Source organism: Pipra filicauda, unplaced genomic scaffold (genome assembly GCF_003945595.2).
Source record: "Pipra filicauda isolate LSUMZ 115617 unplaced genomic scaffold, ASM394559v2 scaffold136_size1984543_pilon, whole genome shotgun sequence".
In the NCBI taxonomy this organism is placed as follows: domain Eukaryota; kingdom Metazoa; phylum Chordata; class Aves; order Passeriformes; family Pipridae; genus Pipra; species Pipra filicauda.
In genome coordinates this window covers 313,950-458,128 of record NW_024103840.1, presented here as the reverse complement: position 1 = coordinate 458,128, position 144,179 = coordinate 313,950, and positions in this window count along the sequence as shown.

Sequence of the window (144,179 nt, the reverse complement as noted above, 5' to 3'; positions counted from 1 at the left end):
TCTACATCCTTCTCCCAGGAAACTAGCAACAGGACAAGAGGACATGGCTTCAAGCTGCACCAAGGGAGGTTTAGGTTGGACATCATGAAGAATTTCTTCGTGGAAAGGCTTGTCAAACACTGGAACAGGCTGCCCAGGGAGGCGGTGGATTCACCATCCCTGGAGGTGTTCAGGAAATGACTAGGCATGGCACATTAGTTGACAAGGTGGTGTTCAGTCAAAGGTTGGTCTAGATGACCTTGAAGGTATTTTCCAGCCTTGATGATTCTATGATTCTGTATAGATCACTGGGCTTCTCTAATCCCAGAATGCAAACCAGAATTTCCTGCACAAAATAGTCCACATTTTTGGACTACAAGCTCTTCTCTGCACTAGTTTATAAAAAAAAAATCATGTTTACTATGGGGACTAAAAACTAAAAACCTACAAAACAGAAGGGAATTTAAGTAATTTTCAGAGAGCTGGTGGTTTTTTTGCTTATTAAATGAAAGCTGCTAATTATTATTATTTGGTTATTCCTAAAAGCTAGGAAGTTCAGTTCTAAAAAATCTTCATCAAAAGAAGTGTTTCACTTGCAAAATCCAAACTTCAAAGCTTAAAAAAATCTCCTATTAACCTTTCAATGCATCCACTAGGGAAGATTTTGCAAAAATAAAATCTACCTCAGCAAATTTTAGATGATCAAAAAGTAGGCATAAAGTCATCTAAGCTTGTAACTTCGTTCAGGAGATAAAGATAATTAAGTACATAGGCAGTGGAGAAGAATTGCTCTCCAGTGGAGTATCTTTTTCTTACTGACTATCTTAGGCTGGCTATTCTTAGAGGTACAATGGATCCCACCAGACCTGTCACCAGGAAAACTAATTGAAAACATCAATCCAGATACACAGTACAACCCATCATGTATTTTACAAAATCTACTCAAGTTGCATTCAGACTATTCTAAACCTTTCTACCGCATTCAGGCACTTTGGAAAGAAGTCTGTAAAACACTGGGTAAATGGCAGACTGACAGATATGATCACCTATGTGCATCAATCAATCTGGTGACTGCATGTGCTGAGCTATTAGCCAAAACCTGCACCAGACCCTAGAGACAACTGCTTTAAAACATTATCACAAAGGACAAGGAAACATCAGCTCCATTGTTTTTAAGTAAAATCAGTCATTTGGGAATCTATAATGGAAAAAAATAGTCCCAGATGGTTTTGAAATGTCAACACATTGTTCAGTTTAAATATTATGAAGGGGATAATACCAGTCTGGTAATCCTTTCTGCCTACAAACAAATAACCTTCTTTTGAAACTACCTATGAGCTTTGCTTACACTGAAATGTTTAGAATGATTACAGAAAAATCTGTTGACCCATTCTCCATGTGCATGACCAACAGGGTGGGCTCCTCCAATAATATCATCAGTTTCCTCTCCAATTAATTCAGCTCCTTTAAAGACCAGATAATGAAGAGCATTCATTGCTCTTGTTTTACTGGAAAGGTTACTGGGATAAGACCTGGCTCTCAAAGTACCTTCTTGTTTCATAAAGAGGCCCTTCTCCTGTAGCTGGTTTCTCATCTTACTGATTACCTGCTACATGAGAAATTTCAGTCTGGCTTCAGGGCTGGACCCAGCCCCGAGGTTTCTGTCAACAGAGTTTGTTATAATTTATTTATTGTAATTCAGAATCCAACTAAACCAAGTCTCTATCTGGCTTCCAGCATTGGCAGCATTTGGTACTGTTGGTCAGTGAATGCTGGACCACCTTCAACACCTTATGAAACTTTCAGCTTGGAAATTAATATGAGGCAGGACACGCTTCTCAAAGATGTGAATATATGCTTAAGTCCTAATGTAATGAATGGGACTTAATACCTGCTAAAAGTTAAGCATGTGCTTATGTATTTTTATATATAGGGTAGAATTCCCCCACGCCTACAGAAATGGAAGTGCTCAAATGTTTTGGAGCCTTGAAGCTTTATTTCTGAAAGAAAAGAGGTCCTGTGACTTTTTCAAAAAAGTTTTTCACACCTTTTCTGAGAGAAAATATATTTTCATGAAAGAATTTTCACTGTGGTGTGTCAAGCTGAGGAGTCTGTCAAGGCTTCAGAATTTTTTTTTTTTAAATAGAACCGTAAAAAGTAGAAGTCAAACTGGATTTTTTTTTCTAGGCTTGCTTTCAGGGACTAAAACCACATTGCTTTTAAGCATTTCCTAAAGATCTTGTTCATCTCTGTTATACTGAAACAAGGTCACTAGGTTTATCCAGAATTCACTTGCATTTTCCACTAGTCCATAATTTGGGAGCCCAATCCCATAATTTGGGATTTATTCCATAATTTATCCTGATCAATGTAGTTCAAAGACGAGATCAGTGGAAGAATGATTCTGTTACTCCTCTGCTGCTTTTCCTGTCTCAATGCATATAGTTCAAATATGAACAATGAAAAATGCATCCAATCTTTTTTCAGGAAAGTAATGGTTGGAAATTATGAACAACAATTTGGGATATAAATGCTGGAAAGAAACTGGTAAAAACTAAAAGCTCATCTCATCATTGTTAGTTCTAGTGACAATATATATTGTTTCACATAACTTTCACATTCCTCCTATGAAATGGAAAATCAAGGGATGTAATTAATGCTATTTAAAACTTGTCTTCCAGATGTTGTCTCTTTCCATAGAAGAAAGAACCAACACATATCTTTTGCCAGTTCAGACTTCATCTATAGAACAAGAGAGCTGTCTTTCCTTTAGACAACATATACAACATATATCCCCAGAGCAGTGGGGAGAAACAAAACTGGAATATTACATTGCAGTAATAAAACCAGCTAAGAGATTAGAAGTAGAGCTTTATAAAATACAAGAGCCAAAAAACAGCTTCCTGAGTCTCCTAAAGGAAATATCAATACGTTGGCTAGTCTACTTTTCATTATCACTTCATGGTTTAGAAGTTGTTGTGTTCACCCCATGACCCTTCTCCATTCCCCTTTTATGTTAAGTCTTTGGGTCCAAAATCTGTTAATGCATTTATCATACGCTTTAGGGAGATATTTAAATAGCAACAACTTGTATGAGTGCTTTAAATTATCCTGACTAATGCAAGCACAATTTAAGATGCTTCTGGCCTAAACTATTAATGAGGTTACACACCATTAATGGTGGAATTTACCTGCACAATTTCCTCCAAAAAAGCATGGAATACACATAAAAATGGATGTGATGCAGTTTTGCTTTCCAGAGAAATGTCTGTAAGGCTGCAATAAGCTCACCACTTCTACAGCTTTAACAAAGAGAGCACACAGCTGAAAGAGAAACGGCAGCAGCCAACACCAAAGTGAGTGAATACACAACCTTTGCCACACGGCTTCTTTCAGGTACATAACTCAGGCATGCTTCTGATTAGACACACAGAGACAAAACTCAGTGACACTGCAGGAATTAAGCTGCATTCAAACATAACAATTTCTTTAGCTTTCTGATTCCCCTCCCGACTCCTTACACCTGGTGCTTGTTAACTTATGCATTATAAATTTCGCAATGTCACAGCTAGAAGATTTAACCCAAAAAACTTGTCAGTAATCATCTACCTCAACCACAGTAATATATCTGCAAAAACATTCACCATTTTCACAAAGACAACAAGCTCACATTAGAAGATAATACTGACAACCTGGACCTGTTGAGTGCACTGCCAGCACTTAATAAATAAATTAAACAATATGAATAAAGAATTAGTAGCATCAAATAAAGTACTACTTCTGCAACATATACTATTACATATACATACTATTACAGAAACCAAATATAGAATGGAAAGAACTGATTAAATGGTGTTTGCTGCATGTAAAATTATTCACATAAGGTAAAAAGTAATTTATTTTCAAATATACAGAAACAGTGCTGACATGGACAGTATCCTTTCAGACCACCTTGCACCCTGGATACGACTACGCTGCAGGAACCAGAATTTTCAGTGCTGCCATGCCAGAGTGATGGCTACAGACTGCAAGCACTAAAACATTTCAGGACAGGCAACAAACATCCTTCAAGTCCTTTAAAGACATTCCTCCCCATCTATCATGCACAGTGCTCTGGACTGTCAGCATATCATCTCCCATGTTGCAGCAAGAAGAGGAGCACAGAGTAGTTTTCACTTACTGTGATTTTCAGCTGTCATCCACAAAGAGCAGGTATGTGGTAAGACTTGGGCAAACTGCACACGCCAAGATTCTCAACTTCGAGGCTGTCTCCAGAATTATCACAAATGGAGGAGACAACAAGAGAATGTCTAGGAAAAGAATAAATAGTAGCAAAATTACACATCCAGATAGCATTACTTTGAAAGTTCTTCAGATACTTGCAATGTGAAATTGCTTAACTGTAGAATGCAACCTTAAATTGGTCTCATGAGTAAATTTCATAGCAAACGATCCATCTATAAACAAATAACAGAAGATTTGCTTGTAGACGGCCTGTCATCTGGCAGTTATAGATCACTCCTCCTATATTACCCTGTCCTTTCATTTGTATAACTGTCAAAAACTGGGAAACAACAATCATACAACTTCTAGATATTCACAGTAACTGAGAAAAGTTTTATTGTTTGTGGTTAAAATGCTCTTTGTAAAAACAAACACTGATTTACCTCTGGTAAAACTCAGCTATGCCATTCTTGATTGTACTTTTCATTAAGTAAATTGCCAATCAGTTCTTTGTTTTCCTTTTTCTGTTCCAGACCTTACTGAAGAACATTCCATTATTAAAGCTCTAAATAGATTTGCCTGTGTAAAGACTGAGGAGAGGTCTAGGGGATTTGGACTGTAACATGATAATGTTAGAAAGTTGTCAAGCTGTCAAAATGTAAAGTACTCCAAATACTGAAGCGTGAGGGTTTAGGTATTTGTTTCCACTGATATTAGAAAGAGTTACATGGCCTAATTTCTGTTACTTCCTCTCGTAAGTGCTCATCTTGCTGCTCACAGAAACTGGAGATGACTCAGGGAGAGATTTTGAACCCCCAGCTCAAACCAGCAATTTCACTGACTGCAACAAAAGCATTTGTGCATGAAAGTGCTCATTAGTGGGAACGTCTAGTTCAATGTGATCCTGAAAACACATTGGTCAGAGAAATACAAAAGCATTACTGTTCTCATTTTACAGTGCAAGAGAAGAGCAGAGAAGATGACTTTTCTCAAGACAAAAGGGACTATATAGCAAAAGTGCTATTGTATATTAACAGTTTTAGACTATCCTGTTCACCAATTCCTTTGGTGTATCTCACTTGCATGAACTAGAAAACAAACAAATGCAAATGAGAAAACAAACCAGAGCCCTTAGGCTAAATTTTCCAAATTTGACCCTAAGTGGGTTATTAACTTAGAAAAAATACAGAAGTGTGTGGAAAAATCTATTCTTGTGACAAAAATTTCTCAAGAATATAAATTGACAGAGCATTAAGACACTGGTGATATGACTGCAATAATGATGGAAACAATATGTGGAGAGACCATTGTCATACCAATGTGAGGAATGTAAGGAAGATTGGTATCTTGTGATCCTTTTGGATGCCATCACAGAGCTCAACACAACACAGATGCTTCAGTTGTTAAAACACTTAACATCTCATAATATACACAATGCCAAGGCGTATTTTACTGAAGGCAGGGAGAGTTTGTCACTTACTTCAGTAGAAAGTTTGGGCCCTAAGTGAAAGTGCAATTGAATTAAAGGATAGATGGGGCCTCGCCCTAAAGAAGTAAATGAAAGCAAGTTTTAATTATTTCAGTGGGACTTGGACCAAGACTTTCAATCACAGAACTGGGAGAATAGCCAGAAAACATCTACACAAACTGCAATTCATATATTATATTAACTGTATGCATTCTCCCTCATATCCACTGCTGCGAACACTCACACACACAAAGTACAAACGCTGTTCCAGGGACAATAAGTATATGATGCACATGGTCCCTGCACATTCAGCACAACTGCTTCTTCAGCAGCTGCACTCTGCTTTTATGTTTTCAAACACAATGACAAAGAATTTACACATATGCTCAGGCTACTCTTCATATACATATATGGCTTCTTGCCTTTCATCTGCTCTTACATTTTATGCTAATTGATGAACAGTCCAGAGGATCATAAATGGAAGTAACACTGTTTAAAACCAGTAAAAACACAAATAAAAGCTTGATAAAAAAGTATGGTTTTTCCTTAGTGTGTAACTCATATAGCAATAATAGGTTAACAACAATACTGAGAATTTCTTTCAATGTATGCAAAGTGATATCCAAAATGGCAACAAAAATTAATTTAATTTATTAAATTATTTATTAATTTACTAAAAATAAATCCCAGTATTTATTTTTGACTGGTCAGATCTTCAGCTGCTGCTAAGTGATTCGATTCAACAGCATTCTGCTATTGGAAGTCTGGTCCTAACTTCACAAAATTGCAGGAAGAAGTGTTAAAGACAAGCTTGGCTCTATCACAACGCTGCCATTAAACTACTTGTAAAAGGCTTTGGTAGCAAATACCAAGAACAAAATCTTTCCAGTTCCTGTCCAGCCCAGTGAAAAATAATTTTTTTTTCAATTAAATAAAATTAATGTGTGGCAGTCAAAGATCTTCAAATTCAATTCCAATAGAAACATCACTAAGTACTGTAATGTACATGTCTGCATCTTGGAAAAAGTGTAGTGGCTTTGAAAATATCTGGGCAGGCTAGACTCAATATGCAATCAAAACCCTATAGTTCTCATTGACAAAGTTCAGAACAGCAGTGAGTTCCACAGCCATTAGCTCCATTTAAATAGCACTATACTGAAAACCGCATGGTCTGTGATGTTCTATCCTATGTTTTCTGCAGTCCTGGGAGGAAAACTGTTTGTGAGCGAATTCTTTTTCCCTAGACAGCCTAAAATGATTGTTCCTTACGTGAGTGATTTAGCTGAAGATTTAATTTCTATCTGTGTTATTAGGACTCTGTAAGAGTCATTTGAAAGAAACAAATGTCATGGACTCATAGAATCACAGAATGGTCTGGGCTGGAAGGGGCCTTAAAGATCACTTAATTCCAACACTCTTGGCATGGGCAGGGACAGGACACCTTTCACTTAAATGGGCTCAGAGTTCCATCCAACATGGCCTTGAACACTTTCAGGGATGGGACATCCACAACGTCTCAGAGTAAGCTGTCCCAGTGCCTCACCACCCTCACAGGGAAGAATTTCTCCTTAATATCTAAACCACACAGATCGGTCTCATACTGTGTTATAGACTGAGTGTAGCATGGATAAGCATACACTGTAAATTGTTCCACAATGACTCATGTAATAAGCAGGGGCTGCTTGAAACAGAACATTCCTGGGGGGTAAAGTAAGGCCTTTAACTGAAGCTTACCTGGAAAAGAAAGAAAAAGGAGCATTTAGCTGCTTACCTGGCTTGCACTGGGGTATTTCTAAGCTCCTCTTCATCATCATGTAACACTGTATAATTATTTCAGCATAGTTCTGTATGTCAATTGAACAGAAAATTCGCCTACAATATGTCCTTCAGGAGTAGTGACTGATGATCAGTAAAACCTGAATAACAAGATCATCTCTCTTTGTCTTTTCAAGGCACTTGGAGAAGTTAAGTGTTTGTTAGACAGTCACAGGAGTAAAGGCAAGAAGCTTTTTATATGCTGACTCCTAAAGGTAATAAATAAGGAAAAATCTAAAGGAAAAGATACTTTAAATTTTATAAAAATTACAGGTACCACCTTGGATTTACAAGCAATATCTTCAATTTTCAATGTGAGGAGGATCAGACCTGCAGGAAAAAAGGACACAGAATTTCTTTTTCTTACACAATTCTCAGGTAGCATCCTTTGAAAACACACTTTTATGCAAGAAAAAATGTATTTTTCATCTCATTTTCCAAGATTCAATAGAATAAGGTAATAATTGAAATTGACTCTTCAAGGGAAAAAATATTAAGTAAAAAATCAGCAAACCATCATCTCGCTTTGCAGCTTTGCTAATTCCACATCCTCAATGCGTGGGTGAAGATCACAGGCTTGTGGCTACCTTTTTCTGTCACTGATATGAAAAAGCTTTAAAAATGCACAGTTCTGAAGTGGTTTGTAGAAAGCAAGAAAAAGAGGTATGAAAGGTTACAAACTTTTGGCTACTGCTGAAGACATTTTTATTGCCTTAACCAAGAAAGCAAATGGAACATCTCTGAATATTTCAGACCAGATAAATGGGGTTTTATTAGTATGATGCCCAACACTCGAAAAAGAAATCCAGCACAGGAAACTATCTCCTGGGTTAAATCCAGTTCCTCACCATACCAGCCACTACATCACATAACCCTTTCCAAGCTGCACTAATTCCTTTCAATAAACTGAAGCACAGATATTTTGTCATCAAAACATACTGTTTGAAAATACACTAACCTTTTTCCTTATTCATAGGAGTGTAATGTCTGAGCTTTTCAGTTGCAGCTCAGTAGACGCCTTGATGACAAATAAGAATCAAACAGTGTTTCATATACCAAACAGAGAGCTTTGCATTAATTTAGTTTCAAGGTGGCAAGGGAATGAATCATAATGATTAAGTCTGCATTAAAAAAAATGTTGAAAACTCTTAGCCAGATGGAAATGCTCAAGAGCAGTATTCTAAAAGAATAGCTGGGGACCAACTAGTATCAAAGAAAGAGATCTGTGGAAATCCATTCAGTGGCTTAGATGCACATTTTCAGCATATTTGTAGATGCTATCCAATACTTTGCTGAGATTAAGGTGCAAGTTCACCTTCTTTTTGACTTACCTGTAGGAATATCAATTACCTATTCTGCCTAGTTCAGGAAAAAAAAAACACAAAGAAGTGCAATGAAGCAGCAATACTGTGGAAGATTTCTTCAAGAAGGGGCTATACACAGTTCCAGTAAGAAGTGGGCCACACATATTTTCCAAAAACTTTTGGCACTGCAGTGGGATCCATTTCAGATTTCCAGCAGCAGTGTACTTCTTAAAAAACCTTTAATCATCTTCACTGCTGGCAAGACATCTGTTGGAAGCTTTGGAAAACTGAGAATGAAAAAGCTTATTACTCTACAGAAATCACTAATAGAAAGTGAGAAATAAAACCTGCATAGTGTTATTTGAAACTTCAAAATGCACTAATAATAAATGGAATCTGGCTAGAAACAGTTTGGGGCTGAAGTCCTGCAGTAAGCATCCCCAGATCGAGGTAAATCAGTTCTTACAAGAATTTAGGAATCTACCTATGCTTCAACCTCTCTCTGAAACGAAAAAAAAAAGGTCAAAAGTTACTTTTATTCATGTAGAGAACCTACTTCCCTTATCTCAAACATATTCCTATTTCTTCTCTCCTCTTGCCACAGTTCCTTATTCTACATCTTCTCCAGTTGTCATAGAACCTGTTGCTATGTCATCCTGGTGCAGTTCCTGTCAAATGAAGTTCAATGTTCCCAGAAAATGCTATTCAAGATGGTTAGTTTACAAAAGCAAAATCCCAAAATATGAGAATTTCAAGGTCAGCAATCAGAACATCACAGAAGTTCTTGTGCTCCTGCATCAGAAAATATGAGGCATGTATGGCCCCGGGAGATGAAGAAGTGCTGAGAGCATCTGAAAAGACAAAAATCAGACTGGGGCTTGCTGAGAAAAGACTGTCTCAGTTCTTGCACATTTGAGAAAACTGACATTAAAATTCAGGTTATAATCTTCCTCCAAATGGATCGTATTTAAAGACCTTTCTGAGCAATTCTACTCCATTGGGAGTTTTCACACTGTAAGACTATCTTCAATCCTCTCACCACCACTGGTCTTATGTTCTGTAACTATGAAAAACAACCAGTTTTGAAATTTTACCCAAGTTATGTTTGCAACTAACATCTTACATTATTAAACAATTGTGAGTTAAAGAGAACCATAATTCCTATTTTCTAATAAAAAAGAGCTTAAAATCCCTGTAGATGTTGACAAACTCCAATGCTACAGTTGAATCAAAGAACAAGCCTCTTGAGTTTTGGGAACTGAATCAAAATGAAAGCACTGTACCTCCTATGTGGATAGCTGTCAAAAGAAGCAGTGGTCATGTCTTACTCTGCTCAGAAAAATGAGAAACAGTGTCCCATCCCTCTGGCAACAATATGGATAGCATAAAGGAGAATATTCTTACAACTAAAGACAGAAAAGTCAAAGAGAAACCTGTTGTGTCCTTATATCATGTAAATCCAAAACTAAAAATGTAAATTTTTATTTTAACAAAACACAATGGGAAAAAAATGGGTGGATCAAAACTGCTTCCGATCAGATTTAAAAAGGAATTTAAAGATGTATATATTTATTTGCTTAAAAAGTACCAAAAAAGAAATTGAAACTGAAATAGAAACACAAATTTGTCTTTAGAATTTACATATTGTAAAATACCCATGGGTATTTATTATTAGATAAACACACATTCTACAGATATAGTAGACTGAAGTATTTTCCATGCAGATGATAACCAGACTTATCTTTATATGATGTGATTTATAGCAGAGGAGTAAGAGCAGCAAATCTGAAAACATTTAGTTATATGCACCAACATATGCAGAAACAGATACGTATCACTTGATTTGCAATGTGCACTCATCATTATGCCTGTGATGATTCAGAAATGAAAATGCAGGTTCAGCATTGTGACCTATCTAGATAAAGCTGGACAAGAAGTAATTTGCCTGCCCCATGAAGCTTTTAAACCTTTGAAGGAAGTTATATTGTACCAGGTTAAACACAAGACCCTCAACATAGCTACCAATAAATTAGCAGAAGGGTAATGGGAGCAGGAAACCTTTCCATTATTGCTCTGTTTCTCTGACCTTTGGACACTAACACTCTGCGGAGGCTGCAGAGTTAGCCTTTTCCAACCACAGGAATGATGTATATAACAGACTCAAATTGGAGCCTTTCTCCACTCCTTTTCACCTAGAATCATCTGCAAGTCCAAGTCCTTGGATGAGAGTCTACCAAGACCTAAGTCATTGATTCCTAAACTGAACTATGTTCAGAGCTCCAAGTGCCCGTTCCGATGGAAAGAGTCAGAGAGCATTTGGTCATCAGTAAACAACTGGTCATACTTTCCCCCTTTGAGAAATGTGAAACTAACAATTATAGCCTTCCTCATTTCTGCCCTGTAATGCCGCTCTGGATAACTCCTCCTAAGACAGTTCCTCACTGGTACCTACAGGTGGCATAGCAGAAGGAAAGAAAGGTAGCCATTTTGGTTTGACCCTTTTCACCTGTAGTGAAAATTAATCTCTTCAGATGTGAAAAAGATGGGCAATACAGTTATCACAAGTATGAACAGGCAAATAAATAACTAGGGCTTTACTCACTCTCCTTTGTGTGTGAAGCCAGTTATGAAAGATACAGGCTGTAGCCACTGACAGGTTTCCCCTGGGTCCAGGGGACCTGGTCTCCCCTGGGTCCAGAAAAGATGTCCTTGTTTCAACTGATGACTGATTAAAACACTGTGACCAAACACCTACTAGGATCTCACTGTAAGCAGAGTCTCCAAATTCACTCTTGCATGCCCTTCAACAGGTAAATCAACCTTCAGTCGCATAAGCCATGAAGCATCAGAGCAATGTGTGCAATTGCTATTAAAGAGCCCTTTACAATCTCAAAGGAGACATTGCCAATCCTCTGCTAAATTTCACAGGATAATTTAAAACATATGCAAATAGATGAAGGGCTCAAAAATTCCTTTGGATTCTATTATAAAGACAGCATGCCATCAATTGCAGTAACTGCTTTAACATGCAGAAAATGACAATAGATATGATCCCTGAAGTATAGCAGTGATTAATCATTTGTGGACGGGGGAAGTATTTTGTTGTTTAAACTTGCTTCCCTCCTTGAATTTTTACACCCTCAGCCACTAGTGTTACAAGTGGTGATCACAAAGGAAAGGCACATAGTAAGTTGATAGAAAATACTAAGAAAGGGAAGGGTTATCACGGTGTCTTGACTCCTAAGGCAAACCAATTATAAAACTGACTTTACCTATAAAGTCTAAGTCAGTTATGCTGAACATTTCTGAGATACTGAACTGCATCTACTATTCACTCATTTGATGCAGTAATCTCACATCAAAAAACATTTTATAAGAAGCAATATTCCAAGAGCTTGTTACTTTTATGAGTCTGAAGGGTAAATAAATAAAACTGACATATGTAAACCCCAAGTGTACAACTTTACATTACATATTCCTCATTTCTTAATTGAGACTCAATTTATGAACAAAAATTACAAATGTAAAAGGTGCTACTCAGAAATGGAGTAAAATAAAATTTCATCCACAACAGAGCTCCACAGGTGCTACCTGGGTAAAGCAGTAGTAGAGTGATTGGGTATTTGAAAATTGCATCATTCAACAAACACCTGCAATGTGTCTACACTTCAGCTTTATCCCTTCTACTATAACTAATGTAGCCATCTCAGAATGAAACAGCTTTACCATACTGACATTGTAAAGCAGGCTAAAATGTTGGCAAAAGAAAAAAAAAATCAAAATACAAAGTTAATGCATCATGTAATAAAGTATGTGACCCAAACACCAAAGCTTTTATGCATTCGTCTGAGAGCCATTGATCGAAAACAAACCCAGTTGGATAAAAACTGTTTGAGAGTATGAGTAAGGATTTCCCTCTACTATCTCTCTACATTAATGAGCACAATAATGCATCTTTGAAGGTAAAAACCCATTCCAAGCTCCAGGGGGACTATTAGTTAAAAAATAGGTCTCTCTTTCCATATTGCATAAAGAAAAGTAGTTTTTTACATCAACAAGTCTCTTAGTACATTGCATTAGATGAAACAAATGCACTCTTTTTCTACTCTGAAAACAACAGACAGAAATGTTCCTGCCGCCAGAGAAGAAACCAAGTACATGTTTTTTTTCTGAATCAAAGCAATGTCCTCTCAAGATCATGTCTTTAAGAATAGCAGTATCCCAGATTCAAGACAACCCTAACCTGAGCAGGTTCTTGTTGAACTAATATGACTCCTAAAGGCAACAGTTCACAAGGATTTGGGACAATACAGTGGCAGAGCAACCCCTATTTCAGCATTCAGGTCTCACAGGAAGACTTTTAAAAAAAAATAAAGACCCTGTGGGCAAATAATGTGAAAATAAATATCTTCATATTCAGTTTTATAGATGGAGATGGTGTCTTTGGTTTCATTGAGGCCAAGACATCAGAGTAAATAAGTATTGAATGCAATTATTTTAAAACAAACCTTGGGCTAGTACATCCAAAAGAAGAAGAATTTTCCTGTTGCAATTAAAAATATTAGAGGTCCATGGCTGGTGTTTCATAAGTAAATGTTATGTTCAACATGCGAACATTCATTTCAGTCCAATTTTCACAATGTTTTCACCAGCACTTCTAGCACAGGCATTTGTCTTGGTTTATTTTTATAAAGAATAAATGGAGGAAGAAATTACTGAAAGGCAGTCTCCCCAGTAGATAGGATTGATTTTATGAGTGTTTTTATACTGGTGGTTAAAAAAAGTTATTTTTGATTGCAGTAACTTAGCAAAAAGATTTGCCTTTTGTCTTGTGACAAGATGCTCAGTACACATACCTGGCTTTGTTTCTACACACACAAGATTGCAATATTCTCACACTCAGTACATATGCATTATCCTGATGTAGGTATGTGCTTGGCCAGAAACAGTAAAACAGTCAGTTTTGTGACTAGTTGGAATCAGGAAACACTTTTGAGGCTTGGCCGTACCTGCAAAAACAATTTTTTCAGACAAAGGGCTGCAATTAGAAAAGAGAGAGTCCGACGGGATTTCGAAAGAGCATTAATCTAGGTCAGCATTAATCCAGTCTCAAACGGGATTCAGCTTTTTTTCTGCGTCTTTCCAGTCAAATGCTCATTTTAACAGAGCTTTGAGAAACCCATAAGGTGGCATAAATAACCTTTCCAATTTACAGGATGAGATTTAGAAAGAGTTGCTGTCAATATGCTGCAATCCATGTTACCTTTCCTTTTTAATTCTGTACTTCACATAGACACATGGAAACACTGAAAGACACAGAAGAGGAGAATACAGTGCAAATCTCTGTGAGTAAAAAACAATATTGAAGCTTTTGTCAGAACACTTTTCTGAGTATGGAGTTCTGCTTTTCAAAGATAGCTGTAAAGTAAAACATATAAATATCAAAAATCAGCAAAAGGGGCAGTGACATTTTATGTACTTCCCCTGCTTACACCTGGAAGAGGTAACATGCCAGCATATCTACGCGCTTGATATCTAAGCCCATCTTGAAAGTACTCCCCAAAGCAATAACTTCCTGCTTTGCATATTTAGAAAAAGAAAGACAAAACACAGAGACTATTTTATGCAATTGATTTTTAGAAAGGACAAATCTAATCCAATTTATACTCTACTTACATTGCCCCTTATCTACAAGTAGGGCAATCAGGCTTTCTCAGTGGCTTGCAAAGAATTTCAATTCTTCTCATCCCCAAGAAGGCACACTGCATTTCCATATGGAAGAATTTAATTCTTCAGCACTATCAGATGCTTCAGGGGGTGTCAAAAGTATCTCTCACTAACAAAGTTGACTATTTTTCTTTTTCTAGAAAATCATCCTTTGTATGTTTTAAATATCTGCATATTAAGTGTTTTCATTGAGGCAGCTTTTAAGACATTAATTTAATTTCAGTATCTGTTATGACATGGATTTTTTTAAAGAATTAAGCAGAAATATCTTTGTCACGCTGTTTAGATTGTAAAAGTCTGTTCTCCTTGGAAGTATCAGTGCCAGTTAAATCTAGCCTTTGCTTTTGGCCCCCCAAAACTCTGATTTTGTTCGAGCAAATTTTAAAAGAAATTTCTAGAACAGGCTCACATGTTCTGGAAAGTTGCCCTATTCAAGCAGGAGCAGCTGAAAGGTCATGATGCTTAACATATAAGTGTAACCTAAAATCAAATTTGAAGGGATTTTGGAAAAAGAAATATAGAATGCAATTTATGAGGCTCGTCTCCACTCAAAACTGCTGTGATCCAGACCATGACAAGTTGCCAATTTGCCAGCATAAATAGAAAAATGGTTATGTTTCCCTGTGCTGCTGTTCTGGAAAGTCTTGACCATTGAGGATGTTCCAGAGCCAGTGGTTGTCCAAGAAGCACAAGACGAAGGCCACAGTGGGAAGGAATTGTGCATCACTAAGTTTGAGGGTTCCAATCCAAACGTGGAGTACCAGCAAATGCACCAAGATGTTTGTGAAGGTAAAAGGAATGGCTGAGAGGCCTTAAAAAGGCAGAATTTCCAGGGTTTCCATGAGAGCCACATCCAATGGCACAATGCAGAAATGTGACTCAACTACATGAGGCTTTCCAGAGATGGAGTCAGGATGATTATATTAGTGAACTGTCTCATACTTTTACCACAGAATGCACAGAAAAAGCTAGTAGGGTTTTGTTGTTGACTTCTGTAGATGATTACAGCATGAGCAAGATTCTTATGATTCTTTTTTCTTTTTGAGTAGGGGTATTAAAGCATCTTTTATGTAGATACGTATAAGGAAAAAAGAGAAAGTACAGACTCAAGCATCTAGCTTTCTGCATAGCACAGGTTTATTAAAAGAGGTGAGTTAGAGTGGAAATGTAATCTATTTCCTTAGAATTAAAGGATAATAATGTCTCTTTATGAGCCATACCACCTTCAAGTTTCACCCACATTAAACAAAAAAACAACAGAAAATAAAAGAAAGGCCTGATTATATGGTTTTCTCCTGAAATTTGTGCTGAAAAGTGTATTCATTTGATGAACACCATCTTTGTATTAGGTGGTAAATATAAAACAGACTTTATCCATTTACATATTTCTGGTTCATAAAATATTTAACTGAGACTGGATACAACAACCATGAATAACTGAGGCAAACCAAAACCATATCTGCACATTTAAAATCATAATTAAATACATTTCCATTGAAACTTACTTTGTTTTCTTACAGTGAGCAACTTTACAGGAAAAAGCCAAAAGTGTACCAGAGTGATTCATTTGATCATTTTTGCAGGAAAACTGCTCTGCTTAAGAAATATTAGAGACAAATTCTGTGGGTCATTTAGGGATCGAAGGAAATGGACAGAGAAGGCTAGCAACATTCATTTTGGTCTCAAATGAACAGCAATAGCAAAGAAATTGCCAAGGCTTCTTTCCTATGCCAGAAACACAAGCCAGATCCTATTCATGGAATAGGAAAAGTTAAGTCAGTGCAGCAAACCTGGCCAACTAGCTTACCTAGGGCAAAAGTGGTTTGGGCAGAAGTTCTAGACTGTAGTTTTAATTCATTTGTGTTGGTATAGAATACTTTACCTATCCCATGCACCTGTATGGAAAACCAGTTCTTCCTGAGGGTGTCATGGGCTCCAGATGTCATTTGACGTCATGGGCTCCAGATGATCGAGTGTGATGTCAAATATTTTGCAGCAAAAACTGGGTTTAGACAAGCAATTTATGCTCCACATCATCAAAACAGGTTGCTGCAAATAATAATAAAATCAAAATAGTAAATCGCCTATTGAAAATTCTATAGGTCGTACTCCATACATTTAGCATTATCCAGTGGAGGAAGGGACCAAAGAAGCCTCGGTCATCACCTACTGACATTTTTATTTAACTGAAAGGCAAAAAAATGAATGGTTTCAATGTTAGGAGCTTACATTAAAGGATTTAGGGATTTGCAGAAATGTAAAGAGCTGGGCCAAGAAAGAAGACAAAACAATCTGATCTGAGGCCTCAGGAGTTATCCTGAGGAGTTACTCCAAACTGAGACAGAACGGTTGCACTTGATGATCTTATATGTCTTTTCCAACCTAAATGATTCTATAATTCAGTACCTACAAAGGGGACAATATGACAATCTGGAGTTCAGTCCCAAAGCGTGTGTTGAAACTGCCATTTCATGTAACTGAGGAGCTGGCAGTACATTTCACATCTCTCAGAAGTGAGGCCGGCAGCAGTGTGAAAATTTTCCTCTGGCCCAGGAGTCCTCCGAGAGGGAAAACACAGAGCAGACTGAGACAGAGGCACACACAGATCATGCATCACCAGAAGGAACGAGTGTCCTGCTCCTGCCAATAGCCCTGCTAGCTGCCAACAGAGATCATAGGGAGACTGGGACTCAGTAGGAAACAGCTTAGAGATCACTGAGGCCACATTCAGAAATGGAGAGATCTCTCTTCTGTAGCACAAAGACAACTAGAAGCAGATACCAAACACAGCAGCTGCATGTGGAGCACCTTGCCCAGCTTGTCCCTGTCTCCTTGGCTGTGGGGAAATGCAGGCTGGCCGGCTTGAGGCTTCAGCAGCGTAAAGATCTGTGTGGACCAATCCAGCCAATAAGGACTCCAACCCCTACTGGATTTGGAGAGAGGAATAAGCAGTCATGGGAATCCACATAATCCTAAACACTATTGCTCACTGCCTATGTAACTGATGATGCAGGAGCATTGTCATTTCTCTCCATATGTGTGCTTCTGAAATCACACCCTCACTTGCATGTAGGTCAGCATAAAGGAAAAGGGTTAACACCAAGCTCCATTATTCTTAGGTTCTTCAGCAAGATACAAAACTAATCTTACCAGGTCCAGGGTTTGGGGGATACATTTTTCCTCTCTACAGTAATAGGTATTTTCCAGAAATGCACTTTAAGTTCTTTTTTTTTTGTTCTGCTTTTCTATAAATTGTTGTCTGATTTTTTTCTTCCCTAAATCACTGACTTCACTTATCTTTGGCATAAATATTTCTCTGAATCCATTTCAAGTAAAAATTATTTCAATTTACTGACCCATGAAAAAATCATTCCGTAATTCAATCAGGGATAATAATTGTTCTTGAAGCTGTTAAATGCCTCAACTGTAATTTTCCATGTAATGAACAATAAACTTTTATATTCAATAATAATTAAGTGTACATTCACTGCAGCATACATTTCTAACCACATAGTTTTGAGAGGAATGACATTTTTAAAAGCAGTTACACTCCACACTAATTAATTTTGAGAACATAAACACTATCCAAAGTTGCAAAATTAGGCAATTATACAATAATACATTATAATCATAACAGTTTTTCAGTTCTGAAGATTTTTTTTTTTTACTTATTTTCTCACCACTACTAGGCAGTTGGAGCATGTGGATGAATACTACAAAGCCAATCAGCAATACAAAATGTATGCTTTGCATTTTAGCTTAGACTTCTGGTGTTTGCAGAACAGTGTGTGTCTAACTGCTGTTCCCACAGCTGTAAAGCTTTAAGACCTAAGAACGCATTGAACCAGAGTCTGTCTTCACATAATTGGAGTGGCGCAAAGTTTTGTTTGGGGGTGTTCATTCAAAACACAAAGCTCCATCTGACAAACCCCAGGTTATTCCCCACATGATAGAAGTGTGGGATTATTCATTACCCTGTGACATATAATTAACATGATGATTGGCTCTATACACCTTATAAACAATGACCACTTTTCTTTTTTCCTTTTAAGTACACCATTTAAAATCACTAGGAGAGAAAAAAAAAAATACCACCACTGAGGGAATTTCCAAATTAAGAGGTCCTTGAGAGTCCAAAACAAACTCGAAAAACATAACAGACACTCTTCTCTTCATAAAACACTCACAATAGCAGAGGCCCAGCTTACAGCTTTTAACTGCTGCAGCACTCACACTTCAAGGCAGATGCTGAGGCCGCACAAAGGGATCCCACAGCTACTGCGCATCACAGACTAATGAATCTTTTCCCATGACAGGTACAGACCTCGGGACTGGGGTGGGAGCCAGATCGTCAGAGGAAAAGCTCAGTGAATCTGTAGTGGCAAAGGCTCAGCGTGCAAGATCCTGCAACAGTCTGGAAGCTTTACATTTATGCATCTATATTACACCAACCGTTTTGTAAATACCAGTGCATGCTTACCTGTCACCACGTTTCAGTCAAACCTGTGTGCTGCCAAAAGCTTACACAAACCAAGATGCTGTTCATCTTTAGGTCACTTCCTGAAGACAAATATACCTATTGGAGCTGAGCAAATTTTCCTTTTGTTTTATCAAAACCTTCCTTAGTCTCTTGGGTAGTTCAACCCCCTACAGGCATTTGAGGGGAATGTGGAAAAAAAACCTCTCTCCAACTCTTTTGATAGTTGCTGTTTATTAAGCCTAATGCAATAATTCTGGCCAATTTTTAGTAATTACCGAATAATTCCACTAATTCTATTTGAAATATGGCCTAGGACCCTGAATACTTTTTCCAGTTATGCACAATGTAGCTTTCACTCTTATTACTGAGAACCAGGTTGCAAAACTGGTTGCTGGAGTTAATGCAAGAGATGCAAGTCCACCAGAGCAGCTCATATTTTTTCAGTCTCCACTTACTCACAGAACACAGGGATTTCTCACATCCTTTCCACCAGACACCACCGGCTTTTCCCAGGGGTGGGGTCGATCTAAACTTCTACCTTTCCTTCAATGACTTTGCTTGTTTCTGAAACTGAGAAAGCCTCAAAAAGATTCAAAAGCAGGATTCTTCTCACCTCACATCAAAGGACACTGTATACATGTCTGTTATGATCCAGTCACCAGAACTGCCCTGTTAGCCAACAGAGGGAATAAACACTTCCAGATCACAGATCTGACCTATTTTAATTTAAGCAGAGACTAGGTGTATGCTAGATGCTCCTTTTTTTCTGTGTTCACCATGAAGACAATCTAAATGATAGATAAATCCCTCCATGGCTAATCTACAATTTAAAAGAATAGGATCTCTACAGACATCTTTTAAAGAGTTGCTGTGAGGGTCTCTCCATTAAGTTTTCCTTTCAGTCTCATTGAGAAGAAGAGATCAGAGTGAAACTTCTTTAGCCAAACTTGGCCTGAAGGAAATCACAGACTCTGGTTAAGAAATAAACAATCAATCACAAAACAATTACGGTTTCTCTTAATTCTTTTGGTCAGAAAAATAAAATCTTTTTCTGCTATTCTCCAAAGAGGACATTTCCATTTAGATGGTTTTCTAAATAAACCTTTTGTATTCAAAGCAACACTTTATTTTGAAATTTGTCTGCATTTTAATCACAAAACAAATGCTATTGGAGTGAGCCAACCAAAAAATCAACAGCTCTAGTCATGAGCTCATGTTCCACATTTAGGGTGTTGTCCTGCTGCAGAACAGAATCTCTTTTGGAACTGTACCCTGCTCTCTTTCAGCTTCTTACCTTGTTCTCAGGGTAGTAGTCCTTTCAAAGGTGGAAGTTTTTGGCATTGTAATTTACCTTCCCCTTCAGCTTTTGCCTCATCCCTGAGGTATATGTGATGGGCACTAATCCACCCTAATTAGCCCACTGGGAAAACAAGAGATAGCTAGCAAGACTTGAAAGGCTTGTTCAGGAAAGTCGACATCTCTGGCAAAGAGCTTAATGTGTCTGCAATCAAGACAAAAGGAGAGATTGGATCACCATAATGAACTCTAATTTTGTATTGCTCTAGAAGGATAAAATGAGGGTGAATTGAGGCTCTGCAATCTTTTAGCACAAGAGCAAATGAAAGCTTTAAATTATGCATTTTTTTTCTGTCAACTGAATAAGCACGACTTTATAAGCATGATTTAATCCAAAAAACAGATGCGCTCTTCCCTTAAGACAGAAATCTAAGCCAACTGGCTTGCATAAGCATTTTCTGTGCGTGATTATTGGACGTGGCAGGTTGAAAGAACCAAGAAGCAGGATTTTGAGCCATGGCAGGAGATGCAAAGAACAGAGGTCCAAATCTTCACAGGAAATAAAAGCAGGCAAGAGAGAGCGAATAGTGGGGGAAGACATTCAGCAGTGTTTAATCACAGAGTTCAGGAATCAGGCTATGAATGCAGTGATGACATGTCTAAGTGGCGGTCGGTCCTCTTTGTGCGGTTCTGCTGCACGAGCAGCATTGCAAATTGTCGTGCATCACCCATAGCCATGGTTACAATTTTTACCTAGTAATGATTCCATTGTAATTAATGGATGTTCCCACTGCATAAGGCAGAATACTGATGAGGAATGCAAAGGGTAGACAATAGTTTAACTATCTGTGATTAAAGTCTCACTTTACGTTTAACAAGCTGCATTCATCATGTTGCCCCTCTCTTAGTTTTCCATTCTTCCTGATTATCGATAAACTGAACTAACAGATTTCCACTCCAGTAGATTTTTCTTTATTCTGTTTTGTGCACTATCTCTCATGACTTTTCAAAGCAGACCACAGACAGAAGTAGGAGCCCATTACGCTTTGAGTTAACTTTGCTTTTGTATCAGAATGGATGTGATTTTGGGTGTTTTGCTCCAACCATGTCTCCAGCTTATTAACAACTAATTACAGAATTGAAAAACAATAAACTAGACTTAATGCTAACATACTGCTGTATGCAAAATTTAATTATGATTGAAGCTTTCAATCTGTAAATATCCTAAATATTTGCACTTGTGAAGGCACACAATTGATAGCATCATAAAGCACAGAGGACAAATTCTGGCCTACATTCCGCCTACACAACTTTCACTGATTCAGTGGAAAGAGCAACAGCTCTCCCTTCAGATTTCTATTAATTAGTGTCATTTTTCAGTTTTGGTATTTCCATGTCACTTAATTTTGTCCTAATGTTTCCAGCTGCTCTTGAGAACTTCATGAAGTTTATGATTTTGCTGCTTGGTTAAAAAACTAAACACATGTTGGTGCTTTTCCTCTACTTATTCCCATGTCCCTTGTTCCCAGTGGAAAGGGGAGAAGCCTGAGGAGCAACAGATGAAGCAGGACCACAAAAAATAGGAAAGTGAAAGCTGGCTGCTGCCAGCTCCCCACCAACACTCACTACATGAGAACTAGTGCCTGTAATCCCATAGACGTGCACATGCATATGGATGACTGCAGCGCCACTGATGAATAGAAATGTTTGTCTCGCTCATGTGAAAAGACATCAGCTGCTTTTGGCTTCAAAGTCAAGATGTCTGTTTTTAGCCTTTTTTCTGTCAGAGACACCTGATGGATCTGGACTGAATCCCACACTGATAGATCAATAGCATTTAGATAACTTTTCTGTATATTCTGTAGAGTTAAGAAAAATGTCTAAAGTCAGTATCAATGGTTTTAAAAGTTTTGTTAAAGTCTCTCTTATTCCTTTCCTTGGGAAGGTACCGATATGCTGAGAGCTTTTAAGAGGGAATGTAAAAGCTCAAGTCCAAGTTGTCAAACAGAGGAGATGTTGTGCACAGAATAAGGACACCTCTTTAATCCTCACTGAGTATTTACAGGCAATCAAATAAGAGACAGGTTAACATAAATATCAACAACTTTAAAAGGAAAATCATTAATTTGGTGGGGTTTTATTCATTCCAAAACAGAACTTTGAGTAATTGTCAGCTTTTGTTATCTCCAAAGAGCTTCCAGTTATGATGTGACAGTCAGTGATATCAAAGTGATAGACTACAATTTAGTCTTGTTTTCTGCTGTTTTCTTATTGTATGAGTCAAAAGCTGTAACAAGTGCTTTTAAAGGCAGATATTTGTTTTTCAGAACCAACTAAACAATGTTTTTCACTAGTGACAAGTCTAAAACCAGAAACTCTGTTGAACAGAATCAATTTTAGACCAATTTTATTTACCATTTTCTTCTTGTTCTTAAAGACTAAAAAAATCCTCTACAACCACAATCAACTCCTTGATTTGTTTTAAAATAAAGAATGTAAACGTTACCAAATCATTAACTTGGAACATGGTGAACAGAAAAGGAAAGTCTAATTTCATAATATTGCTTGTTAGTCTTAAGCAAGCCATTTCATACATTATTGAAGAGATCCAAAAGAAATTACAGGAACTTGACCATTTGAACTATTTAAGTAAAACATGAGAAATACACTATATGGAAAAAGTGTGCAGAGGTAATAGCAAAAGAACCAGATGTCTTTGTATGGTTTTTCAGTCTTTTAAGTTCAGCATCAGTATGATAAAGAGCAACATAAAAACCGGTTACTGCTACAGCCAAGGAAGCATACATACACACACCTTCAGCACAGCCAAGATATGACATTTTTAGGAACATGGAGTGCATCCATTTTGTTCTCGTGTTAGTACATTTCTGAAAGCATAGCCAGATTTTTGCAAGGCAGAACACGAAGAGAAAGACCAGGAGGTTGGATATGCTGAGAGTAGTCTAACAGGATATACTGGACTATTAGTTTCCCTCCAGATGCTTTTCAATGGAACCAGTGTTTCAATGGCCAAGTTTCACTAAGCTCCATGATGTCAAACATAAGGTTTCCTACTACATGACTAAAGAAATTAAGGATAAAAGCACTGACTTAAGTATGACTGTGAATCTGGACAAATTCCTAGCAATAAATTCTTGTTGTAGAATGCATATATTGACAAAAGACACACAGGAGATGCTTAATGAAGATAAGTGAAATATTAAAAAAGTAAAAATTCATGAATGTATATTTAAAAAAAAAAACTGTAACAAAAATTGAAAGTATCCACAGGCACTTAAAACTTCCACTTACATCAACGGATCAGTTTAGGTACACAGTTCTGGTGGAAAACCTTATTAATTACTTTCATGGACAAATTCAGGAGCTTATATTTTTACATTATTTTTTGATATTATGATCTATACGATTGTCCTGATGTGAGGACCAAAAACTACTGAAACATGTAAAAATCTTGCAACATTCTCCTTCCCTCTTTTAAATTGAAAAAAAGGGTTCTTACATTATCAGATTTCACCCAGAACTTGTCCTCAGAGAGAAACTAAAAGATTGGAAAGTTGAAAGACACACAGAATTTTCCTCTGCAGCACGCTGAAAGGCAGAGGATGGAAGGAAAGAAACAACTCCTGTCTTATTGCTGCTCTTATTACTATTTATGTATCACTTAGTGGAGAATTTGTCATACTTGACATAAGTTGTGACGGCATCAGGGATAGTAACTGAAATACCAGCTGTTGATTCATGAGTCAGCCATGTATTAATATCTATTGGTTACAGAGGAAGTATAAAAAAAAAATCACAAAATCCCACTAAGCAAAACAAACAGGTAGGGATTTTATGACAAATTAACTTCCCAGAACAAAATTGTAAAAATAGTTTCCATTAGCAAATCCCCCTCCTTGGATTCTCCACACCTCAAAAGATATTTATTAAAAAAAAAAAAAAAAAAAAAAAAAGGAATGACTGGTGTACCCATGAAAAAATTTGACTTTCCTCTCTGTGGTAGGTTCACCCTGCCTGGACACAAAGTGCCCTTCCAAGCCACTCGAACACTGCCCTCCTCAGCAGGACAGGGGAGAGAAAATGTAAGGAAAGGCTCATGGGTCGGGATAAAGGCAGAGAGAGATCACTCACCAGTTACTGTCACGGTGTAATCAGCCCATCACATGTTGTCTCTGCCACTCCTTGTTCCTCAGGGGAAGGACTCCTCACACTCTTCACCTGCTCCAGTGTGGTGGCCCTCCCATGGAAGAGAGTTCTCCATGAACTTCTGCGGTGTGAGTCCTTCCCACAGGGCGCAGTTCTTCCCAAACTGTTCCAGCGTGGGTCCCTCCGACAGGGTGCAGTCCTTCAGGAACAGGCTGCTCCAGCATGGGTCCCCCACAGAGTCACAAGTCCTGACAGCAAACCTGCTGTAACAAACTTTCTCCTCTCTCCATGGGGCCATAGGTGCTGTCAGGAGCCTGCTCCAGTGCAGGCTTCCCACAGGGTCACAGTCTCCCTCTAAGCATCCATCTGGCCTGGCATGGGGACCTCCATGGGCTGCAGGTGGATCTCTGCTCCCCCATGGACCCCCATGGGCTGCAGGGGCACAGCTGCCTCACCATGGTCTGCACCATGGGCTGCAGAGGAATCTCTGCTCTGGTGTCTGAAGCACCTCCTCCTCCTCCTTCTCCACTGACCTTGGTGTCTGCAGAGCTGTTCCACTCATGTATTCCCACTCCTCTCCCTGACTGAAGTTGCTGTTGCGCGGTTTATTCCCTCTTCTTAAATCTGTTATCCCAGAGGCACTACCACCATTGCTGATGGACTTAGCCTTGGCCAGCAGTGAGTCTGTCTTGGAGCGGACTGACATTGGCTCCATCAGACAGGGGGAAAGCCTCCAGTAGCTCCCACAGAAGCCACTCCATAATCTCGTACTACCAAAACCTTGCCCTGTAAGCCTAATACATTCTCCTGTTGAAAACAGACACATTCTCAAAGCCATTGTCAAGCCTGCCCGCGTCAAGGCTATCTGTTCCCTTCTATCACAGAACAGAGATAAACCGTAAGAATTGACAGAGTATACCTTTTTTTCCAAGAAATTTCTTATCAGTTTTACAAATGTAAAGATTCAAGAAAATAGCTTTGTATCAGTTCTCCAGAAAAAAAAAAGAATATTTCTGTAGAATTCCTCTTAAGCTCCCATCACTCTTGTATCACACTCAGGCAACCTCAGCTAAAGGCCTTGCCACTGCTCCATCTATAATTCTAAACCACAGTATTATATGATTTCACAACTGGCTCTCATTATCTTCTACCACATAAAATCCTTGGGATGAATGTGCCATACTTAGTTAATTCAGTATTTTTTTTCCAGTTATGGAGAAATAAAGAACAACTACATACCAGGTTAAGATTCCTTGGAATGTTTGAGAAGAAAGAGGATGCACGTCTATAAATCATTTGAAAATGGATGTGCACAGATGGTTTTAATTGACATAAGGACATGATTCATAACAGAATATAAGAAAAAATCTAGCAACTTTATTTTGGTCTACTGATTAACCCTCCTGCACAATCTCTGCATGCAACCAATGTTGGGACATAGAGTTTTAAGCACCCTGCTGACAAACTGTCCAGAATTCTAACTGACTGCCACCTTCATGTTATTAATATTTTCAAGGCAGACCTTACAAAAAAAAAAAAACAGTTTTTTTGAGAATTAGTTTAATAGAGCTCTATCTAATTTCAAAGCTACACTCAGAATTTTAGCAATGCTCTAGACAGTACATTGCGCTGGGTAATACGCTGCCACTGAGACTTGAAGCTCTAATGAATGTTAAAGAAACTCAGTACTTCCTACAACAGTGTTTCTCACATGACTGCCAAATGTGACTTTTAGGCTGATGATTCCTGAAGCAGAGGATCTGCTTCGAAAGACTTACTCTGGAAGTTTCAGCCAAAACATTTACCTGTTTCTATGGAACAGACAGGGGAAAACACAGGATTTTTGTTCCTACTAAAAAAAAAGAATGTAATAATAAGTTTCCTTAATAATTTGGTTGTGAAACAAAGCCTGGTATTAGGCAAGAAAGTTGTCTATGTCAAGGATAGTCTTTCAACTACACCTATAAAAATCTGCCTATACCTGGCCCACCCAGACTTCTATCAAGAAAAAAAAAAAATGACTGTTTAAGGAAGTCCAGCATGATCTGGAAGTTGGAATTGAACTGCTAATTTCCCTGAAGACTCCTCAGCTCACTGTAACATGCAGCTGAGCAAAACATTTCCCGCAATTAAAGAAAAGAACTTGTAATGATACTTTTTATCCTCCGTGACACTCTGGTTTAAATCTGAAGGAAGGAAGATGTGACTGGATGCAGAGACTAGAAGTGTGAGAACGAAGACCAGCTAAAGACTGAGAAGTGAAGACATTTTATAAGAGGAATCAGGAGTGCAACTGGGTCTGCTTATCCAAATACCAAGGATATAAACAGATATAGCAGTCATGAGAAATTGCCCAATGGAAATGTGGGAGCAGAGAAGGGAAGGCAACAAAATGTTGATATGTCCCTTCAGCAGCAACAAACAATATAAGCAGGTTGTCTAGGACCTTGCAGACGACAGGAATTAGGCATAGTAAATTAGAGCCTACTGGCAAAGTTGGGCTTAAGCTACTTGGATATTTTAAAATTCAGCAACAGAGGTAGCGAGAGAAGTAAATTTCTCTGGACAATGCATAAACTGGGAAAGACTAATATTCTCTTTGAACCCATGTAGCCATGAGCAGATATCTAGGGAAGCATGAAGCAATATTTCCCCCAATGCACTCTCACAATCTCCACTGAGATGGGAAACAGGATCTTCCTGACCAAAATCCAATCAGTGCAGAGTCTTTTTTTTGCTTCAATGAGTTTACTTGACTACTTTTCAAAGCCACACCAATTTTAAGCCTCCGCAGGGTCCCAGGCCAGAGTACTCCTTTATGTGAAGCTACTCCCTTTGGATGGTTTTGAGCCTGCTGCCGGCCAGTTGCATTTAAAGCCCTAGTTCTTATATCAGAAGAGACGACAAGCAATCTTTGCCTCTTTTTCTCCCTTCTCCATCACATTTATCTGCTTATAAACCTTTATCCTTTTTTTCCTCAATCATCTGCAAAGCTGTATACATCTTTCTTCATACAAGAAAATGACTCCTTATTGTTTTTCCTTCTTCCTCTTCCAGTCCTACATCCTCTTTAACAGACACAAGATCAGAAGATCCATCAGTACTAAAAACAAATTATATAAATGCAGATACAGTGCACAAATATGACATAAAGATTTGTACTTTTCTGAATAACTCAGTAAGTAACAAAAACTTGGCTGCTGGTGTCTATGTCCCATATTCAGTATTTTCATACAGGTATTAGAGATGAGCTTTCAAAAAAATATTTCTAAGGGAAGGGAAGGTAAGTATCCCTTTGGAGAGCTCTGGCAAGAGAAGATGCTGAATGCACAGCCCAGGTTTACATAGTGAGGGAACAAAGGAAGATGTTTGCTTTGAAAAAGAGAAACAAAAAAACAGAAGGTCTAAAGAGAGAATAAGAAATTTTAATTTGGTGCCAGAAAGCTCATTGAGAATATTAGTGAGGAGGGAAGGACAATTACTCAAAGATTAACAACTGTGTTTATTCTGAAGAGGTGAAAGGGAGTCAGGGATAGCAGAGGAGCTAACAGGAATAATAAATAAAGAGTGGATTGTACAAAAGCTTTGGTGTGTCTGAAGACACAAGAACTAATGTTAAAAAATAGAACATAAGGCTCCAAAACCTGAAAATATTTGTGTGTTTCCTTCTCTTTTTCCAAACATATTAACCTACAAAGAAGACATGGGGCAGAACACGTTGGGGGGAACTCGACAGTAGTAAACCATTCAGCAAACAGCAACAAAAAATAGGGGAGTTTTTGACATATTCAGAAAGAACCGTGAAGAAAGAGGGAGGTATTAGACATGTTGAATCAAAACCCACTCAAACTGTTCCGCATTCCCGAACATTAGCCCTCCCAGGCCTTGCAATCATGCAGGACCATCATCTTAACGAGCAAAATCTGGAAAGAGTAGTGCTGAAAGCATTTGAATGGGCTCTGGGGAGTCAGTATAGCAAATCTAAGAGAAAGCAGATCAAGCAAAACAACAAGATTATTACAGATTCCCCAAACAAAAATTAAATGCTAGCAGAATACCCCACAACCCTGAAAAAATAATGATCTCCAAAACAGGCAGTTTTTCACCAAAGGGTCAGTTTAGATCTTCATCTGTTTTCAAGAGAGTGAGTTACATTTTCCGTCACTGACAATGAGATGAGTCTTGGGTTCCAAGTGTAGGTCCAGAAGCCTTTACACCAAATGACAAAAGCTGTCACACAAAAATTACATTGGAATGCATGTCCTGAGGGCCAAATTTAACATCTTATCTGAGGGCCAAAGAATTCTGGAATATGTTTCCAAATTACCAGAAGAAAAATACATTTCTGAAAGGATAGAAAACGAACACTGAATGCATCTTTTCTGGTATAAATATTTGGGAAAAAAATCCAAAAGTTCATGAAGTTCAGTTTCAGGAAATTTCAGTACACTTAAGCTGCTGATCTAAAATTTAAAAAACAACTTATTTTAAATGTTTTAAAGAGGTTTAGAGAAAGTGGATGCAGCATTCCAGCTGATATTCTATTGCAAAGGCCAGTGTTTGGGGAATGATTTACAGAAGTGCAAAGCAGCACTCTGTTGCTGTTAGGGCTTCAGCACAAGTTAACTACCTAGTTCCATCATGTGCTTCTAAAAAGTTCCCCACAGAGCAGCTCAAAGGCTAGAGCACTTCAATGTAAGTGTTGTCAAGAGGGGAAATAACTGACTACTGCAGGGTAAACTGCTGTGCCAGTACCATCCTCTGCCAGAGGGAGCAGGGCATACAAGCCAAGGGCAGAGTTCTTCCTTCACAAAAGCAAGTCAAATATTAATATGGAGGAGAACTGTGGGAACACAGTGAAGAGAAAAATTAACAGTCCTTGGCACCTGACAGTAGCAATACAAACTCTATTAATACAGAAACATCAGGGTGTTACTTGCATTGCCACAAAATTTTAAAGTGCATAATGTCCCTTTAAATCAGACCATACAATTTTATATAAACCTCCGTGTAGAAATTAAATCTGCTACAGATCAAGTTACATAAACTGTGTGACAGATGCTTCATATTTATTTTTTTATTCTTGTTTAAGGTTTTATTCATTCTTAATCAAATGTTTATAAGACTGAAATTTGGGTTAACTTGAAATTATGTGTTTTATTTGAATTTTTGAAAGCATGCAATGCCCATAGTTGTCCTGGCAGTATTTAAAAAACTGAAGTCATTAAAATATTTTCCAGTCCAATAGGGAAGACAGTGAAGCTGAATGTGCCATATAGCAACATTTTTCTACTGGATATACTGTTGTATCTGGCAATCAAAATTCACCGGCTTTTCATGCCACATAGGAAAAAATATTGATTCTTCAAGTGGGATCATAAAATATAAATAAATATACGCCACTAACAATCATAAGAAAACAAAATCACCAAGACTATATCATGAAATATATCATGTATCTGTATTTCTTTTCTGCAAGAAAAGAAATTAAGTAGAATGAAATTAAATACATTTGATAGTTTTAAAAAATTAAAGCAAAGAAGTTTGCTAGCGTGAGGATTCTTAATCAGAATTTAAAGAAAATGTATTGAATGATTATGGCATAGATTGCAAAAAGGAACTTTTTCCTAAATCGCCCTGTCTTGAAGCTTTAGGGGTCAGTTTACTTTGATAAATTCAAAACTGCCAAAATAAGGTTTCCCAGAAGTTTTTAATGACCATTGGTACATGATCATGTAACATCAAGAAATTTTTCTGAGGTGTCAATTTTCACTTAGGAACTCGCCTAAAATGCTTATCAGTAAGTTAATCAAGCAAACAGTGGCTAAGTGTCACTTAAATGACAAGAGGACACCAAGGAAATAGAAGATATCATGTAGTTGTGACATTCTATCTCCTACCATGAGGTCTAAAGCTCATTGTGAGGCTCTGGCACCCACAGCAAAGGGGTCTACTGAGGAGATGTTATTTAAACCATGTAACTAAACATCCACCATATACTTGGCTTTCAATTTTAGGGACCTGGACTTGTTGGCCCAGCTGTTTTCTTGAGATGAAGGGAAGTCAAGCAATGATTTATTCTTAATATTATAAATATGACGAATTCCAGAGGAGAGAGTCCCCAAATGAGGGAGAAGAACCTGTGCATGTGTCTGTCAGGATGGTTGTTCCTCCACTTTCCAATTGTTTGTAATCGCCATGCTTCAGACTAGTTGAGTTTGTACCTCAACTTCAAGCCTCTAAACAGTCCTACTACACTTACAACTACCTGGACCACATCACTAAGCTCTTCTAGGTGATGTTCTCACCATGTCTGAAACAAAGTTAGTTTAGTTGAAAACATAAACTTCCAAGAAACTATTATTTTTAGAGATAGTTCCCTCTCCGAGTATAAATGAAGTTAGTAAAAGTAAGAAAGATGATGTTGTAATGATATAAAATCATCAGTGAGTTATATCTGTCCTTTACTCTTTCCAAGGATGGTATGGATGTTTTGGAAATAAACTGGTAAGTGTATTGCATCGTTTCAGCAGACAGGAAATCTTATCCCTTGCCAAACTCAGTAACTATGTGGCATTTATACATCAGTACACATGGTATATGCCTGCAATCCCGTGAGTGTAGCAAAGAAAAAAAAAAAAAAACAAAACACAAAAAACAGAAGCTCTGAAGCTGTGAAGTTCAAATCCAGACTTCGCCGAAATTTAAAGATAACTGAAGCCAGATATTGTTTCAACACAATAGAAGGTTTGGAGCCAGCTGCAAATTTTGGCTATATAAATGACTGTTTCTGCAATTCAAGCATTTTCATGAGTTAGGCTTTGGTTTAAGCCATGAGCAAGATACAAAAGTAGCCACAAAAGTTCAGAAATTAATTTAGGCCCAAAGTCTGTGTCAAAGCTTACTTGATCCAAAGTGTGCAAAAACTAACACTAATTTTATTCTGTGGTGCAGTTGATGCAAAGAACAAAAAATACACTTTGGATGAATATGAACATTTTGGGTTGTGATGTAAAAATTGGCAGTGTGGCAGACACTGCAACAACTCTTAGACAATTGCTCCAACGGTAACTAAAAATGTGCATTTTCTTACTAATATGAATTTATCTCAACCTGCAGCCACTGGATCTTTTGACGACTTTCTCTGCTAGACTGGTGACCCCAATTTTTACGTTCAGCTTAGAAGTATGCATCAGCAAAGACTGAAGCAGGCATTAAGCTTCTCATAGTCAGGTAAAACAATATAAATACATACATTTTTCCTAACTCCTCCTTGATCCTGACATTTGCTTTCTGATCAGCTTTTGACCATCCCACCTGAATTCTTGATATTTGGGCACACTAAAGCCCAACAGTCACTACATCAAGACCTTGAGATTCCTTTGTTTATTTGTGTATGGATCGTATCAGCTCTTTTGGCCACAGCAGTAGTCCAGAAGGTAGCAATCAGGTATTATCCATTTCAATTCCCAATTCTTTATTTGCTCTTTCCAAGTTGGAGACCCCTCTCCTGTAATTAGAGCTGTCCCCTTGGCTAGTGGATATAAGAAGTATTTGGCCATATTCAGACATACTGTTTGCTGCATCCAGATGACCATATGATCTAGATTTTCCTTTCTCATTAATCACTCCCCAGACTTCATGCCACTATTACACCATCAGTAAAGCTTTTACGTTTCATTCCAGCAGGTTAATATGGATAAATTTCAAGTACAGTGCTAATGCCAATTAACCAGGACTAATACCTTTTACAGATAAGACCCTTTTTATGGTTGTGGAGGAAGACAGTATTTTCACCAGAATGAGGATAACAACATGATATTAAAAACATCTTAAAAACTCCAGAATCCTCAAGCAATATAGTCTGCCAAGTTCTAAGGTCAGAGTCTCTCACTGAGCAGAAGATATGGAACGAGACAGGCACTGAGAATTTTGAAAAGTTCTCAGGTTACCTTGTCATTCTTCCAATTCTCCTTTTCCAACCTTCCATCCAGCATTATGGGATGAAACCATCTCAAGGAATGAGTTGGAAAAGTCTGAAGGATAACTTGAAACTCTTCTTGCCCTCTGGAAAATTCTGAAATCCCTCCTATTTAATTACAACACAGCTTGTATAACACTTTGGCTTCATTTCTTCCTCTGCTTTGTTTTGTTTGCGTTACTAAGAATATTTGCATGAAAACAGGATATTTGTTTATTAAGAGCTCATCATCTCCTGCTGTGTATTCTCCAGCTTAAGTCATATTCCTTAACATTTATTAGCAAAAGGAGACCATAAATCCTGTTTCCTGTAAATGTGCCTAATAATAAAATGAGCAAAGAAACTAAAGTGGAGAGATTCAGGGAGAAAGAAAGAGCAAGTGAGAAGGAGAGACAAGATGATGCATGGTGTAACTTGTGTTTTCCAGAGGCAATGGCCTAAAATGTTCTTCATGACATACAAACTTTTCTTCAGCATTTCTTATCCACGCTTCCATTCCCAAGCAGTCATTTCTCAAACTGGGCAGACACACGTGGAAGTTCTACCTTGCCATCAGAAGGCAAGTTAGTAACTCCACCTCGTCCCTCTTAGCTCTACTGATTTTCTCTACAAAGAATGGCAACCTATAGGAAGAACATGCTACATGGGAAAGAAGGATTCATATTGCCCACACAGCTGGCACCACAGATATGGAACAACAGAAGAAAAGATCTAAGTGCTTGCCAAGAAAGGACTAAGCAAGCCTCAAGTGCAGTCTTAGGTTTAGCTTCATAATGTTTTCTCATTTATCATTTTCCTTCAAAATATGGTTTTCATTTCCAAGATGTACTAGATTGATAGATTCTCACACGACTGAACATGTTTACAGTTTTACAGGCTTTTTTTAGCTCTAAAATCTGCAAAGATCTACAAGTAGTTGGCTAGAGAAAATAAGTGAGGAACTATTCTGAAGTGCTAAGCAATAGTCCAAAGCATTAACATGCATAACACACATCCAAAGGATTTCTACTTACCCTTTGCAGGATAAAAATGGAGACTACATGAAGTCAGGGCTATACATTTATAAATGCGGGGACATTTTTCTTCCAAATAAGAATCTAGGCACAAGAAAAAGATGTAAGGAAAGGATTGGGAATGATTCCCCAACTCTGGCATACAGTACAACATTACATAATCATATCTTCAGAGATGTTAAGCAAACAAAAGCTATCTTAAAATAGGATAAATATTGCCCTTTCAAAATCGGGTGATAAGTTTCATAGGGTGTTAAAATGAATCTAATGTAGGCTGGTCCCAGCCAAGGACCCACTTACTAAAATGTAATAGAAGTATTTTAAATGCTATCTAAGAATTAATTATTTTTACTGTTTTCACAAGAAACTAGCATGTCCACTGTGTCCTTTCTCTTCCCTTTGACTTTCTTGAAACATTACTTTGTTTTGCCTAAAGTTAGATTCAAGTTGATCTGACATTCTAGACCCAAACCGCATATTTTCACTGATGTAGGGATGAATTTTGCAGCTACATGAAATTTCTCCTCAATATGTGTGACATTCACATACAAAAAGGTCCTAACATTCTGCCATTTAAAACTCTCGCTGGTACGGGGAACTTAACACGAGGAAACAAGAAACTCAGCAGTTACCTATCAGCCCAAATGTATCCGTAACATTCATGGCACCTGTTTTCATGAGATATTTGTCGAGCTTCTCGGGTCAATTCAAAGTGTTATAATGGACAAATCTGAAGTTAAGGTTTTCAGCATGCCGTTTCTCATGATATCCAGTACTAAACGCAAACAAGCCCATTTTAGACAAATATGAATAAAGTCACCCCCTAGAAAGGTCAATTGGTAGAAATAGGCTCAAGCTCTGAAATTATGAGGTCTTTGTCTTTTTGTCCCCCTACAAAAAAAAATGTACCACAATTTCCAAAAAACGAACATGTTTTTATCCTAATAACATGAGTTTCATTCTTTTGGTTTCTTATGTGTGAAATCAACAGTTTCATAAGCAATCCTAGGTGATGGGATCAGTACAGGAAACTAAATTCCTTAGTTTTTTGAAAATACAAATACTATGAAGTAATAGAACCAAGAACAGTCTAAGTGCATATAATACACCTGAAATATATATATACTGCTACAGCTATATATCCATAAATATATACTAAAAGACATGCATATATAACATACAACTACAATCCAGGATCCAGATATTTGGTTCTGTAGTGCCCAGTATTCAGCATCACACATTTCTTTTGTCATGTTCAGTTAATCAAATGTTCTTGTTGTGACACAAATCTTAAATTTCACGCCTGGGAGAGCTAATCTCCCACACAGGGAGGCAGGACTTGGGATGAACTCTCTTTGAGAAGAAAGCCAGATAAATGAACACAGAAGGTGTGGTAGTGAATTCTAGCAGCTACCCCAGTACAAACAGCTGGGTCAAGACTGTGCTCTTGTTTTACAGCTTGAAAAGAACAACCTTCCCCAGACGTGAATTGTGGGATGCCTTCTCTTATTCCATCTGCTTCCTTCAGAAGGGCTGAGGACAAGACATCTACTGACAGTTGTGACTTGTAGTGGTCCTTCCATGCTCACTGAAACATAGAGGTGTAGGCTAAAAGAACATGAATTGCTCAAATTTTAATCAGAAAATTGACTACCTGCCAAACCATTCCAGAATTGGCAAGGAATCAAAAGGTCTTAAATCATGTTTTAGACACAGGTTTTAAATCATTTGAACTTTACATTTATAATAAACTACATGCTTTATATTTTTTATATAAAACTCCATCAGTAACAACTCAAGTCAAACACTCACTAAAACCAAATTATTCCCATGACTAGAAGTGCATTTTTTAACCGTATTAGAACAGAATCTGAACAAAAGTTATAACAATATTCCAAATTTGTAGCTGGCGAATTTTAGAGAAAAAAAATTGTCAGTCTGAGATACCTGCTGTGAGATCCCTAATTCCATATTTATACTGCTAAAATACAATGTACTTACTTTCAGAAGCAATGAGACTCTACGAGTTCCTCTGCAGACAGAGATCCAAAGAACTTGCATAATCATTATTTAGCATAATCTCAGCTTTAGAACTCTTGCTATTTTCCATTGTAAGGATATAAAGTGCTAACTATTACATCTGATGCATTTTGTTGGGAATTTGGGACCTGTATGACTTATATTAAATAATATTTGTATATTTCATATTTTTGTTGGACTTCCCTACACATTTGCCTTGGTGCCAGAATGAGGAGAAATTAAAAAAAATACTTCAAGAGATCTCAGTTCTCAAGCCATTTAAGTTACAATAATCAATATTCTCTCATTACTTGACTCCAGCAAAAGAAGGCCTATGTGGTTCATGGAGGCATGGAAATAAGTGCCATGTTTTGTTTCAGAAAGATTAACAACCATTTTAAACAGAGAAAAGAGATTCCTTTGTATGAGTAGAAGAGATTACATGTATGACATAGGTCGATGTGTAAGGACACACATTTTGCCTGGATGCTCACCTACAGCTTCTGCATCAGCATCAAGTCTTCAGTATTTTAAGACCAGACCTTACAGTAGGATCTGCCTGTTGCAGATTCCGGCTCCTGTGTGGCATCTCAGTAAATTCAATGGGACCATGCATCAGATAACAGTTCAGTGCAAGATGAGACCTTGACTGTAAGATCTTTGAGGCAACAAGGTTGTCTAATTCTATGCTTTACAAAGTGCTGTGCACATCTAAAAAGCCATCTGTCTCAGTTGGAGACAATTTGGAGGGGTGGAAACCTTGGATGGAAGTCTCTTTCCTCTGATTCAATACCCCTGGTTCTCTCCAACACAGAGAGAGAGACCGAATACGTCCAGATGTAAGTGAAAAAAATAACTCTTTACCAAGAAGAATGCTAAACAACATTACTGATAAAACTGTGTTAAGCTAACCACTGAGGAGAAAATTCCCAAGCTCCCACCCACTGGACCAAAACAAGATGGCATCCAGCCTCCCCTCACCCAGTAAAACCTGTCAGGAGTGGTTTGGAGGGTCAGTGCTGGCGTGAGGCTGCAGTGCCAGCACAGGCAGTTACTGGAGCAGGGCTGCAGACCCCTCAGGCAACTGGAAGGACCCACAAGACACCTGCTGGGTCCAGCGATGAGACCTGTTTGCTGCAACTCTGATGATGACTGTAGTCCTGATCCGCTGAGGAGGTGGTGGTGGTGGCCCGAGTGGTAGAAGTCCCATGGAGTGAGGGAGACCCTCAACCTGCTGAGTGGAGTGTGGCCTTTCACTGGGCTCAGGGTAGGTGGGAATGCCTCCAGTACCTCCCCTGGGGTGGGGAGTTCTTAACACTGGATCATGGGACATTTCAAGAGTCTTTAACACCTTTTAAGATGTTATTGCTGCCTGTTATGTCAGTACAGGAGGATAAATTACGGCCATCAGCAGAGATCAATATCTTCAAGCCATGTGTGTGAATGGTCCTGATTACTCTCCCAAGGGGAGTCATTTGTGTAAGGACAAAGAAACAACATCCAGCTCATAGCCTGAGGTGGTAGGTGTGCATGCCCTCAACACCTGGATTGTCTGAGTCATCATTCCAGTCTTTTTAACACTTGGATGGATACATTCTTCCTCTAGGATAATAGAGCACCACCCTTAAGTCCCTCCCCATAGTCTAAATTAGTAGGCATATTTGGGGAAAAGAGAAAAGAAAAAGTGGATACCAAAGTCTTTGTGTAACCCAGGACACCATCTAAAAGCATAATAAATAAAGTGAAAACAGAAGCAATAAAACAAACATAAGGCTAGTAGGAAAACAGCAGAGTTGAATGTACCAACCGACTATCACATATACGTAGCTACTGGAATCAAATCACATCAGGCAGCAGCAGCAAAGTGCCTCCTCCATACAGTGTACTTATCCTAACATTTTTCCATGTTTGTGTTACTTTCCTACGCCATTATGCATTGACTAGTCCTTGTGCACAAGGCATCTCAGCTTCATGCATATCAGCCTTTTTTACTACATTAAACTTAACTATTTAGGATTTCTTCTTGTATGTACAATTCTCAAAGTGGTTGATAATGTTTGACTGTAGAGGAGAAAGTCAAAGAAACAGCAATGTTACTCATCGAATACTTGTTAAATCCAGGAAAATAGCTTCTCAAATAGTTTCTCCTTGGTGGCTTTACTACCTATGTATTTCCTCACAATGGAAGATGTAGCAAGCAGAATTAATCTGTTTATGATGATCAAGTAGAGAGAGTCTAAAATTCCTCTACAAAGATCGAGTGACGACCTTCAACATTTTTGTGAATACCCACCACTTGTTCCGCTAATTCAGATCCACTTCCCCAACGCTTTTCACAAATGCATAAAGAGTCAACATCAGAAGTTTAGAAGAACCCAAATGATCTCTACATACAAGTGATGAATGTCTATATGTCTCTTCACCTGAAACAGTATTTCAGCAAAGAACTCTCAGAAGCTGGCAGAGCTCCTTTAGTAACCAGATGAAGAAACCTTAACTGACCCATGTAAGAAAGGAATGTCTGTTCTGTTTAGAGTAGGTATAAGACCAAGGTATAAGTAAGATACTTAGATTCTTACTTAGAATTTACCAATATTTTTGAAAATGCTATTCCAGTGTCTGGAGTTTTTCTTTCTGAACTATATCTCCTCAAGGTGTACATATATACCTCAAATCAGAATCTACTAAAAATATCACTTAAATATTTAATAGAGAACAAAATAAATTTGATTTTATATTTTTCTGCAAGTTTCTTTCTTGCACCTTGCAAACTGTAGCAAAACAGAGATAGATAAACTTGAAGGATTTTTCTTAAGATTGATTTTCCTCTTTAAGACAACTGCAAGTTTCTTAATCATTCAAAATTACATTAGAAAAAATGGCAATACAGATCCCAAACTCTGGGTACAAATATGTAATCTCAAGGTTGAAACCAGAACTCTCTAAAAACAATCTTTACTAAGGATGAGCGCATACAACTATACTACTGCACTCTACAGACGAACAGAAAGGCTTTTCAAGGGTAAAAATTTGCTGCTGAGCACACAAAGTCCACACACTAAGCACTTGAGGGGCAAGACTACGGGTCTTGCTGATTTTTGTTTGGCTGGTTATTTGTTAAACTTTGGACCAGTCAGGTTCCGTGGCCTGGAAGCCTTACAGCAGCTGGAGTGTATTAGCTGCAATGCTGGAGTGTATCTTCCAGCATATTTCATCTGAAAGGAATCCAGTTCATCTGCTCCAAGATCACTTGCCAACGCATATCAAAGCAAGGTAAGTGTGGACAACTGGTAGATTATCTTCAGAAGAGTACTCCTGAGCTGAACTAAAACATGCAGGTACATGCTCCCCGGGCGTATGCTTTGGAAAACACATTGCAATATGGAGATTAGCAGAGATCACTGACCCACGGAACCTTTTCTAATGTTTTGAAGGGACAATGCCATTGTTGGTATGGCCTTCCTATTTAAAAGAAAACTAATAAATCATATGAATGGAAAATTAAGATAACATTATTCCTTCCCTATAATATATTTTCCCACATATCAATTTCTTTGTCTTTGCCAAGTCTGCTGTATCAATGTATAATGAAAACTAGAGATAGTCCAAGCAACTATGAAACAAATAAACTGAACAGTTACATAATCCTTCTGTTCAGTTATAATCAGAATGATTACATTATGGAAAACTCTGAGAAATCCTACTCTAAGTGTTTCCTCTACCGTTTCCTTTCAAGCTTCCTTGCAGACAACACACGTTGGCTCCAGTGTCATGGCAGGAGACAATACACTTACCTTGATTTACTCAGCCTAATCAGAATATAAAAAAATTAAAAGAAATCTTTATATTCAAGCAATCTGACATAATGAAGTAGATTGTCTCCCTGTAGGTGTTAGTGTGTAAAACCAAAGGTAAGAATGACTTTTTTTAAAATTAAAGGAAAACTGAAAATTTCTCCATATGGCCTTTTCTGTAAAATCTAAACATCTGCTTAAGATCCTGCTGCAGTAACACAATATGTCTGCAGCTTTCACAGTTATGAATAAATGCATCTTAAAATACAATACTTCAAAATCCATTCCATCTCCATTTGCCTGCCAAATTCAGAGTTTAAAAATCTCTGACCCAGGTCCTCTAATCAGTTTCTGGCCCTCCTGCCTCCCTCAGGGGCTGCAAAGGTGGAGGGAGCTGGCCACAGCCAGCACTGCTCCCTCCTCCTGCAGGACTGTCCTCACTGGCACATGTGTGCCAGATTCAAAAACATGTTGTGCTTCCCCTGACAAAGGAAAAGGTACACAGGAGGCACGGTAGGGCTGTGGCCAAGGGCACAGAGCTCAGGCAGAGGGATCCACTTGGAGGACTGAAATGTATCTGTACAGCTCAAACTTCCTCTGAATTTTGTTTGGTAAGCAAGAATCACAGGCAGTAATGGTGTCTGGAGTCAAAATCACCTTATCAAAAGAACACCTTTGATTTGCCATGGTATGGGCAAAGATATCCCCTAAAATACAACATCAAGGGCTTAACAGGTATGAAAGCCTGAACGCTATTTTCAGCATACTGCATTATATTAAAAAGAACCGTTACAGTGAAGAGAGTAAACCTGAAATGGAAAACAGACTATTGGATTTTACTTTTTTGTGAGCCAGTCCCAGATGAAAAATCAATTTAACTCACTGTTCTTAAAACGAGACAAGGACCATGGTTCTTGTTGCCTGGGGCTGTGGTGCAAGTTTGTGGAACTCTTTTGAAACTCTAGTTATATCATGATTGCTTAATTTAGAATTGGCTTAGTCAGTGACATTTCTGTACATTATTTCATGGATCACAGCTATGTACCAAGCTAAATGAATGGAAAGATACTTTATTTGATGTGTAATATCAACACACCTTGTGACTATCACAGTATTCAAGCAGCTGCTCTAACAAGAAACACCTTTAAGTTTGAAAGGCTTTTTAACTGAGTCTATTTTGTTTATTCCTGACAAATTATTTCTGATTAGTTACTTAGTATGAGTTATATGGTTATCAGTTCTTCTGAAAAGGCTAACGCCTCGAACCTGCTATTTTTCAAGGTGGTGAGGGTATTTCTTTATCGTGCTCCACTTCTTTCTCTTTTGTTTCATTTTCTCCTGGTCATAGACTCTGCCAAATATTTCAAAGCCCTTCTTGGCAAATAATAAAATAATTTGGACAGAGTACACTGCAATTAGAATTTTTTGGCAAGTTTCATATTTTGAATGCTGATGAGAAGAGTATCAGTTTTAGCATGCTTGACCACTTCATTATTTCAGATAATTTCCTGTCACAGAGTACCACTGCTACAGATTGTGTTTTCTTGAAAAAACAGCAAGGAGACACATCCCAATTTTTGTTTTTTCAAGTGCATAACATTAAATAAATCAGTTTTTCTCCCTCATCTGTCATTCACTATAACTTAATTGAGAAAATCTTATTTCTCTCCCTAACCTTCTTTATCAGAAAACTGTTTCTTACACTCCAGAATATAATATCATGACACTTATTATACAAGAAAAGGTTGTAAACCACACAGAAGAACACATTTGCATTGCTGTCATTAGAGGCCAAATTCAATCATTCTCTCTTTTGTTTGGCTTTGGTACCACAAAAATCCATATACATCCCACTAAGACAATTTTATTTTTTTTTTGTGTTGGGGGAACTGCAGATAAAGGTTGTGACCTTATGCACATTTCTGCACTCCAGAAGTCATACAATGTTTTTATTGGATCCTGTTCTAAATTTGTGTCAGCACTTCCTTTATAAATCCTTATTTTGATATGGATTATAAACTGTTCATAAAAAATCCATCCTAGACTAAAAGTCTATTTTGTTGGGGTGAGGGATGCGAAGTACCAGATTTGGTGATTTGGTAATTCTAAACCCTAAGATTATAAACAAAACACACCTTGTGAGAGTTCAGAAACACTTTTTACCAGTCAGAGACTTGTTCTCTTTATGCTTTACAGTTAAAGTATCAGGCAAGCTCTTTGTTGGCATTTTTATTTCCCCTATATAGCTTTTCCAATAAAAACTTCCAACGAAACCATCAGTAACAGACCACAATGCAAAATATGCACATTTCTCCCCCTGCTAGGAAAAGTCCTAGTGGTTTGTGTTATTTCTTCCTCACAGAGTTATCATTTCTAAGAAAAAAATCTCACAAAACTAAATCAGGGTGAAAGAGCACTGAGGGGAAAAGGGGTGGAGATCCATGTCCTCATGGTCAGGGAGAGATGTTTTTCCTTAACTTTCTATCTACATTGTAGTACTCCATAATAAAATAAAATTACATTTTGTTTACCTGTCACTACAGATGACATTGCTCAAGAATCATCTCCTGGCTTGCCAGCAGCATCAGTTCTTCAGTTCCATCTCTAGCACAGGCCATGATTCTTTCTGCAAGTGGAATTGAATAAACCTTCATAACAAAGTTAGGAAAAAGTTCTAAAAGTGTCACTTTTCCCTCCTCAGAAAAGATGCATTTGGCTTGGGAAGGCAAAACTTGGTCTGTTAATCACCATAACCAGGGATTTCTTCAAAACTGCTTCATTGCCAATGATCTCACATTGCAGAGCAACCTAAGAAAGCAAGTTGGACTTTCACAGTGCACTTCTCAGTCACAGAGTCACTTTCTGTCCTCCACCTTTTAAGCACATTTAAGGAAAATGCACACAGCCCTCACTGTGAGCTCCCTATTCACCAAACTGTGTCTGGCAGACAACACAGCAATACACAGAAGTCGTGCAACACCTGCTGGGACAACTGGCTGTCTCTGTGAGGCCTCAAAGAGAAGACAACAAACACATCTTAGCAATATGAAAAGTTCAAAGCTAATAATAACTTTAAGGTCAGAAGTTCATTATGGAAAATGCTATGGAGAGCTGATGTTGATCAAGACACCGTTTTATAAGAAACAAGAAGAAAAACCCACAAGAATTCATAAGGTTGTTCACAGACTTGCACTGAGCTCAGCTTTGTGGAGTCCCGTGTTGCAGGGACAGCCATTCGTGTGGTCCCTGCTCGTGGTGTTTTCACGATTCTCGTAATTAATTTGATATGAGCGTTCCTGGCAATGTTGGTCGTTGAGTACTGCAGAAGCTGGATAACACTTCACTGATGATTTGCAGAAACCCCTGTATGTTTATATCTTCAGCAGACCATCAAATCCACAAAATACTTTGGTCAGTTTAGTAATTATCCTGGGAAGCAAAGTAGTGCTGCCATTATCAAGATTCTGGCTTCTGCCTAATAACTTCAACCAGCTTTCATTCTTTGGGGTCACGGATGTGCTTGAACGTTACACAGAATACATTACTTCCATAATGGGATTGTGACTTGTTCTTGATCTGCATTGCTTTCATCATCACATCCACATCAGCTATTTATGTCAATCTCAATAACTAGTCACACATATGTATATCTGCAGTGGCTACATGAAGACTTTCAAAAAAACTTGTGAATCTTGCTCATTGTATTCTGCATTTTCTGTTTTATTAACTCCATTTGACATAATTTGCTTCTTAAAGTAAAGATTTTAAATGGCTTTTTTTTTTTCTGTTATTGAATATTAACACCTTCATTAAAACACGTATTTTATTTGTTGACCTTCTGTAAGGGAGTGGTTTCCGTTAACAGCATTCAGATCTTAGTGAGCTGGTGGAATCCTAGATTTCAAATTAGCACTATCACACACAATCAATACAGAAAAAAGTCCACAAATGTACAGTAGATACATTCAAAAGGGACAGGCACTTAAAGTTTAAAAATGCATGGACATACTTGCAACATTTTCCATTGAAAATACCAGCCATAGTTAGACCTCACAGAATGCAGAGAAGGGGGGGGGGGGAAACCAATACAAAAGAATGTCCAATGAATTGCATAACTTTCATCCGTGTCTTCAGCTTTATTGCTTAATGAGTATAAGCCAAGCACTTAATAAAATCCATGAGATTTACCGGTCACATACCTGCAAAGACCTGGGCCTCTATTCTTTGTATAGTTTCAGCTCCTGATGTTTCACTTTTTCCTGCTTGCAATATGTTGACAGAGTAATAGATAGAGTTGAAACTGCAGCATTCTTCAAAGTTTTTGCTTTTTCTTCAGTTTTCCTTAAATCCAAGGTCAAATATGCGATTAAAATAAAACAACTACACAAACCCCTCTCTACATTTACTAAAGAAAAGGCAACCCTCATACGTATATCCAGTCACTAATGAAAATTGGAAATGTAAAATCACAAACACTGGTACATTCTCTAGAAGACTGAAGATGGAGTCAAAACTACAGTTTCCTCTCCTAAATGAAGGAAAAACTTGCTTTTCCCTTGTTTTATTTCATAAGCATGTAAGTGACAGAGGTCATTTCTGGTGTTCACTTCATGCTTCAAGGAAGAGACTTTTCCTCTGCACAGGGTACTGCACAGTTAGCACACTGAATCTAAGAAATGTAGCTCTCATGATCTTAATAAAGACAATTAGAAAAAGAAATTAAATGGAGATAAATTTCAGAGACCACTGCAGAGCTAGGCACACAAAACATCCACTCACTGCTGTGAAATAAACAGAGCACATGAAGGTAAGGTATGCCTGAAAGCAAATTACCTATTTATGTACTTTAAAATTTACAAATTAGAATGGACATACAGTAGGTGAGGTCTATAGCTGGTACAAATAGGTAACCAGGTTCACATGCTCTAAGGATTTGTCCCTTAGAGATAACTGTGTCTAAGTATTCATATTCCTTATTTCTATGCCTATTTTAGGTATTTTGCTCTCAGATTACAGAGGGCTAAGAGAGAGAATATCAAATCTATCATGGTCTGCTAAACCAAATACATTAGATAGCATATATTTTAGTATCTTTCAGACAACTGTACCATGACATTGCTGTTAAATTATACTGAAGTTACACTATGATATGTGCAAAAAAATGAGCTAAATGCTGGTTCCCCAAACTCCATGACATCAGGAAAATCTAGCATCAAACCCAAACTGGTTCAAAAGCAACTTTCAAATTGAAAATGGAAGACAAATGATTAGTCATCCTCTGTAATTAGAATGATGATGCAGTTTACTTAGTCACTTAGTCACTGCAGTCACTTAGTCACTGCAGTCATGAAACGTTGTGTCTTTAGCTAAAAAAGAACATAATTCTGAACATAAAACTGTATGTCCCAAGAATAAGTGTTATTTCTGCCTCAGATGAATATTTTTTGATGGAATCTGTTTCAATTTTCAAGTCTACAAGGAGTTAGTTCAACCTGGTCCTTATTCTATCCACTGGATAACACCATTTTGCATTTTTTAGGGTCAGATTAAGGCATTTGAGTGAAGGCATACCACAACACCATACCACTTTTCCTCCTGCCTCCAGGAGGAAATCTGCCTGTCTTGCACTTTAAAGCAACAAGATCCTATCTTACACCTTCCAGAATTATTGTAGATTAAATTTCCCTCCACTGGCCCCATTTCACTATAATTTTCTAGCTAGTTTGTCCCTCATGGTCTCTTTCTGCACCCACCAGAATGTGGGCATGCTATTTCAGTGCAGGCCCTCTCCCTCATACTCAATCCAGAGGGAAAAGCATGCTGCTCAGGCACCTACAATGTGCTGAGATTTGCAATCTCCTTTGCTCTTGAGGGAGTCTAGCCCAAGGCCAGACTTGCATGCAAGTAATTTTTTATGCATTTTATAAAGCAGCAGTACCAGACTTCTGTGGCAAACGGCCAAACATAGCTGGGTCTCATTCCAGACTCCATATAGACTATGGTATCAAACCCATTGACACTGTTTAAGAGGGTACATGTTAAAAGGTCCAAAGAGAAATGTAAAGTAAAACGTGTGGCCTCCATATGCAACTCTGTTCCCCAACAGGCAAGGATGTAAATCTCTGGTTTCTCAGCAGTTGAAAAGAATGGCCCAGGATCAGGAACCTGAAGTCCACTCTGTCCCAATTCCTGCTATTTTCTACTGACTGGCTGTAAGTCTTCAAAAAACACCTCACCCTTGACAGGGATTAATTGGAGATTAGTCTTTCTGACCTCAGTCAGAACTTCAGAGAAATACCGACTAATACCACATGTAGCTGCAACAGACTAACATGAAACTGCAGACCTTAGAAAAAAAAATACTAGACTGAGAAGAAAAACTACAGAATGCTCTTCAGTAGATCCTGTGTACCACGGGGTTTACTAGGCTCTTCAGCAAATATACTTGATTCAGTAACCACAGTTGGTCCCAGGAGTTGCCATCCCACTACTGAAGACAGTAAAATTTAAGTACACTGAAGACTCCCTCACAGTAAAAGGAGGTACCCTGCCCACTGTTTCAAGTTACCTATAAGATCCTCTTTTCAAAACACTGGACGTACCAACTTCTGCTAAACAAGGAATAAGGAAATATTTTTCTCTGCTCACATGTGGGTGAAAGAGGCCGAAGCAGTTTGGGTATTTCACAGGTAGGATTCTAGGTGGAAGCAAAAGAAAAAAGGAAACCAACATCTTTATGCTTCTCTGTGTCCTCAGTCTATTCTACCTACTGCCAGAGAACTTTTCTGTGCCACATGCAGAGACATGCTTGGGCCAGTTAGCAACTCCTGGAGTTACCCCATTTTCAGGGTGTTTATGGATTCTGGATGCCAGGTTGGCATCAGCTACAGCTAGTTGAAATAAACTGAGCTAAGAATTTCCTTTAGAAGAATGAAAAATGAGTAATCTCATGGCACTGAATTCTAGGACCCAAAGCACTCTTCCATAGTGTCTCTGCTCCATTTTGGCCCTGCCCTGACCAGAATTTGTGTTTAACTGCTGAGTTGAAAACTCTCAATGATGGTAAACCTAAGCAACAGATGAGTTTATTTGACTTACACCATATGATGAAAAGACATTGAGCCAGATTAGATAGCTTAGTTTACAAACAATAAATGAGGTAACTTGACCCAGAAATCTTTGCTTAAAAATTTGTCTAAGTAAAACATATGGAGTACACACATAGTCATATAAAACGTAAAAAAATGCTTTCTTATTGTTCCCAAAGGCATTTCATAAACATGCACTATTTTCACACAAATGCCATATTCATCTGAGTTTGCATAAATCAAATTGGCAATATTGTTTGAAAGGTACCTGTAGGTATCTGTGAGGCTCTTTTGTAATTTCCACAGGTGTATTTTAAGCACCACTGTTTGCAAGTCTGTTTAGTCTGGATGTATTTCTATTCAATCAGAAAAATTCTGAGCAGTGCAGACTATAGAAGCTCTTTCCACACTTGGAGGAAATTATGAGGGCTTCTGCCTTATAAGAAAACAGTCCATCTGAAGTTTCTTTCAGGTGTTTGTATTTCCCAGCAAAAAATATTCCCTATCTTGCAATGCTCCTCACTAAGAGAACATCCAGAACTAGAGAACAGCTGTGTATTATGTTTATGAATTATCTGAGAGCACACTGCAAATTATTACAATTTTTACTATCTGAAATGATTTAATGGTTACCCACAAATTGTGCAACTGGTTACCTAATACACATCACGTGACTTTCTCTTCCTTGATTAGATTAAGCAAATCTGAGCCAGGGGCTCAAAATGTGCTTTTCCATAGTGTTCTTATGAACAAAAAGGTACTTTCACTAATATTCACAGAAGGAAAATAAAAGCCCCAGGTCAGGAAATCACTAAAGCATGTGTTTAATTCCTCCCCTCCTTAAGAAAGGACTTATGCACACACTTAAGTTGCATTGCTTAACTGCTGTCTGAATGCTTTTCTGAACCAGAACCAACAAAGAGGCAGCCACAGTTCAGTCCTCTTTATACCCTAGAAATGGTTTAAAGAGAATGAAGACTTCTGATTTACTGCAACAATCATGCTCTTTTAAAAGTAACTAATTTTGCTTTTTTCTGACCTCTAATAGTTTGTATTCAGTTAATACTGGCTTTCAGCCCTCTGTCCTTAAATTCTCGTGCCCTCATGTGTTCAAAATACACTTAATAGTATAGCCTCCATATGTCCCATTAGACAAAATTTGTGTTTTAAAGCTAGATCCAAGAGTAATTGAAGTTAATGGAAAGATTTAATTGTTTTCAATGAGAATTGGATGAAGAACTGATAGTTTGGCTCTGGACACTCTCTTTTGAACATTCTCACTAAGGTGCTGATCCAACTCCCAGTGAAGTCAATAGAAGGATTTGTGTTGGGATTTGGATCATACCTCTGTTCTTCTTGGAGTCAAATCCCCTTTGTCAATATGCACATGGACAAATACACAGATCTAAATGAAAACAAATGTTTGGCAACTTGTGACAGAAAGTCCAAATCTGCCTCCGTGTATTTGGGCCAAACCAAAATTGTTACGCTTGACAAAAACATCATTATGCTGATCTGGTTTTGGTTTTTGCTTACTAGCAATTGTTTGGTGAATATAAATCTAACTTCTCATATTTTATTTTTTTTTCATAAATGTATTCTACTGTCACCGTGGAAAGTAAAATGAGAGGGATTTCTATACAAAACTGTCTGTTCAGACTTGTCATAACTTTGACAAACATAATCCTCTCAGACTAGAACTTTCTATGCTTGGTCTCCATCAAGAACAATTCTATTTTTGCCAAGTATGTAGAAGTTTGCTTCAGCTCACTTTTAGTTTCCAAAATACAAAAGGTTTCTCATTTAGGATTGATCCTACACTCAAAACAAAAGGGATGTGGGCTGGATTCCCAGAGGTGAGGCCCTCTTGCAGTTCCCATTGGCTTTAGTGTTTCTAAAATCAGCTTCTGTGTTTTTAAAACAAGAATTCCAAAGGTATGAGGGAATACTGACTTGGACACAATGAGACAAACGGAGCCTTGGCTAGCACAGTTACAGGGAGTAGAGATGTTGCTGATTGCTTCATCTGCTGAAAGTGTGCGTTACGTGCCATATGTATGTTACGCCATGTGCTAACAGAGCAGTTTTCATGGTAGCATACAAGGACAAGGTAGAAATTTGGGGGAAGATGAGATGATAAATCTTAAAAACCTTTGCAGGCCTGTGTGTTCAAAATAACTGAAGAAGCCTTTTCTGATAGTTGGATAAACAATTTCACAATTTATGCTGATAACAACACAGGTCATTCCATATCCCTAAACAGACTGATTTTTAAGACCCAGTCACAAAATAATTGGTTCAGCCCCTTGCATCTTTTCTAGAATGGTGCTAAGATGATCCTTTCTGTGTTGTGCCACCCCTCCAAGTACCAACTCAGGCTACTCATTAGGGCATTCTGCAGTTACTTACCTTATGTTCTCCAAGCTATTGTGCTACTATAATTTTTACTGCATGAAGCAAATACCATCACATTATTTATCTCACTGTGTTCTCAAGATATCAGGCAGTCACCTTTAAAGTACATTCATGTCCCCTTATGCTGATAAGGACACAAGAAATACACATATACTGAAAAGTAATACCTAAACTCAAAATCAGTGAACAAGCACAAAAAAAATACAGTGAGACTGGCCTAGTAATAACCCTATGGTTTGAAAATCATTTGTTTTAATTAACTCATCAGCAAGGTAACACAAAATCTTCTGGTTATCCATTCTCTGGCTGACATAGTCATAAGATACTTCCCTCAGCTGGTCTATTTGTTGGAGCAAAAGGACTTGGGTTATTTTCTGTGTGTTTTGCCTGTGTTTGACTGTTTTTAAACAAAGCAAAAAGACTGCAGAGTCTGGAAAATCTTTAAAATAATAATTACCAAACTATAAAGTTGCAATGAGAATTTCAAATTATATTAAAAGGTAACAGAGTGACCAAGAAGCTATTTGGTAAAGAGATACTTCTTTAAATATAGGAAAATATCTTCTAAAATATCTACATTATCTAATAAAGAAAAACAACGCTAAGAGAGCAGCAAAGTAGAAGCAGGTTTGATGAGTTGGTAGCTCCAGTGAAGAGGTCAATAGATAAGACTGGTAGAATTATAATTCCATACACATTCTCATCTGACCCGCATGATCAAACAAATTCCAATTTATTTTGTCTGCTTAGTTATTGATCGTTGACTCCTTCCCTGTTTTTCCCTTTTCCACAGTAGGGCTTTATCCCAATGAGGGTTTCAAAATATTATTATAGTAATGTTATTACAATGATGATAGAAAGACTAAAGTGACTGACAATCAAACCCATAACTTGAGAGTAGAAAAGTCAGAGTCAAGACAAGGAATGCCACCTCCAGAGACAGAAGATAGAATAGAACAGTTCAGTCAGAAGGAACCTCCAATGATTCTGTATACATGATAGGTCCAACTGCAAAGGTCATAGTGATTTGAAAGGCATCTACCTCTAGAGGAAGAAAATAATATAGATCATACCAAAACCCTGTAGTTTGAATAGCTACATATAATTTATGGAAGAAAACTGGATTCCTAAAACAGTTTGCCAGCCTGCTGAGGTGTTTATCTAAGTTTTGCTTGTTTTATAGACCTTTGCACTGCTTTTAAGGACATAAAGAAAACAAATTAAAATAAATGAAAAGAGAATACAAAACATCCCCTTGCAATAAATGGGCTGTGAATTACAGAGCAGCAGTAGTTACTTTTGAAGACTAGAATGGTAAATACACATATGCTGTAACAGCCTCAGAGGATGACAGATGCCAAAATTTCTGGATGATCTGTTCATTCATTTTCAGGCAGGTACTGACAACAACTCCTCTCTAAAGGGAAGGCTGTGTGTTCTGCTGACATCCATGCCAGATGACTGAAGTCCCACGAGGATGTCAGTGCCACAATTTTTAGCCTGATGATCAGAGGATAATTTTAAGGCATTTCTCCAATGCCTGATTTACAAAAGGTAGCAAAATCTTGGAAGAAATAAGGAATGCCCTTTCAAATACATCTCTAAATTTGGTTATCAAGTTGTGCTAGGCTCTGTAGTTTTTCCAGACTGATCATTTATCTCAAAAAGCCAAAATATATCGTTGAAGGAAAGCAATAAGAAAGGTTTTTTCCAGAAACATTTGTTCTGGAAAGGGTACATTAGCACTGTAAAGAAAATTTACACTTTGTGTTTTTCAAATCTTTATTAGCTTGATAACCTGGCACTATGTATATGTACTGAATCAGGTATGTAACTTTAGCCTATTCCCTAATTTAAGTCTGAAAACTGTTTTCTCTACCCACTGTGCATTTCAAGCAAATTCAAAAGCAGATATTAGAACTCAATACATTTCTTGAAGAACCAGCAGTGTTCTTTGTATTTAACCCTGTGACCTGTGCCTCTGTATGGGCTAAATCACACCAACCTCTGTGGGAGGAATATTTAAGTCCCCAGCCACACTCTCACAGCACTGGAGGGGTCTGTCTTTAAAAGAGTGAAATTAAGCACACATAATGTTTGAGAAAGTTCAGATTGGTAAAACTTGGCAGGACAAAAGGACAAGTCTTCAAACTGCTTTACTTAGCAAGATTTGGGAGAAATGCGCCGACTGTACGTTCTCTACCCTCATTATATTCTTGGAGTTTTGACTTCCTCTGTTGCTCCCTAGCCACAGATAGGTATCTAAACACAGGGAAGGCAGACTGTTTTCACAGCTGCTAGAACCGTGTTATACCTATGTACTGTGGGCCACACAGGGGGAGCACAGTCACTTGACTATTAAAATAATAAGATGTTGCTTAAATCAATAGGTTTTAATTGTGCGGCTTAACATTTGGTTCTATACTCAGAAAAAAAAAAGTTGCTAGTAAAAGGAGAGTAGGTAGGTTTCTTGGGGGGAATCAGAACAGAAAAGAATGCAACTATATGAAACTACTAACACTTTGCAGTTCATTGTCTATACTTGACAGTGTATACATGGCTTTGCATTTCAGAATGTATCAATGCCTCCCAAAATCTAAACACCTGGTAGGGCAAAATGCCACCTCAGGAATGATTTTTTTTTCCCTTCTGAAGTATCACTAAGAAGATAAAGAAAAAATAGGAGCCCAAAATCTGAGATTTCATTTTTTTTCAAATGGGAGAATCACCCCCTTCTCAACTGCATACTGCATTTAAAACACCTGTATTTCACTTGAGGAACAAACTACTTGTATTTGATATAGGCCTCAGTGTATTTCCAGCATGTACAGACTCTTACTTCACTATCTTGTACTGGCTCATACTGGCAAATGCCATTTGCTCACTGGCCTAAAAATGCATTTATTACCCTATATTTTTGGAGGGGCAGGTTAGCATCACAAAAATGGAATTGGTACTGTTGGCAGTGCCAGATGAGAAGTCAAGGATTCTGAAACACTTCAGAATCTGTCCAAATCTGCAACTTCTGGAAATTCATGTAGGTTGGCCATTACAATGAATGGAGTTTTGCCAATAGGCCAACTGATGACCCGCCTGTTAAAACAAAAGAAATCCAGCCTTGATCATTCTTTTATTCTTCTGATTTTTTTGCAGATTTAGAAAGTGTAGTACAACTGCTTAAAATAAGGCCACAATTTATTATTCCAGGAGCAATGTTTTCTTAAGAATACAGTCAAAGTGTGTCTGGAATTTAGAAACACAATTTATTTTCCCACAACATGCCAAGCAATCAAAAAAGTTACATTCCATGTCCAGAACAAAAAATCATGGCTGTTACAAAACAAGAAAATGTAAATCATAAAAAAAAATACTGCTAAGGCTAAAAATCTATAAAGTAACACTGACCTTTTTATATACCTCATAAACAGCACAGAGAAATTCCTGCTTCTGCCAAACGCTCCAGTTTGCAATGGTGTTCCAAATTTTCATTAGCACAGGAACCATGCTGACTGAAAGCCAGTGGCTCAACCTGTTTACTCACTTTTGCTTCTGAAAAGAAAAAAAAAAAAAAGAAAAAAAAAGCCCTCACACAAGTTTATATAACTATGACACCTCTAGATAGTGAAACAAGTAAACAAGTGACACAAGTCTCTGGATTTGAGGGTTTATTTTTCCCTCCAATGCTTATGCTACTTAAACAGTTATACAGATGAACAGCACTGAATATCTGTGAGACATAACAGTTTAGGTCCTGACTCAGGAAAGTATTAAAGGTATTAACTTTAAACCATATTTAAAGTGCTTCAGACCTGGTACCTATAGTTAGGATAGCACGTGCATGGGTTGGCAAGCAGGGGCAGTATATTTAAGATCATTTTGAGAATGATTTGAAGAATAAATGTGTGTTTGTACCTGATTTTTCTCAGAAGACTGCAGTGCAACATTTGAAAATTAAACTCCATTAATCATGCTTTTTTTTTACATATATCCAGTTCAAACACATTTAAAAATTTCTCAATTTGTCTACTATGACATGAAAACGAAATGCCATAGAAAGGTTCTTAGTTACTTAGTAATATACTATAAAGAGGGATTTATGGGGCAGCATAAGCAACAGATAAAAGATGTAAGATAAAAGGTGTAAGATTCAAACTTGAATTCTGATTTTACCAAACCCAAAATTCAAGATAATTTGATCTAGAATTTTCAATTAATAAGCATATATCCTTTCCAAATACCTACACACTCAGTTTTGGAAGTTATGGTAATTACCTTGTTATCTCATGAGACATTTTGACATGTAAGACATTGCAGAACAGGAAAAGTAGTTGGTGGCTACCACTGATGCTGCTCACATTGGAACACAAAAGATTGTGCTAGAATGGTCATTACTAAAACAAAATAGGAACAAGACATGATTCCCTTATTCTTTCTCTAACACGAAAATGAAAACCAAACCAAACAAAAAACTCCAAAAAACAATCCAAAACGTGGGAGAGAGGGACAGAGAGGAAGAGGAGGAAAAGAAAAACCCATTAGTTCAATGCTTTTTCAATTCTCTTCCCAGTAATATATAGATGGAAAACAAAACTGATTAAGGGGGCTTTGGGTTGGTGTATGATACTGAAGTGTCACAAAAAAAGTCTATTAAATCCTCACCAAATATTGTTTCAGCTGCTTTGGAGCACACTCTGTAGTCACACAATGTTGAAGGTACCTGATTCCTCCTCAGAAATGTTCAACACCTCCTGGGTCTGGGTCCTGTTACAAGAGAAACAGTTTAAAGGAACTGAAAGTGAAAATAATCTTTGTAGCAGATGATGTGGACAACATAAGCTCATTGTCAGAAAATAATGGAAATTAACAAAAGGGAACTAAAACTGCTCCTTTGTATAAAGTGTGCTAACGATTATGTCAGAAGACAAAGAATGCCAAATAATGGAAAAAAGGAATAATCAAATTTAATTGAAAGGGAGAAATTTCATCTCTAAGACTAGTAAGAAAAAAAGCATGAAATCCATAATACCATATAAAATTTATTCTAGTCAGCAACCTATTTTAACAATGCCATATGACTCAGTAGTGGAATAATTCCACTACTAATTAAGATGTGGTTAAATAGGCAAAATTTTATTATTTTAGTATTAAATACAATTATGATTACTTGCTTTCTCAGTTCTTTCTTTCACAAGGGCAGTCATAATCCATCAAGTCACAAATCTGGCATGTGTCCGTGTGTGACTTTATTATTTAGTTCCACATTCACAAAATTCACAAAGAATAAACCTGATGGAGTACACGTGCATCTTAATAAGTGAAAGGGACAAATGAATTCATTGTCTACTGAAGCAGTTTTATAATATCAAAACATATGCTGAATGAAGCTGCAAGCTATTCAAACAAATAATACAGGCTTTAATTGCAATTTAAATCTGCATTATTAAGGTAATAAAATGACCTTAAAATAAATATTATGGAAGCCATGTTGTCCCTGCAAATGAACACAGCATGAGAGTGATACAATAAAACACCCTAACATTAACATGCTGTATGTACTACTGTGATTTCCCACAGAGCTAAAACAACAAGAAGTATCTCTTCTCCTCCATAGCTCTGGGCAAAATTTTCCTCTCCCTTTAATTTGCCTTTGTTGGCCATGCTCACTAGATTTGCAGAATTCCCACTAACAGGAACCACTTGGATGCAGTCGGGTTCATCACCACCATGCACAGAGCAGAACAGTAACACAAGAACATGGGGACAGCACAATCTGTTCAGATTTTCTGTACACATTTGCCATCCTGTCTGCACACTCTCCAAGCAAAAAATATTTAGGTCAAACTCAGGGTGACAAACACTCATGCCCTGCTTGGTGCCCTAGGGCTTTCCAAATCCTGATGCCCCTCAGCATGCTACAGTGCCTAATGTAATGTTGATATCAGCTTTCCATGCCCACCCATGCCAAGGTGATGGAGCTTGTGTGGGGTAACCTGACCATGCTGGGCCCAGCCTCCTCACCAGGGTGCCTGGAGATCTCCAGTTTTGGGGGAATGTCAAGACAGAGACATCAGGAGCCATCCAGTGACTAACTCAGCTTCACCACAAAAATAGTCCCAGTTTAAGCAATAAATTTTGGCATTACTGTGTGGCAGCAAATTACAATGGAGGAATAATTCTTGATATTATCCATGTGAAGAACATTATTCATATGACATTTACATATGAGAATTTGGAGGGTCAGCCATAATCGTGTTTTTTTTTCTTCTGGGCAAGCAGCGATCTCCAAATACATGATCTGATATTATTTCTTAAAATAATCTTCTATTTTAAAATACTTGATACGTGATCATGACATTTATGATCTGTTGCAGAGCCTGTACTGAAGTCTAGAAACATTTTAACCACAGTATTCACTGCCATTTCCTAAATCATCACATCCCACATTGATTCTGACAATAGAAGAAAGAATGACAAGGGCTCTGAAATAGTTGAATTTGAACAGAAGGCCACAGTTTTTACTTAACCATCTATTTTCCACAGACTATAAGGTAACACAAATAAAGGTCTCCTTTCCCCTCCTCTTGAACCCAGACTGGGAAATATCCAAATCCTTCAGTCCAATTTAAGCACACAAGGACAACTCCTCAGGAGTGTCCCTTTACAAATAAATACTCTGTACTTTCTGTCAAATCCCACAGGCCACCAGGTCCTTTCTGACCCCCTCTTGTGGGCTGGGGGAGCACAAAGTCTAACAGATTGCTACCCACTCTTCTTTGACCATTACCAAGCACCAAGATAACTCTACTACCTTTCCAGTCTGACCCACCAAACACAATCTTGAAAATTACTCACTTTCTGAGTCAGTGTTTTCCATGTAGGACAGTCACCATCATCTCTGCAGAGTTCCCAGTGCTTACTGGAATATGCCACTGGGGTTAGTAACATCAGCTGCCATGCCTGCTACCACTCCCTATTTCATCTCCTATGGAGCTATCTCCCCCTTTTGCCAATGTCCCCAGCTCAATTGTCAGAGAAAAGCACAATCTATCATCAAGTAAAGTGCATGCTGAGCTACAAATACAAAATCATCAAAGCTGGAAGAGACCTTCAAGGTCATCTAGTCCAACCATCAACTCAGTACCACCATAATCACCCCTAAATCATAACTCCAAGTGCCACATCCAGATGTGTCCTGAACACTTCCAGAGACAATGACACCACCAGCTCCCTGGGCAACTTATTCCAATGCCCAACCACTCTTTCAGTGAATTTTTTTTTTCTCTAATATCTAATCTGAACCTATCCTGGTGCAATTTAAGGTCAATTCTCTCATCCTTTCACTTAAGATATGGCAAACAACACTGACCCCTCCCTCACTACCTCCTCCTTTTAGGTAGTTGTAGAGAGCAATGAGGTCCCTCCAAGGTTTCTTTTCTCCAGACTAAACGACCCCAGGTCCTCAGCCACTCCTCACAAGACATGTTTTCTAGACCAGCTTCCTTGCTTTTCTTGGCATCTCAATGTCCTCTTTGAAGTGAGGGGCCCAAAACTGAACACAGGACTCAAGGTGTGGCCCCACCAGTACCTGCAATATCAAAATTCCAAGAAAGAGATTTCTGACTTCTCCATGGTTACCTACCCCTACAAGGGCAAACACATGAAAAACAGATGAGAAGATGACCATATATCCTCTCTATCACAAAATATGAGATTTAAACAGACATTAGACCTCTTAACCTTGTTGAACACATAGCTGAGGGTCACCAAGGATTCCTGCCATATCATAGTGTGTGAGCCTGAAGTGTTCAGACCCAAGTGAAACAGGAAGCTGACAATAGTTTCTGCAGCCTTAACTGCTGATGCTTTGAATTATGCTGAGCTCCCACTGAGATGGGCAGGACACTACGGACACTGTAGACCGGCTCCTTTAAATATATGTATTTATAAGAAAATATATGAATGTATGAGAAAGAAAGAGAAGGAAGGCAAGAGACTGTGAAACTGTGACTGGCTGAATAACAGGTGAGCAAACTACCTGAGCACAATTAAAAACTACCACATGGTAATGGTCCCAAAACTGCACACAATGATACAATTATATTCTATATCTTCATTGTAACTTCGGGATACTGATTATATCTGAGAGAGTGTGTGGATAACAGCACTGTAAAAAAAAATGGTACATTGCAACCTACCTATTCTAAAAGATGCCAAAATTCTTAGCAGCTTCACTGAAAGCACAATGATTAGACTTAAGGGAATAATTCAAACATTTTAATTTCTCACAGTAGCATATAACTCTTTAAAGTCAAAATGTATTAGAAGGCTGAACGCTTAACAGATAGGTCTTATACTTACATTCATAAATAAATTAATGACTTGCAAAATTACTGGGCTCTAGATTTTGCTCAACATAATCAGATTTTTTTGTATTGGAATTGCCATTTTGGCTATATCATGTAGATTTTTCCACTGTCACTCAGGGAAAATAAAATCATTTCTCAAGATTCAAATAATATATTTCAATATGCTCAAATTATCCTACTTGACTTTGTAGTGAAAGTAGGTAGAAATGTTCACACAGTTCACCATCTCCACTGTACAGTACTGGCTTTTGAAAACGTCTCTCAGCAAACTCTTAGTCTTTTTCTGTGTAAAGTCAAAAGGGTTTGCTTAAACCAGAGGTGACCACTCCAAACAAAAAGGCAGCTTTACAAGCTATTACCTCTCTTCCTCTTAATTACCAGCGTCCACACCCATGTTTCTGCATGTATAAAACTTTTTCATGTGTAAAACCTCCTACTGTCTAACCTGAAGGCAGAGGAATAACAAGTTCACCCATGTCACCTGGCCTTCCTCTAGCTCCAGGGGCGATGTAAGGGGATGCAGAGTTTATTATGTTGGTCAGTAAACAATAGTTCAAAATCAGATGTTCCAAAGGCTCTGTATAACAGCAGTGTGCAGTACAAGCACCTCTGTAAAAGGCACCTTACTGAAATTGAAATGTGTAAATTAATTCTCATGTGGGGAGCTGGTAGAGAGTAGCAATGGTACTGCAAATTCACACTACTGTTCACTGAACATTCATTTTTTTAGGTAGAAGACTCTAATTGAGTGCAATTCTAGAACACACATACTGTAATGGTTATAGCACCCTCCTAAAAGGGGAGATATCAGATTTCAGCTGGGAACTGTAACATGGGTCTCCTCCTGCCATGTGACTGTTCCAAAATGCCAAAATATAAACAGTCTTTGTGTAAAATGTAGTCATGCTCTGTGCATGCCTGCCAGATGAAACCCTGAAGGTGAGGTGTGTGAAGTACCAAAGCTGTACACAGAGAGTCCCATATGACTTAGGCAGGAATTAGAGGTAGCTGCCTTTAGCTTAGGTGGCTGAGTGAATGTCTAGGAACAGAAGCAGAGATACTACTGGGACTTTCCTAGAAAGCTTTGGCACCTAAAAGCATTACACACCTCCGAGGGCAGGCAAAATTGAATTTTTGCAGATACAAGTACATGTAACTGTTGAACCTATGACCCTACTTAATTTGCTTTAACGATGGCCCATCTATTAAGGCATACATAAAACACTTGAAAACTCATTTTATAGCTGATGCCTTTCTCACTAGTGTTAGGTTACAAAATCCTGTTCATGTCAGCCCCGCAAATACACAGGAGTAGGACAGAATAGATGGCAATTTCTAATTAATGTGTGTTACCTAACCGTTTATGGACACGAAAGTATGCAGAATTCATCCTTCTTTATATTTTAAATTGTTAAAGAGTAATCAATCATATAAAAAATAAGTATGTTTGTCTTACCTTAGAGACCATTTTAAATTATGTCTCTGATTAAATTAAGGTACTTGTTACCTTTTTATTTTTCAAAGTATTTACACAGCTTAGACATTTAGAATATTTTTTCATTTTAACATCTAAGAAATATTTTGCAACACTCTAATTTCACAAAAGCTTTCTGATTCTCTTTCCATTCATTTCACCTAGGATCCTGGCAAAAAATTAATTCTTCTTAACTGCAATGTATCTATACAGCCCAGCACTTTATTCTTTGGAGAAATTACTTCAGAAAGGTCTTAACAGCTCTAAAACATTTTCTTTTATCATATAACTTCTCTGATTCTTGTTCAAACTGGGATTAATCACTCTTAACCAGCTATTTTATGGGCATGATATGAGAATGTCTAAGGTTTATTCAGAGTATTACATTTTTCCAGGATAAAGCAAAGCAGACCATGTCAGCCACAGAAAAATATTACTCACTTCCTTCTCGTCACTCTTAATTGGTATCAAGTGGCTTTAGGTCAATCACTTTGGTCAAGAAAATTTTTGAAAAAAACATGTCTATTTATACATGATAGAAGTAATTAATGCTTTTTACAGACAGTCATTATAAAACCCTTTCATTCCTCATCCCTCACCGCATCACTGTGAGAAATTCTATGGAGGAAATGAATGGATGGACTGTAATATTGATTTCCCTGGGTTCTCTGGCATATGCTCAGGGTAACACAGAAGTCAGTATCACTAACTTATTAGTCATCAAACACACACATACAACAAAAATCTTGTTTCAGCTTCTAAATTTGTGCAATTTGACCAGATGGTAAACTCAGCCTGACAGGTGTGTCCCGAAAACTAATTTAAATGTTTGTAAATAGGGGCACCATTCCTGCATTAGGTGATTAATAACTGCTGATCCTGTCACTCTTTTTTTAACATCGTTTCTGTCTTAATAAATGTTGAACTTAATAATTCAAAGGAAACCTTAATAAATTCCTTTTCAATCTTACTTACTTGTCTTCATTATTTATCCAGCAACTTCTTTCCCACAGCAGCAAACGGCATATTTAGGTTGTGAAAATTCTAACTCTTATTTACAGAACTAAATAAATTCAGGTTTTGCTTATCAGTTTAGCAAACATAAGTCTTTGGGCTTAAGTTTTTGGATATCTATCTTCCTCTAGGTGATATGTCAGACACAGTTCATTAATTTTTTTTAAAAATTATATATATCTATTACCCTGGAAAAAGTTATGCTTTTTCCATATCTCTCCATTTTAGACTTCTTATTTAAGTTCCTGTATGAGAAGACTAGTCATGCTAAGCTTCATATAGAGTGAACAACAAAAGAAGGGAAGGGCAAGAAAAGAAGGGCAAGAAGGGAAGGGCAAGTCCTGCAAAACAGAATGACTCTGGGAGCACCAGGCAGGAAAGTAGAACCAGGCTTTAAGGACAGAATGGAAGAAATGGAAGGAAAGAATCGCTGACACAAAAGGACACACAAGAGGACAATTTGTGGGAAGGAGCAAGAGAGGAATGGAAGAGACTCTGGGACAGAAGTGGAGATCAAAGCTGGGGAGAACACATGGACTGGCAAGAGAAGGAAGAGATAGAACTGTAAGAGAACCGGCTCTTCCAAGTTCCAAGACTGCAATCAGGACATCTCTCTTCTAGGGGCAAAACATGTGCTTCCATTCCCCTCTAGTGGCAGGTACACTTTAAAAAAAAAACGAAAACCAAACACCCATCAGTTATAGCATTTTATTGCTCAAGGTAATATAGTAAGCTAAAGTTTAAAATTTGCCAGCGACCTGTGTAGGGTGTTCATAATGTTTGCTTTATTCCCTCATTCTTCTCTATTTTGTAACAGTTAAAAAAACTTTGAAATTATGATGAAAAGCATTATATAGATGTTAAATATGCAAAATCAAGCAAGAGAAATTAGGAAATTAAGCCCCTTTTTTAATACCTATCAAAGGGCATAGCTAGGATAACGCACTTTGCACTAATACAACACACATTTTCCAAAGAACTACCAATCTATGTGGTTCCAGACTGGTTGGTTCTCATGAACAAGTAGATAATTATTACTGCTATCCCATAACATATACTGGGAAACTGCCACTTGGCATTCGGGCACTGTCCCTTCTGTGCAATGATGTCTTTAATTTGCATGTTAATAAATGTCAAAGTATGCCTCCTGCTCTGATATGGTTTCCATTTTTTTGTAATCAAAATATTTTTTGGTAGACATACTTCCTGCATGACACCAAATTATTCATCTGGTAAAGTCATAAAAAACTAAATTCATTTTACTTAATTTGGGTTTTTAGAGGAATATGGATTCTACTATACACAGGGATTTTCATTATGATAAAAATTAAACACTGATCACAAAACATACAAGACTGTTATATATACTGTACGTTCCAGGCAACCACACCCCTTCAACATGTCCTCTTGTTTTCTTCTGATTTCAGATTCTATTTTCAGAAATATGATTACTTAAGTGGAAACTGAAGTAAAAGAGGAACTATGCTGCTTAATGTATGTTTATTTTTCTATGCATTATGTTGACAACTTTATTAACCTTGGATGGAGCACTTCAAAGTGAGCTAATTTTTGCTGTAGAGTTCTGTGAAAAATTAAAGTGAAAGTAATTATTTGTCATCACTAAAAATTAGTAACTGTTGGCATTCTACAAATGACCTGATTTGAAATTTAAACCAGAGCAGTCATGATTTGTAGGGTTTGTCAAGTGACCTAAAATACAAGCTCAGCCTAATAGTTTCATTAGGAACCCTCACTTTTTTTTATATATTGTTTATAGAAAGCCACCAGAGGGATATATTCTAAAACTTAACAAACCTTACTAATCCCATTCCATTCATGTTTAATTATTCTTATCCTGAATTGTAGACTTCTTATCCATTGTAGACTTCTTGAATTGTAGACTTCTAGAAACCTTGCCTTCACATATATGAGTAATGTTTGCTTGGGTCTAATCCCAGAAACCTTTTATAAGCAGTATGTTATACTTCAGGACACTAAGTTTTCTATTTAAAACACGTACTTTCATGAAGCACACAAAACCTGTGACAAGGGTTGCACCTGAAGCTGCAGCACAGTTAGAAGGTCTAGCTAAGCTGTCTGATTTGTTAAGTTAATGCTGCTAAATCAACCAGAAGAGAGAGTTTCAAAGACAAACATGGTAAATGGTTTGGAAAGCCTGAAACCACCAAATGTAATTTATTTTTTTAAGAAAAGCAAATATAAAGGAAGCTCATTTTTGCTGAGGCTACTATGGCTTATTTTCATTTTCAATGCAGTGAAAATGTTCTCTGCTTTTTAATTGCATGCTCGTAAAGTTTTAATTACCAAAGTTTAAAAAACACGGCAATCATGCTGCTGAAAATCAGCCTCAGTTTTGATTTACAAGTCTGCAAAGGATTACTTGGTAGCAATCAGGATGGATTGCAGTGCTTAAGCCCAGAAAGCTCTAATATGTTATAAACACAAGCCAATGATGGAGTAATTGCCCTTGATCGCACTACTTAGATCTTTAGAGGCAACCCAAAGAGAAATGGACAGTACCTATTTGCTATGACAAATAGTATGTGAGAACATCGAAACCACGCAGGAAATTCTGAACCACTGTTTCCTTTTTCCTAAAAGCAGGTGATATTTAGGAGACTTGAGAAAACCACCTCTGGGACAGAACATCCTCAGGTCTGAGGACATGCAAACCTGTCACCACGCAAAAGGGGCTGTGGAAGGGAGTGTGGGTTACCACAGGGACTAACAAAATTAGCAGAACCATTAATGCAGATACTACAGTCACAGAGGGGTGGTTTTCTTCCCGACTTGGTTTGTCTAATGGGAGCGAGCTTTCCTTTTGTTATATACATGAACCATGTCAGTAGCTAAACAAGAGAAAGGGGATGGAGATGAAAATTGGGGGGGAGTTGTAAAACCTGTTATGTTATACATTGCAAGGCAACTTTAGTAAAAGCAGTAAATAAAATAGTTCACATTCCCATTATTTATCAATCTGAAAAAATTCAGAGTTCTCATGATCAATGTACAACTCTTCCTTTCACCTCTAGAGATACCCACTTACTAAACATGAAGGACTTATGTAGTGTGGCCAATTTCAAACTTACAAACATAAACTCCCGTAAGCTTACACTGTACAAAGGTGATTACTAATTTAGATCTGTGTTATGACCTTTATAATTTATTTCCTCATCGAATTTCTGAGTAAAAATTTCCTGAAAACTGGGGCTGGAGGAAACTCTGCTCAGGAACCTGAGGCAACTTCTCCTCCTCCCCTCCTTCATGGGTCTCAGAGTTCCCTCAGTTGTTTCTTACTCTTTTTTCCCCTCTCCTCAGCTTGTCTAGCATTTTTGTTCTTTCTTAAACATGCTTGAGGCACCATCAGCTCAGCTGAGGGGCTGAGGGTTGTCCTGTGGTGGGAACCTGCTCTGCCTGGCACAGGGCAGCCCCAGCCATCCTTCACAGAGCCCACTCTGCCATCCCCCTACTCTGGCATCTGGGCACCTGCACCCAATACAGCAACATAGATAAATCTTATTACAAAATATCAGACTGATTAAAATCTCAGGAGGATTTGGCAGAGGCTGACCTATGTTTGCCGTAATTAAAGGGTTTTGCAGTTAAAAAATAGTGATTTTTTCCCAAAATGGACCCCTCAGTGCTGACTAACTATGGAGCCTCAAGGAAATGGGACAGTATATGTTGGTGTTGTGCTTAAATTGAATAATCTCTGTCCTTTTCCATCAGACTGTATAGGTTACTAACCACACATGTAACTGCCCTGGATGTATGCATGTACATATATTAAATGCTGCCATACTGACTGAGAGCTCACAGCTACTTACTGTGTTAAAGCAACAGCAAAAATACCTGTTTCCATAAAACTCTCCCTCCATTAATGTACCTGTGATTGTAACAACCTCTCCTGGTTATGAGAGAGGCACAAAAGCCAGGGTGAAATTACAACCACACAGGATCACAGTGTTGACCTGACTGTGCACACAGCAAGGCTCTGGTGTTGTTACTTCTGCTGAAAACAGTTCAAGTCTTCTGGTTCCAGGAAGTGTATTCCTAAATTGACAATTTATGTTATCCTTCAAATAGCTTTACATTACCAGCCCAGAGGTGGATTATTCTACTACACAAGTTCACACATGTTAAAAAAAAAAATAGAAACAGCATAGCAAAATAAGGAAATTCTGTTTTTGAGATTATATATTAATAATTTTCCCAATATAATACCAGGTATATACTAAACCAAGTATCCAGAGGTTTAGTGAAACATTTGAGGTGTAAGGCACCCCAGCTACACTCAGCCTCTTTCTAGTCTCCATGGTCTTCCACCAAATCCTGCTTACCTTGCAACCAGACACCTGCAGCTGCAACACACAAACTCTTTGCCCAAAATCTGGTTGCAGTTACCATCATTAGGTATTCCTCCCTCATAAAGGCATCACAGACAGGCTGTTAATCCCTCTTGAATAACAGCAAAAGTGACAATAAGGGCAGGTAGGAATAGCCACAAATTCAGAGAAAGCACAGCAGTTCTAAAAGTACTGCAGGAGGTCTAATAGCCACTCGTTAAATTTAGCAATTAATTGAACACATATTCTAAATCCCTTGAACTGCTGGTATTTCAGATGGTTATGTTTGCAAATCATCATCATCGTGGTGAGGCTTCACGAATGAAGATTTGGGAAGGGCTTTACCCATATTTGTTACAAGTGCATTGGTGGCTAAAAAGGGCAATATAGGATAGGCACTTGCGGTTGCAAAAGGCACAGCAGAAAGACTCCTTAGGTGGTATATTCTGCAAGGCACGATTCTTTCTGCATTGTCTTTTCTCCTCAAGGGTGATCCTGCGTGTGTTCTCAAAGGCATCAGCAGCGTTATAGATGGTGTGTCTCCAGGTCTCCCGATTGGAGGCCAGAGTAGACCAGTTATGGTGATCAATATGGTCAAGGCTGAGATGTTGTTTCAGGGAGTCCTTGTATCTTTTCTTCGGGGCTCCTCTCTTGCGGCAGCCGGTGGCAAGTTCACCATAAAGCAAGATCTTAGGGAGGCAGTGGTCCTTCATCCTTGAGATGTACCCTGCCCAACGCAGCTGTGTTCTCATCAACATGGCCTCAATACTTGTGACTGCTCCTTGCTCTAGAACAGATGTATTGGTCACATAATCTGACTAGTGGATGTTTAGGATTGTACAGAGGCAGCGTTGATGGAAGCGTTCTAGGAGTTGCAGGTGGTGGTGGTAGATGACCCATGATTCAGATCCGTATAAGAGAGTAGACAGCACGATGGCTCTGTAAACACTGATCTTTGTACTTTTCTTCAAGTGTTTATTTCGCCATACTCTTTTATGAAGCTTTCCAAAGGCACTATATGCCTTTGCTAACCTGTTGTCTATCTCTCCGTCAATCTTACCGTCCAAGGAGATGAGGCTACCGAGGTAATTAAACTGCTGGACTGATTTGAGCTCTGATTCGCCAATGGTGATACGGGAATGATGGAAGACATCCTGAGGTGCTGGTTGATGGAGAACTTCTGTCTTCTTTAAGCTGACTTCCAGCCCAAAGAGCTCAGCAGCATCTGCAAAGCAGGATGTTAAACGCTGCAGAGCTGCTTCTGTGTGGGCAACAAGGGCGGCGTCATCAGCATAAAGCAGCTCCCGGACAAGATGGTTTAAGGTCTTAGTGTGGGCCTTCAGTTGCCTTAGGTTGAATAGGTTTCCATCAGTACGGTATCAGATGTAGATACCATCCTGATCATCGAGGTCTGTTGTGGCCCTTTGGAGCATCATGCTAAAAAATACTGTGAATAGGGTAGGAGCGAGAACGCAGCCTTGTTTCACACCATTAGTTATTAGAAAGGGCTCAGAAAGTGCATTACCATATCTGACTTGGCCGTGCTGATCCTCATGGAGTGAGATGATCATTTTAAGGAACTAGGGGGCACAACCTAAACGTTCCAAAATCTGCCATAGAGCTTTTCTGCTCACAGTATCGAAAGCCTTGATGAGGTCAACAAAGGTTACATAGAGACCTTTGTTCTGTTCCCTACACTTCTCTTGCAGTTGTCTGAGGACAAATACCATGTCTGTGGTACTCCTGTTGGCTCTGAAACCATATTGGCTTTCAGGTAGAATTCCTTCTGCTCTAGCGGGTATTAGTCTGTTCAAGAGTATTCCTGCCAGGATTTTGCCAGCAATGGAGAGCAGAGTAATACCACGGTAATTTGAGCAGTACACACACAACAGAGAGTAGTTACTGTCAATACCAACTTCAGTGGCAACACTACTGTTTAACTTGGTATCACCACATTACATCTTTGGACATAAAACTGAAAGCTGATAACAAAATTTAGTCTGATGAAATTCCTAATGATGTGGTATTCAATTCTGATTATTGCAAAAAAAATTTACTTTGGAAGAACCACATGCTACCACAGTCAGATAAAATTACTGTTCAATTTTACAATACTATTGCTTGAACTGAAATTAGAATCCTTAGCGTTTCTAAAGAATTATCTGAAGTTAAGAAAGAGCTATACCCCAGCAAATTCCCAGACAGAAGAGCTCCCTGTAGTACTGCTACAAGAATTTCAAAATCTCATTAGAAAGCATTTCCATGGTTCTTTGAGCTCTAATCCCAAATGGAAAGAGCCAGATAAAAAGAACATAGATTTAATAACTTTTGTGTCATCCATACTCGTTTTTCATAGATAGTTTACAATCACCCAAAAAAGATTAAGGTGACCAGCGAGCTCCTCAATTCTACAATAGCAGTATTTGCCTGCTGGCTTATGTGTTAGCTCTTGGCTGTGAGCTAAAATCTACAGATTTTTTTTTTTATGGACAAAGCACAAAGAAAGAGTCAATTATATATTTCAATGTTCAAGGTTCTGTTCAAAGGTAATATGCATATCTTTAAAAGAAATGCAAAAGTAAATTTTCGAAAAAAAAGGCATTGCTTTTTAAAGAAGGGCAATTATCTTGCTTCAGTTAGTATCTGCAACAAAGATCAAACATGCTTCAAGGATATTTACAAGTCCTGAGAATCTTGTTTTAGATAAGTGTTCAACTAAATATTTAAGAAATGTACTGCCTTTACCGTCTCCTGATTTTATTTTTCCTTTTTTTGGTCACCAACAATAAGTTATCATTTCAAGATCACAAATGTAGCAATCCAGCTTCCATTTGATTCATGTCTATACATAAAGCAGGCCCATTCCTGAGTAGCTTTATTTAAGGCTAACTGGATATGGTCCCAGAAGGAAAATGAATTAATCAAATGATAACTGAAGTCTTGTGATCTTGTTTATGATGACTGTTGTCTTGGACAAGCAGCCTGGTGGTGATGAACAAAAATGTCATAAATGGGCATATTTAAGTATTCGCTTTAGCATTTTTCTATAAATGCCATAATCTTTTTTTTTAATGTAGTCATTTTTATCCTTAAATCCTGTTTAATCTATGTTACTGTACGCACACACAAAGGGAAAAAAACAGAGAGAGAAGTTTTATGTCATATGTAAGAGCACTATATTCCACTTAAGGAAGTTTAAAAAAGACTAAGTATTGCCTCACAAAATTTAAGAAACCCTGTCTTTGAATTAAATGGATGTGTTTATTTGCTCTTAACACAGAAATTTGTTTTTGTCAGATATATATAAGGAGCTATTCTCATTTGATTTAAAATACAACTAAGATATGTTCTCAGTCTGAGGGAGTTCAAAGGAGCCACCTCAGACATGGGCAAAAGGTGTTCTTTGGACAGATTTCTACATTTTGAGGCCAGAAATACCATTTTGATTATCTAGTCTGATTTTCTGCATAACAGTTAACACATAACTTCCTGTACAGACTTTCAGCAAGTGATTTCTTCATCAAGCCTTCATTTTCTGATTTAACTAGACCATATGGTTTATAAAAGAACCAACTTTAATTCATTTGATGTTGACCTGCTTTTAATGTTAGTTCATGTAGAAAAGGGACCAATTGACTTCTGTGAGTACAAAAACAGAAATGAGATGGTCAGCACAAGGGACCAGCAAATACACCTTAGAACTTTACATTTTCCTGTTTCTGAAACTGCCAGTTCATAGGCAGTTTACCTTCTTCTTCTAAATCTTTAAAATCTTATTAGACCTTAGTCCTTTGATATTGATGACAAGTCTCAGAACCTTCTCAGAATATTAACACCAGAGGCACAATCCTCATTCAAAAAGCCTGAAGAAGACTTGATTAAATGATTTTCATTAACAAATGGAACAGACAATATTTTTCTTGTCACTTGAAAATGTGTGTCAATCCAGGGACTTAAAACTGTTTTTCCATTCATTTGCTCACCCAGAATCAACATCATTAGAAACAGCACTTACAATGACTCTCTTCTCTTTCAGCTCACAAGATCAGGGTGTTCCAACAAGGCTGAGGACATTTTGCCTCTGAAACCAGTACAAGAGGTGACTTAAAATCATGCCTGAATTTACTCAGCTCTAAGTCTACAGAGAAGTGCTGCTGGTGGCAATGCCACAGACTCCAATTTACCTTTTTCTCCATTTCAAAGGCACCCGAGCAACTCTAAAATTCAAGGTGAACACCTGTGCTGATGCACAATTTCTCTGAAGGAAAAATGCAACAAACAGTACAACTGACAGATTTCCCTTGTCTGCAAAATTAAAAACATTTTATTTAATTTCCCAGTGCCTGGGACTTCAGCAGAGCTGATTTATTATACTGCTACAGAAAACCAGACTGATACACCAAGTCCCACAACTGACCTCTGGTTCACAAACATCTGGTCTAATGACATGAAAAAGTTCACTACATCTGTACATAGTAAATCAATTAGTCATAATGGAACTTGGCAGCCAATAATATAGGAAGTACGGCACACCGAGTAAGTAATAATGGCTTTTACTGAGTTTAAAGGTACTTTAGGACAGACATGGTTCAAGGGTCTTCTTTCCTAGGGTGTCACCATCTGTGTAACATTAATGATGAAGACATATCCCAGGTCTCACTTACACAAACAAAATATATTTTACTTTTTCTTCTTTTTCTTTAGGGATCAGGTCCTTACGCTTTGATTATATCATCTTCTGTTTGCTCTCCAACAGCAGCGATAGAAAATCCTTCTACAACTACAGGCAACTCTCATGTTAACAGTTGGCAGTTTATAAACTAAGGTTTATAAAGTCAATCTCTTCTTTAATCCCTTGGATGACTCTCTTATTTATTTTTTTTTCTATCTGTCTCTACAAAGCAGTTTTATCAGGATAAGCTGAATTTGCTTAAAGCGCATCTATTAATTTGACCTCATTTTACCTTATGGCTTGTATCCTCTGACTTGCTGAAGAACAAAAAATATATAAAATACAGCTGCCCATTTACACTTCACCTGAAATGACTGCAGCCTGTGCTCCACAGGTATTACAAGTGACCAGAACAACACTCTAAACACTTGCACACCTGGCACCTAAACCCTTTTTCCATCCCTGGTCAAGAAAACAGGCAGGTACTGCACACAATAGGAACAAGGTCATATATTGTACTGACAAAGTCTCAGCCTGGAACTCAGCAGGAAACTATCTATAAGGGTCTGACAGCAGTTCTGAGGGTGGTCCCTCTACCCAGAGCCCCAGTGTGAAGTCTCTCTTCAAAGTGCAAGTCCACTTTACTCTTAAGACTAAAGAATCTTGACCCTCATTTACCAACCAACCCAGTGATCAGATGTGTGTAGGAAATGGTAAACTGGGATTAGTTTTCCTCCACATCTGTACATTTCTCACTTCCCAGGAGAGTCCCTTACTCCATGGCTTAATGGAAAGGGAGTTCACTCCTTTAATTCTTCTATCTTGAAATGGAGAATTTAAGACTTAGACGTGAAACCTGAACAGAACCTTCTGCAATTGAGTTTTCTAGAGAAAAGGACCCGGGGTATTTTTAAACATATTTAGTGATCAGAGCCTTTCAGAGATCTGACCTGTAGGAAAACCCTGTTTGGGGGCTCAGAGTTACACACACAAAGTAGGCACTGGGACATCCACCACAGTTAAGTTCAGGCATGAAATGAGGTGTAACTAACAAGGTGTAGGCTTTTGGGAGCTTTGCCTTAGAGTCTGTTTTGCAATTTGCTGTTTTTGTGATTGCACTCTGGGAAGGTTGAGTTTGCTCATTAGACATGAAGGAATCCAGAATGGATTCTCTGTTGTCTAACAGGCCATAACTTACACAAAGACTTTTTTTCTGTGGGTAGCCTCTCATTCTGTGATGTCTAGATGAATGATTCCTGCTTTTTTCCCCTCAATGGGGGCATTAATACAATATCTTTGCTGTATTTGGTCCCTGCTATCTTTCGTTTTGGGTAATAAAATCTCTAGATCCCTAATTCTCTGCCAAATGTGGATAATTGCTTTACAAGTCTAGAAGGGATAGCATTCTTACATTTTTGTTCTTGTGGGAAACCTACCAACAGACATTCAGTAAGTAACCAAAAAAACCCACCATAAACCAAAAGAAAACACACCAAAAAAAACCCCAAAAAAACCCAAACAAACCAAAAAAACCCAACCAAACCCCAAAAAGCCCAAAGTGACCAAAGTTTTATCTTCTTCGGAAATTAGGTTAAAAATTAAATTACTAAAATTAAAATACTAATTTATTAAATAAATTATTAAAATTAAAACAAGTATCTCCTGAATCAGGTGCTAGGCAAGCAGGTGTTTGCCAGGTGACAGTTTGGATCTCAGTTCCTGCCTCCCACTGAAGAGTCACACACATGCAGTGCTAACAAACACATCCATTTACTAGGATTAGTCCTGTCCATAAGCAAACCTTCAAATACAGCTGGGTTACACCACTGTGTTGTAATCAAGCCTTGTATTCCCAAACTGCATTTCCTCTGCCCTGACACCTCTTCTGTCCTTTAGTGACTGTAACTGATTTTCCTTATTTTTGTCTTCCATTCTTTCTCTCCTATTTTTCAATCAACAGACTGGTTTTTGTTTCTCATTCTCTTCTCATTTGGAGACAATTCTTCCTCTATCTCTCTGCCTTATCCCTTTTATCCAAGCAGCTTTGTTAAATGCTTGTTTAGGAACAGCAGGGCCTCTAGTGTTGCTCCAGTTAATATTTTAAGAGCTTGTTCAGTGCCCTCCTGCATGAGCCCACCAGCAATAAATAGTACTATCTAACCACACTAAGCTCTCTGTTGCATTTACTATTACTGTTGGAGCCTAGAATTGAAAATAGGAGTTTCAAGAGTCTCTCCTTGATGAATAACTGATATATGTTTAGTTGAGTTAGTGTAGTGTTCTTTTTTTATGGTTCAGTTGTGTTTTAATAAGATTAGAGGAAGGATCTAATTAATGCACCAAATATCAGTTCCAGCTGCAGTATGCTTTTTCGCTACGACTTAGCACTTTCTGGTGCTGTGGTGTATTTATAGTTGGAAAAAATAAATTACTATTTTAAATAACTATTAGCTCTAAAGCATAAAGAAACATAAGAAAAAAAGCCCACCACATTTAGTAGGTTGATCAGAAAAAAAAAAAGAAAAAAAAAAAGAGGCTAGGGAACATCAAGCTGGAAAGAGGAATATTAGCTCTGCAGCATGACAACTGGTAAAGTTTTGAGAATGGAATTCAAAACAGTGATCTACAGTAAGATTCCCCAATAGCTAAGGAAAATACACAGCTCCAATGTGAGCAGTACTTTCCTCACTTGTACTTAATTTTGAACTATACAAATTGAAAAACTGCTCCAGCTGACCCAAGCATACAGCTACTATATCTGTGGAGTTTCCTGCTGTTTGCATTAGGAGGTGAAGCTGGCGATGGCATCAGACTGTGTTTTGATGTGATCCCACTTCAGTTACAATAAATGCGCACAAAATCCTGTCTCCCCTCAGCTCTGCACAGATCCATCAGGAAGAGATGAGAGTGTTTGCTTATTCTTCCAAGAGTCTTTCCATCAGTTGTTCTACCCCAAATGCTACCCTGCATGCTCACTGTCTCTGACCATCTCTCTCACATGTACTAGTTCTTCTCTGAAGGAAGAAGTAAGTCTAAGCATTTCTTTGGCTTGCTTTCAGGGCCTCTATATGCACTGCCCTGCAGTTCTATTTTTGTACTCAAGTTCTGACTCTCTCTCCTCCACTAAAAATATTCCCAGAATCCAGCATTCATGCAGCCTGGTGCTCTGGGCATTTGCAGACTAGACAGAGGCTGCCTAAGTAATAACAAAGTGCTTCTGACATTTTGCTAACTGACCTCTCATGCTTACCAGTTCCAATGAGATCTCCTTGAACTCCCAATATCATAACAGGCAGATTCAGTTAGAATTAAAAGTAATACACAAAAATCTTAATTTTGGAATTTTTAATCTATATTATCCCTATCCCATTTCAAAGCTTATGCAATTACAAAAAAAGTTGATAAAAGCATTGTGGTTAAATAATACTGAAGAAGTATACTTAGATACTACAATAAGGCAAAAACAAATACATAAATGAAATAAATATCTCCATCAATAAGTTAAACAATGGTCTTGAGGCAGATTTTCTAGTTTCCCATTGTGAAAAAGTGATATCTTTCCTTGAATGTTACAATTCCATCACTGGATTACAAGGGGAAAGATGATCCTTTGGGTAGAATATGGTCTTCACCAGAGAACACTGACAACACCCACATTGTCAGAGCAAAGGCAATAGTTGGGATTTGATTCAGAGATCTTCCTGGCAGGCAGTGGGAGCATCACTGTTCTGCTACCTAGTAGAAACTGAGAGAAATGTGATGGTGAATGTCAAAGTGAATCTGAAGCTAAAAACTTTCTGAAGTGAATTTAGCAGAGTTTCAGATATCCTCTTTGTACTTTTCTATTTTTTTGACAGTACCTTTTTCTCTTTACCTGGAGCTGATGGACCAGCTGCAGTTGCATAGATGACACTGCATCTCACTTGCCTCTTAGAAGACAACCAGAGCTCAACGAGGTGTGTGACAATTACTTCTTTCACTGCACTATACTGTTCCTGAAATTTCAGACCTCCCAGCACTCTCCAAGTTGTCCCAGCTCCTTCATCACCCAAAGACATTTTACCCAAAAAACGTAGAATATCCAGAGCTGGTAGGGACCTATAAGGATCACAGAGTCCAGGTTTTGGCTCTGCACCACACAGGATAACCACAACAACCAGTTTGGAGTGTCTGCTAATGCCCTGACTTTTCACTGGGGACTCAGCCTCTTCCACTCCCAGTTGTGACTTAACCTGACCAAATTCACTTGCACTTATTCAGAACTCTTTAGTAAACATTTTCATTCCTACCATCTGTACCTAGACTGGTGTTAAAGCAGATCAGCTGATTTTAAATTACTTTCTTCTCTCTGTTCCTCTTCTGTCTCCTCAGTAATTTAGAAGCCTTGCCTTGCTAGACCCTCTTATTAGTTCCAGGCCTTGGCTATCAACCTATATTAGCAACAACAACAGTCTCTTCTACAGCTTTTAACGGATTTTTGTTCGGTTATGCTTTAACATTAACTGTTTCCTTCAAACATAAATGTATCTTTGAGTTACATTTTGCCGGCGCTTCTATTTCCTTAACAGTGTTAAAGGCTCTTGTTCTGATTAGCAACCTAAATAAAATTTCAGCTTCATGTTGCTGTTGTTCATTTCTTGGCAATTTTTCTCACACTTTCACACTTAAAAAAAACACATATGGTGAGCAAGAAAATATTCCAGAGGCTAGACATTTGAGAGGTCAGCTGGCCAGTAGATTACCAGAAAATCAAAGACGAGAAGCATTAGAATTCGGTGTCAGTAAGGCCTTAATGTCAATTTAATGACTTTCAATATTCAAAGAACCCACCCCAAATCTCAAAAATCTTACTTCTTTTCTTTGATACTTCACCTTAAACAGATTTTTTTTTTTAGATGAGAACTGGAAAAATGCAATTCTTGCAGAATATACTACACTTTAAAATCACCTCTGAAAAAGTAACCTATATTTTTAAGGCATGATCTTTACTTGATGTTTATTATTCTTTCTACATTGCAAGTTCACCTTTGACAAGCACTAACTGCCCACTTACTACCTCTATCCCCACTTCTACCTCTGTTATTAGAGAAGAGTCCTTACAAAGCAAAAACTGAAAATACAGTGTACAGAGGAGCTGGAGCAAAGGACAGAAAAGGCGGCATTTGGGGGCCACACTAAGCTCTGTGTGTGTCTCTCTCCTGCCTAGGATAGGCTAGAAAAAGCAGAAATGTTTCTCAAGGACAGGCACTTAGCTGGAGTTGACCTACCTGCCTTTCCCTACAACAGGCACAAATCTTGCCAGTCAGGAAAACAGAGAAGCAGCAGTAAAGGGATCTTCTCCCCAGATCCACAACCTTGGAGGATTTCATGGGACTGGGGACTCACCTGGGAGGACAAGCGCTTTCCATCACCTACAACTCTGAGGCAGGGAACTCTGGCAGAGCTTTATATCAAAGGGTCTAGGGAACTGCACTGGGAGCAATCACTCCCAAAATTAGAATACTTGTGTGCTATTTCAAGAATACCACTGGTATGGCACCTGTTTACCTTAGCTTAGTCTATTTTTAACTTAATTCAGCTAGATAGCAAACTTTGATGCACACAGACCTGTTTCCAGAAAAACTAACATACCATTTATAAAACCAAGGTAATTTGAAATACTTCTCTGTTTGGTTATTTGCTGACTTAGAATAATTTCCAAAGAGACATTCTGAAAGCTGTCGAATAGCTTCTGGCATTTAGGAGGGAGGCCATGCTCACTTTATATGGGTCAGCTTTGCCCTCAGATTATTTCAGTGAGATTCCTATGCTGTATACCATCACCCAAGAACAAAATTAATTAAGCCCTTTGTGCCCAATTATTGGTTCTATTAATATGTGCTGAATTACCTATCTGCTTCCCAAAAATGTGTTATATCTGTACAGAAAATTAGGACTAAATTCACTTCCAGCTACTTCTCTGGGGAAAACAAAACAAAAACCCACAAAAAACCTCCTCCCTTCAAGCCTGTTATATTCCAGTGTAAATGAAAACTAAACCTGACCCTTACTGTTTGTGCACAGTAGAGCTTTTTATGATGAGAATAGCAGTCCTGTGATTGCCACTCGAGTCTTATTTTGAATAATTTTATTGGTGTTCTGGTTGTTGTCTATGAAGATGAGGCCACATCTGGTCAAGTGTGCAGTCAGTTGGTTCAAGGCTCCTATTCCCACATGAGCATTGCAATATTCAGACACTTCACTGACCAGTTTCTTTTTTTATAGACCTTGGATGTAGAGAATTAAATAGTGTTTACCTCCCAGAAGCTGCTCCCTTCTTAGACCATCTGGGTAATGAGAGTATCATTTACACCACATAAAACTGTGACATCTGGAAAGGAAAAGGCCGATCTGATAAGATCACACATACAAGCAGAACAAACCAGCTTTTAATCAGCCTTTCGGAGTTTGTGGGGTAGCTTTTTTTGCCTTTTTTTTTAATTTTAAATAGTGGAATTGAAGCAAATATGTGTTTGTTTTTAAAAAAAAGAGTCAAAAAGTAGGCAAATAAAGGATTTACAAAAAAGAAAAGCATCTTCAATTCACACCGCAAACATCCTAAACAAAAATATGAGTATGATGAACAACCACAGTCAGGATTTCTTTAAAAAACAAGTATGAACAAGTACTGCAAGACTAAACTTCATAAGCATAGAGGAAAGCAGATCTGTATTTCAGTATTAGCAGAAGATGACTTGTCATGTCATTACCATTGTTCAGGCTCCAATTCCATTTTACTAACAGGATTAAATTATTAAAAACCCCAAAAAAACACACTGTAAATACACTACATTCACATGCACACTCAGTTACTCACATTTATCATTCCAAGAGCAGGAATTTTCTGCAAGACATATTTTTCCTCTTTATATTATTTGATTCATTTAAGGCACAAAAAACTGTCTCATTGTACCCATGTCCAGCATCATCTTTTCACAGTCAGACCAACTAGACAGTAACATGGAAAACAACCTAATACATGTGTCTCCTGGGCAGCTGCATTAAAGGGACCAAGATCAAGGGTACAAGCATCACCGAAGGTTCCCATGACAGAAAGAAGCACACCTGCATTTAGTAGATCTGCACCCCCATTATGATCCAGCCAAATTCCTAATTCTGTAGTTTTTCCTCCCATGCAATCAAGGTGCTTTCTCCAAGACTAGTGTTCCCAGGAAAGCTGGATAGAGAGCAGCTGTCCTTAGGTGTTGCGTGGGATGAAGTTCCTTCCCTGGCGCAGATTAATCATAGCACATAATTACTTAGCCTTTTTTTTTTCCCCAATAAAAAACCCTCCTATCTTTCCAATAAAATGAACAAAAAGTTAGGAGCATCTTTAAGCCTAATTTTTACACATATAAGAGTCAGGACTCAAACCCAAAACCTACTATGCTGGGATTCCATTGCGTCCCGTACATCTGTGGTGCCGAAGGACATCTGAAATGTCTGCACAGGAGACCCATATTCTCCTGGAACTGCAGTTGGAGCCCCTACAGAACACTCCAGAGTATCTCAATGGGTAACATGGTATAGACAAGTGAGTTTAATTTCCAATGTGTTTGCTGCTGGAGGAAATTATTACATTTTCACCTCTCCAAACTGCCTCTTTTCAGCCGTATGCACTTGGGTGGCTGAAACCATGAATTTAACCAGGTTAAGTACTACATAACTTTGTAAAATCAATACAGTTCTTGTACTTCCCAGATACAACTCTCTGCTATATTGTCTCTTTGGATGCAATACTGGGCAGACTCTTTATATAAGCTATTATCTCTTCTTTCCTCCTGCATATTTTTCTGGAATTGTCTTTCAAATTTTAAAAATGTCTACCTAGCTATGCTAAACTTTTGTTCCTCCTTATCTGATGACAAGCACTATACCAGAAACCTTAAAAGAAATGTCACCACCTCTATAATTTTTTTTCTACTTCTGTTCAGTATCTGATTTATATAAACACAATGTAATGAAAATCATAATTTTTAATAAACTAGATTTATCTCAGATACATTTTATTGTGATGTTATTGATATATCTCACTGAGGACTCCCAGGGACATCAGTGAGACACATGAATACGGCCTAAAACAAGACAGACAAGAACATAAATGGATAAAGGGATATCCAAAAAACTCATATCTAATCCTTGAAGTGCCCATATTCCTACCAATAAAGTCATCTTTCAGTAAAAGTCAGCAGTAAGCTACACATGACTCTCCAGCCAGCTGCTCAGATGTACCCAAGCTTCCCACCAAAGGCAGCTACACACTCACAGCCGATGACTCCAAGCTGAAAAGGCAACAGGAGATTCATGGCAGACCTCAGCAGGGGCAGCAACAGGCCCACTGTGAGACAGGCTGCATGTTTCTTGAAGGGACTCAACTTTCTCAATGTGTTTAGGTTGTGTATCTGTTCTGATAAACACGGAAGTTTAACGCCAACTCCCATTTGCACATCGATGGGTACATTTGATCCACAATAATTTCTTAAACATCCAGTGCAAGAGATCAGGTTTTATTAACAATGAAAACTCATTTGACTGACAGATCAAATATGATCGTGACTTCCTTGCAGCAGTTTAAAATGTTTAAAAAAAGGACTAGTTCTTCTAGTCAGGAAAAGCAAGACCAAGCTGTACCTAGGTTTTCAAATATTTTCTTTAAATAAAAGCACAAATAAATTTTTCCTCAGAGAGTCTAGCATAACTGTTTCAGAGAGTGAACCAATCATACAATCACTGTGAAAAGACCTGGTTCATGGTCATGCTTAGCACTGCCCGCTCACAAAGAAGCAGCATTTTCATCTAACTTGGCTGGTTGAATGCAAGCTGTGAGTGAAAGTGAATAATTCAACATGACTTGCATGTAAATTCTCTCCCTGCTCATGAGACTTATCTACAGTAACATTTCACATCTAAAGACAAACCCTATGAGTACTTCAGGATGTAGTCTTTTATCTCTGCCCTTGGATGGATGGTACGGAAAAGCTGCATGGACAAAAAATGCTCAGCTCCATAAGGTAGCTGTGTACCTCACACCCTCACAGCTGTCTGGGGAAGGGAATCAGCACATCAGGAGGCAGAGGATGACACTGTGTTCATGTCATTATTCACAGGAATAATCTGAGTAAGAAACTGTGTTTTCCATCAATAAAAAATCTAATATTAAGGAAACAATATTCAACATATACTTGAATATTTGATAGCCCAGCAGTGACCTGGTTGAACAGAAGTACAGGACATAACACTGATTTGTGCTGTCTTTGGTTATATACCTTGCAAAATTATACCAGAAGAAATAGTGGGAATAGTTAGAACATGGCAGCCCCAATATCACTGGATCCAGGAGTATCCTTGGCTTCAGATGTACATCCTGGCAATGCCCTAACTTTCTAACATGGAGCCAGACATGCATCATTCGCCCTTTCCACTCCTTCCACACCCTTCCACTCCTTCCACTAGGTGTGGAAGTTTCACATCAGTGAAACTCAGGCACACAGATTGGGTTTAGGAGGTTTCTAACATGAATAATTTTTGCTTTGAGGGGAAAGTAGCAGCGTCAGAAAATTAGTAAATATGTATCAGTTCTTTAACTCATTCAGAAAAATGCTGACCAGCTGCAAAGGTCTTTATAAGGGCTAGTTAGTGACAACATATGCTGCAGGTAACTGTACGTATTATACAGAAAAATTATTGTACTTTTAAACTAAAAATGTATTATATTGAATCTGCACAGACACAGATATTTTCACCTAAACAAGAAAATCTAGAGAGATGTAGCTACAAGAGGTCTCACACTTTAAGTCACTCAACTAAGATACTTTAGTTTAATACCTTTATTGAAAACTGTATTTCCTCATATGTAGCTACTAGAAGAATACAGGCAGTAAGCTGCTGTGCTCCAGGGGACTGGGAAAAAGGAGCAGGATCTCGGGGAAGCCAAGGTGGTAGCCCAAGGCACAGCAGCTTGGGACTATAGCTTTCTGGCACTACAGGGTGAACAGCCTTCTTCCCTTCCTCCTTACTGACAGCTTCTGCCCACGACTGCTGTGGCCCGAGCAACTTTAGCACCTAAGCAGCTCTGCCCTAGGAAAACAGAAATAGTTTTTCCAACCTAATTGCTTCTCTTCAAATACTAAACTATGTAACTAAGAATTTTTGCAGATACATTACTGCCCTTTTTGTGTTTGCTGTTTCACATCTCTTGATTTCAACATGCTGCTGATTTAGCTTCACCTTTTTTAGGCAGGATATTTGGCCCTGCACTGACCAAAATCTTTGGCAGTGTGGCTTCTTGGAAAATTGAAACCACACTGCTAAAATAATTGCCTAGGATAAGGATAGATTCAGACTCTGGAAAAGACATAATACTTTCAAATTGCCAGTTTTCACCTGTCAATACACTGTGCACTTTGGCTAAATATGGCCTAAGCGTGACTCCAGTAAAACAGAAAAACTCAAGACCAAAGCTCTGACTGGGAAGGCAAATAAGAGTCCTGAGCCATTTGAGAATGGAGGCCTGGAGTATAAAGTATATGCTAAGTATACTCAAATAGCTATGTGCAAGTAGAGGAGAAAAAAGGGTATACTCATTAAGTGTTAAGATCAATATTTTATTAATTCCTTCAGATTTTATTGGCTAATTTAAGATAGCTTGGGTTTGCTTTTTTGAGGTTCTGTGCAGTTTCCCTTTGACTCCAATGGGATTAACAGGTGCCTCTGATTCCTAAAATAAGGTCTTTCTGTGGCTCAAATTACCTTTTTTTTTTCCACTATATGGCAATTTATACCTAAAGTGTTAGAATTCTGTAGAAAGTAGAACTTGGGGTTTGCTTTAGTATTGTCTTCCTTCAGAAAATCTTTTATTCACAGAATGTGAGGAAAAAGGATCCATGAAGTTATCCACTGTCACCTCCTGTAAGTGTTCCTGCGTTAATGTCAATAATTTGCCTTATTCATAAATTCTATGTGAAGTAGTTAAAAGGGACTGTTCAGATCCTCAAAAGTGGTTGAATTTGAGGTCCTGGTTCAAGAAACCTTTTCCTTAGTCCTCCACTAAAGAGGCTGTGCTCAAGAGAGGTTTTCTTCTTCCTCACCTCTCACTGGGTCAGGTGTAGTTCCTAGTTCCAGTCACACTTACTTTTCACAATTGTGTTTAAAGATGCTTTAGAACCTTATGACATATATGAACTGCGTCTACCATCCCAGAAAGCTGGAGTTCTTAAGTCACTTGCCTGCTTCATTGCTACCTGATTGTCAACTCTGGACTGGATGGAAGCCCCATCTGGAACTTAATCTCTCCATTTCTTTAATTATTAAGCTGCTTTAGTCATTAAATTACTAAACAGGAAAATTGCTAGAACACCGAAGTTCCTGGAAAAGATGACCCTTCTCAACATAGGCAATATTCTAAAATGAAGTCTCACATGTAACATACCTTGGAGAAAAAAAAAAATCAAATTTAATTTTCAAAAAAGGTTAAATCTATTACTCTAGCTTGCTTTCACTTAGTAACTGTTCAGCTTAACCCCAGACAATGCAGACACTGTTCTACCTTCAGCTGACAGCAGAAATATGTGGGATGTGCAATAACATATGGAGTGATCTGATGAGAGATCAGCCAGCCAGCTGAATATATAGGCACAAAACCTTCTCCAAAAGCAACCTCTGTGAGACTGATCCTGCAAGGTGCCGGGAGCCTCGTCTCCTGCCGACTGCAATGGGGATTGAAAGCAGATGAAAAGTTGTAGGAGATGATCAATATCTCCAAGACATGGGCTCTGTAGGGGCCCATGATTAGATTTCAATTGCCTGGTTCTTACTGCAGATGTGTAACAGAAATAAAACTTGCTATGGCTCTGAGGAGCTGTTACATTGAAATAGAAAACATGGCCAAATCTTAATGCTTACAGGGATATTAGATCTTCCTAAAACATAGGAGCCAGCAAGACAGATGAGCAAGTTTTAAAACCAGGTTGAAAGTGAAGCCCATAAATGTACTAGCCAAGAGTGATAGTTAATTTGCCTGTGGTTCAAATTACAAAATCATGTCTCCTCAAAAGAGCCGTGGGGAAAAAACAACTGTATAACCCACCAAATGGCAGATATAAAACAAACTGAGCTCTCAGACAATTATTAAAACAAGGTTGGCATTGTTGCTCAAGATGTATATCCATGATGTGAGCGGCACAGGCAGCTGACACAGTGTAAAGATACTGCGCCTTTGACTAACAGGGACTCCATCTAATTGTGGGACTCAGGGGTATTCCCATCTCTCAAGACCACGATGACATGAGAGTCAGATGCTGTTCATATGCCCCTCTCCTTCCCTCAGGGCAAACATAGGAATCGGGAGTTTCTTTTCCAGAAGAATGCCCTAAGGTTTATTTAATTTTTGTTCCTTTTTTGTCCCTTCTTCAGATTCTTGCACTGCTTCTTGTTCTGTGCAGTATTACTTCAAGGAAAAGAGTAATGCCTTACCCCTTTCAGTCCATTTACCACCCTTTGATTACTATATTTTAGTCTAGTGCTTGAAGCACTGTTCTCCAAAACGTAGCTTGAAGAGAGAGAGAGAAAGAACAGAGATGAACCCTGAATCTACTTCTTTATTTTTTTATTTTTTTTTTTTCCCAACAAAGTGGTCTATCCAACAGACTGTTATACAAAAGATTTGCACTATAATTATTTTTTAATTAAAATTACTATGGTTGCCATGCTGTTAAATAAACTCTGGATTTCTACCTTCAGTCAGCTTTTGATCTGGCAGCTTTTTTTTATTTTTTTAGTATTTGCACTGTTAAGTTTTTATCTAGTCACAATTGTTGGTCATTTATAAAAGATTTTATATTTTTTATTTATTTATTGGTTTTGAAGAGTTACAGCAAACAACTCTTAAATAATAGAGAAGATTTACTATTAAAAATCTGCATAAATAAGCAATGCCTCATACATGTTATTTGATGGCAGACCAAGGATCCACTTTACAAATTCATGACCCGATATATGTAAGTGAAAATAGGTAGCTAAGCAAGGTATATGAAAGAAGAAAAATGACATATGAAACCAAATAAAAAAGATCCTTTCAACAAAAAGCACTAAATATGTATGACTATTCCAGATGTTTCCTGAGATGAAACAAAACATGCAGCAATTGTTAACAGATTGATGACAGAAGATTAAAATGGATGGAAAAAAATTCCAAGGCACTGAATGTATGTGACACCTGAAGGCTTCAAGGTTAGGCCGGGAGCCCAAGAGAATAGAGGTTCCAGGACGCTGATCATCCATCAGGTATATGAACAAGACTAAAGGAAACCCACTAGTGGGGAAAACATTAAGGAACATTCGTGAACAGGAGGGGAATGAGCATGTCCAAACATATGGAAGAATTACCGCATTTTCTATGCAGATTTATTTTTACCTCCAAGAAGATAAAGAACAAGATCCCAGAGCATTTAAGTGCATGGTGGCTCAGGCTCCAAGGTTTTGGATTTGATTACAAGGCCCACAAAGAGTGCATTTTTCACCTCTGCAGTAATAAGAACCTAAAGTTACATGCAGCTGAACTGATTCTGTAACAGACAAAACCCAGCATATGGTATTTTGATGTCTTTGTTTTAATCCCGTAGTTCCCATTTGTAACATTAAAATACGTAAAACCCTCTAATAGTTTTCCATCTTTGTTCCTTACTCTTGAAAGTGTTTAGCTAAACAAGAAAAAATGCACACTTTATACAAGTCACCAGCCCATGTTTCAACATAATCTAATAGGCTTGCATGTGTCTCCTAACAAAATATAGTGTAAATACCCAGCCAAATGTGTGGAACCACACCTCAGGGCCAGGTCACTGCCTTTTATGCATTACAACATGTACAGGAGATGTCGAAAGAGATGGAACGATGTCTGTGCCGTCTCTCTTAAAAATGGACTAGAGTTTTGATTATGTCCACACTGGTAACAGCATCTAAAGCAAGTCAGATAAATTGTCTCTCATGCTATGACAGTTCATACCATCTAACAGACCTGTGTGATTGAGAAATAACCCATTTCCCTTTCTTGTTTCCCAAAAAGCAGTCATGTCTGACAGAAGCCTCCAAGATTCTTTCTGCAGTGGGGACTCCATGCATCCTTAGTGGTGCTGCTCATCCCCAGTTCACAAGGCAGCCCAAGGAACCTGACACTCCAGCTTTCAGTGTGCTGCAATTCCTGAACTGTGCCCAGCTCTCCTCCTGCCTCCATGTCTCTAGCGCTTAACTTCCCTTGGTGCTCTGCCTTTCCAGTGTGGGCATTAAACAAATTTAGAATCTGTGGATTATTCTCTTCTGCTTTCATCCCCTCACGAGTATTTATTTTGAATCCTGGCACTTTAATACTGGGGGAATACCAGATCCCAGTAAAATCAAACAGAGGTGTTAGATTCAGCAAGACCGCTGTTTTCCATATCCTCTTTCTCTTTGGTGAGTTGCAGTTGACTGAATGTGTGGCATGGAGCAATTTCCTCAGGAGAAGGGTACATTCCTTGCAAATAGAGAGGTTGAGTTTAGAAAGAAGGGCAAATCTTTGCCTGTGGAGGTCCTCCTCTAGGTCTAGAGGAGATTAAATGCAGAAATATAAAAGTAACTCAAATCAGAAAAAAAAAGCCTGAGAAGGTAAGTCCAGCAACATGAAAAGAGGAATGCTTAAGACTGGTGAGGAAACTAAAATATCAATTTGAGTGCAGGCATTTCTTACTTTTCCTACTCCCTTTCATTCACTCGCTGAGAATTTCACCAAGAATATCACAAAGACACAAAAATGACACAAATACAATCATTCCAAGTATATTTGTCCAAAAGTCCTGTAAGAAGTGAATTGAAACAGTGTTAGAAACAGGCCACATGTCAGTGCTTCCTTTCTTCAACCTGAGAAGAGGAACAGAACAGAAAGAGAAGTTGGATGCAGAGAACCAACAAATGCAGCATGAGGCAGAGGATGTGCAAGCAAATTAACAGGTACAGCAGTACCCAAATTGCTCTGATCAAAGATTTTGAGCCAACAGCAGACGGATCTCACATGGAGATCCAACTCTAGCAGGCTGGGTCCAACCCAGAATCCCTTTCTCCTGTTCCAAAAACTAAATAAAAAATTAAAACCATATATGACAGTTCAAAACCCAGCAGCTATACTGAAGACAAACTCAAATTCCTCTTCCAGAACAAATAGGTCTCTCTGTTCCCAAATATATTTTTATCTTATTATGAGAAATTATATGATACAGGACTTCTATCCAAGACAATAAAGATAAGCTCCAACTACGTAGGGCCAACTCATGAGCATAAATGAGTGGGGAATAAGATGATTAAATAATGTTAATATGGATAAATGTAGAATATAGCACAATACACAGAGAAAATCTATCTTAACTTTGTTCACAAAAAAATGGACTCTGAAATAGTGATTACCAGTCAGGAAATAGTGATTACCAGTCAGGAACAGAAACCTTGGAGCCATCATATACAGTGTCATGAAAATATCAGCTCAGTAGCTTAAAAGAAACCCCAAAACAAAACAAAATTCCAATGACCAGCATCACCAAGCCAGTGTGGAACTTGACATTCTAAGAAAAAATAATGCAATCTCTTTCATATCAAAATTGTTTCAGAGACATGCCGGGAAAAAAAAATGAAAATCTTTCTAGATTGACTAGTGAGGACAGAGCTGTTGCTTCTTTCCCTTACACAGAAACTTGACTTTAACCCACAGGGGAATATTAGTCATCCTTTATATAATTGGCAATGTTCAGGTTCTACTCTTATTTTTTCCTATAAACATCTACTTCTGGCCTCAAAGACAGGATAGTGGCTAAGTGATCTGATCTGGTTAAACTGCTCTTAGATGCTCCTCTCTCCTCAAAAGGGAAATGAATAGAAAGCTTTCACAGGGATGTCAAGACTGCTTTCACTTGCCTGCGTTTTCTCCTGCCAAGCAAAAGCACCCCATGGTAAAGAGGGGCATAGACTTGTCCAGTTTCAGAAAGTAACAGAAAAGAAATATTGGCTGTTCTTACAAACCTTTCCAGAATAAAAGTGAAAATTTTAATATAGTTTTTCACTGTGAATAGTAGTGATACTTATGCTTCACTCACTGGAGATACCCCAAAAGGACCTGTCCTATTTTCAACTAGCACTGAAATACCTCCACTCTGTAGAGTTCTTCCAAGAGTCTTACCTGATTCTCCCAAGTGAAAGTAGATTCAAAATGAAACTTTTTTGTTTTACTCATTACAAAATTATATATAATCATTAACTATTTCACTCACTTCACCATGGTATCTGAGCACTTAAACAAGATGAGAATTGGATTTCTCATTTTCTACGATTATGAACTCTGGTCATTTATTACCAGTTTTCAGGTAGTGTTTCAAACACACTTGAAATTAGAACTGCAAGAAAACTAATTTATTAGCATGATACAATACATTAGATGAGGCTGCTCAAAAGTACAGTAAAAAGAATTATTCCCAGCATCAAGAGAAGGAAAAGAGATGGCCTTGGGGAATGAGAAAAATGGAAGTGGATGCATGGAATTCTTTATCTACTTTACTCTTTCATAGGTTCCTGCCTCTGGCCCAGGTAGTGGAATAAGATTTCTTGACATTTCTGGCATAAATGCTTCCACTGACTGAGGAGGAGAATTGAAACCTACCAACTAAAAACATCAAACACTGACACAGATTCATTTTACAAAAAAATGAGTTAGAATCCCAAAGAGGTTTGCAATAGCCATGCTTAAAACCTTGATGCTGCTTTGTTCCTTATTAGATGGTGTCATTCTTGTCCTTTCTTTCTCTGCTGAAGCCATTATCAGTGCACCTCATTCGGGGCTCCGCTGGCTCTCCCAATTCCCACAGATGATTTGGTATTTACTGGCTGAGAGTAATTCAGTAGTGCTGTATTTCCATAGAGGAAAAAAGAAAAAAAAAAGCCCCGAGAATCCAAAGCAGAGAGAAACTGAACAGAGTCAGTCTAAGAAGGATTTTCAAGGGATAATTTTTAGTTTCATTGCTAAAAAAATTTTACTTTCAGAAGGTACAATTATGATAATTTAGTCTGACTAAACTTTACTGTCTCTATCCGGCACCTCCAGTTCAATTTGTAACCCACTGAGTAACCTTGTCACTTCCCCTCTCGACAGCCTCTGCAGGGACGAGAATACCATTTATCTCCTGTGATCTGAGATCTCTTGATCTCCAAAAGCTGGATGCCATCCCTTAGGAAAATTTGGGTACTTGCCAAACAGTATTAAAAAACAGGCCCCCTGCTGACACTTCACATGAGAAACAGCTGAGTGAACCAAGTGTCATTTTGTGGTAAATCTAAAAAAAGGTTTTCATTTGTTTTTTTTTGTTTGGTTTGGTTTTTTGTTTGTATTTTTTTTAATTATTTAAATTAGAATTATCTCCTTTTTCCTATCAGGCCTAAGTAAAAGCTAGTACATTTTGGTCTATGAAGAAGCTTCAGAGGGAAAAAACTGCCATTATATTGCAGTGACAACATAATTTTTCAGGGCATTTAGTGAGACAGAAAATATTTACGAAATAATAATAATAATAAAATTAGCGTGGGTGTAGTCCATGTATTTAAGTCATAACCAAGATGATAAATGTTCTAAAAATTTCCTAGGGGGCCTGCAAAAAAGAAAATCGACATTATATACCTTGCAATCCTTGAACTTTAACTCTTAGACATTTTGTTATGGTCTCTGTATCTAAAAACCCCCAAACACTCCTTCTTGTCTTAGTTACACTTTCTACTCTCTGCCCTTAACTCTGCTCTCAGCTGCCTTCCTCACCCATACTCTTCTTGCTAAATCAAAGTATAACACACACACACCTTGGGCCGCCTGTGAAGAAAATGTATTTTGCTGTTAATTCTGTAACCTTACAAACTCCCGGGATGAGGAGGTGGACCTTAGTTGAACAAACTTGCTGAAAAGCAGAAAACACACCTGCAGCTCTATATTCAGAGGTTCTTGATCTACGAGTTTTAGAGACGTGTGTCTAGAATATTTGTGTAACATGTCAGAAAAGTTTATATCTTTTAGACACTATTTTGCAGTGTCTGAAGAATAAATTTTCCACAAAGAATTCATCTTGATTTTACAGCGACACCAGTACAAGTGGGACCAGAGTTACATATATTTATATATATATATATATAAAAAAAATTAAAGTATAGTTTATACAGTATGGTAGCCCCACAGAGGAACTTCGTCAATTCTATTTAAAAAAATAAGATTTTCTTACAGGGATTAGAAGAGCTCCCAACAATCTTTCAGTATAAGCATGGCATACAGATTCATCCCTCTGATATGACACTTATTTTTAGTACCTTTAGTACTTTAGTATCTGCCATTATCATAAATTTAGGCTGGGACACTGAAAAATCTGCCCTTACAGATGTGCTGAAAACACTATTCAGTTAAAGAGTGCCTGCCTGACATTCTTACCATGTAGTATCTTGTCCTGCTTTCCTTTTCCCCCTTCTCTGCTGCAATGTAGCTAAAGTTCCATTAATAACTCTAAAGAAAACTTTCCAAAGCAGCACCTTCCCCTTGCCCACCTACGATCCTTCCTGGCAAACTTCAGCAGCTCATCTGTCTTTCTAAGCATAACTGTGGGGTTTTTTCAAAGCCCAGAGTCTAAGTTTGCTCACATTTTGCCTGTTCAGAAACAACAGGCTTGAACTGATGAATTTTTGTGGGCACTTTAAGGTTACCCTAAAACTACTTTTTATAAAATATTTGCCATGAAAATCAAAGTCCCTGATTCCCTCCAAAATTTAGATAGCTACATTGCAGAAAACTGAACTGCTATTTTTTGAAAAATAGCTTGTCTTAGAAAAGAACCACCTTATAAAGTGTTTGTTTTCATAACGTGCTTTTTTTTGCAGCTATTAACACTAAAAGCTTTCTTTGTGTTGCAAATCATTAATGTAAAGCGATGCAACTAAGAATTAAAGGCAGTTTAATGCTGATTTAAAAATACAAGTTTTAAAAGCAGGAAAAAAACCTAGAAAAAATATTAGTAGGTTTTTTATTTTCATTAAACTCATTAATATCAGAAGTCTCTTTATAAACACACTGTAGTATGGAAGAAATCTATCACTAGGTATTTGGTAACTTTTTATTGTACTAACTTACTTTAGAGTCTGGGGGGACATAAGGCCATTATAATTACAGGTTGTACGTTTACATATTTATTTATGTTGTCATAGAATGTAAGTTTGTTAAAGCTAGCTTATGATGTATCAGCCTCACTTATAGTTGCTACATCAAGTACAAATTCAGATTAAATTCTGAGTAAAGTTTCATACCTTCTGGGTCTGGTCTCACAGGGCAGGGAGCCCTTGTCAGACCTCCTACTGCCTCTCTCTTGGCTGACCTCAGGAAACTGTTTTGCTCCTTGTGCCTCAGCCCCTACCCCATCTCCCTCTTGCAAAATATTTACAATAGGATCCTATTCACTTATTACTTCATGAGGACATCGTGTATTTATTTTTGCCAGCAGAAATCCCAAAGTATGTCTTTATTTCCTAAGAATAATCTTTTCAACAGCAATAAAGAGGAAGGAATACTAGATCAGCAGTAATGAGAAGTGCTGTCAGAATATACCAATGCAAATATTTAAGGTACTCCTGTGCTTCTAAAATATGCACTTCCACTTTTAAGTAGCTGTTCTAGCTTAAAAAAAAAAAACCAACTCTTTATCTCTTTGACATTTATGTTTTCTTAATAATTTAACAGAAATTTCAGTGTCATGGTAGTGCATTACAGCCTTGCACTGTAACGATATCCTCAGCTGCACAGTTTGGAAGAGGCTGTGGTCTGCTGGTATCAAGCTGGCTCTCCAGCTGAGAACACTTCTCTTCAGTGCAGTATCTTTTTTCTCCTTGCAGCCGTATCATTTTCCTCCTTTTGCAGGGGCCAACAGCCCCCAACTGTTCAGTCAGCTATTATTAAAATACCAGATTATGAAACTTGACTAATGCTTCACTCTGCACATCCTCTCCAAAAGAAGGAGGACATAGTCAGGTAAAAGAAAATAAATGCTAGAATCAGTGATTCCTACAATCAGTCACTTTAACTCAGCAATAAGACCTGTTTACAAGCTTTCATTCCCGGCTCAATAGCCTAAAGACTCTTTTTTTCTTTTCAATTTTTTTATTTTAGATTATTTTTAGATTATTCTCAGTCTCACTAGCTGATTAATTGGCACCTCTTACCACAATGTATGAAAACCTCACAATTTTCAAAGCACATTTTCTTCCCACTTCAATGAATTTGAATCCTTTATTGGTCACCGGGCATTGGGAAGATCTGCATTCCAGATCTACTGCCTATGCACCCTCTATTAAGCAGTCATTGGAGAACTTTTACAAGGCACTCTTAAAGCAGAGATCAAAACCAAAACTTTCTCCAGTCCAGGCGAGCAAGTCCCTCTGGTCCAACAACTCTCAGATGATTATGTTCAAGCTTCTATAGAAAGGGGGAAAATCCCTCTTGCCTAACAGTGTGTCCCTGTAAAAGGAGAAAGCACGGGAGAAGACCCCTCCGCGTTAAGAGGTCACACGTACTGGCAAATACAGTATAAGGAGGGCAGTACTACACACACTCTTCCCTGAAGGGCTGGTGCCCTGGTGTGTTTTACCCAAAGCTCAGCAGCACCTCACACCAGCTGAGTTCCAAGCACCACACCCAAGGGAGCGGTACAGCAGTGTGGGGATCATTCAGCTGACTCCACAGATGCTGAACACTGAGTTGCTCGCAAAAAACTACACATTCAAGGACATGTGCAAGGGCGAAGTTTGGATGACCAAGGAAATTTTAGCTAAGGAAAGGTTTTGAAGATCATTCTTTTACCTCTAGAAACCTGCCTCACATGGGGCCCTTCTGTGAGTGAATTCAGGCCCACCAGGACTGCTGTCTGCTTATTGTGATCTTACTCAAACCTCACAGCCCATCTGAAATCTGTAGCCATTTGCAACCCATCCAGCTCTGTTCATATCTCTTAAGTCCCAACACTTTCTGCAAAGGAGTGAGCAATAAGCCCCAAATTGTCTGCTTCTCAGTGCTCAAACAGAGCCAGTGAGATGATGAAAACAACAGACTGAACACCCAAGGGCACTATTCCATAATTCTGAGATATGATTAAAAACTTACAATTGATACATAACCCCTGCTGCAAACCAGATTGACGGGCATCTCCTCTTTCCAAAGGACCCAGGCTTTATCTGGCATACTAGAAATTCTAATACGCCAAGTGTAACACTTGCAAAGGGTGTTAGAGCTCAAACACTGCACACTTAAAATAGGTTACACACAGATATGTATGGAGAGAGAGCCAGAGGGAAAGAGACATGGCTCATAAACCAGGCTCAAAGTACTTGATTTTGCTGCCTTAGATGATTCTTTTAATATAGCATACTTCTCCTCCGAGAAAGAGGTTTGAAGAACTCCTTACAAAGAGGACTCGGTTTACCCTGTATATTTATTACTTTCCCAGTATAACCTCACAGAGCAGTGGTACTTGGCTGTGCCAATCCCTCCAAGGATGCCCCCTTCCTCATATGTGCTAGTCCTTTCCAGGCCTGTTTGCAGGCAGAGTGATTCCCCTGTGATTCCCTAGCTGGAAAGCTTTCCCAGCTTCTCTGCCAGAAAACAAAATTGCCAGGACAGTCAGGGTGGCAAATTGGTTTTCTTGCTCCCAACTAGTTTCGCAGCCCACGGCCTCTGCCATTAAAAAATAAGAAAAAAAAAAAAAGAATTTTTGGAGTTATACCAAGCTTCCCTTCTCCTCTTCCATTTCTTTACCCCAATACACTGGAAAAATTTCCTTGTCACTGGCAGCTAAAAATAGTTTAAGCTAAGATTTTCCCCCCTCGCCCCCCATATTAGTTCATGGGATTTAAATGACTACGATAAGACAAATGACATATTAGGACATAGTCAGTTTTTGGAAGGTTACCTAACAAGATTTTTCAGCACAATTTATGTTCTTGTCAGATCTTATGCATGATAGCTATGGAGTATTTCTGTAATAATATTTATTCATTAAGACCTTTGCTTCATCTTTCAAATTTCTTTCTGTTTTACCTAAAAAGTAGCCCTGCAAGTTAAATGAAATAAGATGAGCAGATGTCTGTCAGCTCCTCTGAAAGTACCTGAGTGATAGTACTAAGCAGCAGTGGTCTTCTTGGAAACCCTGCTGAAACTGAATTACAACTCTAACCCTTGAATCCGATTAATTAGAGGCTTTGCAAACATTTCTAATAAAAGTGGGCCCCTTGCAACTTTTTTCCCCCTATTGGTTTAATTTTAAATCAGTTACCATTATCTATACTTCTCATTTAAAAACAAAAGAAATAGAAATTTGAGAAATCTTACTCTAAGATTAATCTTACAGAAAATAGCTTGTTTTCTCTCACACCTCACACTCTTCACCTGAGCCTTTCTGGCTGTATGTAGTTCCACCCCAGTACAATCCCAGCATTCTGTTTCATTAAATAACCTAATTTACAGTTTTTCAACTGCCAATGCCAAACACAGTTTAAATAATAAAACATATTTTGTCTTTGCCTGGTATTTTAGCCACCTTTAGCAGGGGTGTGTATCCTGACCTCCAGATTGGCTTAGGAACAGGAGAAAAAGAGAAAGAGAATAACATCACCAGATTCTCCACCTGAAAGAGATAACAAAGCAAATAGCACCATGAGAAACACCTGTGCTCAAGTAGTGTCTATTGGGGTTCTGATGGATAATTATTGTACAGGTGTGTCACACACCTCTCAGGATCTACTTTAGAAATAATGACATTCCACAGAACACCTGGCAATGACTGCCTGTTATTTCCCTCTGTGCTTACAAACATAACATTGCCATGTGCTGTACACATATAAAACAAAGACATGCCCCTGGACTCAGAATTAGTGACAAGGACAGAGTTTAACAGCAGCTCTGCAGTGTGCTCAGAGATTCCAAGGGGATTCTTCAAACCAAGTGTGTCATACAAATCTTTGAAAGTAAGTTAGACCTCGTTAAATACTTAATAAGAACAACAACCAAAAAATCACACAGTATAAACCACTAATTATTGTCCTGTAGCAATGAAGAGCCTTTATGGGAAGGGAGGCAGACATCACACTCTCTCCTTGCCTGCTGCTGGAGCTTCTCAGCTGGGATGATGTATCCGACAGAAGCGGACACTGAAAACAAATATCAGCTTCCCAGAATTTTTCTGTAAGATATACTGCTTATACATAACTTAGAGCTGTCATTTTCCAAAACCTGAAGTAGGAAGACATAAAAGAAAACCTAGACATCTTCTGATAAATGAAAATCACTGCACAGAACAACTGTCCATCCCTAACTGTTTCCTTTCACGGCTGTTTGTGAACACAGACCACTGGTTCTCATCAGTACTCATGAATTACTTTTAAAGGATTTGTGAAAGACAAACCAAAAATGAAAGCAATTATTACATGGCTTAAATTCTATATAAAGGTTCCCATACCAGCAATAGCCAATGTTTCCATCTGCATGCTCTTATGTAATTTCTAAGCTTCCTTACCTCTGTGGTCAGGTACAAATTCATTTCCAATTCATTCTCTGTTAATTCTACTATTTCCTCATTCCCCCTATGAGCAAATAAATCCTCTCCACTATGGAGGTGATGTTGGTGGGGCCAAGGCATACTGACTATTCTAACATTCTGTAAAGGAATTCTCTGAGCCAGGTACTTTTTAGAGCAACTGCAAGGGAATGTGACAGGCAGACTCAGTCTGGGTGATGTTTAATATGCACCTGGTCACCTCTCTTCCAGTAGTGCACAGGAAAGTCTTTCACATGGATTTAGCTGCCCAAGAGAAAAAACAATAATCCTGGTGAGGACAGCAGTGGACATACTGACTTCTTGCTTCTGCAACCACCTCCTTGAAGCGAAGAGAGTTTTGCTGGCATGACGCAGTGTAATTTATGAACCACTTCAGCCACAGTTTGTCCAAATGTCTTTTGAAAACCTGGTCTGGCAAGTAGAAGAGCTACATTAGCAGTATGCTGCTGAAACTGCCTCGAGGGTTATCAAACTATCCATCTATCTTTCATGGAAACTGGGGGTGGAAAAGAGCTTGGAGGTACTTAACTCATATCTCTGCCAACACAAGACTGCTCCATGCTGTGTTCTGAGAGGTTTGTCCAGTTTTCAATGACTCGAGTAAAGGAGCTCCCACCATTTTCCTCCAGAGACTATTCTCTATCATGAAAGATTTCACTGTAAAGAAACAATCCCTGACACTCAGCCTAAAATATTCCCTTGCTGACTTTTCTATTCATCTCTATTATATGTATATATACACTAAACAGCAAAAGCCAAACTGCTCCCACTTACATCATGCAATCCCTGAAAAGTTAGTCACATTGCCTTGGTCTAATGCCAAAAAGAATTTGTCCTCACACTTTGTTTTTTAGAAAATCTTGATGGAGATAGCAGCTTTATTTTCATGACACACATAAAAAGAATAAAGGGTATAAACTGTCAGGAACCTCACGTCAAAAGAAAATCTGCAATTCTACGTTAACCAGGCCCTTTTTGAAAGTTGCAAGAGAAATAAAGGGCCACAGTCCCTTGGGATTTTATAAAGCAAAAGGTGCTGGGGAGTGGGTAGATACCAGAATGATGTCATTTACCAGTAAACAGATGCAGCCTCTGTGCAAATTTTCTTCATAGCAAAAAGTTCATTCCTTTGTAGAGCTGCTGTGTCTTGTTTCTTTGAGAGCATTATCCATAAACAAAACCAGCAACAATAACTCATTGTTAATGTGCAGAGCCCTTGGCTCCTACCAACAGTATTTAGTTGTGGAGTTTTCTGTATTTACACATTCTTAAGTCATGAGAAGCCATCTTTAAGAATAAGGAACTGCTGCAACTCCATGGCACGTGTGGCCTGGGGATTCATAAATCCATAATCAATCATCACCAGTTGCACAGTCGTTTTGCTAATCTTTTTTTTCTTAGATATCCCCTAAAAATAAACTCTTTTAAGAAAAACTGGTTCCTTTCAAAAGCCTAACATTCCTTTCAAAACAGTACCTAGCAAGAAAATTTGTCTTTAAATTTTAATCTTGATCACTGATTATTGATCAGATTGTTTAATGCAATTTTCTAAAAAATTGTGCCATAAGTAGTTCTAGAAAGAGGTGTCTATACTTCAGAGTTAATATCTTTATATGTGAAATAAAAGTTGAATTTGAACCCTGGTAGATATTAAAAACAGATGAAATTTTTCTGATTTTCACTGACAAGTCCTTCGATTAGTTTGCTCTTTAGTTCTGCCAAAATTACTTGTGACATTTTATTCATTGGCACAAAAACTGCAGGTCATTTTCAATAAACCATGGCTAGCCCCATACAAAGAGATTAAACAAATTCCCTTTTTTCTCATGAGAAACGTTAAGGTCACTGTAAAGGCTGTTGAGAAATGGAAGGGTTAAAATTCCATCCCCAGAGCTGCTCCAGCAATTACAAATGGAAAGCAAAAGAAATCAGTGTTAATCACACCAGTCCCTCAGGAAGGGGGGAAAAAATTGCATAATGAAGAAGTATCTTTCTCTCTCCTGTTTAAACTGGAAGACAGAAGTACTTTATTAACTTCTTTTATTCACAGCTCCTGTGAGGAAGGAACTCTGTAGAGACATCAAACCCAAAACATCTCGTATGAGCAACCCTCAGCTTTGGTCATCCTTACCCCCTGGCACATCTCTGATCTTTGAGAAAAATGCTACTAAGGCTGAATGTGTAGAAATAATGAGAGAAGCCCACAAAAGTCTCACTGACCTTGCTTTCTTGATCTCTCACTAATCACCATTAGGGCTGTGACCAAGACCCAGGCTGAACCCATTTCTCATTAATTTGGGTGTCATTAATTAAGGATTTGGAATTCACACGGGATAAGCAACTTGGGCAATTTCTACTGAGGGACAGTACCTGGTACTGCAGGGCAACTCCCAACCCATCCCAATTCCACCCTTCGGATTTGAGGGTCCATCCATTTACACTCCACTTGACACCAATGCAGTATAAACCACATCAGCAGCAGAGCTGCAAGGAAGAATGGAAAGCTTTAGATATGAGGAATTCCTTTTACACAGCTCCTTATGTCTCCAGATCCCCTAAAGAAAAGCAGGCCAGCAGTCTGACAAAAAACATGCTGCCTGAGCTACTACATTTTGTGTTTGTGGTGCCATAGAGATTACGCATGCCCAAATCAGCACAATTTTTCTTCTTTTTTTTTAAACCTAAAATGCTTTCCCTTATGGACCTGGTTTGTCCTTCTGACCTGCAGGGTATGGCGGTTCTGCAAAAACAGCCCTTCAGCAGTGGTTTTGTGCAAGTCTAAGTATGGCTTATTGAATTGAGCCAGCAGTTCCTCTGTTTATTTATTTAACTTTGCTAATGCAAACTAGCCCCCTCAGAGCTTACCTGCAAATGGAGACTGGGATTTTTGTTGTTCCTGGTTGTGTTGGACTTATATTTTTCTTTTCTAGGTTGAAAAAAAAAAAAAAAAAGGCCTCAGGTAAAATTAATCCCTCAAGTCATACCGCTGCAATTCAATGTACAGTTGATATTCAGATGCCATTGGAACCAGAAACTATGATTACATGGTAACTCATTCAACCTAATTTCTCTGAAAGTAGAATCTAAAAATCTGAGTAATGAAATCCTAGAGAAAGGTCTCTGTTATTCTTGCAAAACTGAACTGCTTTGCTTGTAGATAAGAGACAAGGCAGAAACACCAAGATACCTAAAACAGAAACATGGGATAAAATTACTTTTTTATTTACTTCACAAAGCTTCAGCATGCCTGTTGGAGAAAAAACATTTTAAAGATAAATATCTGAGATTAGGCAGACAACTAAAGGCATTATCTGGGGCAAACTGTTCAGAAGGTCACGTGTATTTTGAGATTATTAAAGTAAACCCAAAATATAACTGTGAAATAGCATTATGCACTTCTGCCACTGCTGTTGCATGTGAAAAAAAAACAAACATAACAACGGTAGAACAATTCTCCCAAGTACCATTACAGGTATATTTGAGAGTTAGACTTTTACCAGTAAATCCAGAAGTCATCTGTATTCCTTCCATATCACCTGCATCTGTGAAAATAGATACTGTAGAAGAAAATGGATTATTGAAACATTATATAAAATCCATCTCACAGTGTTCAAGTGTGTGGTGGAACAGGTTTGGTTTGTTATGATTTCTTTTCTCATGCTTTGTAAGAAAACCACTGGGGGCATGTTTTGCAATGCAAACTTTTGGGGTTTTTTGCAGTAACTAACTTTTGAAGACAAATTGCATCTATAAAGGAGGAGGGTCCCTAGACAAAATATGAGTCTATTCCCAGGCAGCTGAAATTTCCCTTCATATTGAAAGCTTTTAGCAAGAAATGTCGACATTTTGCTGCAAAGTAAAAGAGCTCTTACCCCAGATTATGAAGGAAAAGCAAACGGCTGATGATTTACCAGCTCACAGGAGCGCTTGCCGAGGATGTGAATAACCAGCACCTGGACGCCTGCTCAAGCCTCATACACCTCAGAGCTGCAGCCCCTTGGCAAGAGCTTGTACTGTAAGGCTTTTCAGATTCAGCTCTGGCTGCTGATAGAGCTGATATTTGCCCTCATCTTCTAGGAGTACCATATTATTGTGGATTTCCCATCCCCAGAAGTGTTAAAGGTCAGGATGGATGGGGTATTAAGTAGCCTGGTCTAGGGGAAGGGGAATTGGAATGAGATGATCTTTAAGGTCCCTTCCAACTGAAACCATTCTGTGATTCTATGATATGAAATATGATGAAGGGCCATTGTGGATCATTTAAGGGAGCAAGACACTTTAAGTTGACAGTTTCAATTGGTGACCACCCCAGTACCACAAAACTGCCAAAAAATGTGAAAAAACTCCATTGGTGTGACAAAGTACAGGATATGGAGCAATTGTGATTGCAAGTCTGCAATTCTCATACAGAGGCAACGACATCACTGATAGTGACTAAAAAATGCATTTCAAAGCCATATGATTTTAACCTTTATTTGTAATGGTAAGTATGGGAATCTTTTGTTATCACTGAATGTCATTGGTTCATATTGTTCTGATTCAGTTCCTACTGGGACAAGTGTTATCATCTGGTACCAATGCTGTAATTCCATGGCCACTTTGAAAGCCTAGGGAAATCTCTAGTTCATCACAAACATATGAGAAAGTATTTTGGAAAATGGTAAGCTGGCTAGTTTTCTCATTTTTACAGGTCTTCCTCATGGTCTTCTTTTATTATTATTTTATCTTATGATTAAAAAAGTTTGGTTTGCTTTTCAGCTTTTGCAGCCTTAACATTTCAGGAAGCATGAGCAAAAAGATGTTGATTTTTCACACTGGACAGCTTCAGAAGAGCTCCAGATTTAGAATTATATGCTGGCAAATGCCCTACCACGTTCAAATACTATTTTTTTTATTAGATACCCAGAGCAAGTACTTTCTCAGATTATTCCCTCCCAAGTTGCATCATTTAATCATGACATATGTCTTTAGTTTGGATTCTAAATTTGAATACCATTTCACTCTCCAAGTCCTTGGAATAATAAATAGTATGAATTATTCACTGTACCTGTGTTTTTCTCTCAAATTGCACAGGGCTGGTGTTCAAATCAACATTTCTAATCACAGTTGTTGTGATCCCAGTAGTACTCTGAAGAAACTACAGTAGCAGTATTAGGGACTGAAGATGGCTGTGTCCACCTTCTCTTCTCCCAGATCTCTGACCTTGGATAAATAACTTGACTGAACAAATGAAACCTGTTCAGCCGAAAGCCTGTGGGTGGCAATTCCCTTACACAACCTGTGAAAAAATGTTCATACATTTGACACTAAATTTGAGGAGGACTTCCCCAGCACCTCTACCACTCTGCACTTCAGGACGGGCCTTGCACACTCAAGGGCTTCAAGTAAGAAGAGATCACCCAGCCAGCACAGCTAAACAGTGCTCAGGCTGTACCAGAGCATTATCAGACACTGCCTCATATGTGCCAGGAAGAAGTGGAATGATAACAGAAACTGAGGGCAAAAAGTGATAGAAAGAAAATAATTTTACAGAAATACAGCCCTGACAGTAGTGCAAGCAAAGCCATCATCTCCTTCAGGTTCCAATACATTTGAATGCTGAAACCATATTTGTCTTTGGCATCTGGCAATGTCATTTAATACGTTCTTATGGCCGTGCATGCAGTTAAGCATGCACTGTATATTATTTTATGATGTTTGAATTGGAATCATACTTTCTGGGTACAAGTATTCATGTTTTTGCAGATTCTTGTGTAAAGCTGGGAGAACCTGTTTCCAATTTCATGACCGTTTATCGCTAATCCAAAATGACTGCAGCATTACCTACAGACAGGAAGCTGGATGAGGTCTTGTGTGTTTTGGATGCATCATGCTCTTCCCAGGAAACTCTGTTAAACTAGTTTTATTCTTACATGAGAGGAAGACAGAAATTACTAATGGACATGACTGTGCCTAATCTATATATAGTTTAGCAAAACGGAGGTAAAACTGAGATGGGTCTTATAGCAGCTCTTCATCCCAATAATGCTCGAATAATCATTTCAGCATTCCATTCAGGTTTCTGCTTTTGCTTTCTCAAAACTCAAGCTGCATAAAAGCATCCTACACTCTCTCCAGCCAACCTTCAGGAATTTTACAGGTTGTAGTCTCTAGGCCTAACAGTTAACTTTTCCTGAAATAATCAAACTCTTACTGCAAAACAATTCTTCTGTATAATTCACACTATTATCTTGCAAGAGGTTACGCTGAACTGCAGTTATATTGCACGTCAAAGGAAACATATCGTAGAATATTCCCTTGGGGAGCAAAAAACCATGTTGACGAGAGGATAGATTAAGCTATCCAAAACAACCAGAAAGAGCCTAAGATATATGTACTTATTATTTTATGAACTTCTAAAAGTTTAGAGGTTCATTTTGGCCAGCAGCTGATTTAGAATTGTTCTAATAACTCTTGTGAGAAAAGGTTTCCTCCTGAGATTTATAGCACTCCAGGATTTTGATGGATAGAAATACCCATCAGATTACTCTCTTATAATTCTGAACTTTTATGTTTAATCATAATCATACAGTAAAGATGCACATATTTTTCTCCTCTGAGAAAGTTAACCATTTCATTGAAACTTTGCTGGAAAGTATTAGAATCCTATTCGCTTAAAACAAAATTTGAACTGATTGAATTGTTTATTATTCTGTTCAAATGCTTTGCTCATTATGTTACTCAAGCAACTCAGGCAATGTTTTCAAGAAATATATGTTATTGGCCAGTTAGAAAAATTACTCCAAGTTTAATTTCCAACTAATTGAACCTGTAGTTAGTAAATGGTAAGCTTAAACAATAGTAAGCAAACTTCTTTCCTTAAGTTACATCTTCATTTGATACCACTTAATGTTAAGGAACATCTACATGACCTATTCAGCTTTGCAGGGAGAAAAATGAAAATATAAATTTAAAACCCAATTGTTCATAACAGCAAGAAAACAAGAAAGGAGATTACTAAAAATCTGAATAAAAATTCTATTTTCAGAAACTATTTAAAACTATCTGAACCAGTAGTATCATACATTGTTTAGGTCTTTTGTTGTCTTTTACAAGCTTTACTTAAGACCAAGCAATTTCGGTCAACTGAGTCCAAATACCTGTGTCTAAACCCTTCTCTCCAAATAATTCTGTACCTAGATTTTATTCCCTGAGAAAAAGCTATACCTACACTTGCTCCTTGCTCTTGGAAGAGAGTTAGAGGAGGAAACCTTGTTCATGAAGGATACTGCTTCCAGTGTTTCTACACGTCATGGAGATCTCTGGAGATAGTGTTTTCTGATACTTGCTTAGTCTATAGGTTATAATTTGGGGGTTTTTTTCTATTAAAAACAATTCATGGTTATTTGACTAACATAATTATGAATTACACCATTCTTTGGTGTTTCTTTGAATGATTTACATTTTTCTATATTATTTTATAAATGTCTTCAGGGTTTTTCCCTGTAATTTTATTATTGGATTTTTATGTATTTAGTTACAGTAGATTATGATTTCCATGGCTAACTTTTTAACTGTCAAACCATTTAATAGAATGGAAATTTAAAAATCAGCAAAGAATATATGTCAAAGTATGTTCACAATCAATTTCCAATCCCCTAAAAATAATTAAATTTGTAGGGAGCTAAGAACAAAGCCATGTTTGTCTCTTGCCACTAGAGCTCTTCAGTGTGAAGCCCACCAGAATTCAACAGCTGTGAAACCACAGCCACTATTCAGTATCCTGAATCCTAATATTCCCCTGAGGGGAAAATAACCTGTCAGAGTCAGCTCTAACATCTCCTGATATCAACTCAATACAACCTCCCCTCTCCTCAGAAATAGTCTGTCACTTGGTCCCAGTGTTTTTCAGGCAGAGTTTGGGTGATTCTGTCTATGTTCTCAGACATCAGATGTTCTCAGACATCTGAGAACCATGTCTGCCTGACCAGAAGGTACCTACAGGGCTTAAACACCTCAAGAGGGAAAAGCACCTGTCCATCATCTTACCTAAAGGAAAAAGCACTTTACCATAAAAGGGAAGTGGGAAACAAGAATTTCCAGGATGAGAAAGGGGGCACAGGACTACAAGAATGAATTACTTTGACAAGCAAGGGAGGCACTTGAGGATCCAGAAATCACATGAATAGCTGTGCTCAATATGTACCAAGTCAAAAATGCTCCACCCCTTCTGCCTTTCCATCTTGCACAGCAGGGGACTTTATTAATGATCACAACTGCCATCACACACCTAGTGCCATGCAAAGGTATCACATCCAGGAGCAAAGGAAGAGAGAAAATGCTCAGCTTATGCAAAAATATCACAGTTCAAAATACCTACAGGACTATCAAGGACCCAGGAAAGAGTTCATGGCTGAAATGCAGGATGAACCACCAAAAGGTGCCTGTTCCATTTACAGCTGTCAGGACCTCTTGGTGAGACTTTAAAGAAGCTCCTCAGCTTTCCTGTGCCATAATATAATCAAGATGTTTTCCCACACCAAATTATTCTTCAGGTTGTTGAGAAATAGGCTCAGTCCCTTCTGTTAAGTGTTTCACATGGAGTAAATGAATAGCAAGCAGAGAAAAGAGAGAGTGTGAAATCATCAGGCACCTTCCCAGCACAAATGCACACTGAGCTACAGTTCTGCTAGTGTACATTCCAAAATCCTAGATGAAGCACTAATATATGCAGGCTCTCTGTACTCTTTGCAGCTCTGCACACTTTAAATGGCATCCATGAAATGGGCAGAAAGCAGCATCTGCATTCTCCACATCCTAGTGGCAAGGCATCTTCACAGAAGTGTGTCTTTGATTTGATTTAGACAGAGGAAAAATAATGTGAATCAGCATTCTGGATACAAGACAAAGTGCTGAGGAACTGGATATGAAGATGGCAGCTGCCACAGCAGCACAGCCTCTGCGCAGAGATCCAGTGCTATTTATTAGGTGAGCTTGGGGCATGCAGATATATTTGCATACCACAGGCAACTCAGGGGGAAGAATGCTTGGAGTGCAGTGTTGGATACAGTGCCTGTCCATGTGCACACAGGCTTTTAATGCTGCCATGGGCAAGGTGTTTCTGGGCACAACAAGCCAGAACACTTTTGGCACCCAAGGAACTTTGGCACAGCAAACCAAGGCTGCTGGAAATGCTGGTGCTGGACAGGACCTGAATGTGACTTCTGAGGAGTGGAATTTCAGTGTTGGATGCTTAGAACATAAATTACAGGACTTAGGTTCTGGTGTGCCAAAGCAGCTTTGGCCCAAAATGGCCACATAACTTCAGATTTTTTAATTTCTATTTTTTTCTTCTTTAAGTGTATCTATTCAAATAGTGCAGATTTGTCGAAACCAACCCTTTTGTAAGAATGTATCACTTTAAATTTAAAGAGCTCCATGTCCAAAACACACATTGTGCTTCAACCTCAAGATTTTTTACCATTACCCCTCTCTCCTGTATCTAAAAGCTGAGAGACTCATTTTAGGAATACAGATTTAAGACCAGTTTTGACTGAGAGATAAGAGGTCTTGAACCTCAGTCTCATGCAAAGCAGAAGTAAACTATAAACTTAATCTAGGGATAGAAGGGTCTTGTTCAAATTTTTTTTCTTAATTGCTGTTTTCATCCAGACGGAAAGTAGGCAAAGTTCTACACTCCCAATTTCCCCCCCCCCCCCCCCCACTAAGGGCTGGGAAGTCTATTTCCTGTTCAGCTTTAGGCACAACTTACTCACCCCCACACCATTTGGCTATCGTAGGACTTTCTGTACCTTCAGTTATTCTCTCTATTTTTGTTAAGCTGCCATCAGGGAATTAGTGTTCCAGGTTCATTTTTGAGTGACCTCCAGGGATAAAATGAGCCTGTCAAAGTACATTGTTCCTAGTTAGTTATATCCTATCTCTGAAGGCAGAGCTTGGCCCAAGAACTGCACATCAAGGAGCTGCTAGTTCTGAACCATGTTGGCTTCTCATTTCAGGATACAAACCAGCCTTTCCCACAGTATTCTGGAGTAGTGTTACACACAGCAACCTGCTGTATGCTTACCAAAAAAACCAACCACATGGGTTTCTGAGTGCACTGAAAAGATATAAGACCAGATTCACCAATAAGTTCCAGCTGCTTTGCACTCCTTTGGCAACATAAAACAGCTGTAAAACTGGTTTATCTGGGTTTAGCCAAACCTATGGATAGTTTGCATCATCAGAGTATGGAAAAGTCAGGACTTTGTACTAAATCTAGTCAACAGAAAGTATTATACTGCTACTACACAAAGCACAAGGAGATAAAGAAACATACCTTCAGCCTGCTATATAGTATTATTCTGGACTAAATCTTGTCACAGGATGCACAGAAGGGGAGGGGGAATCTCCACTTTGTGCTTCTCAATTATATGTCTGAAAAATGCTCTGCACACATGCTTTTTTAAAGATACTCAAGACAACACACAATGTTCCAAAAGTATCAGTTTTTAATGATACTTTGAATGCATTTTGTGTACCACATATTTGAAATATTATGAAAATCAGCAAAGTTGTCCCCTTTTTAAACAGACAGTATTTTATAAAGGGGATACATATTTTAATATACATGCAATAAATTTTAAGCAAATGCATTACAAGTATATAGAAAACCTATATTTTTTTCCATATGTGAAGCAATGATCCCTGTTACAGCCATTTTATTGTTCACTGCAGACAGTTATGTGAAGCAGACTGCATTAATTTTATTTTTCTCCTAAAAATCTGGAAATTTTTTTCAGATCCCTCACATACCATTAGCACGATGCTGAACCCTGTTACAGACATGGTGTAAGTGCAATGTAAAAGCTATCTCTTGAGCTCTATTGACAAAGCTGTGTGTTTTAACATAAGCTCTTAAAAACTGGAAAGCAAATCAGTCCTACTTGGGTTCACGTCCTTGATCCTCAGAGATCCATGTCTTTATATCCTTAACTTAATCACACTGCGTCTAAAAGCTTCTACTCACAGTTTCCTTTCAGTATCAGAAATATCTACATCAGCTGCAGAGGGCCATCATTACAATAATTTGGTGACTAAAACAAGGGTTACTTGAAAAATCCTCCTACTGTTGGTAATTTCATTTCACAACCAATTTGTTGGTGTTTCCAAATTTTTAAGTGTTTCAAGCAGTCAAAGAACTGTCACTTGTAGCTTAGCACTTGGGATTATAGATTTTGCTCAGCTGTAAAACAGTTTGTTTGTTAAAAATAAATTTTCAGCTGAAAGTAAATTTACTCATATAGTAAAACCAAAACAACTGATCTGCTCAGGATGCAGAGTTCCTGGCCTTTTTATGGCACTTCAGGCAGTCAGAGAACAAGAAATTAAGAACCAGAAGGACAGATCTGTTCTCCAATTGTGTAAAGTTTTGATCCTACTTGTAAAGAAAATTATTGTCCAGGGAAAAATCTATTTCTAGAACTTTAAAAGGTTTTTGACCTTCATCTCATACCATTATTGCTATTTTATTTCAGTGGTTGGCTATTTTAATATTCCTTTTTCCATATCATTGCAGACTTGATCTGTCTTCTTTTGACAGATCCTAAATACCGGGGTGTGCAGAACATGCAGTCATTTTACAGGTTTTTCAAGTAATAAATTTTACTCTCCACACAAGAAATTGTTTAAATCATATCCAGACACAAGCTCACTTAGGAAGCTTCTGGCTTGAGCCATTAAATAGTATCTTCCCCACTGCTGTGGAAAGAACAATATTCAATTTCCCCATTTAACCTCATCTCGACCACAGCCAGCGGATGACACCCCAAACTTACCGAGAAACCTTCTCTGAGATTTCAGGCTCTTTCTAGCCATTTCTAGACCCTGTGTATGTGCATCAGCTGAAAATGAAGAAGCCTGGCACCCGAATAGACATAAAAAAATGTGTGACTCCATAAACAGTCCCAAAGACACAAACATGGTTTTGGAATCACCAATTCAAAAGGTGACAGGACCTTTAGTTACTTACATGGCAAAATACTTCATTACTTCAATGAATTATAGTGCAATCAGCAGCTCTGAGCCACAGTACTTTCCCTCTAGCTCTCAAAAAAGAGAGCCTTTTAAGAGAAATGTTGAAAGTTGGTATTTTCTCTTTCTTCCTTTTATTTCAGTGGCATGGAAAGGGATTTCTGAAAGTCCTACAGTGACTTTAGATGTAATCAAAGAGGATGAAAAAAAGAAATTTAAATGATGAGTACATCACACATGATGGTAAACACTCAAACTAATCCAGGTAAAAACAGCAAGTGAATACACAACATTATGGTCTGTGATTCCAGCACATAACATAGCTGGGGATAAAATATAAAAACTCGTGCCATCTCGGTTCCACTGTTTTTTTATCATGCTAAGCAGAATGAGTTAAGACAGGGATGCAAGCACATGCCAAATCTGTTTTTATACATGGATTTACTCTGATAATTGCAAGTCACACTGACTGCAGTGCTTGAAGCCAATGCCTCCCAGTGGGTATGAGAACCCTTCGAAACACATCCCAAAATGGGAAAGTTCTGTGAAGTTCTTATGTCTGTATATTTAAATGACAGGCATAATATACAAAACCCCATGCATGTTTACATATATTTACAGAGAGTGTGCATATTTGCAATTGCGTAGATATACATGATCAGTCATTATATAAATTTCAGACATATATGTTACTCATATGATTGGGTACCATCATCATTAACGAGTAAATCATTTTACAAAACTTACATTAATCTGTATCAGCATTGCATAAACTCTCATAGATCAGAGTTAAGATAATGTATGCATTTTTACTTTTTATTTGAAAGTCAACTATTGTTAGGAGAAATTATTTTTTTCTTTGAGGGACAAATGGCTTTGCCCATCATCTCGAGCACCTTTACTTAACCGAATGTGTTTCCTAAATTTCCCTGAGTATAATGACACTGATTTCCACACTTTCTCAACTGCCTCCAAAAAATGAGTCAGTTGTGGCCGTATTTCTGCCGTATTTCAGGACAACTCTTGTGGAACTAACTAACTTCTTATGAACAAAAAATATACTGAGGCCAAACATTAATATGTATCTCTCCTTGCACCTACCATCTCCCGGATTACCCAGAGGCTGTCTCAGAGACCAAGTTCACAATGAAATACCAGGAAAGCCATATGATGGTATTTCCATCCAACATCAAAAGAATATCTACCTCTCACACATTGCGACTGATTCTGAAGAAAACAAACAACCGAAAACTCATATATTTTTCTAAATGATCTAGCTAACTCTGATAAATAACGTTTTTATCACCGCCTGTAGTGAACGCTCTCACAAACATCAGGGAGCATGATCCAAGCAATATTAAGCACTTTGGAAATTCCCCCCTGTATTATTAAGCAAGTGCATTTGGCGGAATATTTGTGCAAAGTATTTTTGTGTACATAAATGTTTGGGAGGGAGCATGTTTTCCTCTGAATGCAGTACCTGAATAAATAGTTTTGCATGTAAATCCACAGATATCTAGATTAACATGGATCATCAGTGGAACTGCTGCTTTGACCACCCCTTCTGTAAAGCAATGTCTTCAAGAAATGTGACCAGAAAGAAATTAAATGTAACGCTTGTAGGTCAGCCAAAAAATCTGGCTTGTGTCTTTCTTTCTTCCTCAGACAGGAAGGAGCCCAGCTATTTTTAAGTCTGGTGTCCAGGTACATAGCCAAAAACAAATACTACTTCTGCCGGAGAAGAAGACAGGAAAAGGTTTTACATATTCTAAAGATTCCCCAAGGCTTGCTAGTCTCTTCTCTCTTTGTCCTTGGTGTGTCACACACTCTCATCCTAGGATAATTTACTTGCCATTTTTCAGGTGCTGCTTTATCCAGTTAGCAAACAGAAATGACACTGTGTTATTTAGAGTACAGGCTTAAAAAACTAAACAAAAAACAAAACCCCAAACAAAAAAAACAAAACAAAAAAAATAATAAAACCAAAAAAAAACCAGAAAACTGCTTAATTCTGTATTTGCATAAGTCAGAGTAATAAAGTAACATTTGCTTCAGAACATTTACAAACAATCCCATAATCCAAGTCTATTCAAATTATTTACTGTAGAAATTTCAAAGAGTAGGCATTGTCATTACTGTTACAGTAGAAAAGGGAAAGAAAGGTCAATGAAGATTTTATTTCCATGGTCTGTTCAGGACTTTTTTCATTCCTTGTGTTATAAAATTGTTCAGAAAAATAACTTGATTTCACCTTATAACTACGTAAGGAAGCTTTACATACATAACGTATCATTAGAAAGTCTTCTGGACATTCACAAAACCAATTAATTTCAAACTTTTAGATTTGTTGAAATTATCTTCCATAATTACTTGATAATCAGTTAAAAAAAAAGTTATCTTTCTTGATAATCAGTTAAAAAACATCATAACAAGTGTTTAAAGCAACATCAAACGATCTTCATCACTTCTCTGTTTTTACTTCTCTCCCTTTTCTCTTGGGTTTTTGTGGGTTTTTTTTCCAACCCTTGAGGCTTGACCAGAGCTTTTGGAGATTACATTAACAGCTATCTTTCCTAAAATGTATACATGATTTATTCAACACTGTATTTCTATAGAAATTCTATGCTATAAATTGAGATCTAGTTGCAGCTATTCTTCTGAGAGTTTCAGATGGCAGACAGCTCCAAACATGGGCAGGTAGCATCCCAAGTTGAGTGTGAGTTGCTCACAACAGAAATATCTCACATCCAGTCAGGAACTAATCCAGATCCAACGGATGCAACTCTTGAACCTCTTCCCACACAGTCAATTTGCCAATTCAATAAATTAATAAGAAGTTATAGTTACCAAAGGATGTTTTGAGACATGAAACAATGTAATTCTCTTTTAATCATGCAGAAAAAGGGTATGTGTACTCCAATGTTTTTCTGATGCATACAGTTGTATCAATACTAAAACAGAGAAAAGTATCATGAGTGCATCTTTTAGGACTAGGGGAGCACAATTAAGTGACAGACTGTTGTGTGCACAACTGTGTGGATTCCCTGGGCAACAAACCAAAATAATAATCTACTCCAGATCCTTTCCTTTGAAATTACCTGGTGTTAACTGGCTATGAGACTTCATACTTTTTATTAATCTATAGCCAACACAACTGAGCTTATCATTTCTCTTTGCTCCATAAGTGGGGTAAAAAAAAGACCCTTCCAAAACTTCTCTTCATGGAGAAGTTCGTTGATGTTTGTAATAGTGGAACTTTCTACTTCTGCTATTTGATCTGGACAACAAGAGATAAGTCAGCTTTACTGAAATACTCCAGCAAGCTGGAAATGAGCCTGATTTTGCCAGAATTAACAGAACCAACTTCGTGTACACAGTTATTGACTAATTATTACTCTCATTCATCTTTAGTTTGAGTTGCCTGATTTTCTTTACATTGAATTTTTCAGTTGCAATTGCCAATACCTAGATATTTTTATTACAGACTGAGAGCCTGATCTACAATTAGAAAATAGAAAGTGTGCCAAGCAGCAACAATAAGACCATGGTGAAATATCTGTCCTATGTTTATCTATTCTGACTAAAACAATATCTTGTTTGTTATACAGTGTTATTAAAAGTTACGTATATTTTCATCTGGTAAACCTACCAGAAAAAGTCCGAATTTCATCTTCTCTCACAGAATCTTCTGATTCAGGAGTACCACATGAGGGATGAAGTTGCAAGGCACTCTTCATTCTCCTTTCTCACTGCTACTCAAAGGTGTTTTTAAAAAAAAAGAAAACTTCCTTTTTAAAAAAAAGTCTGAGAGTCCTTCCATGGGAGCTGTATGAATAAAATTAAATCTTGATTCTCTAGAAGGCTTAGAATAAGGCATTGAGGAAAAAAGTGGCAAGACCTACAATGAAATGCTTCTTCTTGTTTTCAGACTTTTAAATACACTAAAAAGAAGGAGATTCTTGTGTTTTCCATTTGTGAAATTTAAAAGGAAAAAAAATGGGGGGGACAAAATAGTGCAGTCACAGACAGTTTTACACTTGTAAAAATTAACTCATTTGTGTTAGTGCAGTCTGTCTTGGCTAAAATTACTTGCCCCTGAGACATTACACCCCACTGACTATGAGGTGAGCTTAGGCTGACTAACTTAGACTTAGCCATCTAATTTAGGGCAGGTAAATCTCATCTTGTCTAGGATGATCTGTGTTTTTAAAAGCCCATCTGTTTCCTGCACGCACATACCACATCACAATTCTGGAGGCCAGAATTCAAAATATTATGCTATGACTACTTTAGACACAGCCTTTAAATAATCATTTTCTACATAGACCTGACACACTAGATCTTTTGATGCCCACAATCTTTCACAGCCCTCTCTCAAACGTAATGTGCAGGTTATCCCACATAACTTGGGATACTGTATTCCTGTCTCATATTTAATTTAACCAAGGTATTTCTACAGCATCGTTATATTTCCTTATTATTTCCAGGACTTAGTGTACTGGATTTATGCAGAACTGCAGCAAAGAACTATTTAACAACATCCCAATCAAAACAGACATTGTTTGGGCCAGATTTGACTCTACTTCCTGGATGAGCTGCTCATGAAAAATCCTTTGAAATGCACTATAGGAGTTAAACATTCACTGTATTTCTTCATGTTTTTTATTTTTCTTACAGCAAGAAGTATTCAAGCAAGCCCTGAAGCTCTGCGTACCATTTCCACCACTGATTTACATTCTTTATCATAGGTGGAATGTTGTGGTTTCTCCACTTTTTGATTAACCCATTTTCTCCTGCACTCTAGGGGCAAGTTACCCGCCTGTTGTTTCATGTTTTGGGCCTTTATTCCATGTTCTCCATTTGCTTGTATGCCTTTTGACTACCTGAGAAAACCTACTTTTTAAGCAACTAGTTTTATTTGGACTATTTGTGGGGGAGTTTGTTTTGTTTTGTTTTGCCTTCAGTCAAGTCTTCAATCAGCTCCTTCAAAAAGATTCCAAGCAGATAGGTAAGCCCCCTCACTATGAACTCTGTTCATTCTACTTGGTCCAGACACAGTGTGGTGTAAATTCATATACTTTTACTGTAACATCACCAAAGATTTTAAAAGGATCTATGCTGAATTACACCAGGTTAAAGCCCATTCTCCTGAGATTTTCTTAAGCATTTCAGTCCTCTCAGCTTATCTTGGAGCTACATTTCCCATAATATTCTGCTATACCTGTCTCATCACTCCACAAACATGCAGAACTACAGTAAGGACTGTTCTCTAACCATGTTGGACTTAAAAAAAGACATGGTTTGTCTGGACCAAAAATCTTCTTTCCTAAGGGTATGTTTACGTTAGTCATTGCAAGCTACAGATTTACTGCCTCATTTGATGAAAAAGTACTTTGACTCAAAAAGATTTTGTAGCTGGCTTCAATGGCTTTCTGAAAACATCCATCTCTTTTCCTGCAGATTCCTTCTAAATTGCACTAGCCTGGAATTTCGAGGAAAATACAGAAGAGATCTGTCTTTTACCGTCCACCATAGCAACATTTTTTCCCCCCAAATCTTCCCTATTTCCTAACACACATCCACACACACTTTTTCTTGCAGACATGTTTAAACTTTGAGTTACAGGACTAAAAGTCAAGAGCTTGTTTCATTCGTACAGCTGAAAGGAACCAATTTGTCTTCCCAATATGACCTTCTCCAAAAGACAGACTACTGAACATGACTCCAAGTTCTTGCTCAAGGTTATAGATTTCATCTGAGTTATTACATGTTCTTCAGAAAGCCCTCCACTCCTGGTTCAAAAGTTTTAATTCTGAAGAAAACTCTACAGCTTCATGAAAATTCCACTCCATGTAATTTTTAATGCATCACTTTAATGTCTGTTTAATGACCATGCCCATAAAGTGATTACAGATTCCCTTGAGCACAAATAGTATTAAAAACCCAACTAGTAGTAGAAAAGGTTTTACAGCATGTAGTTAAATGATACCTTTACTAACAATTTGAGGTTCTTATCATGTAAGCCACATACTTGCAGATGCTAATATGATCTCATTCAAAAAACTTCCACTATCTGCTATTCACTACCCATATATATGTCTAAATATATTTTCTTTTTTCCAAATATATATATAGATGCATTTCATTTTTAGCTTTAAGTCCCTGATATTCACTGAGATTTGAAATCTCTTCTATTTTCTTTTGACTCTTGTCTATCTCTGAAAGTTCAGAACACAGATATTAAAACCATATCAATTAAGAGTCTAAGGCAGAATGATATATTTTCTCATCAAACTTTACATTCACACATCATAATTTTCTAGCAACTCTCACTGTTCGCACGCTCCACACGTGGCTGAACCATGTGTACCAGCTCACTGCCTTCTGGAAGTGTGCTCTTATACCACTTAGCTTTCTTAATAAACAGTTTCATAAATTCAGCATTAAAAGGACATGTAAGTGTCCAAGGACAAAATACTCCCTGGAGAAATAGGATTTATTTCCTGAAACTCCCTATGAGACAAGCGTTCTAAAGACTGTATTTCTCAGCTTACTCATCTGTCAGACAGCACACATCATATCCACAGCATAATCCACATGATTATTTATTAAGTATTTTAAAATGTCACCCTCTGCCAAGTTGGCATTTAGGATACCAGTTCTTTTAGGGTGAATTTAAATAAGTCCTGCCTTCTTTGTGCCTCAGTCTTTCAGCTTTAAAATGGAAATTATTCTCTTTATCCTTTTCTAGCTAGCAAGATATACAGTGATAGAATGATATCTCAGAAGACACACAGAACTTTATATCCTGAAATAGTAATAAAGCTTTGAGTCCTCATTAGTCTATTCATTACTCTCTCGTAATTTTATTAAAACAAGTATTACAATGAAATACACAATTTGAGATCACAAATCAAGTGAATATTTAATGGTCACCTCAGTGTTTGAGGCAGGTGGAATTTCTGTGTTCCCAAAGGACCTACTGAAGGCACTGTGACCATTTAGTACCAGCAGCTCTCCTGCCAATTCTTTATGGATCACAAATTTCAACCAGTATCCCACTCTTCCCGTCTCTTTTTGCAATTATTTTCATACCAATTGTTGTATTTGACCCCAGTAGAAGAAATACTGAAAGGCAGTAATCTCTGAGTTCAACCTCAGACATTTATGTCTGTGTTCACACAATGTATTTGTTCTCAGAAGTAAAGCATAATCAGCAGCTCTCCCCTGGCTCTCCCCATAGGCTCAACCTAGTGCCACTGTTCTCTGAATGCTTTCAACCACTGCACTTATTTAATTAATTCGAACTGTAAGTAAGAAGCTTAAGGTGAGACGGGCTCTCTGCTTCCACTCCCAAAGAGTGTAAGGAACCTCCGGCCCAGTAAATGAAGTTTCTTTTAAAGGTTTGTAAATTAGAGATCTGGAGCCATAGGCATTTAGTATATTACATGCTGTTACATTTTAAACACATAGTTTTAAGGCAGTAGCTTCATGCTGTGAGAATGGGAGTCCTCCGGCTGAGGGATTTCAAGCTACTGGGAAACTGAATCAGCTCCGGCAAGTTCAGGCTCAGAAAAAAAAAGTTACTCAAGGCTCTTTAACTCTCTATTTTGAGCAGACCTAGGCCTTAATAAGCATTTTCTTGTAGTGGTGTTTGAGCACTGTTGTTGTTGTTATGGGAACTTGTAGATATTTATTGCTAGTTTTGAGATATTTGCAGTTTCTCAGTTAAAGGAGGGCTTGTTGCAGCTGCATATGGGAGAGTTTGTGAATTCTCAGTTACTAACAGCTCAAATTAAAAGAACTCCCACCTGACATAATTTTCTAGTTCTTCCTACAGGAAACATGTTTCTGTTGATGGCCTAAGTGAAAGGTGTGAACACTGAAAACTGGTTTTAAAACTTTATGCGTTGAAGTCTGATCAGTGCACAAAGACTCTGTGCTGTATCACAGGAGCACAGCTGCTACCTCCCACTAATACGGCAGCCCCTAGGGATCCCACCAACTGATGGGAATTTAAGGAGACTGTCAGTCCTCTTGGAATTCTCCTGGTCACCTTCCCTAATTCCTCCAACCCTTCCTAAGTTGGAACTCTCTCCTAGGGTCTCTCTTTTTCCTTGAGTAATCAAGGGTTTACCACAACATTTGTTTCTTTAACTTTGAACTTCATCTGTAGACAGCCAAATTCTTCTCCCATTTACACTCCCTGAAGTCGAAGCCATCCCGGACTTGAAACGGAGAGCACATCTGCTGAATGTCTCCATTAGGGTTTCAGTGACGAGAGTACAAAAAAGGGAGAGATCAGGTAAGAATATTTAGGAATTAATCAAAAGCGTGAGATATCTTCCTCATAGTTATTCAAAGACTTGAGGCCATTCTTGAGCAATTTATCTGCAATCATTTGGGTGATTACATTTTTTGGTCCTCTGTGTTGTCATTTCTCTCTCACATTAGTGACGAAAGAACATATTCCTCCTTGGTGAGCTTATCTTCATGAAATCAAAAGTTTTTCTAGAGATACCAGCAACCATAAGAAAATTCTGATGGTTTTGGTTTATTCCCTTGGGCATGACAAATACTGAAAATGTTCATTGTCACTGTATTTGTAAAGAATGCAAAAGGAATTTTGACTGTGACTCTGGGAACAAAGCCACAAGTCACATGCTCTTGAACACATAAAGTGAGAACATTCTTGATGAATAATAAAATGCAATAATGTTCATACAGCAATAGCCCCAGTCGGAGTTACAATCCTGAAAGTCCTGTGGCAGAAAAAAACCCAAGTATTTGAGATTCCGGAAGAGCTCTTGAAAGCTGTAATGATTTTTTTTCTGGCATTTTGAAGGTGGGAATATGCCTTTTGACTGGAATTCATTTTTCAGACAAAGGCCATCTTCATGAATATTTGTCCAGCACTACTGTAAGGCAGCTTACAAAGGACACGTTCTCATGTACAAACTGTTCAAGTAAAATCCAGATAGAGGGGGAGTCAGTTCAGCTTCACAAAGAGGCAGCTGTATCCCTTACCTGCAGCAAGAGACTTCAGGATTCACAGGATCTTTAAAAAGCTGTTTTACTTTCTTTTTACAAGCATAACTATGTGGGAGATGATGTTGCTGAAGAATCATGGTTAATTCCTCTTTTCATTAAGTCCTGTCTAACTGAGGCAAGACCAGCTGTTTCAGGGCAAACCAGGAGCAAATATAAGCTGTTCTGAGTGAAGGTTTGGATGACACTTTGTCTACCCTTTCACAGCAATCCAACCAGTATGACATTTTAATCAGCTTCATGGAATGAGACAGCTTCAAGTTTTCTTCCTTAACCTGCCTACAAGGTATGGAAAACCTAGACATCTGTCTGAAGGGGGATGCCCAACATGCCCCATACTTATCACTTCAGTTTCAGAGAGGCAGTACTGTCACTTATCTCCTCCAGAGTCCCAGAAGAGTTTGGCTGGTGGCCTACCCATATATGGACCCATCATCTATGTCCTTGCATAGCTCTCCAATCCTTTTTAGCTCCATGCAGCATCCTCTCACCTTCCTCCTACAAACTGTGCAAAAGGAAGCTACCACACAACACTGAGCTGGTAAAACTATCATGGTAAGGTTCACTTTTCCTCTTGTAAGGGAATTCTCTGCAAGTAAAGAATGCTCTTCACATATTCTTCACTGCTCTTCACAGTTTCTAGAGATATAACAGTTTACATAATTGGATACCTCTTTTATTTTTATAGATGATGACAGAAAGAGTCTTCCCTTTGCAGTAATATATACAGAACTGAGCAGTTCTGGATTCAGCTGTAGAAAAATGGATGGGGGATAACACCAATTTTTCGTGGGTTTCGCACATTTCAAAATGCGTCTGTGGCCCAATAGGATTGACTGAACAAACATGATACTCAGCATTTAGGGTAGACCAGGACAAATCACATGAAGCCTCTTTCCATTTCACTGCAATTAAAACTTGCTGGAACTAGAATCAGTGCTGCATTAATGAATCCAAATCTTTACTGTTGTGGTATTGGAACAGACAACTTCCAGAAGAGAAAATGGGAAGACAGCCATCAACCTCAAGATGACAAGGGAAGAAATAAGTTTTCTGGAGAATCCTAATGAGGACATTGAAACAGCTCTCTGTCACAAGAAGATCTGCCAATAGAAAAAAAATAAGTGAGGGCAAGAGAAAGGAGTAGTTTCAGAAGCCTTTCTACCAGATTCCAAACATCTTTTATTTTCATAAACTAAGTGCAAGTGATAATTCTTTGTAAAAGAAAATTAATTTTTTCCTCCCCCACAAATATATAATATGAAACCCTGTCTAGTGACACTTCTTACTAATGCTTTTTTATGGATACTTTGTAAAGAGATTGTGAGAAAGGAACAACAAACATTGTACACATGAATGGTACATGTGTTACAAATAGCTAAAAATCTAAAAATTTGAAATATAAACAACCTAATTGATGAATTATGTAACTATTTAAAGCCATTCATAAACCAATTATTGATAATTTATTAAACCCTAAAGTATGTTTACATTGCATATTTTCATTAATAGCACTGTGTAGGTCCTATGCCTACAGTAGTAACGAAAATTATTCTTGTTAAAATTAGTGGATTGAGAAGAAGAGATAGAGAATCGCTTCACAAAGTACCAAAAATGCACGATGTTAGCAAATAACCACTTTGAGAAAGCTACTGCCACACAAATATTATCTAGAAAACAACACGTGCCAAAAGAGAGGAAAAGGGGCAACAGTTAATCCATACAATATGTTGGAAATTTGTAAGACCTGTGTGTTGGCAGGCTGTCAGAGGGAGAGAAGGGAGGAAGAGGAAGGGGCAAATTCCTGAAATGAGAAGCTTTCTAATAGGAAAACCTCACAACCTGCCATGGAAACCTTTACCTCAGGAACAAACAGCCAGTTATATGTCCTACATCTTAGTATGGGGTGAGAGGCTGTGTCTTAGATAACAGGTCCCAGACATGCTAGGATTTAGAGATAATCACCAACAGCTTGAGTTGCACCTGGATGAGAATGGGAACAGAAACATGAGCACGAGCATTATCCTCTCTCAGAAGCTCACCTCGCAGATGGGAGTGCTCTGTAATAGCTGTAAATTCCTCAAAGATTGGCTTTAATTAGAGCCTAACCTTGCCATGAGAGGGATGGAGAGCCATTACACACTTGGTAGGAGTGATCCCAGTCTCCTACCTCACTGTAGATGGTGAAAGGCACTGTTGCTTACTGCTGCTACTCCAGATTGCAAGGGCAGTGACAGACTTTAAAGAAAGCCAAGACTGCAAAACTTCATCATGGTGAGAAAATGATTACGACATAAGAAGGATGAGAATTCCTACAATCAGCCGGAGCTGGGCTACCCTAATTCCTTTCTGGCAAAGCACCACAGGCATTTAAACTCTTTCCTCATTCATGGTCGCAGGATTTTATCATGCAATATAAAGACTACAGTAATGCAAGAGCCTCATCTTATGGACACTTGTGTTATATCTATACTAAAAAAAACCCTCAGCAGTACTTTGTTTCCAGTTCTGCATCCTAATCACATCCCAGATACATCAGGGCAGGTTCAACCATGCACCAGTCCTGTCTTCCATGTCCTGGCACAGGAATCTCAGGTGCAAAGACCATATAGGAGACAGAATGCCCACCAGCAGCGACCCTCTCTGAATGACAGCCATGGGAGCACCAGAAAGCATGCCCTGGCTTGCCTCAGCCTGTCAGTACGGACTCAGCTGGTTCCATCAGTACTTCTAGCACTTCTAGTTCTAGCACTTCTCCACAGCCAAAAGTTGTTTTTTTACTGTAGGATATACAACATGATTTCCCACTCTGCATTTTGAAGCCCATAGAACACTACAGTAAGAGATTTAGGCATAAACCCAAAACTAAACACCAAACACAGAAACTACCTACTCTTCAACTCAGGACATGCTAACCTGCATCCAGTCCTGTGCCCTTCAGGATGCTAAGTCAGCTTCCATTGCCAGTAGGGGTGAATCTCACCCCAGCTCTACATGTTCTTTCAAATGTCTCTCCAAGCAAAAAAGCATCAGTGCTGCTTTATCCCTGTTGAATCAAAGACAGTTCACTCTCAGCCAGATCCTTATCTGATCACAAAGTAATGGTCAAATTCAGGTCCTGATGGCACATAAACTTGATTTAGTATAACTGTGAGATCATAATTTTATTCAGGAAAAACACTAAGAGTGAAGCATTTCTGTTATGAAGAGAAGATAAAAATCAAAATGTTAGTTTAATCACATAGCAGTTTAAAATCTTCCTCAGAGGTTCCTAGAAAGTCAACATGAAAAAAAAACCAAAACAAACAGAAGAGAAGCCCAAACCCCAAAGAAAGCAAAAAGAAAAAAAAATGTAAGAGAAGCTTAATGAAAATCTGGAAAGGAGAATCTCTAGAAAAGCTGAGTCAGTGCTCAACTATAATATGTATTTGAACAAGTGAGACTCTGCCTACTTCTTGTGTAAGCAAAAAGAGAGCTCTAGGCGCCTTATGGACATAAACAGCGAGCCTTGGGTAAAAGAACAATAAAACGAGAAGAGTTGTTAGTGGCCCACTGTGGGTCTGATCCAGAACTGAATCACTAACATGGAAACTGCCTTCAAGTTATTATTAGTAGGCCCAGAACTGTATCTTCCTTTGACTAGCTATTCCCATTAAGATGGTGCAGCTGAGCCCTAGACATGGGTTTATCTCTGCTCCAGGGAGGGTTGTCTCCAGCAGAAGGATGAAGCAGACAGCTGTGGGGATAAGTTCTTAAACTTCTGCAGCCAGATTAGTCTGCGCTTTCAACCTGAATTACTCCAATCTATTTAGAAGACAAGTCCACTTCGGTTTCTCTCAGAAACTTACCATTTCAGCTTTCTTCTTACTTTTTCCAGGGCAAAGCAACCTATTTTACATTAAGGATGTATAAAGTTGCTCCATGAGCAAGGGAAATACATTGGAACCCAGAAGTTTCAGAGGAATGCAGGAGGAGGAAGAAAATCTTTCCAATTGGTCTATCACAATGTAAATAATCTAAAGAAAATGTGCACATCCAAAATCAAGTGAAAGCTCAAATACACTGCAAACAAAATGGAGAAACAGGCAGAAGTCAGCATGCTCAGAGAGAGATGGTTCAAGCACTTTGCTGAGGCTTTACCACAGCATTTGTCTGACAGTTACTCTGAAAATCCAAATTTACCCTGAGCATTTACACTCCCTTTTTCTGCCATGTAATTGCATCCTAGGGATCACAAGACCCATGGCCGCATCAGCAGCAAACATTTGAACTAACTAGGGAGCATGCTGGAAAAAAGGAAAGGGTTTTTGTGCATTATTTCCAAACATTTCCAAACACAAACCTTTCACAAAGGTAACAAGTGACTGCTCTACAATGTGTTCTCCAGTAAGAATGTGTCCTCACTCTGCAGTCAAAGCTATTAAGTAAAAAATAATAAAATAGTTTGAATTTAAAATGTATGATTTTAAATGCATGCACAGATCAATTTTAGTTTTCTGTTCTTTCAAACTATTGCAAGTTTTCCGAGGCACACCAAGGAGCAAAGAACTGAAGGCTGCTTTGCTGTGTATCGCTGCCATCTAGTGACCTAGCTCTGAGAATGGGACTCCAATATCACCATAACTGTATCAGCGATGCTCTGGTTATACTCTTTATTTCGATTTTAGCAGAATGTAAAAGATTATTTCAGTTCACAGCTCTTATTGCAAATTAAAGAATAAATTTCAGTTAATGTGGTGGTATATGTGTGATCATACCACAGTAATGAGAGATTTACTCACTTTGCATAACTGTTATACCTACAAATTACCCATAGGAGAATGTTCCTTTCTTTTTTTTTTTTTTGAGAGAGAGAGGATTTTTTTTTCTGTGAAGGTGAAGTTACATGCACCAGAAAATCAGTGATATTATTAAAACATAATTTAAATCCACAGACTTCGTTACTTGCCTGTGACATTGCATTAAATGAGCTTCAATGGCGTGCACAAGAGCAGACATTATAATCACCCCTGTTTCTTTCAGTTGCTTATGATAAGCCTTCCATGAGGACTTGATTATTAAAAGCTTCTGACAATAGCAGTGATTTAGGAAATGTAAGGGGAAGTTGTGCCACAATATATTTAAGAGTGGAAATCTCTGGGCTGCAGAGGAGAGATCCATTCATTCCATGAAACACCAGTGACACCACTAGCCTCCTCTGAGCAGCCAGGCTGACTCAGCTAAGTCAGACCTCTCTATCCCAAAATTGACAGAGTGGGTCTGAATAAACAAGGATTTGAGAGACCCCAATATTTCAGAGGCAGCTAAGCAAGTAAAAAGTAGATTTGGGAGAAGGGGTAGAATCTGAAAAGTGTGTTGATATCACATAAGAGTAATAAATGTAATAGCCATGGCCTAATACCACAGCCCAGACTCTATCTTCATTTCTTGCATACTGTAGACTTCTGGGGGGTATCACACAGTCCAGTATGTGGCTGAAAGTAATTTACAAGTCCATGGCAAGGGCCAAAATCAAGTAGACCTATATCAGACAGAGTGTTCCTAACAGGGAAACTCATAAAGGTACATTGGAAAAAAAAAAAAAAAAGGCAATTCAGCATATTACACAGCCCATTCTCTAAGGAGATCATTGAAGTCAAATAAATTTCATAAGTCTTTCCTATGCAATAATTTAGGTGCAGTTAATATGCCCCAGAATACCAATAACAGCTAGATGCAGAGGTCATTTATTCACATTTTATCAATAGGATCTTTATGAGATGCAGGCTCCTTCTTCAAGATCCACCTCATGCCAACAACTCAGAACATCAATACTGTCCAGAAACCCACCTCAGCGCATTTCAAACAGCTGACTGAGCAATGTGAAGTTAGCAAATGTCTTTGGGAGATACTCAACCCTCTGCCTCCATCTCAAGCCAAAACTAACTTCAGACTTGCTGGGAGAAGGAAAAGGCTGCCTTCCCCCAACCACGAGAGGTTTTCACATAAAGTATGATAGCATCATGTTTCTTCTGAATAGTAACTCCGTTCAGCTTAATGCTCATTTCTCACTTGCCTGGGGTTCATCATTTCAGTAACACAATGATGGTTTTTGTTCTACATACACTGGACCTGATAGAGCTTTCTGAAACTTCACTACACAAGATGCAAGCAGATAAAAAATTAGTTTAACAAAACACATAATTGGTTAACTGACTACATCCCCTATCCATAGCACAGATTTTACTATTCTTTCAACTGAGGTGGCTTTTCAATGATAATATTATTTATCAGCTGATGAGTGCCTCATTGTTCCAGGCTTAGAAGGATCCAGAAGGTTTCCTTTAAGGTCCATCTACACAACAAATATTCAGAGCATTCATATTGGTAAGTGGTCCCACCACTTCAATAACCAGAAATCACACTGATCATAATAGAGAATTCAGGTTAAAAAGCCGGTAATCCGATTGATCCAGCTGGACAGAAAGCTTGAGAAAACCAAACAAGATTTGGCCTGAAGATCTAAAAGGACACTATTTCACACTAAACATTTAGGATTTCTCAGTTTTCCCTTTTAAGCATTAAAACAATTTCCTCTGAGCATTCAGAAATTCTGCTTATAAATACATTAGGTTTTAAGGAATACTTTTCAGTTAAATGCATCACTCTGTTTATAAAAACATCCTCTCCACCCTGTCCCCCCAATGATTTCCAGTGAGCTGCTATGGCTTGTTTCCTCTAAACTACCATCATCCTCCACCCCCACCTACCACCCATTAGGAGCCTGATACAGATATCAAAAGTGGGGCATAATGGGCATTAAATGAAGACCTCCCAGCTGTCTCCTGACAGTTTCATTGCATAATGGTGACCTCTGCATGTCTTATTCACAACATAAAAAAGACAAAACTATACAACTCCAGATTGCAGATAAAAAAAAAAAAAAGTCCTATGATATACTTGGGGGGCAGGTTGGGGTCTTCACTTTCTTGCATATATAGATGGTCTTATTAGGCTTGCTTTGGTGCTTCCTAAAGGTGTAATATTTTATTTCTTAATAGTCATTCTTGCCTTCTTTCTTGCTGAAAAGTGATAGTTCACTTTGAAAGCAGAGATTTATACTGCAGACTCTTCATTTAAACCTTATGTAAAGAAATAAAATCTTTATGTCCACACATATTTGAGCTCTTACCTGCATACATTTATAGCGTGTTACATTTCCCAGCTTTCTCATATTTAATGTTTTACAGCCTGTTCTTCAGATTCAGGTACTAAAAGCTTGAAGGCCAGAAAGCAGGCAGCAGCTCATTATTTTAATTAGAAATGAACCAATACAGAGATCTCCAAATTGTGCAGTTGTACAGAAGTACTAGCACAACCTCTCGCTAGAATAAGAACAATCTGGCCTATGACTTCCACCAAAGTATTTTCACTTAGAGAGTTTAAAATCCTTTAAATGAATCCTTGTTGGGCCATATGTTGTCTCATCAGTATTTAGAAATAACACTGTAGAAAAAAAAGAACAAGAAAGGGAAGGAATGATGGGCTAAATAGAAAAAGGTCAGGATAAGGAGAAATAACTATTCCTGTATTTCAAGAAGGCTTCTCTCCCACTCCATTCAGCTCTGCATCTCTCAGCCAAGACGTGTGACATTTTCCACGGGAGGCAGCACAGTTGTATTGGTATTTAGCTCGCATCTGACAAGCATGTGCCCGTGCATTTGGAAAAATCACGGAATATGCCAAGTTGGAAGGGATCCAAAAGGATCACTGAGTCCAACTTTTAACCCTGCACAGAACACCCTAAGAGTAACACCATATGCCTGAGAACATTGTCCAAACGCTTCTTGAACTCTGTCAGGCTTGGTGCTGTGATCCCTTCCCTGGGGAGCCTGTTCCAGTGCCCAACCACCCTACGGTATGAAGATACCCTCTGGATATCTTTTCCTGATATCCAACTTAAACCTCCCCTGACTCAGCTTCATGCCATTTCCTCGGGTCCTGTCACTGGTCAAGAGAGTGAAGAGATCAGTACCTGCTCCTCCTCATCCCCTCGAAAGAAAGTTGCAAACTGTGATGAGATCTCCCTTTAGTCTCCTCTAGGCTGAACAGACCAAATGCACTCAGCTGCTCCTCCAGCTGGTTTCCAGGTAGTTTCCTCTCCAGACCCTTCACCATCCTTGTTACTCTCCTTTGGACACTCTCTAATAGCTTAATGTCTTTTTTACATTGTGGTGCCCAAAACCGCACACAGCATTCAAGGTGGGGCTGCATCAGTGCAGAATTTGTTCATAAGAGGGAGTTGTCAAAAAGAACTTATAACAATTCACAGCTTGTGGAGTCTGACCACCCCTTTATATCCTTCCCACTTTCACTCTCCATGTGCTCCACTCTTTTTTTTCCCCATTTCACACTAAATGTCCTAAAATGCGAAACAGAATATAGGAAAATATTATCAGTTGGGGACCTTAGGACAATTATACCTTTCCATTTCTCCAAAGCAGGACTAAAGATCACTCTGCAATACATGTCAAGTGTCATCTGTCCTAAAACAAGCTCCAAGGTCTATCACACTTGAGAGCAAACCATGCTGCTACTTCCCCCACTTTATTGGATATATGGCAGGAACACCCTCCAACATGTACATTCCTGGCTCACCAAAGGACTGCCTTGCAGGTTCCCCAACACCCCACAGAGCACACATTGAAGAAAACTTGGGAAAGTGAGCATCACAACCTGGGTCTTGTCCATGAGTTAATGGCTCAGAAAGAGGGTAGGCAGGAGCTGACAGAAGCTGTATGAATTTTTCTGGCATGCTTTGTTTGGCCCACAGCCTGCAGGCTACTCCTTAAAATACTTTGCTAAACTTTTCCTTTAGTTGTTCCATGTAGATCATGCTTTCCAAACCCCTTATACCTGTTGTTATTCTCTCATTTATCTCTTTTCCTTTTTTTTTTCCAAATTACGTGATTAAAGCATGGATGCAGCACTACAATTGGTGCCAGTTGACCATGGCAATTACTGTTCAAAAGTTATTCTTTCAAATACTTCTGAGAGCAAGGTTCCTCCTCTGCAACAGTATGGCAATACTGACCACGGCTCAGCCTCCAATCCACTGATTCCTAGATCTTCCTCTGTGCTCTGCTCACCAGAACATTACGCATGGTTATGTGTCAGGTTTATCCATTAAACTACATTTCTTATGTGAATTCCTCAAAATCCTGCAGAAATCCAAAGGTAAGGCTGGGATGAAATCTCAAATACTCAAGATTCCAGGTGGGACTTGTAGCAGCAGCTGTCTCTAAGCAGCAGCTCTGCTGTTCTTCACAGAGCACACCACTGCCCGGAGCTCTTGCTATCTCAGGCTGCAAGAATGGCATACCTCACTCCCTAACCTTTCATCCAAGGCTCCTTTGTAAGGGAAAGCAGGGGATATAGACCACTGGGAAAAAAGACCTGTTGTTCTCCAGGAAATGAGGTGCTCCGTGGGCCCCCATTTTAGACGTTACCAGCCAGGTTACCCATTAACGCTATCACAGGATAATATGAAGGTTAAAAGGTAAAATACCAAGAACCACCCACAGCTGAATATCTTGAGGTGTGACTAAAACCTTAGTACCTCTTGGCCACAACACCATTCCATGCTCTCAAAGCCTAGCCTCTGATAGAGAGAATTAAATCTTATTTCCAAACATTTATTTTAGGATAGAGGGATTTATCCTGGATGGACTTACTCTGACAAAAATCCTTGCCTCTGATTTGAATAAAAAGTCTTTGTGATGATTTTTGACCAAGCAAACTTCTGTCAGAAGTCCTTCAGAATTACAAACCTCCTTTCCCACATCCTGGCTTGACAAGATGGAATGGAGGGGAGCAGAATTTATTTTGGTGCAGGTAGTTTTGGATTTCTTCGCAAAATTCATAAAAAGTTAAGTTTTCATGTAAATGCTTATAGGTTTTGGAGGCAACAAGTTAGGGTGGCTTGAGACAGTACAGCCATGGATTTGAGCAGACTGACAGAGCTTGTAAGACGGGCTACAAGGAAAATATTTCCTCTAATTGAAACTCACACTGACTCTTGTATCATGAAGTATTACAGAGACAAGAGGCTACTGAATCCACTGGAGTTCCCCTTTCACTAAAAGCAGTGAGCAAGTTGTGCTTCTTCCTCTGAAGAGCAAAATGTAACATGTCCCTGGCTGGCAGGCTGCAAAGGGAAACCCTTCTTTTTGAAAGTGCAGATGGTCCAGGGAGTCAGATGGAATATCTCTCCACCAAACCAATCCCTGTGAATTTCCAAGGAGTCCCAAACCTCACTGGTCTGTCAGAAATGATACCTAGATGTTGCTAAGTTTTTCTAGAAGGATGCAGAAAGCCAGCTGTATGTCTTTGGCAACAATCAGTGAACCACCACAAAAAGTTGCCTTTTTTTCTCATATAAATGGAGCATTTATATGAATATTGTCACTGCTGTTCTCTTCCAAAAGCTCAATTTGCAACAGTGTCTCAATCTCAGCCTAAAAAAAAAAAAAGGAAAAAAGAACACGTAAATCTGTATCATGTGACTAACTAACCCATCACATGAAACCTCTCTCCACATGATAAGTTGTCTGAAACATACTGCTATATATACACAGTAAAAACTGTGGGAAACTGGGATCCAGAGAAGTGTTTATTTAGTTTACAAAGTTGGAAACTTTGTCTTTATTCAGCTGAGGTTTTATACAGACTAATGCACCCTCAACTCAACACACAGACTTACACATATTCCCCTGTATAAATTTCTACAACCTCCAATTACCATATGTAACTACATGTGTTGGAATAACCAGAAGAAATTTTTTGCAGAGCACTGCTACTGTGTGCTGAGTGAAACTAGATTCTTATAATCAAGAAATGCCAGACCTGCAAAGCCAGAAAGGAAAATCATCTTCACAAGCTATTAGTTCACAAACTTAGGTAAAAAGAATAGAAAATGTATAAAAATCTGTATAAATGTATAAAAATCAGGATGTTGTTCAGCATGCTGGAAGCCATGTGTAAGTACATGGCTGTTAGATCAAATATAACAATAAACTACAACGACCAGCAGCAGCACAAATTGCCAGGAAATTTTAATTAAAAGTGAATTTTGACCTCAAAAAAGCAGATAAAAATATATTACTTTCTAAGAGAAAACAAGCTTTCTATTCTCTTGTACCATTTACCAGCAAGCTTTGCATTTAGCAATAAACAAACGTGTGTTCAGACCCCAAACTATTAATAACACTACCAAAACATTTATAGTCCTAATATCATATGACTGCCCTAAAACCTCGTGCTTATCCCATTATACATTACAGGAATACACAAAGTTACAACATAAACGGTCCAAAACACCGTCACTGATTTCTGAATTTCCTTGTAGCAGCTTCGCTGACAAAACCAAACATAACATTGCCTCACAATTCAAAAGAATAACTCAAACCTCTTTCACTGAGTTTGTCTCTGAGGTCCCCATAGAACAGCAGCTATCCTGACTGAGAAGCTTGAGATTCATATACAGAGGATGCTGAGATCACCGAAATCACTGCCTCCCACTGAAATCAATGTTTTTCTTTAATGTCCAAGAAAAGCAGGCTTTCCAACCAGAGACTTTAAATTCATATGGAAAAACCTTTTATAATTTCATAAGAGAGAATAAAGCAGAAGTCTTTTAAATTTTGATACGATGTATTCCTTAACAACCTACAATTTATTAGAATTCTAAAATAATTATTGTAAAAATCCATGGAATTAAAAACTGAGCATCTGTTCTACATAACTTTTAATTGTCCTACAGAATTGTGGAAGCAACATATCTCTTCCTGTTAATTTTTATAGGTTGGTCCATAATTCCTGTAGAAAGGTTATCATTTTCTATTAAATGCCACAGCACTTTTCATACAGGAGTCTTATTCTTTTCTCTCCACCCATGTCTTATTTGAGCCCAGTTCTACAGCCAAGTCTCCATTATTTGCTTTGGACAGTTAGTTTTGCAGCTGAGTCCATAAGGTTTCTCTATATAATTACAAAGCATGTCTGACTATTTCAGTGGTGGGTGGACAATTATATATGTCAAAACCTTCCTTCCAGATAATAACAAAACTTCATATAACAAAACCTGTTATATGAACCTCCAAATTAAATACCCAACATCATATCAATTCCTCATCTGAAACACCCTGCTGGGCAGCACACATGGAAATTACCTTATTTGAAAGAAAGAGCTATTCAGCAGGGCAAATATTAACACTATCTGGCATGAAAATCTTACTTTGGCATAGTTCAAGAAAGAATAAACAATGACAGCAGAAAACGTCCCAGTTGAATACGTTAATGCTAGTTAAAGACAGTAAAAGGTGAAAACTCCTTCCAGGACCTTTTGTTCTTTAGATAGCTTGTGAATTACCTGAACCAGATTCAGTTTCAGCCATTAATTCAAAAGTATTATCTCAAGTATCATTAAAAAACCATCAGCCTCACTCAAAGTATAATTTTTACCTCAATCACCTCACATTAGCCTTGAACCCTGTTTCCTACTTTCTGTGGTTTTATTACAATACTACATACATTTACTTTCTGTCCAGTTTCTCATAGTGACATTAGTTCCCTCTGCTGCATTTAGAGCAAAACTGATGATCACTGTAAAAAAGTATATTTCAAATATGCACCTACCAAACTAAATACTCCCAACAAATCAAAATGTTCATGAGGTCAGATGTCTGATGTCCTCCCCAGCAACTTCCAGTCAGCTCTTCCAAAATGTCATCTTTCTATTAAAGCTATAATAGCTCTGTAAACAAAAAGTATTTTATGATTATTTCTGTATGTATCAAGATGTGTTTGGCACTGTAGTCTGCAAAAGAGAATTTCCTGTTTACAAGCTCATATTCTGTCCTGAATTTGAATGCGTACTTGAACAAAACCCTTCCACACGACTCCTCATCTTATTTCAAATGAGACTGTATTTTGATGAGCATTTTTGCTTTAAGTTAACCATAATTATTGCAACAGTCTGACCCCTTCTTTTCTTAAAGAAATAAGAAACAAAAGAAAAAACATTGACAAATTAATAACAAAATATGAATATTACAACATAATATATGAATATAAACAACTTTATAGATCTGAGAAGTCCTGTTTAGTTCAATGAGGAAAGCCTACCATCTAGTTGGCCATGGGTAAACGCAGCAAACCCAAACTCTTTGTTTGTCAGGTTTTTCTCAACAGCTGTTAAGCATCATTCTCATAAGTCTGACTTTTTGTTATATTTATAATAATCCATACATTATTTTAGACAAATGACTCATGGAATTATGCAAAGACATTAATTTACTTTATTTTCCTATTTCAACATATCCAAAAAATGAACAGTCTTTTTTTCCTACTTTTGATTTCCCATATGGTCATAGAAGAACATGAGTTAGTTATGGTCTCACTACACAATCTTATAAGTTCAAAGTTAAAATGTGTTACATTCATGAACCGAAGTATTTATTTCTGTGAAAGAGAGGTACCAAAGTGACAAAGATAGAAACAAAGATGAAATAAAGAAATACACGATGAGGAGTACGATTGGTCCACGTACGGCTTAAAACGTTGACCTGGAGCTGCTCTTGAGAGCCATGGGAGAACTCAGTCCCCCCATCATTGATTTCCAGGCTCCTGGCTTAAGATTGCCCAAATTCCTAGTTTGTTTGCCTGAAAAAGTCTAACTTTGCTGTCTTCAACTTAATTATTTCTGACTTATAACAAAATAAAGGATTTATTATCAAGTTTACAAGAACACTTGGATGTAATCCAGCTGCAGGGCAATCACATACCCCTGGCCCTGATAACTCCTGTTAGCATCATGCTAAAATCCAAAAGTGCTGCATACATTACTCAGCATATTCAGAGAAATGTTATATTTGTGTATATCAACATTATATCACGCAAAAGAGCCACCAGGTGCAGAGCCTGTTATTTGACCAGTTATGAATTTGTAGTTTTAGAAACCTGTTTCATAAAACTGTTAAAAATTACAGTGACATTTGCTAAATGATGGTAACCTTTATTTAATATTCATATCTTTAAAAATATAACAGCCTCAGATGTGTTCCAGAAAACAGCCTCTGAGCTAAAGGTTCAGCTGAGTCATTTTCTGTAATAAAGAAGAGGTATGGACATACTTTCAATAGTCTTCGTATAATGGTCCTTTACTCAGAAAAACAAATAATTTTTGTATTTGCAAATTCATCACTTGAATGACTAAGTATTCCTATACAAAATCTATCCAGTTGTGTGGGTGCTATGATGGAAGTAACAGCCACTAAGCTGAAGGCTTTATTTATATTTTATAGGCAGAATCCAGATCTGACATGTATTACACTTCTGAACCTGCTGTGGTAAGGCTGCATAAAGAACAGTAAAGCTAACCAAAGCACAGTAGGGCACTACTACTCAGATCTATAGGACCTGGTTAACTTTATTTTGCTTCTTCACAGAAATAGCTCCATGACTAAACCTAAGGTTTGCTGTCCCCTTGATTATAAAGTACTCAGTTACAAAACAGTTATTGCCAGTAGGCTTGAACTTGCTCCACAGGATCCACAACTCCACTAAGAAATACTTCAGGGTCTGAAAATTGAAATCTGATGAAAAAGAATGCAATGACACAGCTTTTGGCAGGACCAGTTGTTCAATACTTAGGGAGCATAATCCCTAATCATTTAAGTATTCAACAACCGTGAATCTCCATTAGATCATCCACACCTCATCCTTATATACCTTTAAATGGGATTTGCTGGGAGGACTCTTCTGTGGGAAGTACAGTTCAAATTCTATATGGAGGAAAGCAGAGCCACAGCCTGAGAATGGTAGGCAGAGCAAGACAAATTAATATCTTTTAAAATGTATACATGTTTGGCAATCAGATTGTACATTAACATTTTCAGGTGCTATTTCTTTTGCAAATACCTCAGTAACTACAATAAAACCTCACGAGCACCTCCGCACAGGAAGCAGAGCTGTGAGAACCCATCTTCCTGACTGAGCTAATCCTGCGTAGGAACATGCTCAGAGATATGGAGGACACAGCAAAAAAGGAAACCTTTGGTTGTTGCCCTCTGGCACTTTAATTTCACCAACATAAATTGAAGATCTTCACCATTTCTGTGCAAGATACAGTGCCTTCATTCCAGATGTTTGTAAGTGGAATGAACAAAAAGGATGCTCTCTGCGAATGTTCATTTTCACTTGACAAGTGTTCATTCCGCAAGGGGCTGGAGCGATTAAAGATGCCATTCCTAACAAATGTTTGCCACTATCCATCAAGCTGCTCTTTTTCCAAGAGGCAGTAGCTGAATTCCATGAGCACTCCCAGCCCATTTCACTGAAGGGTACCACAGACTGCCGTAAACTCACATCATCTGAGTTGTGGAAAGTCTTTTACACAGCTACAAACTGTCAACATCTGACAACAGCCATGGTCTTAACAAGGTCAAGCAGGTCAAAACCTAGCTTATATGAAATCAATCAGGATTTAGAAAACAGAAATGAAACTGTCACTCCTCAAAGGGTTGATCTAATAGATATACTTAATTTGTAAATATATAAAGTCATGTATCTATTCAAGAGGATAAAGCTCCTTGCAAAACATTGCTGTAACAACTGCTTTGCTTTAGACTGCTAAGTTGTGCTTTCATGCAAGAATGCAATTGTCAGAGTACTTACTATGTGGGAGACCCAAGTTGTTTTCTTTTACATCTGTCACCATCCATGAGAATGATCAAACTGCCAGACTCCTGGAAGGGCATTCTTCAGCCTTTTATTTGAATCACTGCTGTATTTTCCCATAAAATATGAGTCCGACTCATCCAGGAAAAAAAGCATACAAGAGACCATGTTTCTACAGTCTAATAGTTATGTCACTTAGTAAGAAAGGGACAGCCTTGGTTCTAGTTCCAAGACTTTAGTCCGTATTTCACATCATAGCATAAAATATATAAACACTACCTAATGCCTTCCACCACTTTGACTTTAAAAGAAAATAATGATTTCTGTTCAGGTCTTTGAGAGAAACACTGACTGGATACGCATCCACACAAGTCACAGCTTCCTCCTGAGCCAGGTGCCTAAATCTCAAAGGGTGATTAGAACTGTATACAGTCTTCTGTATTTTTATGTTCTGCATCTTCCTATTAACTATCTTCAAGTATCTCCTCACTCAACACATTCCCCTTCTGACACACCTTCTCTGCATATGTCCCCCAGGACACCAAGGCATTTGAATTCTAGATTGAATTCTAGATTCCCCTTTGCAACCAGATGCTCGAGGGTTACAATCCTCACCTCTATGGCAGATCTCTGACCTTAAAAAAAGCCTTCTGCACTCTCTAGAAAATAAAACAAACATGTACCTTTTTTTTAGCAGCCAGGCTCTGGAAGACTACTTTCCACTACATTTGCATCTTCTGTCTTTTCCTCCTGCCTCTTGTTCCCTACAGCTTCCCTCTTCTTCCATCAGTCCTCCCAGCTATTTTATCAGATGGGAAAGCAGGAGTTGTCATCATGTTAGCTATGCTGATGAGCCAGGAAGCCAGATTTACTGGCTTCATTAGGAGTCCACAATCCTTACCAGATACTGTTTTTCACCATGCACCCAGCAACTTAAAACTTCTAGACCATTAATTCTCACCAAATTTAGTTGAATATACTAGCAGATTTCAAAGATTTTGAGAGTTAACACATAAATCTACATATGAACAAAGAATTTACCTTCCAGAGAATCAGACTTAATATTTAATAAAGAGATTAGGTTGGGTTGGAGGAAGAGAGGAATATGAATTAAGCAAATAGCTGGACATTTCCAAAGACAAGATTCACACACCACTTACACTGTAATTCTTTTGAGAACATGCTCAAAAAACTGCCAACTCAATAGCCAAGTCTCTGCAGAGACAAAGACTATGTGAGCAAACAGGGCCAGGCAGTGAGTCCAAGGCCTGACATGTCATCCTGACATGACATGCTGAGCCTAAAATCTCAGCAGTGGCACCACTTTGGCCTGAGCACTGCAAGACAGTGCTGTAAGGACAGGCATGAGCCTGAACAAGGAACACTTTCCCAGGGGTATTTTGGATGCAATTACTCTCTGCTGTGAGAGTTCCTTAGCTGTACTGATACAAACCAGGCTGGGCCAGTTGGCTTCAGGACCAGAAAACAAATCCTGAAGCTTTGTATTTACTATGTAGAAGTAGCCAGAGAAACTGAGACAACATCACGTGTTAATGTTGGCCCAGCTTATTCACAGACGGTGGATGGATAAGTAGGGAGAGCACAGCTCTGTCCACCACTGGAGCCCTTTGGCTCTTCCCAAGCAAGCAGCTCTGAGCCTGCATTGCCGTGCAGACAGACAGAGTTCACGGTTCCAGGAACTCAGTGTTCCCAAATCCTGAACTGATGTGTTCACAGTAAAGCATGCATTCAAAATATCCCTCTTAGACAGTGGTCTAATGTTTTTCCATAACACAGGGACTGCTAAATACCTTTTTTTTTTCTTTTTCAATCCTTCTGTGAAAAACTGAGACTCAAAAACTTGAAGACAACATTAACAGGACCCTGTAAACAGCAATTTCTGTTGCTCATAGGAGTTAAATCAGTGCTCTGTGACTTCAGTCATGAACTGGAGGACAGGAGTAGTAACAAAAGTTAGTCAGAAATACTTAGCCCTGGACTTGAACCTTTTTCTCCCCACATTTAGAGGCTGCAGAAAGTTGGCAAAATATAGATACAGAAACACACATGCAGCCAAATATTTCCATATATATCAATACAAATATATAGACATCTATTAATATGTTTAACACAATAGATGTACTTGTATCTATCCGATTTCTTAAACATATGCTGAGTATAAATATCTAAATGCTTATGTGAGTATTTCTTTAGGTTTGTTTAGACATACGCTCATATGCACATACACAATACAGATAAAATACATCAAATATTGGTTGGGGAGCTGTTCATGACATACATCTTGAAATATTTTGACAAAGGTACTCTCGAAGATGAAACTGGAATAGTGACTTGCTAGAAAGTACCCACAAGCATTGACCTGACCTTATGTTTCCCTGCTGTGCTAGCCTATACTACACACACAGAAATTCCCACAAAACCACTATGAGCTTTGGGTAAACTTTGATACAGAAGTACTCCTTTATGAGAATTTCAGCAAAAATAGAGAATGCTTTAGGTCATTTTCACGAGTGAAAAATAACCACTCTAGCTAGCATGATGAATCTTATTCAAATTCTTCCTGTATTTTTATAAATAAAAACTTTCACAGACTGAAAACAAGGAACACAGGGTCAGGTAATCACCTTCTTCAGTCCTCAATCACACATTCAGAAACTAAAAGAATGCACCTTATTTCAAGATTTTCCAACTTTCCTTGACAGCATCCATTTTACAAGCTGACCTTTTCTTTAGGCTTCAAGCTTCTATTCCCAATATACTTCATATTTTTATACAGATGAATTCAGGAGTATATTGCTCTTCTGGAAGTTTCTATCTCTTAATACTATCTTGCCTGATACCAGGTTAGAATTGGAAATACTTCCCTGTTCTTTGATTGCACACAGTTTTATACCCTGTAGCACACTTGCTATAAGGACAGTGCAACCAATTCCCTTCCCTTCAGGTGAATGTCTAGCTTTAAAATTTGGATCCACTCATTCACTCTTGCTGAAACATCTGTTATCTCTTCATACACCCTGGACTTCAATTGTTATACTCACAGGAGCGTTAGTGGTAAAAGTTTTAACATTAACATCAGTGATAGCATTAACCATTTATCTTAAGGTTAATACCTCTGGCTTCATTCTTACTGAGCCTACTATGCTGCAATTTTATTAGCATGATTTTTGACTCTCAGTTATATACAGTTCCACTGACTATTAGCCTAAAAGGGAATACCTTTCTGAATGTCCTCTTATTTAATTATCATAGACTGGTAACAGCAGAGAACTATTTCCACAACTGCTTTCCCACAAAACACATCCCAGACAACAAACTCTTCAGTCAGTGGTGACAATTTCTGTAAGACAGATAAAACCTCCCATTTTCTATAACTCTGCATTTACTAACTTTTGAAATATGCTCCAACTGCTCCTTTTCAGTCCCTACAATAAAGCAATAAGCTAAATAGCAAAGTTCCTTAGGAAATTGAAAAGTATGGCCCTGTAACCATGCATATGCAACATATTGAAAAAAATGAGGCTATATTTCTCTTTAAAAATAAATATTTAAAGGACATTAAACCTCACAACCATTTTGAAATAAAACTGATGATAGCTGAATCTAGGGAATTTTGTTTCCTGACAAGCCGAGTATTTTTATTTGAGACTTTTAATCAGAAAATTGTAAAGCTGGAGGAGAAGCAGCTGGACATTTTAGAGAGGGAAGGAGAAGGCTCATAAATTAACCAGTTGGCACAGTCCTAACTATAGTATCACGAACAGTGCTGTTATAATATTATTGCTGTAGGTTAATGTGATCCTTTATACAGCCTTTTTTCCTTCCACAGTAGCCCATTTTCAAGAAGTAAAATGGTTTCATTTGAATTGCAAATCCCAACACATATATAGTTTGATTCTTTTGGAGCAGGATGAGTGACAGTGGTATATTAGAGTTAACAAACCTTGCCCACTTTTAAATACATTTCTGGTATTGAAAGCTAACAGAGCTGAAATCTGAATGGGTAAAGGCTCTGCTCTGGCATTCATTCCTTTATTGGAGCCTTGAAAGGATCGTATGGAGGGAACCTGATAGAAATTTCATGTCACTGCTAAATAGAACTCAGTCCAAGGTAGAAAAATAAAAGGTTATGTCTGTCGCCTTTTATAACATTTCATTCCTGGGGGCCACTGCTTTCAAAACTGAAACTAGGGGCCGTGCAGCCTTTTTTTGATTCAACTAGTCCCTCAGTTTAATGGACTACAGGCCTTGCAAAATTGCTGAATCCAATCTTTTGAAAGATTCTGTGCTTCCTGTACTGAAATCCATTAGCACGGGTGGCAGCAACACAAGATTTAAAAAAGGGAAGCTTCAGAAAATGTGCAGTGGGAAGTAGATAATTGTATCCTTCCAACAGTCCTGCACTTGTGAAGCTGTTTTTAGGTCTAAATTGGAAGCTTAATCCACATATTGCCATTAGCAATAACTAGTTTTGTTAGCATCTTTATATTTTCCTATTTCTCTGTTACCTATATCAAAACCATATTTATAAAATAGACAGAATTACCTGTTTATAGACAGAATTTGAGGCACACTGGGAGTACAAGAAGCAGCAGAGTTGCATGCTAGCCAGAAGAATCTCACTATTTTTTCCCTATAAAAGGTTTGGGTAGGATGCAGTGACCCAGTAGTTGTAGTAGTCAGTTAGGTATTACACAGACAATAAACTTGAGGCTACCTTAGACATGCAGGGATAGAACAGCCAAACTCCACAAAAGTGACAGAACGACATCAGACTGAATCAATTTGCTCATCTTAACTTGTTTTTAAAGAAGATGCTAGATTCCAAGAGGATATAGAAGCACATTTTTATAGGAGGAAGAAATCAAATGTGTGGGATGTTTAGAGGAAAAACAGGACCCAGTCAAAGCTGTGCGCAGGTGCTCTGTATGAGGAAAATCCAATACTTGTCCAAGCAGGAATTAAAGGCAGAATTTTTGAGTATCACTCTCAGTGTGCTTCCAAAATTTAAGGAAAAAATTAACAGTAGGACAACTGTACAAACAGTAAAAGTATTCTTCTAATAATCAAGCTGCCCATCTGCTGAAAGTACCGAGTACCGAACTCCATGCCATGGGCACAGACACTAACACAATGTGTCCCAACAAAGATGTTTCATGTTTTCAAAGTTACTCTTCCATTCAGCCATTGTACTTTGATGTGCTCTGAAAGCAGAAGAAAGTTACTGATCCGCCCTTCGGGCTGCAGCAGCTGTGACACCGAGGAGAGGGACAAAGGGACTGCTCTGTGGCCATGGGATGGCAGAGACCTGCCTCTATTGGAGCCTGGTAACTCATCTGCCATTTGAGCTCCAGTGTTCAACAACAGTGGGTTTACGCTCAAACACAGAAGTCATTCAAGTGAGAGACCAATAAAAAGAATGAGTCATATAGGGGAGCAGACATTAATTTAAATGCACCTCTACATCAGCTTAATTGGAGTGTGTCTCATCCCATGACGTTCTGATACTCATTTCAATAGGTTTCAGGTCTTGATCATAAACACAGAAATTCTTTCTATTAATTCCTGTTTCTGTTAGACTAACACCTGTAAAATCACCATCTATGTGATTTTAAATGCTGGCTACAAACCTAGAAACTAGCATTTTTAATGCTGTCATCCCCTGTCAAAATAGGTCAGAAGACATCCATACTGCATTTAATAACATAAATATGTTATTATCTCAGCCATCCTGAATTTATTCCACCAGTTACTGTAATAATCACTGTCTTAGGAGCACATCTGCCAAAGTGAAGATCAAGAGGGCATCCATTTTAGATTCTTCAGCAATGTATTTCCAACAAAAGGTGAAGGCATATACTCAGACATCTTTCTTTACTAGAGGCTCTCTAGCCTGAAGTAGAGCAGTGGGTTTGTTTACTTTATCAGCATTAGAACCAGACAGAAAGCCAAGAAAAATATTCCTAAGATTACTACTGCAAATGCTGCATGAACGATAGGTTTTTCATACATCACTTCTTTTAAGCATTGTCTCCATTTTTGTATTTCATGGGTTTCCAAGAGATGAATGACAGATGTGGCAAGTAGTTTTAGCTGCCAAAACAAATGTTGGTCACTTCACTCATTGTTCAAAGCCTTTGACTAAACAGACTGAGGATGTGAAGGATGCAAGGAGAGATTCCTCTCTATATAATGTATTGTGAGTTTTGCAATATCTGAAAAAAAGACAACCTGAATGTGAAAGTCACTTCTAAACCTGATTTTCAATGTCTCTTTGGCAGCACAGATCGTAGAAGCTAGAGACAGAAAAGATCTTTCAAGAAATCCACATTTTTGCTAACGAAGATCATTCCTTCCAACACAGTTACTCCTAATATACTGTTGTTTCCAATCTATGTTTATGGAACAATTTGGACGATCTTCATGGAAAGATCTGTAACCAATATATTGGATAAGACTTTTCTTCACTGTCTCCCTGACCTTTCTCATTTTCATTATTCAACTCTTCTCATAAATATCCTAAACACAAATACTTTTAATTTTACTAGTTACTATCTAAGATTGAACACAGATTGACCTGGTTAAGCAAACAAGGATTATGGGACCACCTGTACATAGCTGGTATTTTTTAACTTACACATTTTTTAAAAAAATATTCATTTGGCATAAGATGTGATTGTGTAACAGTCAAATTTGAGGATTGGGAAAAAGAGGGAAAGTGGCTAACAAAACAAAAAAAAATTATTTTCATATAACCATTAATTTATCTACTAGAGACATGCTTAAAGAAGAAAATATCACCTATTCATCTGAATACTTTCCACTCAAAGTACTATTTGCCTCTTTTTTGTCTCCTAAACAGGCAAAAGCTCTTTGTCACATAACCCTGAAAAAAGGAGCTATTTTTCACTGTTTATCAGACATGTTTTATACAATCTTATTACAATTCAGGCTGTCTCGTTAGGATTGAAGAATACAGATAGTGGTACGATAGGAACAAAACCAGATAATATAATGGAAGGATTGTCACTGGGATTTTCATTTAGGAAAAGTTTTTAAACAACAAGAAAAAAACTCACCTCATTACTCATATTCATCTTATTACATGCCAACAAAATTGCAGTGAAATGTGAAAAAAATCAGGTTTTGAAGGGATGCTGTAAACATTGCTTCCACCATGCAAACCAGAACCCTGGGAACTCTTTGTGTGATGTTTCATAAAATAAAAGTAACTTTAAAAAAATATTGAGGGGAATTTTTAACAAGAGATTTTTACAGAAATTTTTAACAAGACTGCCTCAAAGCACTGAACAACAGGCTCTCATTTTGGCTCCTCTCTAATTCCTAGGCTGACAAGTGAATCTGGTGAATTAATGTTGGAGATGTGAACAATAAACACTCTGGGCCTTTTCTATCCCTTCAGTGATGCAAAGCCTAATTAGATGGTTAACTAGGCATATGGCTACTTTGCATCATTGTAGAAGCAGAAAACATCTGACATGCACACTGCTCCTAGAAATTTAAAAGCAATATAACTGTTGGAAGTTAATCTTCCTAGATGCCAATAGCAAAAGGCTGGGGTTGTAGAAATGTGGAGAACATTGCAGGTTTTTCTTTATTTCTTGTAAATATCAACAGTATAAGCAGAAAACTGAATATATACAGTGAGTATTTTTTATTGCAGACCCATAAATAAGTCAGACTAAAACAATAGAAATATACTCAGTGAAAACCAACTATTTTAATTCAGTACTTGGCTTAGATAGTAACTAAGTAGTTACCACTTTTTGAAAACAAATTCACTTTAAAAACTGATGTTTAACCATTGTAAATAATGCTGCAATCTCATCAAATGAACAAAGCCTGAAAGTTTGGGAACAAAATGTTTAAAGGTTGAACACCGCTCATTTGCATATTGAAAATCAATATTTGGTTTTCAGTGTTGAAATTTTCAGAAACTAGTCACTAAGAGATTAACAAACCAGAGCAATTCTTTAAGACAGTATGGCTGATTCTTTTTATCCCTTGAAGCTGTAACCTAAAGGATCATTATCTTCTCTGATATATTCATTATTTAAATTTATTCATCAAATAGGTTTTATAAAAGTTACTTGGTCTACTGGCAATTTACAGTCAAATCTTGGTGAGCATTACTATTCAGAACTCAAGCTCCTTTGAACACTGAGTTTGTATACTTTGCTTCTGGGTTTTTTTTTCTGAAGTAAGATAATACTTAAGATTATATTTCTTATTCTGATTCCCTTGCCTACAAACTTGAAATCTACATTTATTGCTCATTTGGTGCAGTCTTTTTTCAATCAGCCTTATCAGTGAATGATTCAGCATTTATGTTTGTTTGCTAAGAAAGTCACAGGAATCAAAAAAAGGAGTGCTCAGAAAAAGGAGAATATGAAAAAGGAGGTTCAAATTTGAATGCACAGGTATCAAAATTTGTACCATCACAAGAAGTATTTTTAACATTTTGGAAACCACGGATCTATCCAGAGAGCTGGAAAAACACATTAACACATCTAGCTGTTGGTTTGTGAGGAAGGACCTGGATTCCACATTTTTAACATGGACTATAAAATTCCATCCAACTTATGACCCTTTCTTATTAACTTTTACTATTTTAATAAGAAAAATCAGACTGGTGTCATTTAGCTCCCTATATGAGTGCTTCCAGTGGAACTTTCTATATGCACAAGAATATAATAAGTCACACAGGCTTCGTACCACGCCACGCTCGTTTCTGCCGAGTTAGCATGATTACACAACTTCAACTACCCATAATCTCGAACTCATTAGGCAAGGAAGAGGCTGGCTGTGGAGTCCCACACAGTACTCTAGTGTCATAGCTGAGTTTATTGTGGGATTCGCTATATTCAATTTATGTTGGCACAAGTCACTTTTCAGAACTGATGTGTATTCCAAAGCAGAGCAGAAGAGCCAAATACATACATTTACCCAAGTTTTCTTATTCCAAATGGATTTCACTCATCTCAGTATACATTTTTCCTAAATCTGTGTTAATTTTATAATGCATGGAATACCTTTTTTCTCCCCTGTCAATAATGTCATTTGAAAACTAAAATTTTCTGCATCCTCTTCCTTCACCAAGCCTTCTAAAAGTAGGACATCCTTCAAGTACTGCTGTTAAGAGTATATCCAGCTCAAATGTTTGGGCTGCTGGTTTCTTATTTTCTTAATCAAATTACTGAGCCCCTTTACTTCCCTTAACAAATGTGCAGTAGTTCCCTGTACTAATGAGCCCACTGAAAAAGACAAACCAGATTATTACCTCAGCCAACAACTTTCTGCATTCTGTAGCTGTCATTCTTACAGTATTGCAGGCTTTACAGAAATATTTGTGATTTGAGGAGGGCTGGGCTAACTATTCTAGGCAAAAAAAAGTGCTCAAAGTAAAATAAAGGAAGTTGCAAATTATTTCTTTTAAACCTTTGAAATTACATCAGTCAATATCAAGAGATTAATGGTGGTAAACAAAATTATGTCAATAGGCTCTGGTTTATCAGACAACTGTTAATTCCAGGGAATTCAACTCTCTAACACAAGGCTATTAGCAAGTAATGCAGTCCAATAGGGGAAGATTCCTAGAATAAATAGTGGGTGCTAAAATCTCATATATCAAAAAAGAATCCATAAGATCTTTTGGTCAAGGATCACAGACAGGATGTCTTACAGATTTCAGTGTGTTTTCTGTACCTATTTGCTCTCTGTGACATTAGAATAAGAAAGTAAAGAAATTATACAAGCAGCATCCCTCTACAGACACTACAACTGCAACTCCTTTCAATGTCATTGCACAATTGAACCACTAATGTAAAAACATTCTTCTTCCTTTCAAAATTACACAATGAATAATTGGCTTTAGCCAACTCTTGTCTTCATTACAAAGTGGTTGCTGCCACTTCCTCTCAGTAGGAAGTGATCCATGTGAGATGAAGGCTGCAATTCACATTTTTAAATAACATCTCTCCCCTTTAATGTGAAATTATCCTCAACCATTTCATATACATGAAAGAGGAAGTTGAAACCTATCCCAGCTTTTTATTCACTTTTCTATAATTAACATTTACCTATCCCAGCTTACGTGTCTTACATGTAAAATTCAGAAGAGTCTGACATGAATGCACAAGCCTACCTTGTAAGAGGGCTGTATGTAATGGATAGGAGAAATGGTGCTAGCTTCCTCCTTGGAAAAGCAGAATCTGCAATACAGAGCAAGGAAAATTTTATTTCAGTGGAAATGAAAAGAAATAAATCTTATGTGGGAAAAGAGAGGATTTGTTCCTAAACTTAAAGAGTGAAGTATGAACAGCAGAAGGCCACCCTGCACTGAAAAATAATAAAAATACCCACTTTTAAATATCTTAGAAAGAAAAGTGCCAGCCTGAAGCAGGATTTGGATTCAGGAAAAGGGCATTCTAAGCATCAGTGCAGTAACGCACCCAGACAGAGAAGCAGAAATTCACCACTGCAGCAGGAAAGAGCAGGAAAAGATTAAGGTGAAAACAAAACCAAGAGCCATAGAAGCAATTCACCAAAGAACAACATGACCAAACATCCACAGAAGCCAGAAGTAATTCACACTATGTCACAGAAAGCATAGCCTGTTCTGTTCTTTGTGCATTCTCACTCTCAAGATAGAGAGGCTGTGGCCACCCACACAGGACTCGTCCATTTTCACTCAAGTCCCATCACCATCAGTAATCCAGCTGGGATGAGTGACCATTGGGATGATGTACAAGCCGTGGACTCACTCAGGTTGGGCAAGTAACGACAGACTCAGCCATATCTGTGGTGCCTCAGCAACGCTTGTCTGAGACTTAGGGACAGCCCCAGACTCCCAGAGGCAGAAAAACATTATCATGTGCTTGATGCAAAGGACTGACAATGTCAGAAGTGGGTTTTCTTGGTGGAGTTGTCCTTCCAGGAAGTATAAAATAACCAGACTTCACTGCCCAGTTGCCCTCTGTCTCAGGCATAGCAGTGAGTCCCCACTGTCGGGAACGGAGAACACAGCAGGTCGGAGGACACAAGTGACAATCCTGTGAGGGCGTTCTGTGCCCCAACATTGCTGCCCTAGGCACTCCCCCCTCCCCTGCCCTCCTGGGAAGCTTTTAACTTAGCTGTCTGAATTAGAAGCAAGTGGTGTGGGTGCATTGTAAGACTGAACAGCCATCTGCCAAAAATACTCCAACTGGAGTCAAGGGTAACGGTTCACAAGTGTGAGCTGAACCAAGACAATGTCCTCAGAGCTGGAAAGTATGAATTAAAAAACTCGAACTCTTTCATTTCCTCATTTCCAAAATGAAATATTAATTTATATCCAATACTTCCTTCAAAAATGTAGCCAAGAACACATTTTTGTAAGAAACACCCCAAACCAAAACTATCATCTTAAAACAGCAATTTAATTCGATTGCAAACCAAATATCTTTTTTTCTCTTTCACAGGAAAAAGAATTATGAAATTATTTTCCCTATTTTTTTCATTTAGTCATAAAATTGGGGGGAAAAAGGCAAAAATAATAAGCCTTACTTCGTTAACAGCCTCCTAATGAAAGGCATACACTGTCTCCTTCCAGCCCTTTGAATTTCCAACTGGACCACTTGGTCCTAGAAATACTTATTGCAATAATGGACACAACATATTTCAAACCTGAAGCAACGGAAGTGAAAAATTGGAAGTGGGCAATATGCTCAGCAATGGGATCCGGATTGGCTCCCACATCAATTGAAGTGCAGCCTCACCTTTCTCCATTGTAGCTAATCCAGGAATTGAAACCAGAGGGACCTACAGAGAACTAACTTTTGACAGGTGACTGCAGGAGGCAAAAATCTATGTTTAGGACACTGGAAAAATTGCCAAAACATTTTCTCACTTTTAAAAAACCTATAACCACAGGATATTGCCATGTGCCAAAAAGGGTAATACAAAGCTTTAAGCAAGTAGAGCATGAAAAAATGCTTTCTCTTTGCCAATGCTATCTCACTTTATCCCTCATTTAACATGCTATAGCACATGAAAAATAAAAGTTGTTTTAAGTCATGAATGACTCTTACAGGTACAAATACACCTAATGCATGCACACTCATACACAATGACCAGAATTCCGTATCCTTCCTCTGAAAACATTCTTCATATTTTTCCCATTTTTAAGAAATTTAAGTTTTCCTGTATTTATGCACGTGATACTATCATGTTCTCCTCAGATTCTTGAGTGGACAGAAGTGCTCCAAAACCTCCTAGAAAAATATTTGCAAGGATTGAAAAATAACCTCAGGAAGTTAGACTGACACTCTTGGAATGTAAAGATCAAGGGTTTCTTTGCATTATTTTTATTATAAACAAAGAACCCACTACAATTGCAGTGGCATCGCTGGGGGAAACAGAGGGAGGAGATGAAGAACAGTTGGAAAGCTGGAAAAAATACAGATAATTATTTGAAAGCCCTAAGTATATTCCTCCTATACTCCTCACATCATTATGGCAATGAATATATCCCAGGCCTTTTCACCGAGATTTTCATTTCTATCTGAATTAAGTAATAACATTACAAATTTAGGAGGTTATTTAAAACGTCTCTGTGAGAAGTCAGATGTGAATCACTAAACATTTCCCTGTTAAAACAAACAAACAAACAAAACAAATACCAAAATAGAAAGCAAAAACAAAACTAAGAGGAAGAAATAAAATGAGCTTTGTTTTCTGACCATGCAAACCATCAGGAATTGTTTCATCTTAAACATTAAATGCCCCAGCCATTGCTACATGTAGAGATAAGACATTTACACCTCCACATGACAGCTCATACAAACTGTTTCTTGTTTATGTCCCTATTAGAAGTTCACAGCAGTCACTGAGATTATTTCACTTGATTTGATTCCTTCCCTGCTCTCTATGGTTCATTTACCAAGCCCTATACAAGGCTATTCATGTCCCTTGAGGAGATCCGAAGTCAGCATTTGTGTTCACAAAAGCTGCAGCCAGATAACACAACATAGAGCCCTTGCCACCACAAAGCCAGTTCCTTCCCCAGTTCTCTCATCAAGGTCATCTTCTAAGGAAAAAGGGCTAAAACAATTTTCCATGCTGCTTCCATATTACAGCTTTTCCCACCTCTCTCAATCTATCGAAGACAAAACAGGACAGCATTTGTTGAATCCCAGGTTTTCTGATACAGCCTTTCCGTTGCAAATACTAATAAAAGTGAAAGTGTCTGAAGAAAGAAGGTACATCTGGATAAAACCAAAATAAATTCCCAGCAATCAGTTGAAACCTATCTCTTCTCGTAGACAAGAGTATGTAAAAAGCATGTATGACTGACGGTGATTAGCCACTGCTTTTGCTGTTATGGCTGTATTCTCCTATTGCTCAATCAAGAGATAAAGAGGATCTCATTGTATTCTATAGGAACTGTATAAAAGCAGTTTCCTCCACAATATAACAGTAAAAAAAAAGGCTCAGGTCCAGATAATATTCTCTGCTAGTTGAGAAATCAAAGTTTCACATTAGTTTCTGCAATAGACTTTAGTAAGTTATTGCCAACCTACTGTCAAACCATACACTTACTGTGGCATTGTACAGGGTAAAACGTAATTGATACATGAAGGAGCTACCTCTTTCTGCTCCAAAACCTGGTGTAGCAGAAGACAACTAAAACAAAGCGAAAAAAAAAAAAGTTTGTCGCAGTTCCTGTGATAATGTTTTTGTTCATTGTGGAGAACACCACCAACACTGCTGAAGAATGACAGCAGGATTAATTCTGGACATGCCCACAGGTTGCAAAACTAAGCAAGCACTAGGGAGAGTTAGGAAAAGGATAGTCTGATAACATTTTGTTTTTAAAAACAAAAAAAACCCACACAACAAGGTTGTCCTGCACCCGTTTCTGGTTGAGAGCCACCCTTTCTGGACAAACTGCTGTAAAATTTGTAGAGATCAGCAGTAATTTTTATTATCCTGGTTTTGGGGAAAAAAATGTTATTTATTCTACTGATAAAGGGAGGGCTTCTGCAAGAAGTCAACAGCTAATTGATAGGAATTTACTATGATGTTAAGCTAAACAGATATGCTGTAGCAACCAAATCAAAACACTTCAGCCAGCAGTACTTGAAAATTTACAAATACTTTACTCGCTACAAAACCTGTCACTTACTGTACGCAAAACACAATGGAAATGCTGGAGAGTATTTATTCCATGCAACTTTTTTATTGGAGTCACAGAACAGAATAATTTTTCCAGTTAAATATTACAAGAAGGAAAATATTATATCAGGCAGAGATTATTTTTTTTAGTATTCCCTACATCATAGTAACACTGCTTCTTTTCATTCTACCTTTAATACTGGAACTCATAAATGTTCTGAGATACTGCCCTCCTAAGTGAGTGTTAAAACAGTTCAGTATTGCCATCTTAACTTCATCTGTAAAATATGAAACAAATTGGAATTGTAATACTGAACACTAAGCAACCTTCCAGAAAATTCCAGCCTTTAATTTAACCTTTGTGCCAACCAGATCTCTGCACTCACATCACATACTGAAATAGATAATATATGCCATACTTACAAAAAAATTGAAGGACCTGTAACTACAATTGATAAAATTCACTTTCACAATTTTTGGACGCAACTAAAGAACAGAGGCTTCTAGAACATCATCCAACAAGAAATGATAGAAATAGCTATCTGAACTTGGTGTGATTCATTTGCACATGTGATCTGGGAATGAAACCAAATAAGTATTCTGGAAGGAAATCAAAGACAGAGTCAGTCTGAAAAAACTTTAAATAAGAGCCGGAAACAATAAATGATACTTAATCTAGAGTAAGGTAAGTAAATACAGTAGTAGAGAACCCAGAAATATTTTCTCAAAGGCAAATGTGCAGATAGATTCAGTAGTATTTAAAATGGACTGTAGCTAATGCAATGGAGATCTCTATACATGATACAGGATGTTAGTACGAGCAGCTCTGGCCAGGTCCCAGGTGGTCACTGGTGATATCTGTGAC